At 39.3% G+C, this 144,179-nt stretch overlaps 2 protein-coding genes across 14 annotated transcripts; one reads left to right on the forward strand and one right to left on the reverse strand.

The window, feature by feature from the left end:
* Positions 1-3,144: 3,144 nt before the first annotated feature.
* FN1 (fibronectin 1) lies at positions 3,145-72,630 on the forward strand. Of its 12 annotated transcripts, none has more exons than XM_049614952.1 (46): positions 3,145-3,556; positions 4,529-4,657; positions 5,586-5,723; positions 7,267-7,398; positions 8,336-8,473; positions 10,690-10,848; positions 13,356-13,547; positions 14,393-14,572; positions 15,233-15,409; positions 16,463-16,615; positions 17,904-18,032; positions 19,896-20,039; positions 24,770-24,891; positions 27,569-27,749; positions 27,948-28,124; positions 29,146-29,274; positions 29,382-29,471; positions 30,495-30,689; positions 31,477-31,749; positions 33,071-33,337; positions 38,404-38,498; positions 40,159-40,327; positions 40,870-40,956; positions 42,208-42,399; positions 43,712-43,984; positions 45,108-45,290; positions 47,418-47,507; positions 48,795-49,064; positions 50,061-50,177; positions 51,075-51,239; positions 52,002-52,157; positions 52,832-52,945; positions 53,797-54,066; positions 55,265-55,452; positions 56,665-56,752; positions 57,631-57,807; positions 58,546-58,635; positions 58,889-59,068; positions 60,213-60,302; positions 61,242-61,705; positions 62,841-62,979; positions 65,423-65,587; positions 67,438-67,563; positions 68,066-68,172; positions 71,291-71,398; positions 71,994-72,630. In XM_049614952.1, exons 1-46 carry the CDS (start codon positions 3,409-3,411, stop codon positions 72,063-72,065), a joined length of 7,428 nt encoding a protein of 2,475 aa, XP_049470909.1. In that variant the 5' UTR covers positions 3,145-3,408; the 3' UTR covers positions 72,066-72,630. The 12 variants fall into 12 exon arrangements, with proteins under 12 accessions (XP_049470909.1, XP_049470910.1, XP_049470915.1 ...); XM_049614953.1 differs by having other exon boundaries at positions 61,317-61,705; XM_049614958.1 differs by having other exon boundaries at positions 61,599-61,705.
* A 12,003-nt stretch (positions 72,631-84,633) lies between these two features.
* On the reverse strand, positions 84,634-112,503 carry ATIC (5-aminoimidazole-4-carboxamide ribonucleotide formyltransferase/IMP cyclohydrolase). Of its 2 annotated transcripts, none has more exons than XM_049614966.1 (16): positions 112,382-112,503; positions 111,952-112,078; positions 108,387-108,463; positions 107,416-107,482; positions 103,900-103,988; positions 103,191-103,342; positions 102,707-102,863; positions 98,066-98,191; positions 97,030-97,137; positions 96,099-96,184; positions 94,645-94,734; positions 93,506-93,634; positions 88,442-88,534; positions 87,054-87,236; positions 85,160-85,315; positions 84,634-84,865 (listed from the first exon to the last, which is right to left on the reverse strand). In XM_049614966.1, exons 1-16 carry the CDS (start codon positions 112,398-112,400, stop codon positions 84,746-84,748), a joined length of 1,779 nt encoding a protein of 592 aa, XP_049470923.1. In that variant the 5' UTR covers positions 112,401-112,503; the 3' UTR covers positions 84,634-84,745. The 2 variants fall into 2 exon arrangements, with proteins under 2 accessions (XP_049470923.1, XP_049470922.1); XM_049614965.1 differs by lacking the exon at positions 112,382-112,503 and adding an exon at positions 112,245-112,343.
* Positions 112,504-144,179: the final 31,676 nt, after the last annotated feature.

The following is a 144,179-nucleotide window of genomic DNA, read 5'->3' on the forward strand; positions in this document are numbered from 1 at the left end:
GCTTAACCATAATCTTCAACTAATAGTCAATTCAACTCAGATTTCCATAATTGTTCATAATCCTCAATATCCTCCTCTAAAACAAAACATCCAAATAACACCCCCCTCCCCACGCACGAGTATGTGTGTTCCTTTTTAAGTTGCTCTAAATAAATTCTGGGAAAATCCTATCACCACGGCACCTCCATGGAGAAACAAGGCACAGTCCTAAGCAAGGATCTGTTCTGTCTTGAAACATACATGTCATCTCACAAATACTGGGTTTCTTAAGGAGTTTCTGGCATAGAGGGACAGAATCTGCTACTGTATCAAAGGCAAACTTCCTTTCAGAAAGATGAAGAAATGAGGCCACCTTATGTATGGCTGCAGCCTCTTGGGAGTGTGTCCTTGACACAAAATCAGAAGAGGTACAAGTGAAAAGAATAAAGAAATACTACTTTTTGATCAATTTTGTTAAAAAACAACTTTATTGAGGTGTAATTTACAGAATGTCATAATTTTCACCCTTTTGAAGTTACAACCCCATGATTTTTAGGAACTTTGCCAGGTTGCACCCTTCCCAGCACAGTCTGGTTTTAGAACATTTATTTTCATCACCCCAGTAAGATTTCTTGTTCCCATTTACAGTTAATTCCTGGGCCCAGCCCCAGACACCTATGAATTTACTTTCTGTCTCCTTTGTCACACTCTCCTATCCAAATCAAGATGAGGAAAAAGAAATCCAAGGATATATCCTGCAAGTAGAAGGATACTATTTACTGAAGAATCCATCCTATCCCAATAGTCTCCAGAATTCTTAAGAAATGCAAGGGAATCTTGGACCCTAGGCATATCAGTTGAGTTAGAACAGAATCAGAGAGGTCTTCAATATTTAATTAACTCGCTAGTAAGAGATACTAGACTTACATAGTTACAAGGGATTTTGATAATGAAAGAATACCAAGGCAAGCCTTGTTATCTTAACCAAAGAAATGTCTCCGTCTCCAAAGTTTAAGAATAACAACAAAAGTTCAAGTAAAAGGGTAAACTTCCAAACATTCCTATAAAATTCAGTCTCATATTTTTATATTTTTGCTTGTAAGATATTAGAGATATACTATTTCCTTAAATTATATTTCAATAGGATTGAAATATAAAAGTTTCTTCTCAAATGTAAGGTAGTCCTTTTTCCTCCAAGCTCTCATATATATATTATTCTAATGTATTTTGAGTACAGCAAATATATCAAAATATCATGCTGTTGGTTGACAAAATACTTTTCTAACCACTTATTTCCTTCCCCCAGAATCTATGTATTTTAAGAAAGCTTTAGTTTCAGGTTTATCTTGCTTACATCCTGATTTCCAGGTATCCTTCCCTCTGGCTTCCCAGAAATTTACTAGGCATTTTACAAGGGGCCCTTTTATACTTGAAAGAGAAAACTGCTTTGTTGAATGATGATGAGAAATTAAAAAAACAAACAAACAAACAAAAAAGTCTAACCCAGACAGGACTCTAAATTTGGGGAAACCCATGGCACTCTCTCAACTTGAAACGTTGGTCACAAAGATTACTCAAGGAGTTATTTTATACTACTTGTAAGAAACTGATATTTGCTGTGGGGTTTTTTTAATCCATGCGTTAATAAAAGCAAATGTTAGTTTTGTGTCTTTGATGTGTTGGGTATTTTATAACCATAGAGTTCTTTAACCCATGGCAGTTACTGGAGGTGGAACTTTTGGAGAAAACAAGTACTTGCAGAAATAAACATTTTCCCAGTACTTTTCATAGGTTCTTAAAGCAAACAGGAGGTCTGCACCACGAACATTACTTCTGGAAGGCAGAACTTTGAGTCAGGGTCTCTCTGGAGTTGCTGAAGAAAACTGGAGTCTTCCTTTTGAAGACCTTTTTAAAGCCGAGTGTGACTCCGGTTTGTCTGAAAACAAACTGTTGTGATGAATTGCTAAATGCTAGTCTTCTCAGATTCCCTTTCAACCCTCTGCGTTTAGAGGGAAAGAGGGAGAGACCTTAAATGGGAACTTTCCACATTCTTGGAATATGTAACAATTGAGATGTATTTTTTTTTTTTTTTTATTGGCAGCAGGGGCTGGGGGAAGGGCATTCTGTGATGGAACTGATGTCTACCAAAAGAAAATGCCAAATAAAAGCAAGGAAGGGACTATTGGGAGGCAAGGCTGTGAATGGTCTTTTCTTAGCTTTTAGTGAGTCAGACAAGATCTCTCCCCCCGTGTGCAACAGGCTTGGTGAACGTGGACAAAGACATGAAGACCTTTCTCTCTCCAGGTTTCAGGTCATCCACGACTGATTTCACTTTGAGTGGAAACAGGCACCCCATCCCCAGGAAAGAGACTTTCCCGCACATTTTTTAACTGCTGCTTTGTCTTTCCAAAAAGAAAACTCGTTCTCTGAATTTCCCCCAGATCCTCCAAGCACCCCGCAGAACTTAGTAGAAGCTCATTAAAGAATCGCTTTCTCCCCCCTTCCTCAGAACCCGGCAGGTACAGCCTTCAGAAGGGGAGAAGTCTTGAATAGGAAGCTGTGAAGGCAGAGAAAGCGAGTCCCAAGTCAGTGCACATTAGACCAAAGAGAGGGAACAGGAGGGAAGCCAGCCCCGCCCTGGGACTGTAAAGTCTACATTCCTCCAGCTGCAAGGTGGTGGCTACTTTATGGTTTTTCCTCCCCCCAAAATACACTCCAGCGAGCAGACTTTTTTTTCTCAGAAGTGATGCAATTCCTCAACTTCCCCCCGCCCCAGTAAAAAAGAAAAGGAAAGGCGGGGGGTGTCTTGCAACCCCTTCGCCTCGCTCAACTCCAGCCCCTCCCTTTCCTCCCAGTCTACCCCTTTCCAGCCGCTTCCCATCCCTCCCCCTCAGCCCCAAGAAAGTTTGACGACCGCAAAGGAAACCAAAAAAAAGTTCCTTTGCCCCAGTCCTGGCGGGCGATCAGCATCTCTTTTGTTCGCGGCGAACCCACAGTCCCCCTGACGTCACCCGGAGTCCGGGCCAATCGGCGCGCGGTCGGCGGCGGCGGCGGGGGCCGGAGGGTGGGGGGAGCCTGGCCGTCCCTCCTCCCCGGCGCCCTGGGCCTCGTGGGGGGCGGGAGGGGACCGTCCCATATAAACCCTGGCGCTCGGGGCTCGGCCGCCCGCGCCGGCAGCGCTTTGCAGGGGGAGGTGAGGGAGCTCCAGGCGCGAGCGCCGGAGAGGGGACCTGCAGCCACAACTTCTCTCGTCCTCTCCTTCCCCTCTGTCCCTCGGGCCGTCCCCTTCCCCATCCCCTGGCCCCTATTTTCTTGGGGTCACCAACCCACAGAAGGCACTGGAACCTTCTCCCGCAGGTTGCAAAGGGAGACAAACTTGGTGGCAACTTGCCTTCTGGTGAGGGCTTCTCCCTCCCGCACCGTCTCAAGATGCTCAGGGGTCCGGGGCCCCGGCTGCTGTTGCTGGCCGTCCTGTCCCTGGGGACAGCGGTGCCCTCCACCGGAGCCTCGAAGAGCAAGAGGCAGGCTCAGCAAATCATTCAGCCCCAGACCCCAGTGGCTGTCAGCCAGAGCAAGCGTGAGTACCGACCGCGGGCTGAAACAGGCTGTCCCCGGGACGGGACCCTGAAGCCAACCAAAGTTGTGGCTGAAGTTTTGCGCGCGCGCGTGTGCGGCGTGTGTGTGTGTGTGTGTGTGTGTGTGTGTGTGTGTGTGCACTCCTTAATGAGAGTTGCCGAACGAGGGCACAAAAGGCTCGGGGTTTGAGCAGCCTGGTTCCGAGGGCCTTAGAATAAAATAATGCATTGGAGCACAGGGGTTCCCGCAGCGCTCTTGTCAGCGGTACCTATTAAAGTCGTCCTCCTATGAATTCATCCAAACTTGCTTTTAAGGAGGAAACTGCCTTTACATTTTCCATCTGGTGTTAGTGTGATCCTTACGCTTCAGATTTTCTTTGTTACTAAATAATTGGTTAAATATTTTCAAAATGGGGGTGGTAGGAGGGTGTCCAAATAGTTACATTGTTCCGAACTTGAAAGCGATGTGATTGGTTCACAGTGCTTTGGGCCCTTCAGGATACTTCTCCAAGAACAGATCTGAATTCCTCTTCCAGTTTTTCAAAGACACACCCTCCTATAGCCTGGGCTAAAGGAAACTGCTTAAAGTTGTCCTTCTTGACTTATTACCCCAGAAAAGCATTGAAGGTCTTTGCATATTTTAAAATGTAATTCCAGGTATCTGTCTTCCAAAATGTTTCCACTCCTTTGATGTAGACCCCTGGCCAGATGGAAATGACATCATTGTATAACATTTAGCTAAGTTAAAAGAGAGAAAAAAGGAATACCTAAATATCTACATGTACGAATTGTGGTTAACTCCTTAGATAGCTAATTTCTATATATTTTAGAGTGGAATATTCTGCTCCTCTGTTGATTAACTTATTTTTCTGTTTGTTGCTTAGTCTTGTCAATTTAGTTGTGTAAGAAAATTCCATAATTTAGAAAAAAGAGAAGATGGAGATGTAATCACTTTTTTCTTCAATCATTTATAGCTGGCTGTTATGACAATGGGAAACACTATCAGATAAACCAACAATGGGAGCGCACCTACCTGGGAAATGCCTTGGTTTGTACCTGTTATGGAGGGAGCCGAGGATTTAATTGCGAGAGTAAACCTGAACGTAAGTGGTGGGAGCCTGGCAGTTAGTATCTTTTGATATATGGAGAAGTGGGTGCTTGTTAATTAAACTTAGCATTGGTAACAAAAATATGTATACCATTTTCCCAGTAGAATTGTCTATCATTTCCTCTTTAAATAACTGTTAATAACTGCTTTTATTTGTCTTTTACATGTTACTTCTACCTTTAAAACCAAACAACTAGTGTATCTGAAAGTAGTTTCTTGAGTCTACTTTTTGTTTTATTCTCTCAAAGTTTTTGATGAGAAAATGAAAGATTTTGTGTTTTCCCTCCAAAGAAACCACTTATAAAATTTTAGTTTATTAGAAAAGAATTTCAAATCTTAAACTACATGTAAGATTACGGGCCAGAAAACACTTTGGGTACTCTATTATAAAGTGATTTGTCAGTTACATAAAACCAGGAGCTGCTTACTTCAAAGTTCTCATTCTTTTATGACCATTTTTCTGTTTCTTGTAAATTATAACAACACCTGGAAAGAAGCACGGATGAGGCTAAAATGGAAATAGGATTAAGACATGACAGTGCCTGGTGGGAGGTGGAGATCTTCAAATTGTTTGCTTTTAGTGTGGACCTTGGTTTGAGTGAGCCAGAGATTACAATGGAAGCCTTCCTTCACAGTCTAACCAGTCCTAAAGTAGTGCTTAATACAGCTTTTTCCTAAGGGCCTGAGAATCCTTTACAATAGAAATTAATTTACAGAAAATCAGAGAACTGGTCAAAGTTCAAAAGTTGAGCTTCATTAAAGCCTGCAGTAAAATCTAGATCTCCCATTTTAATTTTTTACATACTTCTGTTGTACTGTGCTACTCATAGAATGAAAAAGTGAGTTTTTCTTTGGATGGGATTAGTGGAATAAAAAAGCTTTTATATATGTGAGGCTCACATGAACTTTCTTTCCCTCCTCAGCTGAAGAGACTTGCTTTGACAAGTACACTGGGAACACTTACCGAGTGGGTGACACTTATGAGCGCCCTAAAGACTCCATGATCTGGGACTGTACCTGCATCGGAGCTGGGCGAGGGAGGATAAGTTGTACCATTGCAAGTAAGGAAGACATTCTGCAAAATGTCAATAAAATAAATGAATTTCTCCATTACCGTCACTGTCACTTTCTGCTATCCATGACTGGATGTTCCTAATTCGGGGCTTTACCCCAGGTGACTGGGTGCTCTTATGTCATCGCCCAACTGGATCCTGTGCTTCTGGAAGATGGCTCTGTGCACAGGTGGAAACAGTGTTTAGTTTGTATGGACTTGTGAGTACCCAGTGGATCTCTTGAGTTCCATTTCAGTAAGATATGCTTGGAGGAGTTGTTCATTTTAATTTACCTGGACATCTTCAAGCTAGACTGATCAAGTGATTAGGAAGATGGTCAAGAAGAGGTGAATTAGCCATTGTGTGGTCTGCTCTTCTTGTTTGTGATGCAGAGACTTCTTGCATCCCACAGATACAGTCTGACTTCTTGTGACTTATAGGATTTACCCAGGAAACAAATCTCTATTCCCAGGGATAATATGGAATGGTTAGCCTACTAGTGTTTCCAAGGACCTTTGGGGACTGTGTTGACTCTCATTAATTCCCGTTTAGCTAAGGCAGCCTTTTCATTATTATTCACTAGGCTACCAATAGACTCTATTAACATAGCATTTAGTGGGGCACCTGGGTGGCTCAGTCAGTTGGGCATCTGACTCTTGGTTTCAGCTCAGGTCATGATCCCAGGTTCATGGGATCGAGCCCCGCATCAGGCTCCACACTGAGCATGGAGCCTACTTAAGATTTTCTCTCTCTCTCTCTCTGTCTCTTTCTCTCTCTCTCCCCCTCTCCCCTGCTCTCTCTCTTTCTCTCTCTCTAAAAAAAAAATTAATATATTAATTAAATTAAATTTTAAAAAGAAAACATTTAGTTTTTTTAATCCATCCTTTAAGTATAAGTTACTTGAAAGGCTTCTGTCCAAAAGAACAAAGCAGTCCTTTGTCAATAGACCCAATAAGCTTTTCCTGTACTTAATGTTAGGGTTTATTCAAGTTTATTGGCAGTCTTATGAATTAGTGGTCCATAGTGCTTATAATCTAATGGACAGTTTGGCCTCTGATGTGCCACTGTGCTTAATAGCTTAGAAGAGTACCCAGATTTCCACACTTGATAGGTGTGCATCTATGTGATTTCCACCAATGTGACATTTTTTATGCTGGGGTAAAACATGGGCTCTCCCACTCCTGAAAGCTGGAAAGCTATGCCCAGTGTGGCCTTTTCATTCCGTCAGCCTCAATCTGCCTGCCAGCCTTTCTTTTCTGCTTTAGGACCCAATTTCCTGTGATCTCTCTGAGGAACCAGGATTTATGACCTCTTTCTTTGCCATTCAATTTTCTGTGTGATTTCCCATCATGCTTAACCAAGACCCAAGTGACCAGACCTGTTAACTTTCCCCCTGCCTCTGATGGGAAAGCTGTTGTCTGTGTTCTTGCTTTGCCTAACCCAAGTACCTATCCTGGGTGGAACGTGAGACCTTTTCTTTCCTTTCTTTCTTTTTTTTTTTAACTGAAATATTCTGTCTTTTTCTCTAACATTTGCTTTTTATCTTGAACAGACCGTTGCCATGAAGGGGGTCAGTCCTACAAGATCGGTGACACGTGGAGGAGACCACATGAGACCGGCGGTTACATGTTGGAGTGTGTGTGCCTTGGTAATGGGAAAGGAGAATGGACCTGCAAGCCGATAGGTGTGTGGCTCTGAGGGACGACGGAGAGGCGGGGAGGCACAGCCAACATGGTGGATTGCACCAAAGGCCCTGTGGACGCGAGATCTGAATTCCAATTCAAAAAATAGGGAAGTGGAAATTTTATTTCAACTACTGAAATAGTTCATAATCCACAGCCCTGAAGGAATCAGGCCCAAAAGTACTAACATTGGTAGATGTCTTAATTTTGTTTCAAAAGGACAGGATCGAATTCAAAGATTTAGGAAACAGTCATTTCTTTTGTCTACTGTCTCATCGCTGCTTTCTCGTTGGTCAAGATATAAATTATTTAAAAGAAAAAAAATAGCACTTTTGACATCTTTCTTTATTGGAACACGCTGGACTGAAACAATACTGTGTGTGCTCTGTCACACCTTGGTAATTTTTCTTTTTCAAACTCAAACTTTTTGAGCTTCTTTTGGCCTTAATCTTAAACTCTATAAACACAAGTCTAAGTCTCTGCCTGTAGATTTGAATATATAAATTGTTCCTGAATCAGACTTTTTGTGTTGTAGTTATTACAGAAATCAGATTTTAAACAGCTTTCTTGTCTTTTTTTTATGCATTCATAATTTAGATCGGAATTGTGGGTGTTTTGTCCCCCACAGATGAATACATATACAGATCCTTTTCACTCAAATACTTGTGTGAGAAATGTTACTAGCTGAATATATATAGTCTATGTACTTATTAGGAGAATAGAATTTCCGCCTGCCGGCTCGTCTTGGGCTTTCTTTCACTTTGGTTACTTACTATGTGCTTAGTTATAGGGCGTGCCTTTCTTTTTGAACAGAGTACCACTTAAAAAAATGTGGCTGGATTTTTGCTTACACAATATACTTTAAATTACAAGGAGCCTGCACAATTCAAAATAACCCTTTCCCCCCCGCCCCTGTTTTTCATCCAAATTTCCTTACAGCTGAGAAATGTTTTGATCATGCTGCTGGAACTTCCTACGTTGTTGGAGAAACTTGGGAAAAGCCATATCAAGGCTGGATGATGGTGGATTGTACCTGTCTGGGAGAAGGCAGTGGACGTATCACCTGTACTTCTAGAAGTACGTCTTAGTTCTTTTGCTCAAGATGAGGCGAGGTATTGTTTTCTGGATTCCTAGAGAGACCTGTATGTAACGTGATGTCACTTATAACACACCCACCACACCAGCATGCTTTGGTAACATTTGGATGTCAAGAAAAATTCCACAATCAACTTATTCTGTTTCTTCAAAGAAAACTATAAAGTTTAATAATAAGGTCTTCGGCTATGAGTGACTAAGAAAGATCCCAAATATGCATTAAAATGCCAAATATGCTGTGGACCTGAAGATTAGTTGCAAATGTTTGATTAAATTATCACTGAGATATTTTCCAAGTATTAAAAGCAAAGAAATCATCAAAATCCATGCAAATACATCTTTGGGTATGTAGGTACTATTAACAGAGAATGGAGTGAAGCTCTAAAGTTTTAGGTTTCCTTCTATGTTTGAAATTTAACTGGGGCATATTCACTGGCAAAACTGATGAAAATAAAAAGTACATATAGGTTAAAATTATGTGTCTACGTGGGACTAAGGACAGTGTCTCTTACCCAAAGCTCTTAAATAGGCTTCTTAGTGCCATAAAGAAGCTGACCTCTAGCACCCCTGCTGCTCCTTCTAGGATTGTCTGGAGGTCCTACCTGTTGCCCTAGGGACTCAAGGCTCCTCTTTTGAACTTTTCAGACCAAAGGCAACTAGTTTATTGAAGCAAAACAACCATTAATGTTGCTGGTATAAATAAATTCTAAGTCAAATCTCAATATATTGAACCTATTTTGTTTATCTAGGTTAAAGTGTTTAACCATCTTAAAATGTTCAAACTCTAAATTTGAATTCTTTGCTAACAAAAAAATGAGTCTTTCATGGAAAGTGATAATAATTCTGGCAGACTCTTACCCAGAAACTTGCTTGTTCATTAGATCTTTTGCATTTAGAATGTTATTATGATCATCAGACTTCCAAGACCTTGGTGGCAAAGTTTTAGCTCAAAACAAAGTAAGTGTCTGACTCAAACCCTCATCTATTATTTAAAGTTCTTCTAATAGCAAGTTGGGGGAAAGTTCCTCAAAGAAAAGTCGTGTATTGCATGAAATTTTGTAAGTCCCCAGTTTATACAGGATGGTATAGGAATGCAAAAAATAAATTGGACATTAGTACAGCCTCCAAAAGCACTTACTTAGTCGGTCAGGGAGATAAGAAAGGCTTATACATATTCATTTTCTACAAAGTGTAATATTAAGGGCTTCAAGAAAAATACTGAAAATAGTGCTACGGGGGTTTAGGGAAGTACTTTTCCCTGGGATATGGAGAAAAGCTATAATATCTTCCTCCAGACCTCCATTCTGATGCTAGATCAATGTGGGTGTGTATTTGTGTGCACTTACATCAACCGTCTAATTATGGTCTCTTTCACCTCGTGCTGTGATTTTCTGATTCATACAGAAATCAAATCCTCCCTCCTCACATTGTAGCATATGGGCAAAACTGGATTATAACTGAAACAATCTATTTGTCAGATAATTGAACACATACACTAATGGCAATTTAGTTACAAATGATCACTTTATGTTAATAATTCCATTTTTCCATGAAAGGTTCACACTGAGCCATTCAAAAGAAGCCATTTGACTGGTAATTTTAAATAGGTGTGTGTTGGGGAAGGTTAGAAGAGAACATTTTAAAGAAGTTGGCAGTACTCTGAATTTTCTTACATAACAAATGAAAAAAGAGATGCTACTGTTTTTTATAGCTTCTTTGGGGCAGTTGGGGGGAGACCTTTTGAAACCTGCTTGCCTCCTATTGTTTCCCACTTTCTAAAGAAAGTCCCCTGTTGAAAGGCTGGTCATATCCAGCAATTACTGGGAGAAAGCTGGGAGAGCATGAGAAGGAAAGAGAGGGGGAAAATAGAAAGCCAGAGAATGAATTTGATCCAAGGACCAATGTGAAAACAATTTTTTTTTAAATTAATGGACGAAAGATGATGAAAAAGTCCTTTGGCAAAAGCGAAGAGGAACGAGACTAAATCCTACAAAGTCACACATCTCCCTTTCTGCTCTAACAAATGGAATCCCATCTTTCAGAAGGTTGACACCTGTGGTACCAGAGCCACATAGAAACCTACCACCAGAGAATAGCTCACCAAACTTTAAACCACTACGTTCTTTTTTTAGCGTTGACTTGAGCATTTGCCCAGCTTGACATGACGTGTATATTGAAATGCTTCCTTTCTGATACAGACAGATGCAATGACCAGGACACCAGGACATCCTACCGAATTGGCGACACGTGGAGCAAGAAGGATAATCGGGGGAACCTGCTCCAGTGCATCTGCACAGGCAACGGCAGGGGGGAGTGGAAGTGTGAGAGGCATGCGGCTCTGCAGACCACGTCCGCTGGTGAGGCACAGAACTAGCCAGAAACCGCAGCACGTTTCGAAACCTATTTCTGCAAATCCATCTTTCCTTTGACACGCCATCTGAGGATGAGTTTGCCATGTTTCTGCTAATAATCTGAGTTCATTTACAGACTGCTAGTTGTTAAAAACTTTGTTTAATATCAGGTTTTAAATTTTTAAAAAATGAAATAAAAATAGATCTTAGAGGGAACAAAAGGAGGTTTAGCCCCAAGAGATTAAACGATGTTTAAGGCAATGCCAATGTTAAAAAACCCACACAATTAATATATAGATATATATGTAGATATGCACACATATACATTCACATACATATGCATTTTTTTACATATGCATTTTTAATACCTAAAGTGCATTTTAATGGAAATGAAAGGGTTATGATGGGTTACATGACTACTTGGTTCTTCTGCTAGGAAAAGGGAAAAAAGTACATTTGTTCTTTTCCAAACTGGAATATGTTTCCTTGTCCTGACATTCAGCTTTCTTTGTAGCGGAAACAATTCTTTATGCGTGGTTTCCATGCTCCAGCAGACTTTGTTGCATTCCATAAAATAATGCACAATCATTTTCTTCATGTATTGGCATTTACAATTCGAGAAATTCAGAGGAGGCCTAGGGATGAGAATGAATGACACAATGTCTAAAGCACTTAAAAAAAAAAAAAGTAGTTTTCATTATTTCTGGCACAAGAGCAAGATCTTTGCATTGTAACTTGTTTTGTAAGAGTCTGAAGACAGAAATAATGGCGATCACGGGTGTGTGCTTCTGTTATCCTTCTTAATATGTTCTCATCAAGTTTTCACTGCATAATGTACTAGCATTATTGTTTAGCCCGTTATCAATCAACCATTTAACCATAAATAAAAATATTATTCGTTTAGATTTTTCTCCCTTTGGTGAATTTTCGTCTTGCTCTGAGCACTTCCAAAGGTAAACAAGATTAGACTTGGTAGTATCTTTGAGTTATTTGATTATTTTCATTTTTATTTTATTGATTGATTGGTTGATTGAGAGAGAGAGAGAGAGAGAGAGGGAGAGAGAGAGAGAACAGGTGAGGGGCAGAGGGAGAGCAAGAGAAAGAGAGAGAATCCCAAGCAGGCTCCATGCATAGTGTGGAGCCCGAAGGAGGGTTCCATTTCACAATGGTGAGATCATGACCTGAGCTGAAATTAAGGGTCGGACACTTAGTGACTGAGCCACCCATGCATCCTGAGGTTTTTGATTATATCAGTGAAATTACTGCTAACCAAAAAAACAAACAATTATAAACATCAATCTACTGAAATAGTTTGTTTTATTTTTTTCCCTCCTCCAGCTCCCCTACTGAAATAGTTTAAATTAAAAGGGTAATTGAGGTATAACAGGATAAGGATTCAATAAATGTTATCTATTTTTATTAATATTACTAATATTATACAGAAAAGGTTCTGTTTAAAAAGTTTGAGAAGCATTGGGTCAAACAAAATGGATCCTGCTTCTATGAGATCTTTGTGTTACTTTGTACTGTGGCTCTTCAGTGGGGTATATACAGATGCCCACTCCCCGGTGTGTATGACCTTGGGACCCATTGTATGTAAAGTGTCTTTGGGTTCTAGTGGTGAGCAGGGCTTAGAGAGATGCTGAATTCAGTCCATCAGTTATTCTGGCATTCATTCTGACTCTTCTTCTGTGGGCCTGGCCTTTGAGAGAACAGATTTCCAACAATTTAGAGAAAAGATCAACATATTGTGTTGTCTTACTCTGAAAACAAAGCTGTGTTAAGCGGATTGATTGGGTTTAGAAACACACACACACACACACACACACACACACACACCGATTCTCAAATAATCCTGGGGGGAAACAAAATGTGGAAGGAGGAACAACTTCTAGAGAATCCAGAATGGCTGCCCAGGATGCTTTCATTGAGCTCAGAGTTAAACAGACGGCCACAGGTCTGCCGCAGGGTGTCAGGGACTTCTCAAAAACAATATTGGCAAGAGAAATGCCTAGTTATATTGAACGTATAGAAGCTGCTAAGAGAGCGAGGGTGAGGCAGACCATTCCAGGAGAAGGGAAAGACATGAAGACAGTACAGGGTACAATGAGTGAATGAGGAGACAAGGCTTACACCAAGGAAGGACGTGGTCAGAGGTGAGCTGGAAGAACTTAAGTGTGGAGGATTATGAAGCTGTGGACCATGTTCTTCCTGGATTGAGTGAGGAATTGTTGAGGGCATCTGCTCTGTTGAGTGGCAGGATAATGTCTGTGATTTAGGAATATAATCCAGATAAGCTGGAAGATGGAGACCCTTTGGTTAGACTCTTATAGGTTATTTCCTAGGCTGAACGTAAAAGCTAACAAAGGGAGGGGCATTTCTTTTCAGTTCCAGATCAGTAACACCATGGATTTCAGAGTGATCTGTATGGGACCCTGAAGATCCCCACTCCAGAAAGTAGTTAGTTGGTTTCTCTCATCCAGCTTTATGACTTTCCTTTCTCATGCCCTTAGGATCTGGCTCTTTCACAGATGTCCGAACCGCCATTTACCAGCCCCAGCCTCACCCCCAGCCTGCTCCATATGGTCACTGTGTCACAGACAGTGGTGTGGTTTACTCTGTGGGGATGCAGTGGCTGAAGACACAAGGAAATAAGCAAATGCTGTGCACTTGCCTGGGCAATGGTGTCAGCTGCCAAGAGACAGGTCTGTATTATCTTTTCAAAAAATAATACTGATAGCTTTTTATTATTAAATTTTTGAGAAGCAGTACATTCATTTACAAAAAAAACAAAAAACCAAAAACCAAAAACCAAAAAACAAAAAACAAAAAACAAAGTAAAACAATAAAGCAAACAAGAAAAGCTTATAATCTTACCACCCTGTGATAACAACCAGGGTTGGCATTTCATATATTTTCTTCCAATCTTTTTAATCTACGTATTTTCTTTCCTGTAGTGGGGATTAAACTGCTATGTATTATCTTTATTTGTCTAAAATGTTGTTATAAGAGGGCTGCTTTCTGGATAGCAAACCAACCATATTTTATACTCTGAATCTCAAATTTTTGGAGCTTCATGATGCAAACTTTCAACAACTTAATACATTGCTTCTGGGCTACAAAAGTGGTAGTAACCACTATAGTGGTATAACTATATAATTAGTAGTAACCAATAACAATTGGTACCTTTGACTTTTTCCCTAGAATAACCTCATGTATTAATTATTATGGCACCAACAGAGTTCTGTATATCACTCCAGTGTACTTTGAACAGCATTCTTAACTAGTCTGTATTAATACACCATTGCAAATTGGGAAACTGAGGCACGGCAGCAAAGGTGGCAACAAAGGACATGGGCAGAGGAACTCAGGTGTCACTCTATTCACAAAAGATAGGTTTCCTGAGTAATACATTTAGACTGACTAGGTGATTCTCTGTGCTGGCTGCTTGAAGGCACAAGCTTAGTCTCCGTTAAGCTATAAAGAAGCAGCTACTGGTGGGAGATAAATGCAGCTCTATTTACTGAGACCCTTTTGGTTGTGCTTGTAGCTGTAACCCAAACCTACGGTGGCAATTCAAACGGGGAGCCGTGTGTCTTACCATTCACCTACAACGGCAGGACTTTCTACTCCTGCACCACAGAAGGGCGACAGGATGGACATCTCTGGTGCAGCACAACTTCCAATTATGAGCAAGACCAGAAATATTCCTTCTGTACAGACCATACTGGTGAGTCTCCCAGGAGGAAAGCACAGCAGTGAGAAAAACCCATTTCTCACGCCCTATTTTTATTTGCCAGCCTTCTGGGCATTCATCTTGAGGCTGCAAAAGATGTATCACTTTTGTTCAGTCTGGACCCAGGAGACGTGAAGCGAACTTAGCAGCTGAAGATCCTTCCATGTTCCCCAGGACCCTTGGGAAATGACACCGAGGGGAAAGCCCTCCTGTTCAATTATTTCTGACACACTGGGATTATGATGTGATTAAAGATACGGGTATATTAACATCCGTAGGCAATCCCCCAGCGCTAAAGAATACACAGGATGAATGCCTGAGTGCTTTTGCTTCTCTACTGGTTAACACTATGTTTTATTCAAAGCGACCATTTGATCTTTTCTCTTTTGGCTGGGAAAATGAGAGTGAAATTGGATTTAAATCTGTTTTGAAGGTGAAGGTGAATACGCTAAGGAAGCTTGAGACTATATTATCAGGCATCCTTTCTTCTGAGGTAGACTCCCCGTGAATTAGCTGCAGAGACCTGGCTCGCTCGGAACCTTCCTGTGGTAATTCCCCACTGTAAGCTGGGGTCATATGAAGCTGTATGCTTAGTCCCCACTGTAAGCTCAGTTGTCATATTATTTCTTCCTATTTGTCTGTTATTCTGGGCAGTTTTGGTTCAGACTCGAGGTGGAAATTCCAATGGTGCCTTGTGCCACTTCCCCTTCCTGTACAACAACCACAACTACACGGACTGTACTTCTGAGGGCAGGAGAGACAACATGAAGTGGTGTGGGACAACGGAGAACTACGATGCTGACCAGAAGTTTGGATTCTGCCCCATGGCCGGTAAGACAAAGCCCTGTAGACACCCATTTACGCAGTAAGACAGAAGAATAGTGTCCGGTTTACTCCTGTTTTACCCATTAAGTCTTAATTTTCAGGCAGCATGCAACTTTGTAGGATATATTTATATACATATAGTTATAGAATATCATATATAATTATATATTATATAACCATTCATATAATTGTAAAATCCTTTCGATATAGTTGAATTCCAAAAACATATAAATGCAATAAAAATGCTTTTTTTTAAAGTCTGGAAATGCACATATTTTACAGGTTTGTCATTTGTAAAGAGCACACAACTTACAGCATTTAATACATAACTGCTGTAGTCACAGACCCACGATATTTACAACATAATTTTGGTTTGATTAGAATAAGCCCGGTCACTTATTAAATACCAAAATGACCAAAACTCTGCTTTTCTTTCAAGTATGGGATCTTTTCTTTTAAGGGGGATCTAGTTTGTAAGGATAGAGAAAGGGGGGCCAATACCTTTTCTTTGTTCTCAAATTTCAAGAACCCCATAGGTTACAGTTGATCTTGTAGTTTTGGAACTGAGAAGCCGTGCACCGTATGTTGTGGAATGTGAGGCCATGAAACATAAGAAAACTACTTATACTTTTATTTCTTTCAACACAAGAGAATGTCGGATTTAGAAGAAAAACATGCTTTAGCTTACAATTCTATACCCAAATGCATAGTTTCCCTTCAGGATAGAATAAGCTGGAAGTAGAAAAAATTATGAGGCAGTAGTCAACATCAGTCTTCTACAACAATGCAAGCCCTCTACATGAATGTGTAGGCATTATTGTGGTTTAACATCCCTCAACCTTTCCTGTAATTATTCCCTACAACATACTTCACCTGTGGACTATGTTTGCTCCCTCTGGTACTTAAAACTCTACACATGCAGAGAGTAGCCCTGAGACTTCTTTGAAGCACACCAGACTGCTTTCCAACCAATTCTTGGTTACCCTACTAGCCTAAGGACTGATAATACTGCACATGTTTTTATACCTTGTGATCATTTCTCCATCCATTTCTATATAGCCCACGAGGAAATCTGCACAACCAATGAAGGGGTCATGTATCGCATTGGAGATCAGTGGGACAAACAGCACGATATGGGCCACATGATGAGGTGCACATGCGTTGGGAATGGTCGTGGAGAATGGACTTGTGTCGCCTACTCTCAGCTCCGAGGTATGCTTGCTTATTAATGAGAGCATGTGAAAGGACCGAGACTGCAGAGAGGACCAAGTTTTGTGGACATTTGTACTTTCCAAAAGCAGGAGAGGAAATGTGTGACGCCATGCCATCAGTCTACCGTGCTAGATAGGTTTGTCATGTTAGGCAGCCAGTGGAGAGAAGCTGGCAGAGCACTTCTAAAATTTGAAACATTCCCAGGATGTAAGTACTTAGGCTGAGAAGATGACTTCAAAGGCTAGAACACAATTATTTGATCCTGTTAGCTTTTAGTTACACCATTGGATTCATGTCTAGAAAAGATTGAATAATTTCTGTAAAGAAAAGAGACTTTGCTATTCTAAAAACAGATCCTTGCAGATCCAAATTGAAGGTGACAATCAGAGAGACCTATTTCTTTTGCTCAGCTCAATTTTTTTTCCCTTGGATCCTGGGATATAATATAGGGATATCGATTTATGAAAACCATGTTGGTACTTCTGTTTCTTTGATTTGAAGAGTACGATTTAAGTACAACTCTGAACCAATAAATAGTCCATATAACTGGTGTGTTGACCTTGGCCTGAACTTGTTCTCCTTTTGTGGGTAACACAATACCAGAGTAATAATAATTCCACATGATGTTGCAGAACAGAAAGGAAAGACGTACAGACTGACTCTTCATTTTACAGAGGAAGGAGCTGAGACCCAAAAAGGGAAAGTAATTTTCTCAGGATCTCTCAGAGAGTTTGGAACACAGTTGGCCTACTCTTGTGTTTTGTTTTGTTTTGTTTTTAATTTCACAAATGCCATCGATGTTATTTTATTTCCCAAATCCAAATATCTCCCCACCCCAGCCATTCCAGAGATCAGACCATCACACCATGCTGGGTACTCCATAAGTATGCTTAATTTTCTTCCTATTTCTCATAGCACGCAGAGATCTAAAGGACATTATCAAATTAGCAAGAACTTTTCCAAAAGTAAAACATGTATTTGTTTAAAAATTATCTTTCCACAGGAAGGTGTATTTTACCACATTCTTTACTTAGTTGCATAGACTTTGACCTCTGATATTTAAGTTTATAAAAAAGTTGATAAGACAGAGAATTTTTTTTTCCAAATCCTGTATTCCTGACTAAGGTTTGAAAAAATGTTCTTTCTATGCTAGTATAAAAGTTATTTTAGTGGGAGGTGTTGGTAATTTAGTGGGAAAAAAACTGTATGCTTTGAAAAACATGACTTTTTTTTTATCTCATCATGAAACTTAAAAAAGTTCTCCACCATCCCACTGTCTCCTAAACAGATCAGTGTATTGTTGACGACATCACTTACAACGTGAATGACACATTCCACAAGCGTCATGAAGAGGGGCACATGCTGAATTGTACCTGCTTTGGTCAGGGCCGGGGCAGATGGAAATGCGATCCTGTTGGTAATTCGCCTCATGTCTCTAGGAGGTTTTGGACGCTGGGACCAGTTAACAAGTTTCAGATAAGGAGAGCCATTTGATATTACATAATGGAAGTTGACTCCAGACTTTGATCAATGGCTTGCAGAGAGCTTTGCAAAGTCTTTTCTCTAATCATAGACCAAGATACCAGTTTGATAGTGACAGTTATCTATTTTTGTTGAGTTTGGTAACACATGCAGGTTTATTTTAATGGAATGGAATTAGTTCTTTGGTTCTGAATCATAAAGAGAATCCATGTTATGAAAGAGAACTTTCCTTTGCTGACTGTGCAATAACGCGGGCAAGTGAGCATGCCAGTAAATACCTCCTTCCAAATACTTTATTTTTCTTGGCTGCCCTTTATAATAGATCTAAGCAAATAGTGAAGATTGAGCCTTAAAAGAGCTGCGTGGCCAGCCTTAAGGTAATCCATTAATATTCCCTTACCAAAGGAGACCTATTGCTCACCACGAAAACAAACTGATCAGATGAGTTTGTTTGACATGAGATTATCAAAGCTGAGAGAGAAGCCTGAGAGGTTTTTTTTTTAGAAACTGCTCAGCAAGTAGTCGTTGTTAAAATCTAGTTCGTCCATGTGCATGTAAAATTAAGCACTCCAAAATTTAAAGAGGTATATAAAGTGATCCTTTGTTCTTACTATTCAAATGGTAAGTTAGTGCATCAATATAGGTTAAATATAATATCTAATTTATTGTTCCAAAATTTATATTCAGAATGTCAGTATATACTGAAATCTAAATCATAAATTTTTTATTTAGAAATATCGTCTTTTTTGGGGCACCTGGGTGGCTCAGTCGGTTAAGTGTCTGACTTCAGCTCAGGTCATGATCTCACGGTCTGTGAGCTTGAGCCCCGGATTGGGCTCTGTGCTGACAGCTCGGAGCCTGGAGCCTGCTTCAGATTCTGTGTCTCCCTCTCTCTCTGCCTCTCCCTAACTCATGCTGTCTCTCTCAAAAATAAATAAAACTTGAAAAAAATAAAAATAAATTAAAAAAGAAATACCATCTTTTTAGAAAGCTAAACATTTCTCCCAATGGGTACTTTTTTTTTTACTACTACTAATTGCTCTGTAAGGTAAAAGATATGAACAAAACATTTTGTAACCACATATATTTGTAAGGACAGTTGCCTCTCTGCCCCTCCCCAGCTCATGCTCTGTTTCTCTCTCTCTCTCAAAAATAAAAAACATTAAATTTTTTTTAAATGTAAGGACAGTTGCAAGTTTCCATTAAAATTAAGAATATACGGTCTGAAAATTTTTAAAAAAGGAGGGGGAGGCGTCTGGGCTCAGTTGGTTGAGCATCCGACTTTAGCTCAGGTCATGATCTTATAGTTTGTGGGTTTGAGCCTTGCATCAGGCTCTGTGCTGACATGACAGCTCAGGGCCTGGAGCCTACTTCAGATTCTGTGTCTCCCTCTCTTTCTGCCCCTCTCCTACTCACACTCTGTCTCTCTCTCTCTCTCTCTCTCTCTCTCAAAGATAAATAAGCATTAAAAAATGTTTTTTAAAGAATATAGGAGCGCCTGGGTGACTCAGTCGGTTAAGCATCCAACTTTGGCTCAAGTCATGATCTCACAGTTCGTGGGTTCGAGCCCCGCATCGGGCTCTGTGCTGACAGCTCAGAGCCTAGAGCCTGCTTTGGATTCTGTGTCTCCCTCTCTCTCTCTGCATGTCCTCTGCTCATGATCTGTCTCTCTCTGTCTCTCAAAAATAAATAAACCTTAAAAAACTTAAAAAAAAAAAAATATATGGTCTAGCACACTGAAATGAAATTTGTACCTCCCTGTCTTCAATGCTGCTTCTTCTGCTTGTTTATATTTTAGACCAATGCCAGGATTCAGAAACCCGAACATTTTATCAAATTGGAGACTCCTGGGAGAAGTACGTGCATGGTGTCAGGTACCAGTGCTACTGCTATGGCCGTGGCATTGGGGAGTGGCATTGCCAACCTTTGCAGACCTATCCAGGTAAGTACCTTTCTTAGTGCAAACTGAGAGTCTTTAACGGAGTTTCCAAAACAGAGCAGCATCAGTATTTTTAATACTCTGATGCCTTCATTGGCCTCCTCTCTATTTTCTATCTTTTTCTCATGTCTCTAATAATCAGATGTTTGACTAAAATAATTTTCCTTTCTCCTCCATCAAGTTAAAGGTGTGCTCAGCTGTGAAAATGTGCCTGTGTGTAAATTTGTTCCTGAACACTGTAGAGCGTTCCATTAGGTTAAAACACTCTGGCTAATTTCATCTCACGTCCCCACGTGGAAATAGAAACCATACCGTGAACTATACTGGAAGTAATGTGTGGGGTTGTATGTTACGGCTCTTAACAGAAAGGTTGCCTAGAGAGATTATGTGAAATACAATATAGGGTATGTGTGTTCGCTCACCATTTCATCTGGGGCTTCTTTGTGTCAAAATTTTCATTTGTTTGATCAGTTGGAGTCTAGAACAAAGTATCCTCGGTCAAGAGTTGAGTAATTTGGTCAATTTTCTGCCTACGCAGTTCAAATATTCTCAAATGTTTATTGCTGGGTTCGTTTTTTTTTTTCTTTTTCTTTTTTTTTTTTTAGGTCACAGGACATAATGCCTAGCTGGAGGTGTGATTAATTCATTTTAAACAAAAAAACATTTTTTAAATTTAATTTTCACTGAGTGATTATAATAAGACACGGTGAATTATGAAGCTCAAATTTTTAGGCACCAGTTATTTGAGCAACTACTAAGCTGCAAAGCCTCCTAGGCCTCTGTTACCCTTAGACCTGAAACATGGGCCACATCCAGAAACAAAAAGAAGTTGGGAGAGCATCAGATTCTGCCTATGACAGAAATTAAGATTAAGTGAACTAGGGACACCTGGGTAGCTCAGTCGGTTAAGTGTCTGCCTTTGGCTCCAGTCATGATCTCACGGTTTGTGAGTTTGAGGCCCATGTCAGACTCTTTGCTATCAGTGAGGAGTCTGCTTGGTATCTTCTGTCCCCCTCTCTCTCTGCCCCTTCCCTGCTTGTGCCCTGTCTCCCTCTCTCTCTCTCTCTCTCTCTCAAAAATAAACAGAAAAAGATTAAGTAAACTAAATCCCTCCATAATGTCATAAGAGATTAGTATCTCTTATTACACATATTCACTATCACAGAAAACAGGATATGGAACAATTTGGCCAAAGGTAGAGTTTGCCAAGACATGGGTCCTGGCTGTAGGCTGTGAAAGAGTTCCATGTCAAGCTTCACTCACTAGTTTCTCATCTGTAAAATGGGGATATTAAAGTTGATTGCCTTTAAAGTTCCTTCTAGCACAAACAACCTAACAATCTCTGATCCTAAACACTAACCGCCCAGATACACCCTTCCAACAAACTTGGAAGAAACACTGCTCTCCCCAGTCCTCAGTCACTGCCAGGGCCGTACAAGGTGACTTTGCTTAAACAAGCTCACAGCACAAATTGACCTGGCTCTTAAATTGTATTCATGGTGAATTTAGGTGTAGGAATCACTTAAAATATATTTTTTTTATTTAATAACGTTTAAAATATCTGATTGCAGAAGAACCTTAAGTTCAGAAATGATATATATATATTTTTTCCTTTAATGAGGCAACTAAAGGGTAGAGCCTTCTAAAGAAATGCTCCTGAGTTTCTATGTTTATGGTTGTTATTGTTGTGGCAACTTGTCGAAAATTGTCCTCAATGATTTAGAGAAAAAATTTTTTCTCACCCTTTTACAATGAGCCTATTCACAAAACTGCTCGCTGGAAGCATTTAGGTGAACCGGACAGGGGTGAAATCTACATGGGAAGGAAGCCTTCTGCTTTGGAGTTTACTTGTTGACTTTGTTCCTATTTTTTAAAAAGGGTAAGAAGAATGCTCAGGGAACACAGAGAAGGAGATTTGGAGAGGGGATTGGTGTTTGCCCTCAGTACGTGGTTGGGTGCTTATCTCCATGCCTGGTTTGCTCAGTGGTTCATGCCTAGCGCGCGAGGCTTCATGAGGTTGGGGAGAATAAAGGAACCACAGATGACCAGTAGACTGTCTCTGAGCCTTGCCCTGTTTGCTCCCATCTACAGAGGATTTGGTGGAGTTGTTCAAACTCAGAGAAGATAAGAGGCGTTTGGTTTGTCAATAAACAGCCATGGAAGCACAGATCTCAGCAAACAAAATAGAGAAAAAAGGACTGAGTCACAAACTCATAAATATTTAACTTCCCCAGGGTCATCGTTCCTGGAAATGATTCATTTTGGCCTTATTTTAAACTGATTTTAAAAGCATACACATTGTGTCATATCTTTACTTAACTATTTTATGGTTAGCCTGAGCAGATTGAATAAGAGAGGGAGTAAGGTTTTTACTGGTAATTGCTAGTATATACCAGTTAGGTTCATTTTAGTTTTACCAAATCTAACCAATGTAAATGATGTCAGAATTTTCAGATGTCCTGTCTTCAAATCATATGTAGATTCAAGTCTAGTGGTAACCAGAATTTAGTTGGCCTTACAAATGATGGACACGGGCTCTTTACTCTCTGATAAAAAATACACTAAATGCATGAAATCCACACTGATGTTCAGTGGTCTATGGTACAAGCCTAAATTTTAAAACCTATAATTTCAAACCAGTGCTTGAAAGTTTAGAAAGAGAAAAAACTTCTGTAGTTTTGCTCCATCACTGAGGTAAAAACAAATGAGTCACCTTTTTTGTTTCCCTCCCCTCTTGTTTATTACCTTGTGGACCCAGGAACAGGATTAGGGTTAAAGGTGGACAGTAATTGTCATTTGTATTGTCTTTCTAAAACTTAACAGACATTCAACCATCATAAACTTTTTCTTTTAATTAAAAGCTAATTTTTTTTCGAGCAGTTTTAGGTTCACAGCAAAATTGAAAGGAAGATACAGAGCTTCCCGTACAGCCCCTGCCCCACACATGCCCAGCCTCCCCTATTACAAACATTCCGACCCAAGCGGTGCATTTGTTACAATCAATAAACCTGCATCAAGACACCATTTTCACCCCAGGTCTTTGGTTTACATGAAGGATCACTCTTGGTGTTGTACATTCTATGGCATCATAAACCTTTTCCTCCCTCAAAATCATGACTGCCAAATTAAATAATATACATATCAGAGGTCTCTTTACCTAAGGAAATTATAGTAGGAATTCTTTAAAGGATTGATATTTGAACAACCTTATGCCAATTATTGTAAGTAATTTAAGGACCTGATATTCCTGTATTTACTGATGTTCACGGAAGTCACATCTCTAACATTTTGCTTCACCATTTGTCTTTAAAAATTTATTTGTATTTTTGAGGAGCTTCATGAACAGAAGGGGTAATTCAAAGAGTGACATGGAATTATAGAAAACTAAGAATTCTGTACATGGGTTTTGATATTTATGTGGCTTAGAAATAGGTGCATTAAATGAAATTAAGATTCAAAGAATCTTAACTTGTTAGTTTTCAACCACTTTGAATTATTCTCAGTGTGGAAGTGAGCATATTATTGTAAATCTTTTAAGTCTACGCAGAGATGCAAGTTATATATTTGTTCTGCTACAGAAAACTTTGTTTTCAAAGAGAATTTGACAGCAAAGATAATTAGGTTTGAAAATCAATATTTTTTTTTTTCCTAAGAGCTTTCAGAAAACCTAAATCTGTTAACAATCTGGTGAAATACTTTACTAAACTTGCAAAATTTTGCTGTCTTTGATAGAGTGGCAGTTAGAAATTCTTGGAAAGGTTATGACAAGAAACTTTGTTTTCATTTCAAAAAAGTTGAACATTGACATCATGAAAAAGACAGTGTTTAGGGAAAAGATGTGTTCTGCTCAGCAAGCATAAATTTTCTGGGTAATTCATTATTATCCTAAGTGGAGTCTACACTATTAAGAAATTAATTCCATTTTCCTTATATTGTTTTTTCTTTAAAAAAACTACTTTAAATTTTGTAGGAAACAATAATACATACTGAGATGTGGAAATACTGAATTTAGTATATACTTCAACCTGTCATTTCAGCTGATAATTGCTTTTCAAAAAAAAAAAAAGTTTGATCTCTTAATAACATGGCCCATCAGTGATATGATTTTAGAGTATACTTACTAAGTAAAAATAAAATGAAAACTTTTTCCCTAATGGGATGCGTAGGCTGATAAGAAATAAAACTGAACCTGTAATTACTGCTTTTGTGTATTCATCTAGGATTCTACCCCATTTAGAAATATGGGTGTTTTATATCATGTCATATGACCTTTAGAATGTTGTTTCCTTCTTAGTGGGTGGATTCATTCTAGATGAAAGGCTTCACAAATGAGAATTTGTTTTAAAGAAGCTTAGTATGATAAATAAATGGGAGTTTGGGTTCTTTGTTACTTTATTTGGGTTAGGGTAGTTTGGCAATTTTCTCAATTCTTATTTTGAAAATGGAGACAAAATAAAACTAAGGCATTTTTCAAATTTTATTTTATTTGCTATAAACAAGTTCTATTTGCATTTCTCATGTGAACGACAATAACTTATTGACTAAAAAGGATTTTATTGCATTGATTTCCAAGGGCAATATGTAAAAAAGTAATCCCAGAATTTTTTTTTAACTATACTCACCCTTACTGATAAGCAAAACTATCTTTTAATGATGGCCATCCACGTGCACTTAGTTTTAAGTTGAAGCAAGTGAATACCCAAGATCACCAAATCTCGCATTCTCATTTTCAGGCACAACTGGTCCCGTCCAAGTCATCATCACTGAGACCCCCAGTCAGCCCAATTCTCACCCCATTCAGTGGAATGCACCAGAGCCATCTCACATTTCCAAGTACATTCTCAGATGGAAACCTGTGAGTATCCCACCCACAAACGGGACATTGAGGGTTCTGAAACAAACACATTCTAAATATTTGTTTTCCAGCTTTCAAGCCAACCGATCTGATGAACTATCTGTGATTTGATATATAGATTTTGCTTTTTTGGTATTTAGAAGGATTTAGAAAGATTTGTTATTTAGAAAGATCTTCTTAACAAGGAATTAGAGATGATAATGTCTGAAACAACTCTTCCCCGATATGGGAAGGGAATCTAAAGGCTTCGTATATCTTGCACCTCTGTCAGAGGAAGACAGTTATTGGCATCATTTCCATGATTTGAAAAAATTAATATTTAGCTATAGAGGTTCACTTTTTAAGGGATCACTTCTTAAAATGTTACTTTTGTTTCTCTGAAGTTATTTAGGTAGAGGGGGAAAAGAGGTGATTCCAGGGAAGAAAATGAGGGGTGATAGTTGGCTTGTTTAAAAAGTGAACCTTCTGAGTTTTTAATGAGAAGCATCTAGAAATTGAAGAAATCATACTGAGGAAGATGTTGACCTAGTAAATTTTAGTATTTCTTACCCTTCAAACCTGCCTGTTAGATCTCCAAAATTCATGACTCATAACTTAAGAAACACTCTTTTAAACCCAGGAAAAAAAAATGTCCACTTTTAGTCACAGCTGTTAAATCCTAGCAATTAAAAACAAAATAAAACAAAATGCTGGACCAACTCAGGCAATTGTATTTAAACTCTTTGGGAAAAATTCAAGCTGTGAAATCATTCTTTTTTTAAAAAAATTTTTTAAATGTTTATTTTTGAGACAGAGAGAGAGAGAGAGAGAGAGAGAGAGAGAGAGAGAGAGAAAGCATGGACAGGGCAGAGGCAGAGAGAGAGGGAGACACAAAATCCAAAGCAGGCTCCAGGCTCCGAGCTGTCAGCACAGAGCCGGACATGGGGCTTGAACTCATCAACCATGAGATCATGACCTGAGCTGAAACAAAGAGATGCTTAACCAACTGAGCCACACAGGTGCCCCAAAAGCATTCTTTTTTGTAGTATACTCAGTATTCTCGTCATAGTGTCCAGAGCAGCCATTTCCAGAACTTTGCATTTAGTGATGTTAGCCAGTGGGATTACTGTATTTCCCCCTCCAATACCTTCTTGTCTCTCATCTTTACATCTTACTCCCAGTTTTATTTACTTTAAAACTAATTCTGAAGTATTGCGTGAGATCACTGTAATAAGGGACATTTATAGGGAAGTCATAAGATGTACATTGAATTGGAAAATCTTCAAAGAAGCAGCAGTGATTAATTTCTTTAAGATTTTTAACGATGAAGAATTTTCAGGTTTTTCCTCAATGGATATTATCCAAGAGTGTATTTTTGAATACTTTCTTCTGATGCCTAACCTTCTAGAACTGAATAAAACAGTTATCATGAAATCTGATCTAATTGTAATGACTAATTTGAGATTTTTTTCAATGTACTTGAGTTAAAATTTAAATTTAAAATATACTACGATCCATTTCATTTATTTCAAAAATATAAATGGGGGTGCCTGAGTGACTCAGTCGGTTAAGCGTCCGACTTCGGTTCAGGTCATGATCTCACAGTTAGTGAGTTCGAACCCCGCATCCAGCTCTGTGCTGACAGCGCAGATTCGGATTCTGTGTCTCCCTCTCTTTCTGCCCCTCCCCCACTCACACTCTGTCTCTCTCTCTCTCTCAAAAATAAATTAACATTAAAAATTAAATATATATATGTATATAAATGGACACTTGAGTATTTGAATTATTGAGGAACTGGTTGATAGGATAATTTTAAAAAGTCGCTGGGCATTAAAAATGTATTTTGACTTAGCTTAGAATATTTACACTTAAAAGGATCTCATCTTGTTTGAAGTAAGTGTTTTTCTTTTCCACACATTTTACTGCAATGAGTTTTGTGATCCATGACATATTAATGAAGCTGGACGGATGTGAAATGTAAACTGGAAGCAAAGACTAAATAAACCGAAATCACATTCTTCTGCAGTCTTGCCCAAAGTTGGCTAACCGCTTTTGATGGGGTAAATCATATCCAAGAATGAGTCATACAGCCAGACCAGCTGAACCTTATATGTGATGGTTGCAGGAACTGAGTCACAAAGTAATATTATATCTTTAACTATTTCTGCAAGGCAAGAAATTTGTATCCTACTAAGTGAGAAGTAGAATATCTGGCCGTTTCCCACCTAAGAAAAGAATATATCTCTGTGCATCATAGACATTTAAAAAATGGGAGAGGCAAAACTTAGGCTCATCGTATTTTCTTGCTAATATGAAATAAATTCGTCTGGCAAAAAGGAAGGTGCCCCGTGCCTGTGACTGTGTGACCTTGGGCATGTCATATAACTGTTTCTTCACCCGTAAAATGAGGGCATTTATACCATGAAGTTGGAGAAGGGAGAGATGAAGACTGAATGAGAGAATGCAAGTAAAAGCACAGGGTGTGGTACACAATAAGCTATCAGTAAATATTAGCCACACTAATAATTATTATTGACATTAAACTCTGCTACAGGTCCCTATTCTGATTTCAGTTTTCCACGATTTTCCTCCACAATGGAGCTGCACAGGTCCCTCGTTCTTTGAAGATTACTCATGATCATCTCTGAATGTTCACCCTTGTGAATACTTATGTGATTTTTTTCTTTTAAATCTTTAGAAAAATTCCCCACGCGGTTGGAAGGAAGCCACCATTCCTGGCCACTTGAATTCCTACACCATCAAAGGCCTGACCCCAGGTGTGGTATATGAGGGACAGCTCATCAGTGTTCAGCACTACGGCCACAGAGAGGTGACACGCTTTGACTTCACCACCACCAGCACGAGCACAGCAGTGACTAGTACGTACCCGAGCCATCCTCATGTCCATGCCTGTGTTCCTCAGAGCTGCGCTGTCCTCAGGGAGTGGTTTGCTTCTCAAGTCCTATTCTTCCATGGATGGCCCCAATACTGTTTTTAAAAAATGGTGTTCTGTAGATGACAGTAGGACATTTTCTTGATGGCTGAAGGCTCCCTCTCCCCTTCCCGTGGCTGTCTAGGCAACACTGTGACAGGAGAGACGACACCCCTTTCTCCCGTTGTGGCCACTTCTGAATCTGTGACCGAAATCACGGCCAGCAGCTTTGTGGTCTCATGGGTCTCGGCATCAGACACCGTGTCAGGATTCCGTGTGGAATACGAGCTAAGTGAGGAGGGAGATGAACCACAGTACCTTGGTAAGCTAAATGTGTTGCCATGATAGCTTTTGAGTGGCTGATGGTGACTCTGTGTGTATGTGGGTTGGGGGACCTCCAAGAAGGTGTTCATTGAGTTTTGGAACTAGTTGACTGGTCAGACCGAACAAACTTCCAATGTGAGGAAGGAGAACAGCTGACCCTTTCTAGAACTGAGCTTGGATTTTTCCTGAGCCATGCTCACATTTTCCTGGTCCCAGTGTGAGCTGCTTTACCCGTTTGCCTGGGCACAAGTCTGTACAACCATAGTGTTTTCTCCAGGGAAGTGATTGCCAGTATGAGGACCACAGCAGAAAATGTTAGCCTTTGGGGGTGTACTCATGCTTTTCAAATTCTCATGGTTAGGGGCTTTTTAAAAACTTTATTGTAGTATAATATATCATAGGCATACAGCTTGATGAATTTTTATAAAGTGAGGACGTCCATGTGAGCAGCACCCAGATTAAGAAAAAGAACACTCAGGGGCATCTGGGTGGCTCAGCTGGTTAAGCTTCTGACTGTTGATTTCAGCTCAGGTCATGGTCTCACAGTTCGTGGGATCAAGCCCCGAGTTGGGTTCCATGCTGTTAGCAGAGCCTGCTCTCAATTCTCTCCCTCTTCTCCTCTCTCTGCCCCACCCCCACTCATGCTCTCTTTCTCTCTCTCCCCCTCTCTCAAAATAAATAAACTTTAAAAAAAAAAGATCATCCCTCCTACCCCACACCCCCTCGTCCCCTGACCATAACCGCTACCCTGACTTTTAACTACAGAAAGCTATTTTTATAAATTTGGGGGTGGATTACAAAATTCTATATCTTCAGAGAAAAAATTCAGAAAAAAATGGTAAACAAAAGAAAAATCTCATAATGTATTGATAATTATCGATTACCCATTAGTACATTTCCTTCTAGACTTTCCCCTTCCCTTATGAATGTACAGTTTTAAAAATATCCCCTTTATAGGTTGGAGTGATTTGAGGGATTGGTTTGCTCTGATTGGTAACCTTTCCTTTTTTACTTTAAAGATCTTCCAAGCACGGCCACTTCTGTGAGCATCCCTGACCTGCTTCCTGGACGAAAATACATTGTAAATGTCTATCAGATATCTGAAGAAGGAGAGCAGAGTCTGATCCTGTCTACTTCACAGACAACAGGTACATGTGTACTACATGCTGTGAGAAGAATTGTTTGTCTGCAGAACAGGCCTAGAGTGATATTTCCTGACTGTTTTCCTCATTTGCCCTTTTCTTCTTTTTGTTAGCGCCCGATGCGCCTCCTGACCCTGCCGTGGACCGAGTCGATGACACCTCGATTGTTGTTCGCTGGAGCAGACCCCAGGCGCCCATCACAGGTGAGCGTGGCCTCCTCTCCCTGGCTGCCATGTTAGCCTTGATGGCGTAGGTGGCGAGGTGGCCGATTCTAACCTGTGGACAGGGAGGTCACGTAAATCTTCTGCATAATTACTAGTCTAGGGTAGAGGGGTACGTGTGTATGTGTGTGTGTGTAATAGTAATTCAGAATGTGATTATCATCAAGGCTTACAGCTCAATTTTCTTACAGATCATTTCCCATCATATCCATTTTATTGACCCCCATACACACAGACACACACACACACACACACACACACAATTTCTTAAATTTTTTTTAATGTTTATCTTTATTTTTGAGACAGAGAGAGACAGAGCATGAGTGGGGGAGAGGCAGAGAGAGAGGAAGGCACAGAATCTGAAGCAGGCTCTAGGCTCTAAGCTGTCAGCACAGAGCCCGACGCGGGGCTCGAACTCGTCAGCTGCGAGATCATGATGCAGGCTGAAGTCGGACGCTCAACCGACTGAGCCACCCAGGCTCCCCAACAGACACAATTTCTAAAGCCAGCTCATGGACTTATTTAACCAGGCATTTCTGAGGCCGAAGAGGGTTAATTTTTCTGAAAACCTCATTCTAAGACTTATTCTTAAAGAGGTAGCTCAGTTGCCTTCTTAGCTCATTAAGTGGCTCAGCTGCCTCTAAAGTTTCTGAAAGAGACAGTGCTAGACAATCTGCGCTCAAGGTAGTTCACTAATTGCTTTCAGTGCTCGGAGCTCAAAGAGAAGAAATCATTTTAACATGAGTATTTTCACCTCGTGGCATCTCTAATAGACATTTATTAAGGATATTAGGTCTTCAAGGATGATATTTATTATTTAAAAAGGTTTGCACGGCTGCTCTTATTTTACCTTTGTACTGAATAGTCCTTATGAGAAGTGGCAACATCACTGGTTCTTAACTAATCAAGCAAGATGCTAAGGGTTTTTCTGATAAGAGATTTACGACTTACGAAACCTCTGTTTCATAAAACAGTGTGGCTAACGTTTCCCCCTTGAATCTGCAGGATACAGAATAGTGTACTCGCCATCAGTAGAAGGTAGTAGCACAGAACTTAACCTTCCTGAAACTGCTAACTCCGTCACCCTCAGTGACTTGCAACCTGGAGTTCAGTATAACATCACGATCTATGCTGTGGAAGAAAATCAAGAAAGTACTCCTGTTTTCATCCAGCAAGAAACCACTGGTGTCCCGCGTTCAGGTAACTTAAAGTCACTTCTTATGGCATTGTATCTCTTAGGGCTTAACGAGGAAACACGACTAACCGCTCTTTTGTTGGAGAAATAAAACTATCCTTGGACTGTGTTCATTTCCTTAGCCTGCTAGGGAGGACCAGAAATGTTAGACGAAAGAATAGTTGTTTCTGTGGGAGGGTTGCTTCGTCTCTGTCAACATTTCCTCCATGCAAGTGATCTTATAGATTAGTTTATTCCTAAACTTAAGAAATATGACTGAAATGTCCACACTATTAACTGACTTATCAAAGCTGGCTATTGGCCTTCCCGAATAAAAACTGACACCTTAGCGTCTTCACGTTTTTCTCTAGAAACTTAAGGCTCACTTTCTCTGTTCCTTTGAAATACTATAAAATGGTTCAGTAAAATACAAACCACATTTTTTTCTGTTGCACAATAAGGGTTTATTTTATTTTATTATTGTATTATTGTATTGCATTGTATTGTACTGTATTTTTTGCATGTTTATTTTAAACTACTTGATAGGACACTTAATATGTTGGAAACTCTTCGGTTAACCTACATATTTTAGATAAAAACTTCAAATGTTCTATGTAAGCAGTATGTCAGAACCATGAAAATATAAGAAAAAATTCATATTTTCTAGTTAAGAGACAAAACTTGGCATTAGTTTGGAATGAGAGCCCCTGTGAATTTCCTTATATACATCTAGGAAATTGGCTTTAAAAAAAAAACAAAAAACAATAGTCTTCAGTAGGAATTGTGACTGACCAGTTGGCTCTTGTCTGTTAGATAAAGTTCCCCCTCCCAAGGACCTACAGTTTGTGGAAGTGACTGACGTCAAGATCACCATCATGTGGACACCCCCTGAGAGCCCCGTGACGGGTTACCGCGTGGACGTGATCCCCGTCAACTTGCCTGGGGAGCATGGACAGAGGCTGCCCATTAGCAGGAACACCTTTGCGGAGGTCACCGGATTGTCCCCCGGGGTCACCTATCACTTCAAAGTCTTCGCTGTGAACCAAGGGAGGGAGAGCAAGCCTCTGACGGCAGAACAGACGACCAGTATGTTCTGCTCTCCTCCATCTCCACCCCGAATCCTCCACCCTCATTCCCAATCTGTGGTGCATGTGCAGCAAACCATTTACTCCTAGGTTTATGGTTAGAAATAGGGAAATACCCAGTGGATAAGGAAATGCAGAGTGGACGTAAAGCACATCACACCTTAAAGCAAAACTGAGACCCGCTCCGTCATGCTAAATGGTAACCTGTGCCCCAAATTCATGCACCCACGTGATGGCACTGAGAGAGGACAACTTCAGAGAACCTAATTTTCTTTGCTAACAGACACATGGATTACAAACCTGAGTATATTTTTTATAACTACATTTGTCTCTGTCAAACTTGAAATGTATGCTCTTAACCCTTCTATGAGAGAATTACTTACGAATAGTGATTGCTTGAAACATTGCTTATCAAGTGCCAGGTCCTCTGCTCAGTTCTTTACAAGCGTTGTCCTTATATTTAATACTCTTTTGGATCTAATAAGGAAGGTCTTATTATCCTCATTGGGTTCATGAAGGAATTGAAGCTCATAAAAATTTCTGCAATTTGTAAAGTTCCAGAGCTAGGAAGTGATGGAGCTAGATCTACAAAGACGTAATGGCATTTTGACTCTATGTCCCATTCTTTCAGTGATTATCCTTGACTATCTCCTAAGCATTCCCTTCATCTGAAAAGGGTTTTAAATTACTGCAGGGAAACCGCTAGTAATCATACTCAAGGAAACTCACGATGTGTGTGATTCTTTCTGATAGTGCACACTCACCAGTGTCTTACCATGATTCTGATGTATATGTTATAATTATTACTTGATAGGAATCATGGGAAAATTACTTTTATTTCTCTAGCAAAGGACTAGTCATTCAATAAATGCAGAGAATACTGTTTCTGTTCCTTGTAGAGGTTATGTCTTGCCCTCATTTTAGTGGGCTTGTCTCTCATTTCTTAACCTGTTTGGCTCAGAGCAGAGTCTAACTGTAGCCTTCACAAGTGTTTTCGTTTTTGTATTTTTAATGCTATCTCTATAATGTTAGTACAATTTCAGAGGGTGATGGAAAAGTCAGGATGGAAAATTAGACCTTCCTCAGGATCAAAGTCAAGCAAAAAAAGAAAAAAAAAAGCAGCAATTTCTCATGACTGACACAGTTTTGCAAAGTTCTGTGTAGCACTCCATTTCTTAATGGCTCAACATTTCCAAGGTTTTGACTTTTGCTTAGTTTCAACCTTGAGAAATCTTTAGAAAATTCAGCTGGGCTTTTAAGTTTCAGTATGAGCATTACCAAGGTTCAAATATTTCTTGATGTGTTTCATCTTTTCTTTCTAGAATTGGATGCTCCCACTAACCTCCGATTTACCAACGAAACGGACTCCACTGTCATAGTGACCTGGACTCCACCTCGGGCCCGCATAGCCGGGTACCGACTGACCGTGGCCCTGACCCGGGGAGGCCAGCCCAAGCAGTACAACATAGGGCCCTCTGCCTCCCAGTACCCACTGAGGAATCTGCAGCCTGCCTCTGAGTATACTGCAACCCTCATGGCTGTCAAAGGCAACCAACAGAGCCCCAAAGCCACTGGAGTCTTTACCACCCGTAAGCCAAAGTTTACCCTCTTTTCTTAGTGATGTCATAGGTTCTTTTACCTTTATTTACATTCCCTGTTCTTCATCCCACTTTTAAAAAGTTAACTTAAAAAACCTTAGTATAAGGGGTGCCTAGGTGGTTCAGTCGGTTGAGCTTCCAACTCTTGGTTTCTGCTCAGGTCATGATCTCACAATTCGTGGGTTTGAGCCCCACATCGGACTCTGCACTGACAGTGAGGAGTCTGCTTGGGATTCTCTCTCCCTCTCTTTCCCTCTCTGCCCCTCCCCCTGCTCTGCTTGCTCTCTCTCTCTCTCTCTCTCTCTCTCTCTCAAAACAAATAAATAAACTTAAAAAAACAAAAAAAAGGAAGATTTAAACCAGTGCTACTCAAAATGTGGTCATGGAGCAGCTATTTGAACCATGAATTGTTTCTTATTGGACAATAAGGAGCTTGTGCCATAATATAAATCATGAAACACACCATTCAGTTCAGTTGATTATTTTTCGAAGCAAGATTTTCTTGATGAAGGTAGCAGCATGTTAAAATACAAATGTTGCCAAGCTTCTTCTTTCCTCTGGGACCACTTTGAGTAACACAGTTTAAAGCACCTAGTTATTTGAAAATTGAATGCTATTGTATTAAATGAATTTACCAAATCCTAGTTAAGGCAAGGAAACAGCACCTATGTCTACATCCTAATACTCTGGGTGTTGAATGATAGCAGTAAATGTAGAATAAAAACATTTACCAACTGAATGGAAACCAACAGACCAAGAAGATAAGGAAATGATTTTTCTTTTTTTTTTTTTTTTAATTTTTGTAATGTTTACTTATTTTTGAGAGACAGAGACAGAGCACGAACAGGGGAGGGGCAGAGAGAGAGGGAGACACAGAATCTGAACCAGGCTTCAGGCTCTGAGCTATCAGCACAGAGCCCAATGTGGGGCTCAAACTCATGAGCCATGAGATCATGACCTGAGCTGAGTCGATGCTTAACCAGCTGAGCCACCCAGGTGCCCCAGGAAATTATTTCTTTATGAGACTGCAGCAGATCAAAGTATTTCTGAGGAACAGAGTAACTTTTATTTTCCTTTTATCTTTCTTAAATTACTCTTGAAGTTCCACTTCAAGAGTTCTTAATAAGAGAGAAAATACTGACAATTTTTGGTCACATCTATCCTTTTTTATTCAACCTTTTTTTATAGGAAGTGGCCTTAAATCTCCTATATATCTACATCACAATAAAGACCTATATTCATAAACTGATTTCTATTAAAAACATTCTCATTTATATTACAAAGAATTACGAGACCCCTAATTTCTAGCTTTATTGGTTATTTTTAAATCGACCTTTTCAGTTACAGAAGCACGTAACACTTTTTGACATATATTACAACTATCAACTAGTTTACATTTTTCTAAAAGCTTTTAAAAATACAGACGCTAATAAGCATTCAAAAAGTGAATATAAGTTTAGTTGTAAATAACTATGGAATTTACTTCCCAAAGAAAATTCATTTTCCTGTAGGAATTCATAATTTACCAAAAATTTAATTCCATTTAAATTTGGTGTATGATTTTTGTTAGTGGAGTCTTTTTCTTAAGTAACTACTAATTGTAAGCAAGTGAAGTCTTTTTATTTGTAAGTTAACCTTTAAATTTTGCTATTTTATGTTACATGTTACTAAGATACTCTAGAATCCATTAATACGAAACCAGTGTTTTATATTTCTTGTAAATATCTATTTCTTACAGATGCCCTTTATGAATTAGAATGGAGATTTCAGTAGATTTAGCCTTTTTCTGACCACATATGATTCTACAAATTATCATTTTTACTTTTTCACTCCTTAACATGATACATATTTTGTGTAGTTTCTTTTGTTGGACTGAGTGCCCACGAAAGAAAAACCATTTTCACTGGTACTAACAGTAATTAAGTAGAGTATGGCAGGTCAGTGTAGACTATTTGGAGACTTTGATATATTGGACATGTTATTTTTATTCTCTGCACAGTATATTTATATAAAATAAAATTATATTTGAGTTAAGGGAAGTACTGATAGTCAAAACTAATTTTATTAGATAAAGGTTAACATAGTGCCTTGCACACAGTACGCTTTCAAAAAATATTCACTGAATAGATGATTGAGGGAAGAATGAGAACGAAAACAGTTCAACCAAGCTTCAATTTAAATAAACCTACTTAAGTAGGGAGTTCCACAACTTCATTTGAACTTGGAGAACTCTCTGAGGCTATAAACATCAGTAGGGCTTGCATATTTTTGAAATTGCTGTAAGTTTCTGTAGCTTTTTACTGTCTTACGAAGCTTAATTCTGGGAAGAACTTTTCTGGATTTTACAACTTGTGCCAAATTCTTAAAAGCAAATGTGAGGGTGGGGGTGGGGGGCTGTTTCTGGGGAAAATACAGCTTATTCCTTTATAAATAGGGCAAATTTTATTTCTTTAACAGCTAGGCTATTCTTCATGTATGACCTGCCAGAACCCATAATTCATACTACAGTCACATCCTTTGTTTGACATCAGTTTGTGGGTTTGTGGTTTGGAGACTTTCCTGTAATGGTCTTCCCAGGCAGAGAGCATCATCTTAAACTTAGGAAGATTCTAGCTGGCTGGCTCAAGCAGTAGAAAACACCCAGTCTTGAAGCCCAAGACAGTTGAAAAGAATGTAATTTGTGAAAAAGTTGTGGCTTTCACAGATGTTCAGTACAAGAAGCTGCTTGCTTTCTGAATTTTTTTTTTTTTTTTTTGGTGGCCATTAACATGGTCACTCAGGGCTGGCCACAGCATTTTGTCAAAGTCAGCAGCAGCCAAGTGGTGTATGATTTCAGAGACTCTGGGAAGGCACCATGGATTACCCATCCTGGTTCCCCCCAAAACACCCTTGAAATAATAACATAGTTAGGAAAAAGCTCACTAAACCAGTAGAACTTCAATTTGGCCATTAGAGTAAGTAATTACAAAGTAGCCCACACACATATTTTATTTTTCCCCCACACAGTATTTTCAAAACAGTTTTTAAAATCACACATTAAAGTCCATACTGGGGAGTGGGGGGAAGGAAGAATTGCAATGGTGCCTGAATTCCCATGTGATCACAGGGAAGATGAATGGCGCTGAGTAGTGAGTGGGGTCTTGAGACTTTTAATTTCCATGTGTGTGCCTCTGGGGGATGACTGTCTCACCAGCCATTCACAATTTAGCATAAATGCATTTAATAGTTGTTTCCCCCAGTGGGCACAGAATTTGGTTGGTACATAAAAAAGAAGGAATTATGAAGACACCAAACACGTGATCCGAGCTGGCAACACACTTGAAACCCTTGAATTTGACACTTGCCCTGTTCAAATGTCTTGGCTTTTGAGACCTCACCTTTCCCATAGCAGCCAGTTATTGAAATGCTCATTTCCTTATTACAAGGTTTAGTTGTTCAGCCGATTATATTTTAGAGATTCTAATTCTGTAGTAAGATTCATAGGACTGTTGAAAATGTCTATCTTTTTTTTTTTTTAAGTTTATTTATTTATTTATTTATTTACAGACAGAGACAGTGCGAGGTGGGGAGGGGCAGAGAGAGAGCAAGAGAGAGAATCCCAAGCAGGCTCTGTGCTGTTGGCACAGAGCTCAATGTGGGGTTCGAACTTGTGAACTCATGAAGTTGTGAACTCATCGAACTCATGAGTTGATCTCATGACTCAGGTCGTGAGATCATGACCTGAGCCAAAACCAAGAGTCAAACGCTTAACCAACTGAGCCACCCAGGTACCCCGAAAATGTCTATCTTAAGTTTGTGTACACATACTCTTTCATCCTTTCTCTTCTTGTTTTTAAATTTGTTTACTGTTTATTTATTTTGGGAGAGAGAAAGAGAGAGTGTGCATGTGAGGGGGGGAGGGGCAGAGAGAGAGGGAGAGAGAGAATTCCAAGCAGGCTCCACACTCAGTGCAGTGCCCAGTCCAGGGCTTGATCTCACAAACGATGAGATCATAACCAGAGCCGAAATCAAGAGTCAGTCGCTTAACCAACTGAGCCACGCAGGCACTCCTCTTTTCTGTTTTTTTCTTTTTAAAGTAATATTTTTATTAAGAGAAATAACAGTGAGGTTAGGATGTTAGGAGATGCAAAATTAACTTTTGTTATAATTCTTAATTTCAGTGGCAGAGTACTAAATTTTTTCAGTCTGATTATCCTAAATGGGTAATCACATATTTAAGGAACCTTTAGAATTTTTAAGTGTGTCTTTAATGGCAGATTTTGTTTTACTTTCATGTGGCATTTCTTATTGCAACCAAAAATAATTGACCATAATTATGGAATAATTCAACTTAAGGCTATTTTCAGATCTCATCTGTAATTTAACTATTGTTCTCAAATTAATGATTTAAAAAGCAGAATGATAATCAATTTGTGGTCAGTTTCATATTTCAAATGGGATTCTCCAGGGAAATTAATTGTCCTAAAATTCAAATCCCAAACTTGATGAAAAGACACAAATCATAGACTGCAAGGACTTGAAAGTGTCTTCTTTGCCACTTAGCTCTTTGTCACTCAAGTACGATGCATGGACTCAGCATCAGCATTCCAGAAATGCAAACTTCTAGCCCCATGTTGGTCCTACAGAGTCAGAACCTGCATTTTAGCCAGGTGTCAGACAACTTGTGTGGCACAGAAAAGACTGAGAAGCGCTGACCTACTCCAAATTCTCACCCAGTGAGGGTGTTACATTCAGGATCCACTAGCTGAGTAAACAGAGGTTCTCCATAAAAGTAATTGTTACTGGGGTGCTTGGGTGGCTCAGTCGGTTGAGCAGATGACTCGAATTCGGTTCGGGTCACGATCCCAGGGTTGTGGGATTGAACCTGCGTTGGGGTCTGTGCTGGGTGTGGAGCCTGCTTGAGGTTCTCTCTCTCTCTCTGCCCCTCTCCCCACTCTCGCTCTCTCTTTCTCTGAAAAAACAAAAACAAAACAAAAACAAAAAAATTGCTACATGCATTCTGTGCAATAGTCTGTGATTCCAGCACATTGAACACATGCATTGATTCTATTTCACAGGGCAGCCTCTCGGCTCTGTTCCACCTTACAACACAGAGGTCACTGAGACCACCATTGTGATCACATGGACACCTGCTCCAAGGATTGGTTTTAAGGTAAATTGCAGATATCCCTAACCTCTTGTGAGACAGCCCTGAAGTGGCCTTATGTTTCTGAATGTGGTAGAAACAGGATGTTTGGGAGTCAGGAGGCCTGGGTTTTATTCGCTGCTTCTGTCTGTGCCTCTCTGACCGCATTGTCCAGGTATAACATTACTGTGGCCTCACTGGATTTCTGGAAGGATGGACTGAGGCTGTGGAAGTGCTTCGCAAAAGGATAAAACATTAGTATGGAACTGTTGTTGTTATCTGATTTTCTCCATCCTTTCCCCCAGGGGACTGCATTTTAAAATATATAAGGAAACGCCATTTGTTGTGTTGTTCTAAATGGGTGTCAACAAGTTCACAAAAACCCATTTAGAGAGACCAATTAAAGTCAGAGTCACTTAAAAATCACATTTTCATCCAATCATTTCATCTCAACTTGTTCAAAGCCCCTTGGGTGAATTTCTTAATAGAAGTTAAGATTAAGGTCTTCCCTGTAGATATCTGGATTCATGTTCTTTAAAGTAATGATATTAGGAAAGTGATGAATACAAATGAATATGTTTAAAAGAATTCCTTTCTTTGGCATTTAGAGTATAGGGAGAGAAATATTTATTATAATTGGAAATCAAGACTAAATCCCAATGACAGCTTGTTTAAAAAAATACACCAAAGGTCACTTCTTTTTTGAAATATGCAAATAGCCATATTGATGATTATGCTACTTAAATATAGAGAAACGGTTTTTGAAGATTACCTTTCAAATTCTCCTTAATCGTGTCATTCTGACTTTGAGAAGCCTTGTAACCTACAAAAGACGTCTCTAGAGTAGAACACTGTTTGATGATACGGTATTGCCTAGGTTTTGAAATAAAATATTAAAAAATTGAAAATTATGGGCACATTTATTTTAATTCTTCTTTTGTAATATACAGTCCTGCAGTTTAAGCTATGAACATACTTCTTCAAAAGAAATGTTTCTGAAGTACAAAATGTTAAAGGCTCTACTAACCTTTACATTGAATGTTCATAACTCATTAAAAAAAGTGCTAGAGGATTTCTTCCAGCAAAAAAGAAAATAGAGGGGCACCTGGGTGGCTCAGTCGGTTAGGCATCTGACTTCGGCTCACGCCATGATCTCACCAGCCATATGTTCGAGCCACGTGTCAGGCTCTGTGCCGACAGCTCAGAGCCTGGAGCCTGTTTCAGATTCTGTGTCTCCCTCTCTCTCTGCCCCTTCCCCGCTTGCTCTCTCTCTCTCTCTCTCTCTCTCTCTCTCAAAAAACTAAATAAATAAATAAATAAATAATAAAAAGAAAATAGAAATGAACTGCCATGTTGCCTCAAGCCTCTGTGTACTTCTGGTTTATATCAGGAGATTATTTATCAAGCAAAACCTTATGTAATGACATTTCTCCAGAGACTTCCATTACAAGCCAATGTAATGCAGTTTGGGAAGATACCTCTCCCACCTTGCGCCCCCAGTCCAGGGAGCTTCCAGTTGAAGAATCTAATAGAGCGAAAGGCAGGCGCCAACTCATTCCCTAATAAAAGCACAGCATGCAGTGTGCATAGAAGCTCACATTATACAAAGCATGACCAAAACCTCTTGGCAGTAACCTAGCTCTGGAAATATTTGCCCTTGGTGTTTATTTTGCTTTCCTTCTTCTAGCTGGGTGTACGACCAAGCCAGGGAGGGGAAGCACCACGAGAAGTGACTTCAGAGTCAGGAAGCATCGTCGTGTCTGGCTTGACTCCAGGCGTGGAATACATTTACACCATCTCGGTCCTGAGAGATGGGCAGGAGAGAGATACACCGATTGTAAAGAAAGTTGTGACACGTAAGAGGAGTCCTTTGCCTCTTTTCTTTTAGCTTTTAAAACTGTTCCAACTTGTAAAAATAACTGATATCAGTCTCACTTTTTGCTTCTGATGATGGTGTAAGAGGAAGATCCCATGTCTCCTTATCTTATTAGCTATTTCTAAATTTGGAGCAGCAAGTTCAACTCTTGTCATATATTCCATGGCATCAGAACTGTTCTTTCTAATGTCAAAAATATTTATGAACTGGAAAGACAGAAAGAATGTCAATAGTATTTCAAAATTGTTAATTGTAAAAAAAATGGTCTCAGAGAATTGCTGTCCACCATGGTTTCATAGTATAGCTTCTATTATGTTTTTACTGATTCTTAAAAAGAAGGGATGGAAGGAGGGAGGGGGAGACAGAGGAGAGAGAAAAAAGAAAGAGGAAAGAAGGAAGGGAAGGGGAGGGGAGAGAAGGGAAAGGAAGGGAGGGAGAGAAGGAAAGGGCAGCAAGAAACATTCCACAGGTCAAGTGCTTGGTGTTAGCTTTAACTTGTAACTTAAACTTTTTTCTGCATAGCATTGTCTCCACCCACAAACCTGCACCTGGAGGCAAACCCCGATACCGGTGTGCTTACAGTGTCCTGGGAGAGGAGCACCACTCCAGGTAAGCCTGGGATGTATCAAGGGCAAGTCTGTGTGGTACTGTCACAGGACAAAGGTGTTGGAAACTTTGAGAGAAAGGGTCAACATTATAAGTACCCAGCTTTCCATAAAAAATATAGTACGTGAGCATACATCACAGAGTGACATGTAGAGTGTTTCACTGCATGTGTCTTTAGAAAACAGGAAAGTGAACAAGGCAGACCCTTATCAAGCTGTAGGGAATCATGAGGGCTGACAGAAACCATTCTGGATGGTACCTTTTGCTCAGTGGCGCTCAAAATTGCCAGAAAAAAAAAAAAGGCTGAAATCATACTGCAGAAATTTCCTTTTGTCTATTGTTAGAGAGTCTAAGTATACTATTCAATGAAGTTTTACAAATATTTTGTCATGAGAGGCACCACAAAACTCTAAAGGTGATGAAAGACAGAAATGACCTCCAGTTTGAAACTTTAAGCTGGCAAGTCGTATGCTTGTTTGAAACCAGATCATTAACATTTAGTCTTCGTGGATGGTCTAGGCTGCCTGTCTGGATGGTCACTAGCAAATGTAATGACCTAAACCTTTATTTCCATCCAGTTGGACTTTCTTGTCTAGACACCATTTTCGTGTCCAGCCTGTTCCTCACCCTTTAGTAAGTTTAACTTAAACATATTTTCTCATTTAGTCTGGTCCCTGTGGATCTCTAATTATCACTGTTTTAATTTGAATGTCCCTCTCTTCCCCCTCAACACTCTTACTGCCCAGTTTCTATGATTCCTTACATCTTCCACAGTGAGCATTTTTTGTATACAATATAAGTATAGCCACTTTTGTTTTTCACTTTGTCTCCTTTCCTTATTCCCTTCCTGTAAATCCCATAGGTTCAGACCTTGTAAATTAGGAGAGCCCACATTGGGGAATATGCTTAGGGTTGAGAACCATTCCAGACTAAGCAGGTAAAATGGAGGATTCCTCATCTGTCCTGAAGATGATCTGTTAAGGCAAAGCAGGGTATAGTGAGTGGTAAAAGGAACCTGGATTAGGAGTCAGACAGCCTATGGTAATCACTCCCCCATTCCAAGATTTTCTTTAAACGGAGGATATTAATACCTGCCTCAAAGGGTTGTTGTAGCACTGAATAACAGGAGAGTCCTCAATAAATGCTGGGTCCTTTCCCCATTCCCTTCTGTGGGTCCATCATTGGGGTCTACTTTGATTCAGCCTGGGTCACAAATGCTCTGTGCAGTAACTTCCTCCTTTCTGTCCTCTCTAGACATTACTGGTTATAGAATTACCACCACCCCTACAAATGGCCAACAGGGATATTCTTTGGAAGAAGTGGTCCATGCAGATCAGAGTTCCTGCACTTTTGAAAACCTGAGTCCTGGCTTGGAGTACAATGTCAGTGTTTACACCGTCAAAGATGACAAGGAAAGTGCCCCTATCTCTGATACCATCATCCCAGGTAATGGAACAATAAGCAGTTATCCTAAGAGTGGCAGATTCGATGAGAGTGGGGACTGATATCTTAATCCCCAGATGGCTGAGTGTGTCAGATACATTTGGGATTTAATTCTGACCTCCCAACCACACTCTCCCAAACCATGAAGTCAAAGCAACTATTTGGACAAATGCTTTTGCTGTTAACACCGCTTTACTTTCTGTGCTTCACTGGGATGCTGTTTGTTGCGATGGGTATGTAATGGAGTGGCAACCATGGCCTTCACTCTGTACTGTCAGCTCACGTGGAAATATTACTAAAACAGTGTCATGTGTCTGTCCTCTGTACTGACAGGCTAAAAGTAATATGGTAAATGCATCCCATCGGTACACCTGTCCCTGATTTTACAGTCCATATCCATTTTCAACAGCTGTCTGTACAATCGTACCTATCTCCACATGTGAGCATTGGCTTAGCACTTGGTTGACACATCCAATTCTTCGTCTTGCAGTTTCAAATCCTTCCTTCATAAAACTGAAGAAAAAAAGAAAGGCCATACCTTCGGGTGTTCTTTCTGGTGGATTGAAAGACAACACTGAAAAGACCTATCTAGGGATAGGTTTTTTATTTGCCCCAAATTGGATTGTGACTGAATGAAAGCATTGGACAGGCGGTGTTCTCCTTTGCCCTGTTTGGTAGAATGCTTTTACTAATGCTAATTAAATAACGTTGATTATGAATTAAACAAGATATTGGCAATAGCATTGGACTCAAGTCTGTCTTCCACCTGAATGTGCTTTTGAATGGCACATTTCACACCATACAGTGATACTGCATCAGCATTATGGCCATAATGTTGTCATGAGTTTTTGTATGGGAAAAGAAAGAAAAACCCACCGATGTTTTTTTTTTAAGCTTCTTCATGCAAGCTCTATTTTCCTACTAAAACAGTTTGGATTTAAAAAAAAAAAAACAAACAGCATTGTTGATACTTACTACAGATATCATGTCTAGGTTCTAAAAATGGTTTTGACCTCCTAAATAGGCCTATGATTTTTAGGAATCTGAGAGGTTCAAACTCTACTATTTAGAGACACTTCTAAAATGCAAGAAAATCCCAAGGAATATTGTAACCTGTCTTATTCTCCCAGGAAAGCAAACTATTCATGATGATTAGGATGTCTCTTCAGAAAATTTGGAAAAGATTGCATATTACCATCATTGCTTTAACATTCCATCAATTATTACCACTGGTAACCTGATGTACACTGCTTTATTTTTTCCTCTTTTTTGCCTCTATTTTCCTTTTGCCCCTCTTTGCTTTGTAACTCAATAGAGGTGCCCCAACTCACTGACCTAAGCTTTGTTGATATAACCGATTCAAGCATCGGCCTGAGGTGGACCCCGCTAAACTCTTCCACCATTATTGGGTACCGCATCACAGTAGTTGCGGCAGGAGAAGGTATCCCTATTTTTGAAGATTTTGTGGACTCCTCAGTAGGATACTACACAGTGACAGGGCTGGAGCCGGGCATTGACTATGACATCAGCGTTATCACTCTCATTAATGGCGGAGAGAGTGCCCCTACTACACTGACACAGCAAACGGGTGAATTTTGAAAACTTCTGTGTTTGAGACGTGGACGGTGTTGCATGCTGCCACCAGTCACTCTGGTTAAATATGGATGTTTCGTGGGAAAAGCCAGCGATTTGCCAATGATTAAGAAAGAGAGGGTGGGTTGAGGCCCGGGGCGAAGCAATTGAATGTATATGCTACACTGATTGGATGCAGGCATATGCAAGTGGTCTTAAAGACACTTTCATTTAAGCCACAAATGTGTAGAAAGCTAACGAGATCTGATCTGTTGAACACAAAATGGCAAAGGTTAAATGAATTTGCAGACTTGGAGTTTTTACAAAGTATCTCACATGAATACCAACTTGGATAATGAGCACCAGTTTATGAGAGAGGTACTTATAGAATGTGCCGTTATGCTCTTCTTTCGACTCCTTGATAAACCCTACCATGTTCCCTCTTTGCAGTGGACTTAAAAACCCAGTCAAATTTAGGGCGGATTGGAAGGGGGTTGTCTTGACATAGGAGAAAAAGAAACTTTGGGGCACTGTGGATTGCATTGCCATGGCTAGGTAAAGAAACTCCTCTTTAACCAGTCTGGGGCCAAGCATGCAACATTCCGAAGGTTCTCTGCCCTGCATGGTAAGAAACATGCTGAGAACCAATCTGCATGAACCCTTTGCACTCGTAGGTAGAACTCACGGAGTGGGATCGTAGCGATGCCGGTAGCTGTAGTCATCTCACATCAGGGGAAATGTAGGACCTCTTGTCTTTTCGTCTGTGTGCATGTGTTTGAAAAGTACCGCTGTGTTTCTCTTTGCTGTGTGGCAACTTCAGCCTCTTCAGCCTGGGATAAAATAACTGTCACTGGTGTTAATAATGTACTTACAATCAACATGTTTGAAAGTAGATGAAAAGTATTCTTTGAAATGTACTGATGGCAGAAAGGTTAAAGAGGCCTAACAGTACTGTGTGTAGTGTTTTATTTTTAACAGTAGTTCACTATGATTTAGATCAGATTTAGATTAGACTGTTTGCATGATTCTGACTCATTTCCTTAATGCATGAACTATTGGTTTTACCTTTCCAGCTAATTTTTGTTACCTTTCATTTTAAAAGTGACATTGACTCTGTCTTCCTTCTTATTTGAAACCAGCTGTGCCTCCTCCCACTGACCTGCGATTCACCAATATCGGTCCAGACACTATGCGTGTCACCTGGGCCCCACCTCCGTCCATTGAATTGACCAACCTCCTGGTGCGCTACTCCCCTGTCAAGAATGAGGAAGATGTTGCGGAGTTGTCCATCTCTCCTTCAGACAACGCAGTGGTCTTAACAAGTAAGCAGTCAACTGTATCTGTTCCATAAATGCTAAGCTAGAGCACGAGGAGAGAATTCCGGGTTCTCAGGGAGGAGCAACTAAGATCAAGACAGCTACAGCAAAACTACAAACAAAACCCCAGATGTGATGTGTGACTCTGTACACTTTGAAAGATGTCACGTTTGTCACTATTTTAATGTATGTATCTTTGAGATCCACAACTTTTTAAAGATCACAGTAGAAAAGCACCAGCAGCGAAGTTCGAAGACTTCAAATAAATTCTGCTTCCAAATAAGCACATACAAATAAATGAATGTCAAGAGAAAATAGAGGACTAAATTTAGATGTTCAGAGAGAGAAACAATAAGGATTGAAAATAGTGTCACCATATCTGTTTTATTCTCATTAAAAAAAAAAAAAAAAGTGCCAGTGGGTAATCTCCAGCTTCTGAAAACACAGAAACAGTGACATGTTACCAGGATAGATCGGGATGATGCTGTTTTGAAGAAAGAGCCAGAAGTGTAATTGGTACTTCAGAAAGAATCTTTTGGCAGGACTTCTCTGAAGGCTGAGGACCCAGAAAACAGCTAACATTCAAATAAACAGCAACCATTTATGTGTCTTTCTGGATCCTGCCTTTTTGAAATAGACATTGTTTATTAAAGAAAATAGAAGGAAGCTGCAACATGGCGCTGTTTTTCCTGTAAATGTTGCTTCTTATTATTTTCACCATAATAGTAAAATAAGCACATGAGAATAGCATAGGTTTCTACATAAGGAAAGAAAGAGCTCACATTTAGGTATATTACCAAATGACGGTCTGAAAATATCCTCTATGTTGCAGACACATTTTAGAAAATGAAAGGCAGCTCAACATGACTATAGTCTTGGCTTCTCATTTCATGGCTGAGGGTGAGAACATCCTTAGTTCTGCCTATCAACAGGGCTGTTGTTTCTGTTCTCGATTACTCTGGAGTCAGTAGTTACAGCATTGCTCATTACACAGCTCCTGCTTCAGGACCACTGTCTGCCCCACTGACTGGTCACATGTTCATCACACATTCTAAGATCTTATTTTAGATCCTCCTCTAGACTGCAAGGTAGCCATCACCCCCCGCCGCCCCCCAGAGAAGCCATTATTACCCAATTTTACAGATGAAGCAACCGAGGTCTCTAGTGGCTAAGTCAATTGCCCCTGGGCAAGCAGGAATAAGGGAAGTAGAGTCTAAGTATCCAGCTCTTTAGTCTGGTGCTTTCCCAAACCTTGCGGCCTCTGTACAAAGGCTGAAGAGGAGATGGTGTAGAGGGGAATGAGGTCTACTGAGTAGGAATTCAAAGGTTAGAAACCCTACTCTGTACCTTTCTGGGGACCTCAAAATTAAGAGTAGAGGATACTCAGGAATGTGTATGTAATTTTTTAAGTAGTCTGTTCTTCCTTCAATATGGTGGAACCAATCACTTTCCTCATGGAATAGGACTCTTTTCCAGTAAAGGTTAATTATTAAGACCACTGGTCTTGGTCTGGGTCAAATCCTATATGATCTAGGGTAAGTACACCAAAGAAGATGACTTTTCTGCACCTCAGTTTTCTCCTGTGTAAAATGGGGATGGTTATAAACCAAACTTTTGGGGGAAATGGGTACTTCCGTTGTTATGAATGTGGTGATGTTTTCATAAGTTCCTACATACACCACAACCTGTCAAAACTGTACACTTTAAATATTTGTAGTTTATTGTATGGCCATAAGTCCACTTTCAATTGTAGCAAACTACTTCCTGGGTTTGTTGGTGAGGAGTAAATGATAATCCACAGTGCCACGGTCATTATTACTATATGCCTTCAATAGATATCATATTAAGTGGATGACAGAGATAATATTACATGGCAGCGACCATCTTATTGCAGATGGCTGAATCACTCTCAGAAGTGGAACTGAGGGCAGAGCTTAGAGATGTCACAGGGTGAGGTGACCTTTCCTTATCACCTTGTTACAGCCCATCTCCAGGTAGCAATAGTCATGTCAGTATAAGTCAGTTATAGGACTGAACCTTTTTGTATTTTATCAGTTGAAATAGTCCTAAGGGTGCTTTGCTTTTTCATGCTTTTGAGCACAATTTAAAAGTAAGTGCCACTTGCCTCTTCAGATCTCCTGCCTGGCACCGAATATTTGGTCAGTGTCTCCAGTGTTTACGAACAACACGAGAGCACACCTCTTAGAGGAAGACAGAAAACAGGTGAGTCATGTTGGCAGTATGCTTATCAAATAGCTCTCACCTACCAATTTTAATAGTAAAGTAGAATACTGCTTCTAAAACTACATCTCCATTCTTGTGATGGTAGTGGTGCTATAACCTTGTCATTCCTTTTTGATCACCGGTCTTAAAAATTAAATGATACTTCTTCAAGTATTATCCTGATTTCCAGTCACTAAGATTATACTCTCTGCTTCCAGAGAGGACTCAAAATAGTCCAGGAACTTTGTTATCTGTCCTTGTAAAAAATCACCCAAGAATAATATAATCCCTATTTATTTAGAGATAGCGAACATTCCTTTTCATTAGGTAGCTCTAAGGCTGACCCAACACTGTCCTTGTCATGGAAGTCTTTTCCCTCCTTTGCTAAGCCAACAAGTTTATCTTTTTTATCTGCTTGATGAAATATGCATGCATAATGTAAAGAAGTTGATTTGAATCCCATAATATTACATTAAAGTCCTTAAATATGAGAGCTTCTATTAATTATTCCTTTTAAGAAACTGCAATGTGATGTATCCATTAACTTATGTATTATAATCCACTTGCTTCCCCAAAAAAGTTGTGACATCTCAATTTGGTTTGAATATGTTATTGAATAGAATAAGTAATTATTAGTACTAAAATAAAAATTTTCTGGTAGTCCCAGAGAGATTAAGTGACTTGAATTTGAGATAAACTCTAAATTCTGATTACTTTTTCCATGGTACACTAAATTTTCAATTCATGAGGATTTACCTGCATTGTGATTTGTCCAGGATGATGTCTTGTTTTAGTTTTTGAGAGCTTTATGTTTGGCATTATTATCACTCCATTGACCTATCAGTTCCCTTTGAGTATAGAAAACTTCCTTGAGAGCCAAAAGCTTGAGAGTGGGCATAACTTGCCTTATTTTGAGAGACACAGGATAGAAATGTGGAATACTTGAACACTGAAGCATTTGAAAATAATTCCCAGGATATCTTAAACACCCATCTTTAAGAGTGATGCAGAAGCCTAGAATAACAACACACATACATAACTTGGATTATTTAGCAAAAGAAAAAAGAGCTTGAGTTGGCCATTTGGAACTGAGTCAGTCTAGGATTTCGAAATTTGTGTGTGGCTTAGAATCAGTGCTTCATAACTTGAGGTTTATGGCAATATGTTGTGTTAATGAGAAAGGACAGACAGAAGGCTGTGCGTTACCTTCCCTGCATTCTTCCTCACCTTCTAAACTGGTGGTGTCTTTCCCCATCCCCACCTTTCTCCCCTGGGTGGGAAACACAGGTCTCGATTCCCCAACTGGCATAGACTTTTCTGATATCACTGCCCACTCTTTCACCGTCCATTGGATTGCTCCTCGAGCCACCATCACTGGCTACCGGATTCGCCATCACCCTGAGCACACTGGTGGAAGACCTCGGGAAGATCGGGTGCCCCCGTCTCGGAATTCCATCACCCTCACCAATCTCATTCCGGGCACAGAATATGTGGTCAGCATCGTTGCTCTTAATGGCAGAGAGGAAAGTCCTCCCTTGATTGGCCAACAGGCAACAGGTAACTTGTTTTCTGGTCTGCAAAGAAACTCCGAGGACTTTCCTGTGCAGGGGGTGTCTTCTGCGAAACAGCTTTGTGTTGTCTGAGTCATTGTCTCTTAAAAATAGATTGTGGTTATGAGACATGGAGAGAGAAGTGAGAGTGTATGTGGAGAAAATCTCCTTCTTAGACTGTATCAAAGATCATTTTTTAATGAACATCTTAGTTTTTATTTTTTGAGAGAGATAGAGAGCGTGAGCACAAGTTGGGTAAGGGCAGAGAGAGAGGGAGTCATAGAATCCGAAATAGGCTCCAGGCTCTGAGCTGTCAGCACAGAGCCTGATGCGGGGCTCGAATCCACAAACCGTGAGATCGTGACCTGAGCTGAAGTTGGATGCTTAACTGACTGAGCCACCCAGGTGCCCCGAAGATCATTTTTTTATTGCAAAAAATTTCTCACTGAATTTAGATATTTATATGTTTCCAATACCTAAAGTTTTATTCAAAATATTAAGAAAGTCCCTGTTTCAAAGTTCCTTTAAAAACACAATTATTTTAATGTAATAGTGTCATTATTTTTAGGAGATGGATACTGAAGTATCTGGGGGAGAAGTAGCATGATGATATCTGTACCTCAGTCTCAAGTAGACTAACAGAAAGACAGAGACAAGCAAATGTGGCAGATGTTACCAATTAGCAAATGCCTGTGAGAAGGGGATATAGGTGTTCAGTATATTATTTTTGTGACTTCTCTGTTGTTTTACAATTTTTCAAAATAAAAAGTTGAAGAAAAAAGCACTATGATAAATTTGTAATAATGATTTCATCACAATTTGAATTGCCTTTTTAACCCCTTAACCTTGAATTGTTCATAATTTTTAATTCTACTAATCTTGCATAGTATTTACATTATTATATGGGAGAATTATAAAGGCGCTGACTTGAAAAATGAGCGAAGAGTGAATCTGGGCATTGTTTGAAAGTTATAGATGTGGCAACTTTCCCATGTTTTTCTAGTTTCTGATGTTCCGAGGGACCTGGAAGTCATCGCCGCCACCCCCACCAGCCTCCTGATAAGCTGGGATGCTCCCGCTGTCACAGTGAGATATTACAGGATCACCTATGGAGAAACAGGTGCGTTAGGAAGACGCTGTTTCATTCCGATCAAGTCGGATTGTGTTGTGGGTAACCTGAACGCCCAGCAATGGATACGTATGTAAAGAAACTTTGGCAAGTCCATTCAGAGGAGCCTTGTCTTTTCTAAGATGATGTGAAAAAATACGTATGCTATAATGGGTGGCAAAATCAAGAAAAAAAATCAAGAAAAAAAATGTAATACTAAAGGGGGAATAGAAGGGCTGAGGAAGAAAGAATTCAAAATTCACAAATATATTATCAGTGGTAAAATGATAAGTGATTTGTATTTTTTTTTACTTTCCTATATTTTCAAAATTTTATTTATCTATTTGTTTATTTTAATATTTATTTATTTTTGAGGGAGAGAGAGAGGCATTGAGAGAGGGAGGCAGAGAATCCCAAGCAGGATCCACACTGTCAGCACAGAGCCCGATATGGGGCTCAAACTCATGAACCATAAGATCATGCCCCGAGCTGAAATCAAGAGTCGGATGCTTAACCGACTGAGCCATCCAGGCACCCCTTAAAAATTTTATTTAACATGAATATATTGCATTAATATTTTGAAAAAGGAACACAGTCTATACATATGAGGACTTACCTTCTTTCTTCTTCTAATCTTAACCCACAATTCAGAGACATTTTAAAGCTGGAATGTTAAGCATTCCACAGTTAAGCATTAACTGTGATTTTCTCCCAATTTTTACACACTTATTAAGGTTCACTATATGCATAAATAAATATGTTTCTGTTTAGGCCCTATTAATAGCACTCTTTTAAGAGGAATAAGAAAACGTGTGACTAACTGCTGTCTCAATATGTTATTACAGTTACTCAACAATCACCGACTATTTCTCAGCCCCTCACATTTTGAACTAACCTCTTTTCACACAGGAGGAAATAGCCCTGTCCAGGAGTTCACTGTGCCTGGGAGCAAGTCCACAGCTACCATCAGTGGCCTGAAACCTGGAGCAGACTACACCATCACCGTGTATGCTGTCACTGGCCGTGGAGACAGCCCAGCAAGCAGCAAGCCAATTTCCATTGATTATCGAACAGGTATCAACCCCTGCTCTGAGGTGACATGGGAATATTTACTTAGTTTTACAGAGTTCTTCCAAAGTACTCTCCTCATGTGGAATTGGTTTTCTTTTCTTTTCTTTTTTTTTAAATTTTTTTTTATGTTTATTTGTTTTTGACAGAGAGAGACAGAGCATGAGTAGGGGAGGGGCAAAGAGAGGGAAACACAGAATCTGAAACAGGCTCCAGGCTCTGAGCTGTCAGCACAGAGCCCGACGCGGGGCTTGAACTCACAGACAGCGAGATCATGACCTGAGCTGAAGTCAGGGGCTCAACCGACTGAGCCACCCAGGCACCCCTGGTTTTCTTTTTTTAATAAGAAACAACATAGACAGCCAGCAGAGTTTTGAGCCAGATATACAAAGAAGTATCACCAGATATACAAAGGGATTTTTTGTATTTTGTTAATGGATATATTCCATGTGCCTGCAATAGAGACAAGCATAGAAGGTGTTCAATATATTCGTTAATGAGTGAAGGAATGAGGTGATAAGAAGACAAACACCTACTTGGAATATAGTCTTTGTGAATGAAGCAGCCATCTTGAAAATAGGTAATGGCATCTAGATGCATGCCCTACCTCCAGAAGGCAATCTCTGTGTTTTTGCAAAAGATACACCTGTGAGTCGTTTAATGGTAATAAGAGATGATTCTGTACATACCAGAACTGGAAACAAGACTTGTCCATTCTTGTCCCCATGGACTGGGGCTTCACTGATTTCTCCTTGTGTTTATGTGTAGAAATTGACAAGCCAGCACAGATGCAAGTGACTGACGTTCAGGAAAACAGCATTAGTGTCAGATGGCTGCCTTCAAGTTCCCCTGTTACTGGCTACAGAGTGACCACTACTCCCAAAAATGGCCCAGGGCCATCAAAAACTAAAACTGCGGGTCCAGGTAAGAAAAACCAGCATCTCACGTACATCAGGATAAACAGAATAGGGTCACACCATATGGTTTTTAATATAAATGGCCACCTAGGTCTGAAGTACTATATATTTTCATATCATGCATCAGAGATCCCCATTTGTGAACTCAGGGCTCAAGATTGTTACAAACTTCCTCCATGGTAGCATTTTTAGGATAAGTGTGTTTCTACTTTTACATGCATAGTTCTGTTTGATGGTGTGAACATCTTACATGATTAGATCTATCTTTGTGGGTTTGTTTATCATGCACACCAAAGAGAGAGATGGTCTAACTTTTTAAGATCCTTTTAACTCTTGTTTTTGTTTTTATATAAAATGCTGGTGAAATCAGGATCCCAAGGTAGTATCTTGAGGTCAGGCTAATTTTCATTTTTTCCAAGAGCAGCATCCTTCATTGTTGGAGACATCATATTAAATTTTAAAGTGTCTCTTTTAGTTTGACTTTACTCCAGTATGGCAGTTTGTATTAGCAAAGAACGTGTTTGTCCAAGGGAAATTCATATCCGACTCATCCATGTTTTCATGGTAATTCCGCAAATGAAAATTCTGGGCCACCGTGTGTTTATTACGGAACTCTGAAAGTCACTTAGCTGACCTTACAGTGGATGACATAGATGCATTTGCTTTTCACTCCCTTTGCAGATCAAACAGAAATGACCATTGAAGGCTTACAGCCCACAGTGGAGTATGTGGTCAGTGTCTACGCTCAGAATCGAAACGGGGAGAGTCAGCCTCTGGTTCAAACTGCAGTAACCAGTATGTAACAGATGCTTATTTCCCATTTTCAAAGTCAGTTGTGTTCTTAGGCAAATGAATGCCCTCTGCACATCTTTTGCGATTATACCTAGAGAAAGCCAACTTGGTTAGTTTGAATCTTGAGCTGAGCCCTTTACGAACATTTTTCCTTCTTGGTGCCAAGCAATGAACATATAGGGAAGGAAGTTTGTGGAGCTATCATAGTTGCTGTGCTTTGAATTTCTTTTGCTCAAATGGCCTCAGCAAAATCTTGTTTGCCTATAGCAAATCTACAAAATATTTTGCCTGGACCTATTTTTCTACGACTGGATGGTAAAGTTGATTGCAGCATGCTTCGTGAAGCTATTATGTTCGGAGCATGTGGAAAACTGTCTGGACCAGTGATTAATGTAAATAATAGAGTGGGGAGAGAAGAGTTAAAGAAAGGTTGTAATAATCTGACTCTAACATTGAAAATCAACTTTACCGCTTCCAAGGTATAGAAAATTCAGGTCTGTGAGACTAACATCACATTGCAAAAACAAATCTGTAAAAACAAATTGTAAAAAACAAATTGTAAAAAACAAATTTCACAATATCGTAAAATTAATAGAAATAAATCCTCATTGTGGGGACATTTTACCAGGTGCCTATGTGTCTCACATACACCTATGTTTTGATAAGTGATGTAACATTAAATAGTTTCTAAAAAACCTATTCAGGTGTCAAGTAATTTTCCATTTAATAGTGGGTTCACTGGAATTTAATTCATCAGAGAAAATTGTATCTGCAAAACTGCTTTGCATGTTGTAAAAATGCTTATTTCACAACTTGCTTTTCACATAACCTCTTACCATTAATTTGCCTAACAGACATTGATCGCCCTAAAGGACTGGCATTCACTGATGTGGATGTCGATTCCATCAAAATTGCTTGGGAAAGCCCACAGGGGCAAGTTTCCAGGTACAGGGTGACCTACTCGAACCCTGAGGATGGAATCCATGAGCTATTCCCTGCACCTGATGGTGAAGAAGACACAGCAGAGCTGCAAGGCCTCAGGCCGGGTTCTGAGTACACAGTCAGTGTGGTTGCCTTGCACGATGATATGGAGAGCCAGCCCCTGATTGGAACCCAGTCCACAGGTATATCGGTAACTGCACCAGTGGGTGCTCATGGGAGCAGCGGCTTTATGCCCTGCTGAATGAATTATACTTTCTCGGGCTATTGATTCCCTGGAAGGGGGTTAAAAAAAAAAGCAGCCTCTCTAATAGAAAAGACCCTCTTTAGAAAGGAATAGTAATAAGCAACAAAGTTTAAGGGATATTCAGATACAGTCTCATAAAGGGAAGTTTTAGAGTGGCTTGGCTTATAAATAAGGCCATAAAGTGAGACAACTGAAGATGGTCCTAAAATTGTGAATTATTTCTTAAACCGGGATTCCCTGCGGTCACACTCGCCGTGCATAAAGGAAAGGAGTTTGGCATCCTAGAGCTTACTCTAAAAAAGGAACCCAAACTGGGCTATTTCCTAGCAGCATGATTCTGAGAACACGTAGGTAAGACCTTCCTTCTCTGGTTAGATATCGTGTGCTGAGTGCGCAATTTGCTTATGGGTTTGGGAGTCAGACACAGCGGAAACAGTTTAGGGCAAATGCTTTCCACTATACTTTATCCGCTTGTGCTTTGTTTCTGAAGCAGAGTGGAATGCTAAATTTGTGTCTGTGTGGCACCATAAACCTTGGAGGTGACTATCTGTATTATTGCTCTTTGCTTCTCTTTTCTGCTTCTGTTGTGAGCCAATTTTCTTCTTATGCTGCACCACAGAGAATACTTCAAATTTAGCAGCACTATCTGCTGTGGGGTTCAAATAAAGAGGATAAAGACATAATTCTGTCTTTTGGGGATGAAATACTCTGTGAAGTGGTTTTCTATACAAAGATCACTTATCCAGGAAAAGGGCTATTGCTCATCTTTCCATACAAAATGGAAAATCAATCCTAATGGCCAATAAGCCAACTTGACTTTTTTTTTTTTTAATGTTTATTTTTTTAAGGGAAAGCAAAAAAAAAAACAACTTTTCAAACCCAAAGACCCTTAGACTTCTGGCATTTTTCCAAGTGTTTCCAGTGATTCTGAGAATTGGTGGATATAAAACACATTTTTTTCAGGAAACATTTTCTTTGTTTTGCATCCCTTCTTGTACTTTCTCATACTGAATCTTGACTTGACCAGGGAACCCACCTCACCAAACAAGCACAATCTATACTTCTCGGAATTCACTTTAATTTCCCTTTTCCCCAGTTCCTATAATATAACCTCTAATTAATGACCATCCCGACAGCCATTCCTGCACCAACCAACCTGAAGTTCACCCAGGTTACACCAACAAGCCTGACCGCCCAGTGGACAGCGCCCAATGTTCAGCTCACTGGATATCGAGTGCGGGTGACCCCCAAGGAAAAGACTGGACCAATGAAAGAAATCAACCTTGCTCCTGACAGCTCATCTGTGGTTGTATCAGGACTCATGGTATGCAGTGCCCTTTTTCATTGGAATAAAATAAAGTTGACCCTTGAACAATATAGATTTGATCTGTGTGGGTCCACTTATATATGCTGATTTTTTATAGTACAGTACTATAAATTTATTTTCTCTTCTTTATGATTTAACTAATAACATTTTTTTCTCTAGCTTACTTTATTATAAGAGTACAGTACATAATGCAAATAACATACAAAAATATGTGGTGATCAACTGCTTATCAGTAATGCTTCTGGTCAATAGGGGGCTATTACTAGTCAAGTTTGGGGGGCAGTCAAAGGTTATAAACAGATTTTCAACTGGGCAGGGGGGTTGGCACCTCTAACCCCTGCATTGTACAAGGATTAATTGTAATCATCCCTTACACATTTTAAGGTGTGGAGATAAAATATCATAATAAATCTATTGTGTTTTGGTGCCTCTGCCACCAAATAATTTTCTTGTAATTCTGTATCTGAATTATCTATAGTGATGTAAGCTTTTCCAGATGACTCTCTCAGACAGAATTTTATAAACAGCTTTGGATATTGCACAGCTCTTTAAATGTATTCTGTTTATTTTAAAAGATTGTATGTGTGTATGTGTGTGTTGAGGGGGGCAATTCATATATCCATAGGCTGAATGCATAAATCCATTTTGGTTATGCATTTTTTGAGCTCTTTTATCTTGGCAAGGAATATTCTCCAGTGTGTACCAATCCAGCCTGACTCTCCCTTCATTGAAACATTTTTAATCCTTCTAGATAAGCATGTGGAAAACTAGCCAGGAGTCTAGGATATGGATGGACTTCTTAACATAAGGCCAGTTTCAGGAGAAATGACAGAAAGAGGGTTCAGAGATAGAGTAGAGTGTTCTTTCTGCCTCTCGGTGGTCAGAAAAATTCATGATTGGCACCTGTCAGATCATAAAGGAGAAAAACAGGCCAATACCTGCTTTCCCCACTTTGTATCAGCTTTGTATCAGTGTAAGTATGTAAGTTAAAGCTTACTTTAACTTGACCCCTAAGCACATTTTTAAATTCATGTAATTAACACGTCCTGTTGATCATCTGCAGTGCAGGAATAAAACTCATCTAGGAATTTATGGGTTTTGCTAGTTTATTTTTTCTTTTATAACCATTGTGCTTTTCTAATGCTGTAGTGAAAATGCCTCGGCTTCAGTAGATCACGTTACTAAAGCTTACCGTGTCCTCCTTTCTAGGTGGCCACCAAATATGAAGTGAGCGTCTATGCCCTTAAGGACAGTTTGACAAGCAGACCAGCTCAGGGAGTCGTCACTACTCTGGAGAGTGAGTAATCAGGCATTTTAATGTCGGCAGATATTCTGCATAAGCAAAAATGAAAGAATGGTAAATGATTTTCTAGATCACCAAATTCATAGAAGCATTCGCAATATGGAAACTGATTTGCTTGCCCATCTTTTTGACTGCCTACAGTCACCTTTTATGCCCTCCAGAAAGTGGTGTACTGGCACATAAATGGAATCACTTCAAAATGTGATAATGTTAGTGTTATGAACTAGGACTTACATTTAGTTTATGCTCTAGTTGTTGGAAATTGTCTTCATAAATGCGGAGGCTAGACACATGGACTTCTGCTGTACCTTAACAGTACAATAAGTATTGGACAAAATTGGGTCAAAATTCTAGTTTTGTGCCATATCAATAATTTATAGTATGCTCTTTCAAAAATCACATAAAGTATCAAAATTTCCTAATCTATAAAATACAGTTTCCATTGCATATGTTGAGAGAAAAAAATGAAGCCTTATAAAAAGGACAAAATACTAGCAATACTATATATGTTATTGCTGGCTGGCCATATCATTGTAACTCCTACCACCCATATTTTATGTTAGAATAAATTAGTAATTTTAACACTTACTAAGATATTTGTAGATACTGTAAAGTCAGACTCAGAAACCACTGGTAATATCTGCAAAGGTTTTTAGTTTTGCAAAAAAAAAAAAAAAAGCATGACAGGTGAATCTTTTCATACTTTCTAATTACTGTCAACCTTTCTCTCTGGATGCAGGGGAAAATCTACACATTATTAGTTATTCATAGAAATGGATATATCTGGTGTATAATAAAGAAACATTTTAAAATATCAAAACCTTACCTAAATGAGTCAGCCGGGCGCTAATCTCCAGTTGTGATCTGTGCAGATGTCAGCCCTCCAAGAAGGGCCCGTGTGACTGATGCTACGGAGACCACCATCACCATCAGCTGGAGAACCAAGACTGAGACAATCACTGGCTTCCAAGTTGATGCCATCCCAGCAAACGGCCAGACTCCAATTCAGAGAACCATTAAGCCAGATGTCAGAAGCTACACCATCACAGGTCAGGGAACTCACTGGACTGATCCCGTTTGTTGATTGCCATTCACGACATAAATTAGCTTCTCAGTTACTCTGCCACTTGCAATGATTAAATTTACTGTCAGTGTTTTACAATAATCCAGATATAATATTTAAAAACTCACTTTCATACTATGATTAGAAATCATTGTATTCTGTGAATGCCTGATTTTGTCTAATGTTTGCCAAAGAAATGGCACAAGTTCCATTTATTAAATTTAAACTTTCATCTTATATAAAAAAATATATATAACATAATGCTTAAAACCAAAAGAAACTAAATAGTGGCATACAGTTCGTAACATTAATATTGATTATAAAACATAATTAAATTTTAAAAAGCAAACAACACTACTTCATAAAAATCAAAGTGGTAGTCTGAGAGTGTTCAATATCTGGGTCAATTTAGGTCTGGTTACCAGCCAGTGACTGATTACAGTAAGAGAAAACACACTCAGCAGGTGCTCGCCCCTTATTCTCCAAGACGACCACTTCTAATAGCATTTTTTTAACTTTAAAATGTATTTTAGCCAATATCTTTGTATGCATCAGTGATTTTCTTTTGAGATATGTTTCTTATTAGCACCCATGCCACGCTCTAATTTACTGCTCAAACGTGGTCTGTATGGGATGGTAGAGGAACCATGAAAATTGCACAGGAGTTTGAAAATTCTCCTAAAAATTTAAGATCAGATAAAAAGCATCTGTTTACAAATCACAGGTTTACAACCCGGCATGGACTACAAGATCTATTTGTACACCCTGAATGACAATGCTCGGAGCTCTCCTGTGGTCATCGATGCCTCCACTGGTAACTACTTTTTTTTTTTTTTTTGTAACTACTTTTTTACTGAAGAAATGCCATCAACTTATAGGTGATCAGTGATGTGAGCTTAAGAAACAAAAATGAGACTGACGTTGTATTGCAGATCACAAGTGAATCATTTTTATAGTTCTAGAACTCTCAGATTCTCTCAAGTCTGTTGATAAGGGAGGGAAAGGAGTGTGGGAATAATTTCCTTGCTTACTCACTTTCTTAGAGACTTAATTTTGTTTTCTTTTAGCCATTGATGCACCATCCAATCTGCGTTTCCTGGCCACCACACCCAACTCCTTGCTGGTATCATGGCAGCCACCCCGTGCCAGGATTACTGGTTACATCATCAAGTATGAGAAACCTGGGTCCCCTCCCAGAGAAGTGGTCCCTCGTCCTCGCCCTGGTGTCACAGAGGCTACTATTACTGGTATTGGGGTTTCCATGTTGCTATTTTCCTCCAGACTCCCTAGGACACACAAAGCACTTAGCAGATCCCAACTATGCCTTTGATGCTGTATCACGAGAACAAGAAGCCCTGTTTCTGATACCTTCAAAAAGCATTCTCTGTGGAAGAGCTGTAGAGCTCAATACATCTGAAAATACAGGAATTCATGAAAATGCAGTAATTCTAATACTGTCATAATGGCATAACTAGATTTATTGGCTGTATGTTTGCCAAATACTTGTCAGTCCAGTCCTAGAAAAAGACATTTTTCAAAACAAACTAATTATGATCCTGTCCTCCCATGAGCTCCCTAAAGATCTGATGATCTTACAGGACTTGCCAGAATGCCACCTGCCATTGCCCTCATTGCCCAGTTTCACAGACTAGGTCTTGAGGCAAAGTGATTCCCAACCACCCATATTGGGGAGAATGCCTGGAATGGAGAATAAGAGTTGTGCATTTCAGTGGGAAAGATCATAAGCCTCTGGTATTATTTTTGTTCCAGGAGATTAAAATTTTAAACTATGTACAGGATATCATCTGGATTTTAAAATACTATGGAACACAGAGAAACCAGAAAGAGATGCTGCTTTTTTAGAAACTTTGGAGGAAGGAAAATAGAATCAGATGTGGAAGGAGTTGAATTGGATACTTCCTACAGGGACCACACAAAGATTGGCTGCTTTCTCTTACAGAGTACTTACCTATAGTCTAACTTTTCATTGATCCTGTCACTGAGGACCATCTGGTTATTAGGCCTAAGTAGATTCATGTATACAATCTGCAGTGATCTCCCCCAAATGTGTATTCCACCAGTGGTTTATGATGCTGATAGACTTTCTTGAATTCAAAAGGGCAAATAAGACCATGTGTTAAAGGAATACCCACAAAAAATTAGCATAAGCATGTTTACTCAGGTGTCGGATTTGGTAGGAAAATTATTAATTTGCCAAGTGGTCATCCTATGTGGAGTATTTGGGTTTTGCAGGAAAAAGGTGAAGTCTGTTTTACTTTTCAGGAGGCCAAAGGCCAGCTAGAGAGAGGATGCTTGCTCCCCAGTAGCATCAACTTCCATTTGACTAGCTGAGCATACAGACTTTAATGTGATGATCTGTCCTTCCGTCAGGTCTGGAACCAGGGACCGAGTATACCATCCAAGTCATTGCCCTCAAGAACAACCAGAAGAGTGAGCCTCTGATTGGAAGGAAAAAGACAGGTAAAGGGCACCTTCTGGGTAGGAAGATAATCAAGACAAAACTAATTATAAGTGATAAATTCTGCCGTGAAAAGGTTCTCGAGATTTTGATACCTTTCTCCTGGAAATTGTTTCTTAAACAGCTCAGCATGTATATTGTGCTCTTTGATATCATGAATAACCTAACATAATCGGCAACATTCAGTTTTTTTTTCTTAGCCAGTCAATATAAAGCCTTCTATTCACTTTTCAAAAATGTAAGCCAGTTATTAAAATGTAAAAAGCAGGTTGCTATTACTGCTCTTCTTTTATACCTTCTGTTGAAGTTAATGTGAAACAAACAAAAAACAAAAAAGTAGGGAGAATAATCCCTCCTATTTGTCTTTATTTATTATTTGGTTTCTGAAACTTGAGCTAAATAGTTTTTTCAACTTTATGATTCCAATTTCAGTTTAATTTGAAGAAAATGCTATATTTACGCTGATAGGAGAGTTTTAGAAATAAACATGTATGTATTTTTATCATTTCAATTCATGAAAAACTGTTGAGTCAGACCTCTGGAATTCTCATACTTCAGATGCTGAAATAATTAGTCTGGATTCTAGTCCTTATAACATGATTCTCAAATGAAAAAAAGAAGAAAAAAGGCTGCACATTTCAGTTCCATTAGGCTTAATTTGAGCAGAAGCAGCTTCTATGGGGCTCAGCGGTTCAAAGCTTTATGTGTATGATAAACTCATACGAACGCTTTTTCATTCTAAACTATAAAGAAACCTTTGAGAAAAATCATAAAGATTTCTTTTTGGAAAAAGTGTTTTGTGATTTAAGAACTGCTAATTTTCTAAGGGCTTTGATCAGATTGATAAAGAGTCATTGTTGCCTGAATTGATAACGACTACTGCTGCTACTTTTGGGAGCTTAACACGCTTTGCTTTTTTGGCTCTAACCTCTCTCGGCTAGATGAGCTTCCCCAACTGGTAACCCTTCCACACCCCAATCTTCACGGACCAGAGATCTTGGATGTTCCCTCCACAGTTCAAAAGACCCCTTTCATCAACCCTGGGTATGACACTGGAAACGGTATTCAGCTTCCTGGCACTTCTGGTCAGCAGCCCAGTGTTGGGCAACAAATGATCTTTGAGGAGCATGGTTTTAGGCGCACCACACCGCCCACAACGGCCACCCCTGTAAGGCATAGGCCAAGACCATATCCGCCGAATGTAAATGAGGAGATCCAAGTTGGTCATGTCCCCAGGGGAGACGTAGACCATCACCTCTACCCTCACGTTCTGGGACTCAATCCAAATGCCTCTACAGGACAAGAAGCTCTCTCTCAGACAACCATCTCTTGGACCCCATTCCAAGAAAGCTCTGAGTATATCATTTCATGTCATCCCGTTGGCATTGATGAAGAACCTTTACAGGTAATTGCTTTTCCTCTTTACTTCTGAGTTGCCTGGAAATAAGTAAGCTAGGTAACTGAAGTGACCAGAGCTCAACTATAAAGTGGCTCTATTTCTAGTACCTTTTAGAAAGGTGACATGCGTAAGCCCTGATTCTTCTTTTTAAAATCTCAGGATGCCTTACTTTGGGGGATGTGCCAAAAAGTATCATTAACTTTTGTTTAGTAGAGAAAATAAAATAACTTCTATTATTCTCACACATTTGGGGCTCCTTAGTAATATGGACAAAAAATTATCTGAGAAAAGACAGATCAATATTCTGCCTGAACTTACCTTTGTGCAAGAAGGGCTAAAATGCCATCCTTGGGACACCTGGCTGGCTCAGTTGGAACAGTATGCGACTCTTGATCTCGGGGTCGTGAGTTCGAGCCTCACGTAGAGTGTACACGTTACTTAAAAATGAAATCTTTATAAATAAATAAATAGCCACCTTATAGTTTGTCCATGAAGAATCCCATTATCTACAATATGTCTAAGGAGAAGGAACTTAAGTGAAGCCGTGCATATCAGCTGTTACAAGCGATGGATTCTCTAAAACTTTTGTTCTTTGTCTTGCTGGTATCAATTTTCATTGTGTTCTTATTTTTAGAAAGTGGAAGAGTTAAAAAACAAAAACAAAAACAAAAGAAACTGACCACACCGTGAAAGTTTCATGAGCTTAGAAACATGAGTTTGAGGATTTGCCAAAACGCTTTAAGGCCCCCATCTGGGGGTCACATGCCACCTTGCATAGGATGAACAGATCTCCCTCGTGGCACAGTGTCCACATTTTATGTGAAATGGGGTGGTGAGGGTTTCCAGTGGGCTTACACAGACCTGCGATTACAGCAGGACGAAGAGGAGCCTGGCTATTAAATTACTGAGGGCTCCTGATAACTAGGGAGCACAGAGGGTAGATTTTTGGCAGGTCAAATAAAAAAGATGGCCTCTCCCCCAAGTTCCATTTCTCTCTACGGCTGGTTTGAGACCTTCCCACCGTCCTTCCTTGTTTGCTTTATTTACGTAGCGCAGGTTACTGATAAGAGAATAGGGCAAGTCACATGAATTCCTCACTATAACGCTCTTTCCGTCACTTTGGATGTGCCGATAATTGCAGTTCCGAGTTCCTGGAACTTCGGCCAGTGCCACCCTGACAGGCCTCACCAGAGGGGCCACCTACAACATCATAGTGGAGGCACTGAAAGACCACAAGAGGCACAAGGTTCGGGAGGAGGTCGTTACCGTGGGCAACTCTGGTACGTGCATGCCTGGTCACTCAGGCACAGGCTCCCCTCTGGACTACCCCAGAGACCCTTTTTCTCTTGACTGAATGTTCCTTTGTCGCTGTTGTCTTTTAACTTTGGGAGGTAATGCCATTAAGTAAATGAGCAACTTTAAATGCAATGATTTTTCCCTCATGATATCCAAGTATCTTTGTAAAATGCATCTACAAATAGTTTCAAACAGTGTATGATAATAGACCTGGAAGGGACCTCAAATATTATTTAGTCCAACATTTTGACTACCTGCCAGTGAGTATCTGAATTGATACAGGGCACAAGTCTCCTGATCTCTTTTCCCAGGCCCTCTGCATCTCACCATGTTGCTGCCTCTTCAGGGATTTTTAAGTACTGGAAATGATTACCTATAAAGGAAATTCCCTATCTGCAGACATTAGCGACTGCTGGTTTTTGTTCCTCATGTAAAATGCTGCCAACATAGCCCCCTTCTGTTCAAGGAGCTCCCTTAGTCCAGTGTTATTTCAGTTTCTTTTTCTGATTATATAGGCCCAAAGCTGAAATAGAGGTTAAACGGTCACCAACTCCTCTTTGCAGCACTTGCAAAGTCCTTTTAAGCCAGTAGTGTATCACCTGCTTTTCAACCTGCATCAGCTGAAGATTCACCAAGGAAGATGAGATAGGGAATAATCGAAACCATGAACCTTCCATCTTCCCACCAGAGGGTTCTCTATCCCACATCAGCAGGGAGTGCTAAATTCTATCCCTGTCAAGGGACGGGCTTTATTCCAGGGTCAGCTGCCGAATGTGTAGTACACAGATGACCATGCTACTTTACGTGTATAAATGTCTGTGAATTTAAGCAGTTGACTATTTGGTGGGGGGATCATTTTGTGCTTGTTGTGTTATGTATCCATGGTAATGCATGCCTTCTGCCTTGCGTGGTTTTACTAGTGGGGAGCCACATGAAAGGAATTTTCAAAAGCACAGAGGTCTTTGTGCTTTTCCACATCATTTTTTTTTTCTTTAAGATTCCATCTCCATAACTTAAGTCAGGTGGAATTTTAACTCCTGGCTATTTTTAGGAGGGTTACCGAAATCCCTAGTAACACTTCAGTTTCCTTTCATTTCTCTTTCCAACCCAGTATCCCCAGCAGCAGTATTCTGCATTCTAGCCAGGTTCTCCTGGCTTTTAGACATGTCAGACTTTTTAGTTGCTCTCAAACTCTAGTTTCTTCCAGGGTGATGCCTTTTAAACTATTAGCCACTTGAAATATCTATTGCTTTTGAGATTTTGATGTTTGCACTATAAAAAGAAATAGACCCGGTGGGATTCAAAGTCACCTTAGTTAGTTTATTTAATTTTTAGAAAATCATTGGAAGCATGCTTTGTTTGCACAGATTACTTTAAGTTTTCTCAAAACATAAAGACCAAGATCTGAGGCAACATGAAGAGACCTCATTACTCATTCCTGAGTCGTTCATATCCCTTGCTTTCTCTTATTTGAAACAGTTGATTTTATTGCTAAAGTAAAGCAGTCCTATTATGATAATAATGTACAGAACCTAGGATTTTTGCACTATTTTTGCACGGTTATGCAAAGCAAAAGCTGCAATAATAAAAGTGAATATTGCATTCTAATGGTATATAAGAATGGCTGAGACTTTTGCATTAAAAGCAAAAGATGCTCTCAGGAGCACCTGGGTGGCTCAGTCAGTTAGGCATCTGACTTCAGCTCAGGTCATGATCTCGCAGTTTGTGAGTTCAATCCTCGCATCAGGCTCTGTGCTGACAGCTCAGAGCCTGGAGCCTGCTTCAGATTCTGTGTCTCCCTCTCTCTCTGCCCCTCACTTGCTCACTCACTCTCTCTCTCAAAAATAAATAAACATTAAAATAAATAAATAAAAAGCAAAAGCAAAAGATGCTCTCTAATATTTTTTACTTGTTGAGCACTTTCTAAGTGTTAGCAATGGACCAGTGCTTTGAATTTATGCTATAATATCACCTTCACAAGATCCTGAGCAGGTAGGTATATTTTTATTAGTATCCCCGTGTTGCAGGTGAGGGAAGTAAGACAGAGAAATGCAAAGTAACTAGCGTAAGGTCCCTCAGGTACTCCTGGAGAGACAGTCCAGCCTCTGCATCCCGCTCAGGTTCTGAACTAGCTTAAAATGCCTTGAGATGTGTTCCATGTTTTGCCAGAAATGAGGATTTTCTAGAAGTGATGGCAAAAATGAAATGTGGGCTCCTTTTAAGGTGCTTGGGCAAGTGTTCACCGGCAGCATCTAAGCACTGTTAGAGCAGCTGATGCATTGGGTAGAACAGAGACATGTTTCTTAATGCTGCTGGGATTTCTGGTTTAGACTAAGTCATTATACCGTAATTCGGTTTTCTCCTTATGCTCCAAAACCACCAATAAGATGTCTTTTCTTTTTCTTTTTCCTCCTTTTCTTCATGTAGTCGACCAAGGCCTAAACCAACCTACAGGTGACTCGTGCTTCGACCCCTACACGGTTTCCCATCATGCTGTCGGAGAGGAGTGGGAGCGGCTGTCTGAATCTGGCTTTAAGCTCTCGTGCCAGTGCTTGGGCTTTGGCAGTGGGCATTTCAGATGTGACTCATCTAGTGAGTAGCTTGCTTTGTCCATCTCCTCCGGTTCCAGGCGTTAGCACAGTGTGCCAAGCAAGCATGTTTGGCAGACAAGGGCTCTTCCAAACATGAAGCAAATGAGGGGAGACTGCTGGCCTCAAAGTAACATTTTGCATCATAAAAAATGATGGGAAATTTTACTTGTTAACTCTTGCCTCATTTCCAGGGTTATGGGGCAATATGACTATTAAGAATATATTTGTGATGATAATGTGATTTTTTTACAAAAATTTTCTGTTAAGATAATAAAGTCAAATTCTCTGGAGCCAAGTCTGATGAAGAATAGCAGAGACATGAAGGAATCCCAAATCTTTTTTAATCTTTAATGTTGAGTAAGCTCAGAGGTGAACATTTATGCTCATGCTCTCTTTCAACACATACCAATCATACACATATCGTAATATATACACACTCTCATGCATACACACCCTCATATCACACATCCATGTACACACATCAGGTAGCTTGAATCTTGCCACGTAATGTAGAGAGAACAGATACTCATCTCTACATAATTAAGAATCGACTTCATTTGAAATATATTTGAGTTTCAAACTGTAAAAAGATTGTAATATTTTTAATTATACTTTCAGTTAAAATGATCCTAGAAATAACTTATTATGCTTTGAGATTTAACATTAGAATTTATAAAACTCTCATTTCTGCGTTGTTTTTTTTTTAGGGGATGTGATTGTTATGGACAATTGGTTTCTTTTTATAGGTGTTAACCATTATGGCTTATAAATGAGCCTCCTACAAGACATATCCAGAAGTTGTATTTGGGGAAATCCAACATAATAGATTTTTAAGAGATTTTCAGACTAAAATGTGAAGTGGCTTAATTCAGACTAACATATGAAGACAACTAATTTTTTCAATGCAGGCTGGTGTGCTTGACCATCTGAAAATGGAAAGATGGAGCAGGTGTGCCCTATGCCGTTCAGTAGGAGTTGGAAGTTTTAGCATTTGGCATCATTTAGGTGGCTCTTCATTTCTGAAACTGAACTATTTTAAGTTTGTATATTTATTACCAAGCTAAGTACTTAGGCGCAACTGTGGGAGCGGAGCTATAAGGATTTATGTGATGCTTTGGCCCAACTCACATGTCCTTTGCTTATGTGTCGTAATTGCCAAAGTAAGGAGTGACCGACTTGATAAAAGGGAAGAACTGGTATACTGTTATACACACTTCTGAGGTGCGTTTTGTTTTGGAGATTAAAGACATCTTTTATGTGTAGTAAAGATACAGCACTGTGACTTTTAGATGCTCCTCAGAAGCAGCCTTGTTTGTAGGGATAATAACCAGTGATCTATCATTTTGTTTGTTTTTGTTTTGTTTTGACACACAGGCCTATTCGTTTACCCTTTCCATTTACAAGAAACAGGCTGTGACTCGTGGAAACCAGCTGAGCTTTGTTTTTTGGTTAATAGAACTACTTTGTATCCAGGTTCTCTGCAAATCCAAAAAGTGACTTTTCATCTATGATCCATTCCCCAAAGACTATTTAAATCCTACTTTGGTTTCCAGTAATTTTAAACCTTAAGAGTGAGAATGCAAATGAAGGTCACTGACAATTCTTATGACATGATTTTGGCGGAATACATCGCGTCTTAAAATATCCTAGAAAATGCGAAACTGTAAAGATAATATTTTAAAATCCAACCCAAAACTGGTTTGTCATGGAGATCATGACTTTCAACTTTTCTTGCCACTCCTTCCAGGTTGCCTGGCGTTTAAAATCCTGTGACGTGTCCCAGCTCACGCACTGTCTTGCGAGTCAGAACACCCTGGTAACTCTCTGCCTCTGACTTTCCCCACCCTGCAGAATGGTGCCATGACAATGGCGTGAACTACAAGATTGGAGAGAAGTGGGATCGTCAGGGGGAGAATGGCCAGATGATGAGCTGCACCTGTCTTGGAAATGGAAAAGGAGAATTCAAGTGTGATCCTCGTACGTTGCCACACATCATTTTTAGTGGCTTATTAAGCACTCCCACTTTTATTACTGAGCTGCAGCTCTCATTCACAGAAATGATTGGAGACTTTAGGTCTCCTTGAGGAGTGAGCAGTGGGTTTGTTAATCTTTTGATTTGGGAAAGTGGAGACAAGCTTCAAAAATGAGCCATGATTTAATGTTATTACAGGGCACATGAGCACTTTTCCTCAGTATTTTGACCATAAGCTGCAGTGAAATACTACAAGAAAGCTTTATGGTTCTTTAGATCCAACTTTTAAAATACGAACCTTATCCAGTTTATCAGATTTAGTTTCTGGAAGTGCTGCCCTAAGATCTATACAGCAGTACCTCTCCTAACAATGGTTTTCACAAACATGTAGGATTTTGGCTGTGATGATGCAAATTTTGGAGGGAAACAGAACCCACCCTCTTTAGGAAGGTGAGGTCTGTTTTATTCTCAATTTTACATGAGCTTCTGACTTGTGTCTCCACGCAGATGAGGCAACGTGCTATGATGATGGGAAGACATACCATGTAGGAGAACAGTGGCAGAAGGAATATCTTGGTGCCATTTGCTCCTGCACATGCTTCGGAGGCCAACGGGTAAGGCCAGCCTCCCTCTAATTTAAATAAGACAAAGAGGGGGCTCCTGCACTGGGGATTAAGAGGTCAGCTTCCTGTGTGTATGCTGTACACAAAGGTGTGGTAGTGCCAGTTATGAAAGTAGAAATACCTCATTTCCTGTTGGCACATAGCTGCCAACGTTAGGCCCCTCTACACCCCTTCCCAGCTCTCCCCTCCGTGGCAGCCCCAGCCCTTCTTCTCACACCTACTATTCTCGGGCTGTCTCAATTCTTCATCTTAAATTAAAGTGTTAAATGCTGCACAGCACTGGGCCTCTAGATCCATTCTGATAGGTAGGTGTCCCCGTGGCATTGCTGTTAAATATTCTGAATAACATCCTGGACCTAAGAAATTACCACTTTCTTGTATCCTCTCTCAATCCAGTAATAGATCCCTGCTGTTGGTCTAGCACTGTGCTTCAGGAATATGGGACAGAGGGAAGGAGAAATGGTCCTGGCTTTTCATGATATATTTGGAAACATTAAATTAGCATACACTGAAAGTCAAGGTGATTAAGTTTCTTAGTGAGTCTGACGAATACTTTCTAGGTAGGCTGGAATCAGCAAGAAAGTTTCCATGGAATGAGAAACATGAACTGGCTGGGGTTTAGGATGTTTCATTTTTTGTTTTTTTTAAGTTTATTTATTTATTTTGAGAGAGACAGAGCGTGCGAGTGGGGAGAGGCAGAGAAAGAGGGAGAGAGGGAGAATCCCAAGCAAGCTCCATGTGGTCAGTGCATAGAGCCCAGCGTGGGGGCTCGAACTCACAAAACCTGAGCCAAAATGAAGAGTCAGACACCTGACCGACTGAGCCACCCAGATGCCACTAGATTGTTTAAAATAGGTTGAGGGAAGAGGAGGAAGCAGAGAGACCAGAGTAAAGCACCTGAGAAGGGAAGGGGCTGGCATAAGTGGGGTCCAGGGAGCCACCCGTCTGCAGAGCGTCTTATGGTAACAAATCAGATGAGAAGAAGTGGGAAGCCACTTATGGAAAGGCTTGGAAGTCCATCATTTAAACTGGAACTTCTCAACCATTTCCTTTTAAGTTTATTTATTGAGAGAGAGAGCATGTGCGCGTGTGCACGCAGGGGAGGGGCAGAGAGGGAGAGAATCCCAAGCAGGCTTCATGCTGACAATACAGAGCCTGACTCAGGCTCAAACCCGCGAACCGTGAGGTCATGACCTGAGCCGAAATCAAGAGTCAGACACTTAACCAACTGAGCCACCCAGGGGCCCCTCAACCATTTCTAGTCTGTGCTCTACCTCAGTATGATAGAAAATGCTGTGCTTTTCTCTAATATTATTTGAAATTTCAAAATAAAATGGTTCTTATAACTCACAAGCCATGAAACATAACATTCCTTTTATTTTCAATGAAAACACACCCTCTCCAACAGCTCCTCACATTCTGATACATGAAGAGCATACTCCCCACCCCAGGGTAAGATTCACTGGTTGATGCCTTTGGTATTAGCCAACTGTAGGTACCCAAGAAGAAAAGGAACATGATGAAAATGGTTTTTAGAAAGGCAGGAAAGGGTCTTCGGGTGTCTGCCTCTGTCCCCACCTGAGGACCTGAGCTCATGGAAAGTACTCTGACCTCCTCCCTCTGATGGAGGGAACCTGTGGAGGTGCTCACTGTCTCTCATTAAACGAAGACTGTGATCATAGAACTCAGGCATTTCTGGTAAGTGGTTGGTATAGAAATGTGTGATGGAAAGTTAATTTTTAGACTGTGGTCTCACTTCAGCATCTCCTCATTATTTACGCACATGAAACCTTTCATTTGTGACACCTGTTCTGTTCTAAAGAAAGTGCTAAATGAAACACTAAAGACAGCAGTAGAAACTGTTACATTTTTATGTGTGTAAAAGCCAGATTCAGTGATTCTGTAAGTAGGTATTTACCTGTATTAGGTATTAGGAGGAATATGCTTTTTTTATAAGTTTTATTGAGAGAGAGCAGGGGAGAGGCAGAGAGAGAGGGAGAGAGAGAATCCCAAGCAGGCTTTGTACCACCAGCACAGAGCCCAACATGGAGCTCGAACTCCTAAACCGCGAAATCATGACCTGAGCCAAAATCAAGAGTCAGATACCTAACCTACTGAGCCATCCAGGCGCCCCGGGAATATACTTTTTAATGGAGAAATATGTCTGGAATATTTAAGTGACAGTAGAAGAAAGTGATTGTATTATTTGAGGTTCTTTTGGTTATGAGAGGAAACCTCAACTCAAGCTGATTTAGGCAAAAAAAGACTCACAAAGCTGAAGAGTCCAGGATCGACCAGCTTCAGGGCTGCTGCGGCAGTGGCATTCAGAGTCTCTCACTCTCTCATATGCTTTGTTCCTTTGTATTGGCTTTGTTTTCTAGAAACTCCTGCTGATAGTGAAAAAGATGACCTCTGTCAGCTCCATGTTTATCACCTACAGGCTTAGGAGCAACAACGAAAAAGAACCTGTTCCCTAACATTTCTAGCAAAACTCTCAGGGAGGAGTCTCAGTGGCCCCGCTCCATCCTGTTCCCATCTCTCATCCCGTGTCTGGCCAGATGAAAGGCTACAATGCACACTAGGCATGGAAATTTAGGAAGAAGTGACAACAGATAGAGATGGCCAGGAGTCACGCAGCTGGGTGGCAGTCCCAAATCCACCGGCAGTTCAGTACGAGGTTCTCCCACTTGCTCTGTGCAAGTAACTCTTTGGGCCTGAGTTTCCTTACCGGCAAAATGAGGGTGTTTGTCCCTGTGATCGCAAGTCCATTTTAAAAAGCTCTAGGATTCTAGGAAAACCTCTCTGTCTTCTAGTACAGAAAGCTTACTTAGGAAGTTGGGACCGGAATGACCCTTAGCAGATGGGTGGGGTTTGAATAGGGAGAGAAGGGAGAACATTTCAGGAAAAGCATAAGTAGACAGGGGCAATTATAAGATATAAGCAATAAGCCCAAATGTATCCTACAAGTTGTAAATGCATAAAATCCTCATCTAAGCTCCCTCAGTGGTTAACCACTTATAGCTTATACTTTGCCAACGTGGAAGACCTAAATTGTGATGCTCCCGGGTTATCATAAACCCCATCTGACTTCATGCCTGTGTTCTCTCAGGGCTGGCGCTGTGACAACTGCCGAAGACCAGGGGCTGAACCCGGTCACGAAGGCTCCACCGGCCACTACAACCAGTACTCGCAGAGATACCACCAGAGAACGAACACTGTACGTGCACCTGCACCTCGACTGTTTCTTCCCTAAACGCAGTTAGACACCTAGTAGGGAGTCTCTTTCTGTAGCTACCTTTCTTCTGAATGAACCAAATATTCTTAATTTTTAAAAAACACCTTTTTTTTAAAATATGAAATTTATTGTCAAATTGGTTTCCATACAACACCCAGTGCTCATCCCAACAGGTGCCCTCCTCAATACCCATCACCCACCCTCCCTTCCCTCCCACCCCCCATCAACCTTCGGTTTGTTCTCAGTTTTTAAGAGTCTCTTATGCTTTGGCTCCCTCCCTCTTTTTTTTTTTTTTTTCTTCCCCTCCCCCATGGTCTTCTGTTAAGTTTCTCAGGATCCACATAAGAGTGTGTACCCTATGACATAATTTAGGTTCAGACTTATTAAACTCTTAAACATTTCCTATTGCCCGGTACATTGATAAGTTCTTGAAGCTAAAAATCATCTATCTATAAGTGGTTGTCATAAAATCCTCCCCGCCTTTTTTCTGTAACTTTACAGGATTTTTTTATAAATTTTTCTTCTATTTTAACCGAATGCTGCTTTTTTTTTTTCCTTTCCTTTTCTGTTTTAACAGAATGTCAACTGCCCAATTGAGTGCTTCATGCCTTTAGATGTACAGGCTGACAGAGAAGATTCCCGAGAGTGATATTTTCAATCCAGAGAAACAAGCATGGATTCTCTGCCAAGGTCCATCCAAACTGGAGTGATGTTAGCAGACCCCATCTTAGAGAGTTTCTTTCTTAAGCCCTTTGCTCTGGAGTGACTTCTCCAGCTTCAGCTCAACTCACAGCTTCTCCAAGCATCACCCTGGGAGTGTTTTGAGACTTTTCTCATAAATGGAAGCAGTACATCGCCTGTTCTGCTCCGAAGTATTCAATACCGCTCAGTATTTTAAATGAAATGATTCTAACTTGTGATTTGGTTTGGGATCAATAGGGAAGCATAGGCACCAACCGACATACAAAATGTATTGAAATGATATTCTCAAATTTTTAAGTAGGAAAGTTACCCAAACACTTCTGCTTCCACTTAACTGGCCTGCAGTATTGTAGGGACGGCATGTCCTTGTAACTGTGGTATTTAAAATATCCACAGTATTCACCTTTTCCAAATGATTCTAGTAATGGTCTAGAAATATCTTTCTCTTACCTGTTATTTATCAATTTTTCCCAGTATTTTTATATGGAAAAAATTGTATTGAAGACACTTAGTATGCAGTTGATAAGAGGAATTTGGTATAATTATGGTTGGTGATTATTTTTTATACTGTATGTGCCAAAGCTTTACTACTGTGGAAAGACAACTGTTTAATAAAAGATTTACATTCCACAACTTGACTGTCATGGCTTGAATGTCGTATAAAGGAATTTGGGATAAAGAAGAATCCCCACAGATGTTCCTTTTCAGGGGCGCCTGGGTGGCTCAGTCAGTTAAGTGTCTGATTTCAATTCAGGTCATGATCTCATGGCTCATGAGTTCGAGCCCCGTGTTGGGGTCTGTGCTGACAGCTCAGAGCCTGGAGCCTGCTTGGGATTCTGTGTCTCCCTCTCTCTCTCTCTGCCCCTCCCCCACTCATGCTCTGTCTCTCTCTCAGAAATAAACAATAAAATTTTTGTTTTAAATGAATGTTCTTTTTCAATTCAGCAAACATTGGAAAACCAATGATGTGTACAGCTTCCCCCTTGGCGATTTACATACAAAATTTTCTAAATCTGTCACTACAAAAACAGATTCATTCTTATCATTTCATCTCTTCAGTAATGGAGCTAGTTTTATATTTCTGCTTTACCAGATTTCAGTGGACTCAAATATTTATTTAGCTTGCTAGCTGGTTCTTCAGAAGTGGGATTGAAAGAACCTTTAGTTGTTCTTTTCCAACTATCATTCTTCCTTCCCTCCCCTCTCCATGCCATCCTTCATTGAATAAACACCCATTCAAAGAGGTTCCCTGCAAGGAAAACCAGGAGGCCTGTGATGTTAAAACTGCTTGAACAGTATATCCTAGAGCAGTTCTGTCTTAAGGAGATGCTGTGATAGGAGAACCTCAACTCAGCTCTGCTTGCTTCCTGCCAGCTGACACTTTTGAGGTGCCCCAGCAGAGCGGGAAACAGAGTTTGCACACTCCTGACCTACAGAGGACATCTCCTTTTCAGTTTAACTTTGGGGAAACAATAAAACTTTGAGATCAGATCTGCCATCTAAAACAGTAAATAATGGTGTTGGAAACAGTTGATTTCTAATTAGTTAAAAATTAGTAATTCATAATATACAAGAGATGGAAAACATTTTTTTAAAGTTTATATTTGAAAGAGAGAGAGAGCATGCATGCACACACGCGAGTGGGGGAGGGGCAGAGAGCGAGGGAGAAAGAATCTCAAGCAGGCTCCACACTGTCCTCGCAGAGCCTGACACGGGGCTCAATTCCAGAAACCGTGAGATCATGACTGGAGATCATGACTTGGGCCGAAATCAAGAGTGGGACACTTAACCGACAGCCACCCAAGTGCGTTTGGAAAACATTTTTTATACACTGTTGAGTAACAGAAGAAAATATTTCAATAAATACTTGCCAATGAATATTAAGACTAAATACAGAAAGAGATTTCCTCAGGGTTCATTTGTTGAAAAAAAAACATCTCACATCTGAATTGATTTATGGTTTATAAAATGCCCTGACATTTAGTGTCTCACTGGGACAAGGTTTTACAGTCTAATTTTATAAAGAATGCAGCTCAGATCAGTTTTCCTTAGCAGGACATAGAAGCCAACCCTGGGTTTCTGTTTAACGTTCCTAATCTTTCAGCTTTATTAGGCCAGTAATGACCAAGACAGCAGCTCTGAATACGTTTAAAAAAGAGAAAGGGAGATAAATCACAGAAGAAACAGATCATGGTGATATTAAGTGACTCTCTCGTTTGTCATCATCACTGAAGAGAACATGTGATTTGATACAAATCTATGCACACTGTGCAGTGGATTGTCCCACTGAAGGTGCAGGCCTACCTACGAGAATGGACACGGGTCCCTCCATTTCCATATGTGAAGAGGAAGCCCAGGTAACACGTGGGTCAAGGTCTACACCCCGACTCCATCTTGCTTAACAGTCTTTATATTTTAAAACATGACAAAAGAGTAGCTATCAGTTGGGAATGTGCTTCGAACCACTATCTGCAACCTAAAACTATCTTCCCAAATGTGAGTTTAGGTAAATCCACTTGGACTGTATTGATTAAATGGACAGCAAAGCCTCTTGACAACTTATACACTGATATGTAAAAAAAAAAAACACAAGCTCCATATTTAAGATTTAAAAATACCACGTTTTCCAAAATGTCTGCTAGATTCTCAAGAGCAATACATTAATTTTAAAATTAAACTGTTTCAATAGCGAACCGGTTAACTACATTCAAATAATCAGAACAAATTAAACAAATTTCAATGGCCTTTTATGTTTTGGCATCACAATGCAAGAATGGTAAAACTTTGTTTTACTATTTCTCAGAAAAATCATTCAAAAACAAGAACCAAGAGGATTTCCAAAGTTCTTTAAACAGTTTTTACTGACTCATGATACTTCTTCCTGAGACCTGTCTTAAACAGACCAGGTTGAAAATGCATAATTAAAAGACCAATCTGGGGGCACCTGGGTAGCTCAGTCAGTTGAGCATCCAACTTTGGCTCAGGTCATGATCTCACGGTTCCATTGAAAGCGAGTTGAAGCCCCGTTATCAGGCTCCCTGCTGCCAGTGTGGAGACTGCTTGGGATTCTCTCTCCCTCTGTCTCTGCCCCTCCCCCACTGTGCATGCACTCTCTCGCACTCTGTCTTATTCTCTCTCTCAAAAGTAAAATAAACATTAAAAAAAAAAAAGACCAATCTGGATTCAGGCAGGAAATTGCCAATTTAAGAAAAAATCAGGTAAAACTAACAAATATATCAGAATCAAAAAGAAAAATCATAGGTTTGAAGCTTTACCTTGCCTTGCTGCATTTGATTTGCAATGAAATTTATTGTGTATTTATATTGTTTTCAGCTCTAATGACCTAAGTGAATGATGCAAATTAGTCTGTATAATAATATCACTATAAGTCTGTAAGGCACACTTTCTAAGGCAGTGAATAAAGAAATGATCAGGTGGAAATTACAAGTATAGGAAATGACTTTTCTATTTAATTATATTTCCATCGAAAATTCTATTCCATTTCTAGTTGCATGAAACTCATTAAAGTGATTAAGAAACATCACATCAGCACATTTAAATGCTGAAATTGCTTCCTATTCAGTAAATTCCCATTACTGTGGTAGGGAAAGTGGCAAGCTACAATTAAAAAATCCCATTTTCAGGAGATAGATTTCAACCATTAAAAAAAAAAAAAAAGACCACTCTTGGGACTTCTCGTGTTCAGGAACACTTAAAGATAAGCATAAAGGCTGATAAAGGAGAACAACACAAGGATGACCTTGCCTGCTGTGGGTTTTTCAGGCTAAGAACATTATTTAAAAAAAAAAAAAATTTTTTTTTTAACGTTTATTTACTTTTGAGACAGAGCCTGAACGAGGGAGGGGCAGAGAGAGAGGGAGACACAGAATCGGAAGCTCCAGGCTCTGAGCCATCAGCCCAGAGCCCAATGCGGGGCTCGAACTCACGGACCGCGAGACCGTGACCCGAGCTGAAGTCGGACGCTTAACCGACTGAGCCACCCAGGTGCCCCAGAACATTATTTTTAAAGAGTATATGGCACTCACATTTGAAATGAGAGTTATAATCATTGCCACATTGGCTCACTCCATAAGTTCACTGAAATAAAAGATTAATTTGAATTGCAAACAAAAATCTATATAAATCACAAAGGAAGAAAATACTCTAATAAAACAGCAAGAGAAATGGTGCTTCAGCTGAAAGCAAAGAATGGAAATTCCTTTTCTAACATTCTTCACTAGGGTCAGGTAGAAGATATTAAAGCATGTTTTACATTTCCTTGAATTCCTTTTTACTTACTCTTTAGAGACATGCGCGTTTTAACAATCTTAGGAGCCAAATTTATCTCTAAAATAGCTCTTGTGTGGAGCCCCGAAGACTCACAATTAGCGCTGCGTGGAGGCCAAGGGAGGCAGGCAGCTCGGGGCCCTGGAACACAAGTCTGCACGCTGCCTGCCACAGGAGGCTCCTCTCCCACATAATGCAGTGAAGGCCAAGGATTTTCCCTTGGCCTTCTCTTTTCTCTCCTTGCATTACAGTACTTTGGAAACTGCCGTTTCGTTCCAGAAGGAAACGTTGCCTCTGCCAGCAAACGGCTGGACGGGACTTTACAATGAAACCTACTGATCTAATTAATTCAGCATTAGTTGTAAGATGCTGAGCCAAGCGCTAAAGAGTTATATTTGCCTCAAAAACATGCAGCTTTGGTACAGAAACTGAAACCCTCATCCATTGCTGGTGGAAAGGTAAAACGGTCCAGCTGCTGTGAAAATTTGGTGGTTCTCCAAAAAGTTAACCCCAGAATTGTGTAGAACCCAGCAATTCCACTCCTAGGTACATACTCTGGAGAACCAAAAACATATGTTCACATCGAAACCTGTACACGAACGTTCATGGCACCATTATTCCTAATAGACGAAAGGTGGAAACCATCCAAATGTTTATCAACTGATGAATGGATAAACAAATGTGGTGTGTCCGTACAAGTGAATAGTATTTGACTGTAAAAAGAAGTGAAGTTCTGATACACACTACAACATGAACCTTGAAAACATTACGCTAAGTGAACGAAGTCAGGCACAAAAGGCTATATATCATGAGTCCAATTATATGAAGTATCCAGGATAGGCAAACCAAAAGAGAAAGTAGATTAAAGGGTACTAGGGGCAGGGGGAAGGGAGGAATAGAGTAACTGCTAATGGGAACAGGCTTTGTTTTGGGTTGATGACAATGTTCTAGAACTAGGCAGTGGTGGTGACATAAATTTGTGAATATATACACTTAAAAAGCACTGATTTATACAAGTTGGAATTGTTAAAATGGTCAATTTTGTGTTATGTGACTCTTATTTCAAAAAAAAAAAAAAAAGAGGGGTCCTGAGTGGCTCAGTTGGTTGAGCGTCCAACTTCAGCTCAGGTCATGATCTCACAGTCTGTGAGTTCAAGTTCCACATCGGGCTCTGTGCTGACTGCTCAGAGTCTGGAGCCTGCTTCGGATTCTGTGTCTCCCTCTCTCTCTACCCCTTCCCCACTCCCACTCTGTCTCTCTCAAAATTAAATAAACACTAAAAAAAATTTTTTTTTAATTTAAAAAAAGAAAAGAAAATGCCTCTTTACTTACAGAAAGTCTCTGCAATATCTTTTTGCCTACTGGTAAGAAGTAAGGTGTGGGGAAACAGAGTCGATGAAAGGCTGAAGGAAATCAGACATCTCTTGGCTACCTATTTGGAAACTGAAATAAAATCTTCCACAAATATACACTTACTACTTTTGAAGCAAGTTCCATGCATTAATGTCATCCTCCACCACCTTCCATATACACAAAAAACACCAGGAATAGTAACTAGCATTTTTTACAGTATTTATTATGTTCCAGGTGGTATTCTCAGTGTTCTTACACATTGTCTCACCCACCCCTCGTAACAGCCCTATGAGGTGCATAGAGACAGAAAGTGAGGCAAAGGCTGAGTGCATAGCCTAACATCACTCAGCTTGTTAGTAGCAGTGTTGTGACTTGAACCTGACAAACTGGCTTCATGTGTCTTTAACCAGAAGTACTTTTAACCAAGAGCTACTCAGCCTTTCCAGAAGCAAATCCATCCTTATTTTACAAGTGAGGAAGGAAACAAACTGCAAGAGTTCAAACCACATGCCCAAGATCACCCAACTGGTGAGAAGCAAAACAAGTTATTGATTATCATAAAAGGCACAAGGTAGTTTCCTGGAGGGAAAAATGGGAAAATAATCCAGAACAGGCTTGGGGCGGGGGGGGGGGGGGCGACGGGCTGGGGGCAAAAATTACTTTCCTTAACCTGGTTGATGGTGACATAAGTGTTTCTTTACATGTTTTTTTTTTTTTTTTTTAAGTGTATTTATTTTGGGAGACAGCAAGTGAGCAGGGAAGTGGCAGAGAGAGAGGGAGAGAGAATCCCAAGCAGACTGGGCACTGTCAGCACAGAGCCCGATGCGGGGCTGGAACTCACCAACCGTGAGATTGCAACCTGAGCCAAAGGCAGACGCTTAACCGAGTGAGCCACCCAAGCACCCCTGTTCACATATTATTCTTTAAACTGTAGATGTTTTATGCACTTTCCACAGCCATGATTTGTTACAATTTATTTTTAAAAATGAATTTGTCTCTAAAGAGACCACAACACTGCATACAATTTCTACATGAGAGAAAACGCAGGAGAAATGGCAAGAGGTATGCAAAGTAGTTAACAGAAACCTCGGAAAGATTGTCTTTAAATTAAAAAAAAAAAAAAAAAAGGTAGGAGAAAATGTCTCTCTCTAACCCTGAATTGAAAATCTGGGATTAACATGGGAGTTTTGGGGGATGAGAATGGAGAAATGTTCTTTCAGCAGGAAGAAGTTCTTATTAGGGGAGAAATATAGAGTTATCAGTTTAAAGCAATAATACAGGAAGGGAATAAAAAGTGGTTTGAACTTTATAGATTGGATGGTAGAAATAGGGTCCAAATATATCAATAATTGACATGAATACAAATGAGCTGAAAGCAAAAGGAAAGGTTGGCAAAGTGCATTAAAAACAAAAACAGGTTCCAGATGTATCTGCACCTATAGTGTAAGAGCACCAAAGAAGAATGAAAAGTGGTATTAGACATATATAAACCAGAAAAAGAGCTAGTCTAGCTATGTTCATAGTAGATAAAACAACTTACTTTATATATTTTATCTAAGACAAAAATTGTTAGTAGGATTGTAGTACATAATAAAAGCACTATGAAAAATAGTAACTTAAAAGTGCAAGCACTTTTTTAGCTTCAAATATACAAGAAGCAAACATCTATAAATCTGCAGGGAGTAACGTAAACTCATCTTCACAGAGGGAGGTTTCAACCGATCTTTCTCCACTGTTGATAGATCAAACTTAAAAAAAAAAAAATCAGGGGCGCCTGGGTGGCTCTGTCGGTTAAGTGCCCGACTTCGGCTCAGGTCATGATCTCACAGTCTGTGAGTTCAAGCCCCACATCGGGCTCTGCGCTGACAGCTCGGAGCCTGGAGCCTGCTTCTGATTCTGTGTCTCCCTCTCTGTCTGCCTCACGCTCTGTCTCCCTCTCTCAAAAATAAACGTTTAAAAAAAATCATTAAACTACAACTAACACTTTAAAAGAGATTAAAAAAAAAAAGAGGCACAAATAAAATAAAATGACATTATACGAAAGCAGTAACAAAATTCAGAATATCAGAAAATCTATGGAACCAAAAAGTGGGCATCTTCAATAATCGACTGCAAAAAATAAATAAAAATAAAAAAGGAGAGGAACCAGTCAACTAACAAACTTGAGATGTACCAGCCAAATGCAATGTGTCTCAGGCTCAGATCTTATTCCCAACAAACTAAGGGGGAAAAAAGCCAGTGTGGAAGATCTGGACAGTTACTGGGTATTTGATATTAAGAGTGGTTAGGTCTTTCAGTGCGATACTTGAATTATGGTGATATATTTAAAAACAGAAACAAAAGCTTATTTGCTAGTAGTTTGATTTACAGAAAAAAACTGTGAAGATGGTACAGAGTTTCCACATACCCTACACCCACTTTCTCCTTGTTATCATCTTACATTATTATGGTACATTTGTTACAATGAATGAATCAACACTGACCCATAATAAACTACATACTTCAGACTTTTAGTTTTTACCTCATGTCCTTTGTTCAAGCAGTCTATCCTGGGGACATTACATTTAGTGGCTGTGTCTCTTTAGTCTCCTCTAGATAGTAGTCCTCAGACTTCCCTTGTTTTTGATGATCTTGAGAGTGTTAAGCACTGGTATTTTGTAGAATGTCCTTCAGCTGGGAGTTGTCTGTTTCTCTCATGACTCAACTGGGGTTACAGGTTTTTGGAAAGACCAGAGAGGTAAAGTGCCACTCCCATTTTTAGGTATACATACACTAACAGTGTGACAGTGGTTCAACCTTCACCTGGCCAAGGTGGTGGGCAGGTTTCTCCACTGTAATTACTCTTTCACCCTCCTTTCCATGCTACACTCCTTGACAAGTCACTATGCAGAGGGCCCACACTTCAGGGGTGGAAAGTTATGCTCATATCCTTGAAAGTGCAGTATCCATATAAATTACTTAAAATTCTTCTTCATGGATTTATTCTTCATATATTTAGTCATTCATTTATGTCGGCGTTGAACTCAGATATTTCATAGATTGGGTTATAATCCAACACTACATTGTTTTGTTGCTCCAATGATTCCAGCTTTGGCTATTGGGAATTCTTTTCGTTGGCTCCCATGTCTTTTGACATACTCTCATTATATTTTTGTTTTTAAACCACTTCCTTAACTGAAACTAAGATGCTCCAGGCATCCATCTCATCTTGTATATTTTCTGCCCTAGTCTTAGAGTTGCCTGTTTCTCTAAGGAGTCCTGGATCCTTTTATTGGATAGCATCAGAAACCAAGAACTCGGCATTAGGCATGTTCTTTGCTACTGGGGTATTATTATTTCTTGGCCCCTTCAGCAGATAGATTGATTATATATTTTAAAGAGTAAAAATACTTTAAAATTTTATAGAGTCACTTTAACTGAAATATTTACAGAGGAAATACCTATATTGTGTTTCACAATAATCAGTGTTGAGGAGTGGTTAAGTGGGCAAACAGATAAAACTAGTGATCATGAGTTACACTTGGATGACAGATACAGAGTTTAGCTGATTTGTGTCCATCCCAAAACCTCCATAATAAAGACCCTTTAAAAATTCAAAACAATATAGCCATGTACCAACGATCTTGACAACTTAAGACAAAATGGTCAAATTCCTAGGAGAAAAAAAATATACTTTCTAGAGTTGACTCAAATGTATTAAAAATTTATTTATTCACTTTTGAGAGAGACACAGTGCGAACGGGCGAGGGGCAGAGAAAGAGGGAGACACAGAATCTGAAGGCAGGCTCCAGACTCTGAGATGTCCGCATACAGCCCAATGCAGGCCTCGAAACCACAAACCACAAGATCATGACCTGAGCCAAAGTCAGACGCTTAACTGACTGAGCCACCCAAGTGCCCCTAGAATTGACTTAGAAATTAAAAAAAAAAAAAAAACTTAAGAAATGGAAGCAGTGACTAAAAATTTTCCTATGATGTTCACTGGTGTTTCTGATTCTCTTATGGGTAGACTATACTAGACTAACTCTCCTACAGATAGTTATAAACATAGAACAAAAATGTTACAAAATATTTGAAACCACTGGAGAGGAACCAAAAGGTGGTAGAAACCAGAGGGGATCAACCTTCACAGGGAAAGAAGGGGACATGTCAATTCTCCACAAATTGATCTATGGATTCAATATCATTCCAATCAAAATGCCAACAGAATTTTTTTTTTTTTCCCCTGAGAGAAAGCTCAAGTGGGGAAGAGGGAGAGAGAATCTTAAGCAGGCTCTATGCTCAGCACCAGCCTGACACAGGGCTTGATCCCACAACCCTGGGATCATGATCTTAGCCCAAATCAAGAGCCATACATACGCTCAACCGAGTCACCCAGGCACCTTCCAACAGGATTCTTTATAGAAAGAGTAGTTAATTTTAAAACGTATAGGAAAATGCCAAAGCCCTGGAATAACCAAAAAACAAGTTTTAAAAAGGACAATGATAAAGGACTTCCATTATCTGATTTTAAAATTTACCACAAAGCTGTAATTTTTAAGACAACGTGGCACTGGTGTTAGGTCAAATAACTATGGAACGGAACAGAGGCCAGAAACAGACCCATGCAAATAATGGTTAACTAAGCAAACAAGGAAATCCAACAGGAAGTTTTTCCAAATGATGATAAAACACCTGGATGAACGTATGGAAAGAAAATGAAACTTGACACATACATCATCACACTAAAATTTAAACAGATCTTACATGTAAACTGTAATAATAAAAACTATAAATTGTCTAGAGCAAAACATAAGAGAAAATCTTCCTAATCTTTGGGTAGGTAGCAAAGATTTCTAATTTTTAAGTTTACATAAAAATGTAAAGATTGACATGGGATTCAGGATGAGGTTATCTTGGAGGAGATAGGATAGCGTGGGGGAAGAGGGGGACACCAAAGGGCTGGATTCTAAGTTATTGTCCAGATCCTAGATTTTGTCCTGGAGATGAAGTCACGGTCCTATAATGTTATTAAGACCATGTACATAAACCAGTCTGTCATGGGCTAAAGGTTATTCTAATTCTGTGTGCCTGAAGTCCAAAATAAAAACTTACCTGGTTTAAAAAGTTTACTCTTTAACAGAAATACTCTTAAAGCATTTTGGGTCTTTAAAAATACCGCTTTTCCGGGGGCGCCTGGGTGGCTCAGTCGGTTGAGCGTCCAACTTCGGCTCAGGTCATGATGTCACAGCTCTCGAGTTTGAGCCCCGCGTCGGGCTCTGTGCTGACAGCTCAGAGCCTGGAGCCTCCTTCAGATTCTGTATCTCCCTCTCTCTGCCCCTCCCCCGCTCTCTCTCTCAAAAATAAACACATTAAAAAAATAATAAAAAATAAATTATAAAAGAAAAAAATACTGCTCCTCCATATCTGGGAAGTAACAGAGGGTGGCATTTCAGCTCTCACACAGTCCTCTTCTGCAAATGTAAAACAGTAATTACAGAATGAATGAATTTGATGAATTTGCGCGTTGGTGTATCTAAGTAGGATATTTTGTAGTACCGTTCTCGTGCAAGCATGGATAGGCAAGACAGTGTTAAATACAGCAACCACTGTTTTGATAATTATACCCTTGATGTTAACTTTTGGTAAAGTTAAAGAACACTCAAGTTGGGGACATCGAATGCACACTTAATTTATAAGCCAAAACCTAGGTTAGCCACCTATTACTAACAAATCACCCTCAACCATCGTGGCTTTAAGCAAACATGTCTCTGTTTCTGTGGGCCACGAATTCACGAGAAGCTCCTTTGCACACTTGTGTCTCAGGTCTCTCAAGAGGTTGCGGCCAGATGTTGCCTGAGATGGGAGCCGGAGGACCACTTCCAAGACAGCTGGCTCCCAGAGCTGGCAGGTAGTGTTGCCAAAACAGCTCCTCTCCTCGTGGAGGGCTGCCTAAATGTCTTCACAACATGGTGCTCGCCAGTCCCAGGTCAAGTAATCCAAGAAACTAAGGCTGAAGTTGCAATGCCTTTCAGGACCTAGCCCCAGAAGTCGACTATTTTTTGTGAGTATTTTATTGGTTACGCCAAGTCAGCCTTCTTTCAATGAGGGCTGGGAAATTAGTCCGTTGCATGACTAGAAGGATGACCTTAAAAAACACAAAAGTTTCAGAACTTTCAATTTAGGGAGGAGGTAGATTAAAGACATAGAAAAAGAAGACCCCCTCCATTACGATGAAAAATCACAAAAGGTTTTAGTTGGCCACAGGTATCATATATATCAGCAGTCAGGGCCACCTGTGCAGGGCACATAAGGGCACCATTCTGTGATGTGGGGAGGCACTGCCACCCCACTGTGCTCTACTTTCAGTAGTAAGCCTGTACATGGAATGCTGGGTCTACTTTTGAAGAGCAAACATTGATTATGTTTCTACAGACCTCCAGAAGGGACACGAAGGGCTTGCTGATACTGCAGGTAACTTTTTATTTAACACAAAGGGAAGAGTATGGACTAGTATTACTCGTATATGTGGCCAACAGAAGACTTATTTATCCCCTTTAAGGTTCTAGGCCCCACACTGCAAGGTGCTGTTTTAGAAAGGAGAAAACCAAGCTTTTTAGAACTGTGGCTAAAAAAAAGGCTGTATGAGTGAAATCCCCTATGAGGAAAGCAGTGAGGCTGCAGGCTGCTCATGTTATCTAACGCCAGTGTCTGCTCGGCTTCTCTGGCTTACTTGATGATTTTTAATGTTTGGTGCAGGCAATGTTTTGGGAGGAGCTGAGTTCCAGGAGGCAGGGATATACCTGTATTTCTTACACACAAGTATTTGTGGGTAATGTTTGTCATGCTAGAGAGCCTGTAACTTCAAGAAATTAAATACAACCAGAAGCTGTGGATCCAAGATAACTAAGACTTAATGTTTTATTTTTTAAAAAAGGCATCTGTCAAAAGGTCACATGCGATTTTTCACCTACACATGAGCAAACCATAAAATACTGTGCAACGAAATCAGTGATGAAAGAGCCGCAGATTCGTATGAGCGAGAATTATTCCCAGTTCATCACAAGCCTCTATCACAACTCTGTCGGCAGCAGAACCAGAAGGAGCAGCGATGTATGCCACGCCGCTCTGCGGGGAGAAGAGACATTGACTTTCAAGACACAAGTTCAGGTGAAGACACGCAAGAACCAAAATACTCCTCTACAGAGCATAAGCTAACAAGGGTTCACAATACAGACTGATTCGCTCGGCCAAAAGAGCAAAAGAACATCAAATGGAAAAGTAAAATACTTAAATATTCCTGATCACACTGCCATAACCTGGCTATAAAACTTACAGAACTTAAACACCAAAAGCAGGGTTTCTGAAGTGGTTTTACATCATAATCAATTCTGTGCAAATGCACATCATTTCCACACTTACCCTTTTAGCTCTGTCTACGTTATCTCTGAAGGGAAAGAAGGCATCAGAGCTGATAGAAACTTCATTAAGTTTGTCAACCCATTCTTTCTTCTCTGCTTCAGTTAGCAGTTCAGGGACTTCCTCAAACAATGCCTTCCACTTTACCAAATCTTCATCCTATGAGAAGGGGGTAGAGAAGGGAAAGAAAGATTTTGGATACAATCTTTAATACTATCTGATGCAAATCAGAATGCCAGAAAGCACTTGGGCATTTGTCCCAGGATTTAATTATAAATAATGGCTCATTCCAATTTACATCTCCAGAATTTTTTTTGATGCTTTTAACATTTCATTAAGAAAAGTAATTCTAAGTGTACCAAATAAAGATTATACCATTTACTTTCAAAATCAGTTTATTCTAAATATATTTTGTTTCTTAATCTCTGCCTAAATTAAATCTACTATTTTATATCCCTGTATCAAAACAAGCAAACAGATGATGATGGATGTTCTAGAACTATATTTACACAGCCTCAAGTCTACAGTCAGTTACAGATGAAATCAAGGTATGATTCACGGTATTCACATTTTTAAAAAGGTGCTTCCATTTTGGATGATTTGTTGGCTAAAACAACATACTTTTAACTCTTGTTCACGTACATATAAAGATCCTTCCAGAACTACGAGCAAGATTTCACTAGTAATATTAAACAGGATAATACCAATATTAGAGTAAAAAAAGAAAGGCTTATGTTTTAAGTACTTTATGATTATAAGACACACTTATGTGACACTTATGATGTCACGGATTCCTGTCCCTGAACCTGTGGACAATGTAATGTGGTTAACTCACCTCCTCAGGAGACTATCGAGTATCCGGTTACCAGACTTCTCTTTTGCTTTCCACATAGGATTTATCGACATTTGCTATGTCCAAATATAGATTTAAATTCTAGATCTTTAGCAGGCTGTTGATAGCTGCAATTTTACTTATTTATTTATTTTTAACGTTTATTTATTTTTGACACAGTGCAAGGGGGGGATGTGCACAGGGAAGGGGACATAGGATCCAAAGTGGGCTCTGCACTGGCAGTCTGACAGCGGCGAGCCCAATGTGGTGCTCGAACTCATGAACGGTGAGATCATGGTCTGCTCGACTGAGCTACCCACGTACACCAACAGTTGTCATTTTAATGCACCCGTATGCTTTCTTCAAAATAGAAGACATTAAATATGAAATGTAACAAAAATTGAGTTGTTAATGACTCTGGTAGAAAGTGTAGGGGAAAGGGGCACCTGTGTGGCTCAGTCCGTTAAGTGTCTGACCTCGGCCTGGGTCATTATCTCACAGTTCATGAGTTTAAGCCCCACATGCGGCTCTGTGCTGACAGCTCAGAGCCTGGAGCCTGCTTCTGATTCTGTGTCTCCTTCTCTCTCTGCCCCTCCCCCATGCACTCACACTCTTTCTCTCTCTCTCAAAAACAAACATTAAAAAAAAGAAAAAAAGAAAAGAAAGTGCAGGGGGAGAAGGCACTGGTTACCCGCTATCAGATAATTTGTATTTCATGTTGAATACACACACCTATCATGCAGAAGCATCATGCTTGGTTGGCACTGTGAAAGAAGCCTCAGGATAGGTGAAAAATAGTCCCTGCCATCAAAAGTTCAAAACCAACAGGGAAAGTACAAAGTTATAAAACTAAACCAATGGTTATAATTTTAAAAGACAAGGAAGGTCTGTGGTATCAGAAAGGGATTAACTATGAACAAAAAAATTAAAGACAGCAGACAATGGAGAATTGGTAAAAAGTTTAGAATTACAATTTTAGACACTGTAAAATTTTAAGAAAAATACCTGTTACAGAAAAGAGTGAGCATACCAGTATACTCCACTCACAAACCCAGTGACTTTTACCTCGCCAATGGTTCCAGTAACATACTGATCAATGGCATTGGAAATTTCTGCTCTCTTCACTCCAGTTTTAAACTTCATTGAAAGCACTTGTGGATGATGTCTAAGCCACCAGTAATTCGCCTTATCTCCTGCAAGGCGTGTGCAGTGTATTCGAGACTGCTGTCCTGCTCCAATGCCAATAACCTGAAGAACATGAACATTAAGATGAATCTCTCTTTCGATATTTTTTTTAAACAGGTCTTTTGTGCACATTTCCTAAAATCTATCAATTCTGTGAAAAAAACAGTAGGCCAAAATACAAATAATTCTTAAGTTATTAAGGGTGAGAGTAGATGTCAGTAACTACTATTAACACATTTTACCTCTTCGGTGACATTTGAAGTATGGCTATTAATACTCTGTAAGTTTCTAGAACTCCTGGACATCAGTAGTGAGGCACAGTCTTACTGGAACTTATTAGAACCCGACTCCAAGAACACCAGTAACCGCAATCCCCCAAGTTTTTGTTAACAGAGACAAGCAGTCTTTTAACAGTTGACAATCACTAAAATTCTGAATTTCAAAGTCTTCCAGGTCACATGCTAATAAATATCCACACTTTCTCTCCCCCACTTATGGGACAAATAATTTAACAGGTGCCAAGAAGAGCTCAAGACACCATGAGAAGGGCTCCCAATGCCACGGAAGCTATGGCGAAAGCAGAACCAGTTCAGTCCAGAGTTAGAAGAGACCCCCAGGAGGAGCTGGCTCAGTGCTGCATTCTACGGCTCAGCCCACTAGGAAACAAGTGAAATATCTCGCTTGACGTCTATAAGAAACATTCAACACCTTGCTCGTGGTAGTGGTATTAATCGAACTACATAATGTGGGCAAACTGCTCAAAATTCGACACTTAAAAAGAGTAAATTTTATTGTATATAAATTATGTCTCAGTAAACCTGATTTTAAAAGATCACGTTAACTTGCAGTCTACAGATTCTTGGTAAAATAACCTTAAAAATAACGCAAAAATATCCAACAAGCTACAAAAATATGGAGTAATAGGTAGCAGTACTATTCTTGACTCTCTCTTCACTGGAAATATCACAGCCATCAGGAGGAGGGAAGTGAATAAACTAGTTTTATAGCGGCTATTACAGTCCCACTAACCCAAATGTGCCAACTCAGTCTGGGCAAGAAGTAATACGCCCAATTTTAATATGTCATTCTGAAGATACTTTGGGATCATCACTAGCTCTAACGGTCTACCACATTATTGAGTAGATACCAACAAACCCAGGAAAGAAAAACCTGGCCAATTTTCCTTTCCAAGCAGTCTATCACCTGAGGGACGAGTATCATTTTGAAAAACAACAGTCTGCCCGAAGTGGGTTTGAGAGTGTGGTTACCTGACCATTCTTGGCATAGCACACGGAGTTAGACTGCGTGTACTTCACAGCAATGGTGGCTACAATGAGGTCTCTGAGCGCAGACTCTGGCAACTGAAAAGACACAGGGCAGTCAACTACAGTGGAATTTGTAGCTCCGATGGAAAACGTTAAGCATCTTACAGGTCATTTTCTTATAGACCTATGATGTAGTTGTACCTTTCTAAATTTTTTTTTTTTTTTAACGTTTATTTATTTTTGAGACAGAGACAGACAGAGCATGAACAGGGGAGGGGCAGACAGAGAGGGAGACACAGAATCCGAAACAGGCTCCAGGCTCTGAGCTGTCAGCACAGAGCCCGACACGGGGCTCGAACTCACGGACCGCGAGATCGTGACCTGAGCCAAAGTCGGACGCCCAACCGACTGAGCCACCCAGGCGCCCCGTAGTTGTACCTTTCAAATGATAGAATGGAATTAACTGTTCATAGAAAACACTATTGTGTTTTACTGAAAAAGATCAACATTCAACATACTTGTTGTGGAACTCAGCAGTGCCTAATGCATCACGGACTCAAACTAATGCCATTTTGCAGCAACTCCGGCTTAAGTGTGTTTACATATCATGCTGTGGAAGTACCATATCCATTCCTAAACCGACAAACAATACTTTCTCTACCACAGTGCCAAGGAACATATATGGAAACATGATAAAGTTTATGTTGAGAAAGAACATGGAGAATAATTTTCACAGATATCACAAACAACTGTGATGTCTACACAGAGCCATGGCTGTTGAGGAAAAATCAAATTACGATCATTTTCTGCTTTGTCTAGAATATTCTAAGTAGAAACTATTCAAAAATACTTGTGAACTACCAGTCCTAACAGAATAAAGCAATTGCTATAGCCAGAAATGTCACTATGTTTAAAATTTTTTTTAATGTTTGTTTATTTTTGACAGAGAGAGAGACAGACAGAGCATGAGTGGGGAGGGGGGCGCAGAGAGAGAGGAAGACAGAGAATCTAAAACAGGCTCCAGACTCCGAGCTGTCAGCACAGAGTCCGATGCGGGGCTCAAACCCACGGACAGTGAGATCATGACCCAAGCCAAAGTCGATGCTCAACTGACTGAGCCACCCAGGCACCCCTGTCACTATGTTTAATGTAAAGAGCAAATACAAACTGAAAAGAAGGATTATCTATGTGGACAAAGACTATAAGCAGCAGCTAACTGATCAATTAGCTAAGGGAAAAATCAGACTTCATCAAAATTAAAATCAGACTTCAAAATTAAAACTTCTGTTCTGCAAACTGTATTAAGAGGATAAAAAGACAAAGGACAGGGGCACCTGGGTGGCTCAGTCGGTTGGGCATCGAACTTTGGCTCAGGTCATGATCTCATGGTTCATAGGCTCAGGCCCCACGTCAGGCTCTGTGCTGACAGCTCAGAGCCTGGAACCTGCTTCGGATTCTGTGTCTCCCTCTCCCTCTCCCTCTGCCCCTTCCCCACTCATGCTGTCTCTCTCAGAAATGAATAAACGTTAAAAAAAAAAAAAAGAAGTTTAAAAAAAAAACAAGACAAAGTACAGACTGGGAGAAAATATTTGCAAACCACATAACCAAAAAAGGACTACTATTTAAGCAAGTAAAGACCTCTCAAAACTCCGTGACAAAAACAATCTAATTAGAAGATGAGCAAAAGACACAAAGAAACGTTTCACTAAAAAGGATACACAGACGGCAAAATAAATATGAAAAAACACCCATCACTAGCCATTAGAAAATGCTAATTAAAATCACAAGATACTGCTACACACCTAACTAAAAAGGGCGACAACACTAAAAGCTAGTGAGAATGCATAGAACTGGGTCACTCACATGTTGCTGGTGTAAAACACAAAATCACACAGGCTCTCTGGAAAACAGTTTGGCAATTAAAAAAACTAAATATGCAACTATGATACTACCCAGCAGCCACTGATGATACTCCTGGGCCTTTTATAACAGAGGAATGAGAACTTATGCTCACAGAAAAACTCACTCATGAATGTGCAATGAATGAAAATTATAAAAGGGGGAACAGATTAGATGTTATCCAAGGTTAAGGAGGGGGTAGAGGCAGGAAGGAAGGGAGTGTGATTGTAAGAGAGCAACATAAGGGATCCTTGTGGTCGTGGAAGCATTCTTTCTGTGCCTTAACTGTATCAATATCATTACCATGGTTGTGATATTGTACTGCAGTATTACAAGGCATTATATTACCATCAGGGGAAATGGGGCAAAGGGTACATGGGAATTCTTAACAGTGCCTGTAATCTGTAATTCTCATTTTTATTTCAAAATTAAAAGCTCAATTAAAAGAATTTCTTAAGAATTTCTTATTCTGAGATAGTATTAATGTAGTATATCCTTTCCTGTCTGTATCTGTTTGAGTCACCAACTATACATTTTATTCCTTTGGTTCTAAGAAAGATGAATAACATAAACCAGCTTTCCTACAGGTCTGCCCTGAAACGTAACCCTGGTATTCTGAGACAGGATCAAGAAATGTGAGACAAGACATCTCAAGGGGGAGATGGTATGGGGATGGGAGTGAAGGAATCCAGTCATATATACATGGCACAAATAGTTAAAACAAATTAAAGCATTATTTAAGAAAAATGGAAGAGGAAATATTTCAACCATGTTCACTAATTCTTTTTTTTTTTTTTTAATTTTTTTTAACGTTTATTTATTTTTGAAACAGAGAGAGACAGAGCATGAACGGGGGAGGGTCAGAGAGAAGGAGACACAGAATCTGAAACAGGCTCCAGGCTCTGAGCTGTCAGCACAGAGCCCGATGCAGGGCTTGAACTCACTGACCACGAGATCATGACCTGAGCCGAAGTCGGCCACTTAACCGACTGAGCCACCCAGGCGCCCCATGTTCACTAATTCTTAATGCACAATCAATCCTTATGCTTCTCCCACTGTTCTACACCTCCAAGGATTTTGAGGCTGAAAAGTTAACAAAACACTGCTTTCAAAGGAGAGGGCAATACAAAGAAAGATAAAACCATCACTCTTATGCTTTACTTTCCAAATTTCTAATTAAAAATACATACGAAATAAGTAGAGAAGAATTTAGATAAAAGAGGCATTAAAACCATATTTCATTCCTTGTAAAAAAACATCTAAGTTAGTAAGTCAGAGGTACAAAATCTATCAAATACTGTTAAATTATTCATCTGTCCAATACCTACAAACCTATAAGGAAAACTTACAAAAGTAAGAGTCTCAATAGGCAGGCAGGGTTGTCAACAGAGGTACTATGGAATCTAGGACAATACTGTTTCAGTATTTTAAAAAGACACATTAACCAGTCAGGTTAATAAAGTAAGAAGAAAAAGAGCCTCATATTACTATGTTATAATGTGAGCTGCTTACAGTAACAATGGTACAAAACCATGCTTCCATCTGGAAATCCCAGTACTTAATAGCCTTGACCAAAGGAGTAGATTGCAAAGGACTGAAAGCTATTTCTATATGAAATGCCTACCATGTTCCTTTACTTCAGGGCACCACTGATTTTTAAAAATAAAAATGGAAGAATAAAACAACAAAAATCATGTCTCAATCACCATATACTTATTAACAGATCAAATTATTCCAATAAAGGCTCTGAGGTTTACTTTCAGCAACTCTACCTAAAGCCTCAGGAGTCAGACCTGGGAACAATTGTACCTCCTCATTTTCTATTTCTGTTACAGTGAATGACTTGTTACGAGACTAAACCTTTTTGCAGGAACAAACAGGCTCAACAGTGAGGTAGTAAAACAGCAAGTACTGAGAGGCAAAGATCCCAGAGATAAAGGAAGTAGGAAGAAACGAGTGTAGCCGTATGCTTTTTGCTTCAAGCATTTTCTAAGTTGAAAGGCAGTAAGCTAAAAGGTAAAGGAACTGAGCCCAAATTCTGGCAGTGTTACAGGAATAAGTGGCAAAAATGGAGTTTAGTACACCAGGGAAAAGTGATACTAGCAGACCCTTGGTGCTTTCAGCAGAGCAGGGGTGAACCGTAAACAGACTGGTCCTCACAAAGATTTAAGCCCAAATTCAAGTCAGCTTAATTCCTGCCAGGATAAAGATGGTCGGACTCCATCTGATCTGCCGGTCAAAAGGAGAAGTCAGCTCTTTCTGGAGGGAAGAAAAAAACACCATCCAGACCTTCAAAATAGCTCTATAGTTTTCTCACATTCAATACCCAATCATTCAATCAAAAATACCAGACATACCAGCAGGTAAGACCACAAAACAGTGTAGTTACACATCTTAAGTACTTGGGCGGGGCGGGGGGCGGGGGAAGTAGAGCTGTTAGAACCAGTAAAAATATCCTTCAAAATCGAAGGTCCGATTAAGAGATTTCAGAAAAGAAATACCAGCTCATCCATTTCCATATTATGCAACCTTGGACAAATTTCTTAACTGTACCTGACGTCACAATTTTGTGATCTTTACAATAGAGATGATCGGGTAGTCACCCTTCCCCAACCCCCACCTAGAGTGCTATGCATATTAAATGACAGGGTATATATAAATACTAGAAAAAAATCACCACTATCATCCTAGGAACGTGTCCTTCCTAACAGATGACAAACAGCACAAGAACAAAAACTTGACTACGTGAACACACTGATCACAGCACTGAAAATGGAAACAATCTAAGTATCTATCCTAGTACATCTATACATGGATCGCCATGTGGCCTTTTAGATGAAGATGTGGATCTACACTTACTGATATAGAAAACATATTTGCAGCTTAGTGCATGGTAAAAAGGCAAGTTATGGAACAGAATCATAAAAGATACGATGCCATTTATGTAGAAATGAAGATAAATATCTCTATGTACATACACACATTAGCTTCTAATATCATAATTTATTCTTTTTTTAAGCTCTCAAACTTACTTGATAACTTAAAAATGAGCTAGACATTTGCACATCAACCATTTTTAAATATGAGTCTTTAAAAATGCATAAGCTTATAAATATTAAAAATACTCACTGAGTAACTAGCATACAGTTCAGATATTTTCAAACTTACATCTTTATTCTTGGTCACAACATTGCTAAACAATGACTTGTCAATGACACCATTATTTCTCTTCTGACTTAAACGAAGACCAAAGAGAGTTCGAACTTCGTTTTCATCTGGACTGTAAGACGGGTCCATCTAAAATACAAATATAGAGTCAAAACCAACACATCTACAACCTTTAACATTTTTCATTTAACTTTACAAAAAAATCATTATAAGCAAGCTTATATTCGTTTTTTCTAATTTAAGCATGTGTAAGATCCTTTCACTATGGGTATAATAGAATGGCCAGGCATCAATATTGATCTTAGACTATGGGCTTGTTTCCCTAATACCTAAGAGTGTGTAAAAATCAGTAAGGAAAAATCTCATCAATTAGAAAAATAGGCGAAGAATATAGTCTGATAATTTATAATAAGGAATAAAAAATACTTTAAATATGAAAAGATGTTCACCACACACATAATGGGAAACTAAAGCTGCAATGAGATGCCATTTTTATCTCCTATTGATAAGAAGAAAAAGTTAAAGAACACAATGCTGGCAAAGCTATTAGGAAATCCCATTAAGACATAAAATTTGATGGGACAACCTCAAAGAGGAGCAGGACCTATCACAGACTGACCCAGTCCTAATTCACTGCAGAGCGTGTGTGGTGGCTAATGACTGGGTGACTGGCTACATAAGCTACACCCATACCGGGCAAACTTCCAAGATGGTCAGACTGTATGCATTTGTGTCAGGAGGAAAAAACAACAACAAAAAGAAAAAGAAATGCAAGTATTTCCTAAAAAGTACCAACTATTTCAGAAAAGACAAGCAAGAAATTTAAAATATTACTTTTAAAGAGGTAACATAGTGGCAAAAAGGAAGGATGGGGAGGCCTTTCATCAAATGATATTTAAATTTAACACCTTTTGAATAACTTTTTTTTTTTAATTAGAATTTAAAACTAAGACTAAGGAGGCTACCCTCATCTTAAACCAAAAAATTAATAGTAAGAAAAAAAACCCTGTAGGATTAAAAATTAAAGAAACTTCAGTAAAGGGTAAATTCAAAAGTTGTCATCATAAAGAAAAGATTAAACATGGGGGAAAAGAAACATAAGAAAACAAATTACTATTTCAAACATGAATTAAACTAACCTGAAGAACACAGTAGCTCCCATTTTTCTTTTTAGAGAGAATTTTCAAAGCTTCATCTTCATATCCTGGGGCGACGATACCATCAGATACCTATAAATATATTAAACATTAATTTTTTTAAAGTTTTTATTTTGAGAGAGGGAGAGGGAGAGGTGGGGTGGGGGAGAGAGAGAGAGACAGAGAGGGAGAAAGAAATCCCAAGCAGGCTCCATGCTCAGCCCGGATCCTAACACAGGGCTTTATGCTGGGTTGAGCCAAAATCCAGAGTTGTACCCTTAACCGACTGAGCCACCCAGGCGACCTTTAAACATTAATTTCTATTTTCAAAAATTAGGGAACATTTCCTAAGCAATCTAAACACAATTATCTGTCTTAATGCAGCAGCATTTTCTGGTTTCTCTCTCCAGCAGATAATGCTAGTACCTATACCTGGAAAAGATAAGCCTATATTAGAACACAGAGTTCTACAGCTGACTTTATCTCACTTGCTCTCCTTTCAGGGTTTCGGGCTGTTTCAGTTTTAACTAAGAACAAACAAATGATTCACAGTAATACATGTACCTTAAGAAGAAGAACGATTTCTCACTATCCTGTTCATCAAGTGTTTTGCACTAGAAAGAGCCGGCTCTAGTGCCCTCTCCAGTGCCCTCTCCGCCAGTACTAGCAAAATGACCTTCGGCAAAGCAAGTTCCACAAGAGCAGGGCATGGGGATCAGATTACATCTTTGCTAATAACCTTAGGCAAAGCAAGTACCTCAACAGCAAGACAAAGGGACCATATTTAACATCTTTGAAAGATAGCGAAGTCCTACTACAAAGCCTTATGCTAGCATAAAACACAGCAGGTCAGCTCCACTGTGGATGGGGATGGTAGAGGGATGGTATTGGTCATGGGGAGAATCCCCAAAGCAACTAAATGTTGTCAAGCTCATGTAGCCTTCATTTCTACCTATTTGTTTTCCCTCCAAGCTATCTTTTTCTTTCAGTCTGTCTCCTTGCCCCAAAACCCACCTTTCCAGAAGGCTTGTTTGGTATCCAACTAATGGGGGTTAGTTTTTCAGAGTAGTTTATAATCTTCCCCTATACAACATCTTTCATTACAGATCTACAAAGGTTTACGGTAAGGCTATCATTATTACATCATCCTCTGCTCTTTAGAAACATTAACTTTGGCATTAAGATAATGACTACTAGATAATATAAAAAAAACCCTAAATATATAAATTAAAACTTTATCATAATAGCAAAATATTCATTTGAAACACTCACTAAATCTCAAAATTACAATTCAGTCAAGGATTCACGTTCTACATAAAATATGAACATTCTAAATGATAAACTTAATTTAGAAATGGTGTAAATAAATATGAGAAGTTATAGTTTCAATGAAAACTATGAACAAATAGAGCTTTACTCAGTTATGCCTGGATCAAGATACAGGAAAGTCCACTAACCTCTCTGGAGATAATTTTGGCAGTAGGGACATCACAAATATCAGATAATGCGATAAAGTCACCAAATGAAGACATCCTATCAGCCCCTATAAAAATAAAAATGAAGTGTTACAAATGGTCTCTGCATAGAAAAAGGGGTTTAAAAAACCCCAATATGATCATATAAAATCCATTTCTCTAAATTTAACTCTATTATTTATATAAGATCTAAATAACAGATTAATAAGCCACTTAAATGATCATAACAAAGTATTCTTTAATTTTAACTTCTAAGGCAGCATTTAGCAAACTTTTTCTGTGGAAGGCCTGATAGCAAATACTTTTTAAGCTTTGCAGGCACACTGTCTCTGTCACACCTACTCAGCGGTGCCATTGTAGAAATCAGTCCCATCAACGAAGGGACTTGGCCCTGCTTCAATCAAACTGTATTGACAAAAGTAGGTGGCAGGCTGGGTTTATTTCGCCCACGAGCCACAGTCTGCTAACCCTGTTGTAGAAGGTGAACAGTGCTGTCAAGTTTCTCAATGATCTTCCATAAATGTTACAGTAATATTCACAGGTTATTAACCTCATGAATTAGATACTTCTGAAATACATAAAAAATAACTCTAACCAAATGTAGTGTAGTTAAAACAACCATATAGTTTTAGTCATATATTAAACAATGTACTCAACAGCCTAATGTGAAATCAGATGCACCAAATTCTAATTATGTTTCCATTTATTACATTAAAATAGGAGCACACACTTTTATAAACAAATTTATTCTAAGGCACTCAGTCATTCCTAAGTATTAATAAAAAAAAAAAAAACAAAGACAACTTGGAATCTTTTACTGAAAGAAAAGATATTACTACTTTATTCTACTTAGGATAAAACATTCTTTTCTCTTTTTCAAACAAAGAAACAAAAACCCTTTTACTGTTCCGACCTCTTGCTCTTGCATACGCAGTTGATATGGGTGTAAGTGTTTCATACAGATCATAGACCATGCAGACTCTGGCCTCATCTTCACTTAGTGGAATTCCAACAGCAGCACCTGGTATGGAAAACCATAAAATAAACCCCCACACGTTACTACTTATCATCTCCTAAATCAAGACAATATATATACATATATATATATATGTATATATATGTATTTTTTTTTTAAAGTAGGCTTCGTGCTTAGCGCAGAACCCATTGCGGGGCTTGACTCACAACCGTGAGATCAAGACCTAAGCTGAGATCAAGGGGCGGACGCTTAACAGGCTGAGACACCCAGGTGCCCCAAAGCAACTTTTCTTAACATCTGGTCTATGCAGCATAATTTCTAGTGTCCATGCCAAATTACACAAAAATCTGGCCAGATAATTAAACAAAAATACAGTTGCAGGGGAGGGGGAGGAGGGGGGAATCTCTTCTCCCTGCCTTTTGAAAACAACCACTGGGTCTGCCAGCACCACACATCTACAAAGTTAGTTTGCTTCATTACTGACTCCCTCCACCCGGCTTGATACCCATACCATTTATTTCTTTCCTGTTTATATCACCTTAGTATCAAATAAGCTTCAAAGAATTATGTGTTAGATTTGACTTAGCCATAGAAGTAAAACTGTATCTTATACAATGGCTATAAAAAGTTACAGATAAGGTGCCCCTAGAACTTCTTTGTATCAGTTCTATTTCAACCTTGTGGAAAAATATTTAGCCATATTGCATTAAACCATTCTACTTTATTTTTTGTTTCCACTATAAAAAAGCATTTTCCTGATCCTCTTATCTCACAGTAATGTTACAAAATTACATACACATAAATAACATCTATGTGTTAATTTACTACCAAATTTTGTCATGCTACCATATCAATATTGTTAACAGACTTGAAAAAAGTGGTTTAAGACTTCACATTAGAACATGTCAATTCTTTCTAAAATTAAAAAGTGCATTTTGAACAGTTCCAGAGCATTCAGAAAGCAGTGCTTTACCTGCTGGGCTGACATGTTTGAAAGAGGCAGCAGCAGGAAGGTCTAAAGCTTCTCTGAGTTCCTTCACCAGCTGCCAGGCATTCAAAGCATCACACAAGTTTATAAATCCGGGGGCTCCATTTAGAACTACATATGGAAACATACACAACATGTTACCAAGCAGGATCAATCAAGTCAGATATACAGTGCTGAAAACATAACCTATGTCAAGGCTGCACGAGTATGTTTTCAGAGAAGTATAATTAAGAGGCAAAGACATATACACAAGCATAAAAGAACCTGATGAAAACAGAGACCAAAACACTAGAGCCTTAGCCTGCCTCACCAGCCCCCTGCCCAAAAAGAATATACAATACACACTCACATATGCTATATGCTATATGCTACTGAAGAAACCAAATCTAGCCAATCTAGAAATAAACCAACAGTGATTTCAGGAACAGGAGAACAAGACCAGTGATCATCAGGGATCCACTTTAGTACAGAACTAAGAACAGTCATGGCAATTCTAGAGGTAGTACAAAATCTAATCCGTAAACTTTGTCAATACAAAAACATTACTACAAACTAATGCAAGAGCTGTGGATGGGGGAAAATGTATTGGATTTTTCCTCTTTTATACCAGCCTCAGTAGGCTCTGCCTAAAATGCAGTTAAAAAGATTACAATTTCAGAGTTTCTCATTGCCTATTTTCTTGACAATAGCAAGATAAATATTTATATATATTTATATAAATTATAAATTCGGCACATACAAAAAAATGGGAGCCATTAGTTAAAAGCCAATTTATAACTGCATTTCCTTTGTATTATCTTGGATAATACATACTTCTAAAAATAAAACTCTGACAAATATTTACTGAGTGCCTACAACAATGTTGGGCACTGTTGTAGGTAATGGGGATAATACTATCAGTGAATAAGCTAGCCCCCCACCCCCAATGTCTCATCCCCCAATCACTGTCTTCATAGAGATTATGGGAGAGCCAGAGAAGAAACAAAATAGGCAATAAGTAGAAAACGATAAGAGAAAATATTATATACTTATACAAATGAGTTGAAAACATGTCCACACAAAAACCTGGACTTGAAAGTTTTTAGCAAATTTTGTAACTGTTAAAAATTGTCTTTCCATTTTTGATGTCCTTCAAGGGGTGAATGGATAAACTATGATACATCCTTATACCATGGGATATTGTTAAACAGTAAGAAATGAGCTCTCAAGCCACCAAAAGACACAGAGGAACTTAAACGCATACCGCTAAATGAAACAAGCTAGCGTTAAGGCTACATACTGTATGACTCCAACCTTATGACATTATGGAAACAGCAAAACTATGGACATGGTAAAAATATGAATGGCAGCAGGAGTCAGGGAGGCAGAATGGACGAAATTTTTAGTTGGTGAAACTATTCTGCATGATATTGTCAAGGCGGATATAAGACATTATACATGTCAAAACCCACAGAATACACAACACAAAGAGTGAGCCCTAATGTAAAGTGGACATTAGTTAATAATGAATCAATACTATTTCCTCAATTTTAACAAACATACCATACTAATACAAGATGTAAAAGGGGGAAACTGGGGAGAGGAGATGCAGAGGGAGGGAATGTCTGGGAACTAACTCTCTGTACTTTCTGAGAAATTTTCCTGTGAATCTATTAACTACTTTAAAAGATAAAATCTACCAAAAAAAAAAAAAGTTCCTAAAAAAGAGTTCCCTTGACCAGCACGAACAAAATAGCTTTTGAAAATGAAAAATACGGGAACTGAAAGTACATGGAGGTATCTCTTGCCTCAGAATCTAAATGGGAAACATTACAAGGAGGAAATACCTGAGAATAAAACAGGAGAATTTCTTCTAAGAAATCTAAACGTAAAAATTCATACAAAATGTCAAATTTCCAGGTATTCATTCAATAAATACTTAGGAAACATGCCAAGCAATATTCTAAGTACTGAGAATGCAGCAATAAACAAAAAGCTATGAAAAAAGCTGAGGTTTCTGTTCTCGGGAGAAGATGATTAAAAATGGGAGGAGACAAGTAAAACATAAATACAGTAAAACCTTAGATTGTAAGTAACTTGTTCTAAGTATCCCACAAGACGAGCAAACTTGCAAAATTAGCAAATTTCTAATACATTTTAATTTGATAAATGAGCAATGTCTTGCAATGAGTAGTATGTGACTCCAAATGTCACAGGATCACAACAAAGATAATGGTTCTTCTCTCTCTCTCTCACTGCAGGACTGTGGGGTGATTGTCTACCATCCTCGGATGCTCCATCTCAGCTTGTGGTGTTTGGCAGAAATCAGGGATTTTTCAGAACATCGGAAGGTGCCCACAACTGGCACCAGTGTATTTTTTGTCATGTCAAAGCACCTCTGGACAGTCCTTTGCTTTTCCACACAACAGTCAGCTTAGGAACTTTGCTTCATTCCTTCATTCAGACCCTTTCCTCTGCTGCCTTATTGCCAGTTACATTCAATACAGTGTATGACAAGAATTTATTAATACTGTACTGTAGTCAACATCCGTGTGAGCATATGCAATGGCCCCTATGCAGAAAAAGGTTGAAAAGAAAGGCGGCAAGACGATGATTACAGTGGAAGAAGAAAATTATCGAAAAGTACGAATGAGGTTATGTGAGTGGCCAAAATTGCAAGACTTTGTAAGTCTAAGTCTGTGTCTCGTCTGCAGAGGAGAAGAAAAAGGCAGAGGAATCCCTCACTTGTAATGAGATTAGGGAGATATGTAAAATGTGGAAAACAGTGCAAAATTTTGTAAAAAAGCACCACCCAAATAAAGCCGCAGCAGTGTGAGCGATGAATCTGCTTAAGGACAATGCAATGTCAACTTTCCATGAAATCCTCAAAAGGAGGCAAAACCAAGTATCATTACATAGGTGCCTTGTTCAAGTTGCATAAAAAGAAGATGCCACTGAGCCAATAGACAGCAGTGATTCCCTTAGTGATAGTCAAAGTCGTCCTACACAATAACCCTCCTCTCTCGTCTCCTTCACATGAGCAATGAAGGTTTTCAAAGTAAGTACAGGTTAATTTATTTTTCTTTGTATTTTGTATTTTCTTTATTATTTTGTATCATATTACATTATTGTAATCATTTTTATATGAGTATTTTTCAGTTGGGGAAGAAATCGTCTAAGTTTCTATTATTTCTCATGGGGAAATTCACTTTGATATATAAGTGCTTTGGATTACAAACATGTTTCCAGAATGAATTATGCTCGCAAACCAAGGTTTTACTGTATATGCAACCAAGTCGTGTTGTCAGAAAAGTGTGATGGGCAGCTACTTCAGTCTGGGTGATCAGAGAAAACTTTGAGGTGACTTTAAGGTGATTATCTGAATGGCAAAAAAGACCTCGAAGACCAGAGCAAAGGCCGCAGACACTGTGCCTGTGGACCAAATGGAAACAAGGCGCTGAGGAGCATGGGGTAGGGGAGGGTTGCCACGGAAGAGCAGTCAGATAACAGGGTTTGTTACCTGCACAGGCATTCAAGTGGGAAGGAAAGCCAATGCATGGTCTCAAATTGGGTGTAACGTCACCTGATTTACATGGTTAAGATTATTCTGCCATGAGTAGAAAAGACAAAGCAGAGAGAAATTAGATTGTTGCAGTCTGGAGACTTTTGGGGTGACTGAGGGGGCTGGCAGTGTTAGAAGAGATTCCAAATGTATCTGAAGTAGGGTAAAAATAGGACTGGATCCAGTGAATGGAAAGGGGAAAGAAAGGAGTATTTGAAATTCTCCTCAAATCTCCCACCCTGCTCCCTGCTCCTCTCTCTGCTGGTAACAAGGGAAAGGAGAAGCAGACAGGAGTACCCGCATCTTCCTGCCACCCCATGTACCAACAAGCGTGCTCTCGCCCTGCCTTCCCAGTGTATGAAGAGAGCTGTCCTTGTGGTCACCCGAGGCCAGCACTCCTACCCAAGGCCTTCACACACACAACTCTCTTCCCTGCCCTCTGCACGCATGCAACCCACCCCGCCCTGTCCCCAACCAGACAGGAGCACGTGTTCTAATGCTCACCTCAAGAATAAAACAGGACAAAAAAGTGAAAAGCCTCTTTTAATTCTACAAACCCATGGAAGTCCTAACTGATTTTCCTGTTCAAAGAACTATCTTTATTATTGTTATCTCCTAACCTCACATTCCTATCTCGGCCAATTTCAACTGGGCTTCCAGAACCATCATTCCAAGGAAATTGCTTCATGAAATTTTTCCGGGATCAAACAGTCACTTTCCTGTTCTTAGCAGCACTCCAAACCAGCTGGAGCCCTGCCAGTCTTCTAGCCTTGTGTTCCTCAGCTGGTCCCTCCACATCTTGACCTCTTCTAGGAAATCCATCCATCCTGTCCCACATCTTCAAAATCATCTATCTGCCAAGGACATTTCAAACTCCATCTCCAACCTGACCTCTCTCCAGAACCCATGACTGTCTCAACAGATTTTGTTCATGAGAACACCTAGCACCTCAGACTTCCAGTGGCTTTGAAAGGCATGATGTAATTTCATTTACCTTTTCAATGTGAACCACATCAGATATAATACAGAGAAAGACACACACACCCACACACAGCAAACTATGCCACCTAACACACAGCCTTTACCTGTGATGGGAAGCTTGGGCTTCAGCGTGTATAACTGGGCAGGAGTTTGGTGAGGATTCATTCCATACCTCAAGGGCATCTGAGATATTCCTTTACTATACTGTTTCCTGAAGTAATCTGAAATCGCTTCATCATATTGTGCTGTATGAGTGAAAGCCTACAAAAAGGGTAAGTTTTGTGAAATACCAGCAGCATTTACCAAAGTTGGGGCGAGAGGGTTTCAGGTAGCACAGAGCAAACCACACTCCTTCCCACACACGTCTGTGCAAGAAAGACACCCACTATCACTAAAGAACACAACAAATCATTCTCTTTCCAAGTGTCTTTCAACTTTTTGACATTATACCTCTGAAATGCTTGGTTCTCTTCACTTATAGGAAAAGGATTTCAGCTCCAAGCAGAGGCCTGATGAGTGACATGGTCTTTAAAAACTGAACACCATTTGGTTTGGCAAACACTTTGCTCGATAAAAGTGCATCCCCACCTTCAAGGCTAACTGGCGTCTAGTCTCCAAGGAGGTGTCTTTACTGGCGGAGTTCTGCATCTCTGTGCAAACGGCCACATAGTCCTCAGGTTCACATACTACTGTTACTCGAGCATGGTTTTTGGCTGCTGCTCTCAGGAGGGTTACTCCACCTTGGAAGAACAAGACAATTTGTATTTCCATGACTTTAACCTCCTTTAAATAAAGTCACTGTATACGTATTTCTACCTTAATTTTTGCCTTAAAAAAATAAGGAAAATGTACCCCAGAGGTATTTCTATATAAAGAAAGAGCTTAGAAAATATAGATGAATTATGGTCATCCCAGAACACAATCTGGGAGCAGTAACTATTTTCTGCTCTCTCAATTTTTTGATTTTCAGTGAACATCAAAACAAAATATCTTTTAAAATGTAAACAGCCAGTGAGCACCTGGGTGGCTCAGTCAGTTGAGCATCCGATTCTTGATTTTGGCTCAGGTCATGATCCCAGAGACACGCGATCGAGCCCCACGTTGGGCTCCACAAGCATGGAGCATGTTTAAGATTCTCTTTCCGCCCCCTGACCCCCGGACCCGCCTCTCCCTCTCTAAAAAATAATAAATAAAAAAAGCAAAAAGTAAAAATAAATAAATGTAAATAGTCCAAAAATAAATAAATAAGATATAATAATCCTCCCCTGTCAGTCTTCAAATGTTTTTTCTAACTTACCAATATCAATCTGCTCAACAGCCTGTTCAACAGTTACATCTGGAGAAGCCACTGTCTTCACAAAGGGATACAGATTACAGACAACAACCCTAAGCCAAAAAAAAGGATTTAGCTGCCATTAGAAACACAAACTTTATGGGGTTTACATGTAAGTCAGTCAGTAGCTTTAACAAGACCAAAGAGTCTAAAGACGTAAAATATAAGCCTGGCATTTTAGAATTCTAAAAAGTATGTTGAGACATCAGGAGCTCCCACTGTTGCAGAACATAGGTAAATATAAGTGGCTTTGGTCAGCAGGTACTCTCAAAACATATTTCCCCTAAATCATTTTGCAATGTTGCTGTCCAGGTACACTTAGCTCCTATGATATGATCCAGTCATTAAAAAATTTGGTTAAATTTTAACAGAAATGCAAAATACAAGGCTGTAGATAACATCCTCATTTTGGAATACAATCACTATTACCTTCGACATTCAATTTTAGACTCTATTTCCAACGGGTTAGGTATAATGATGAAAAATGATAGACCACTCTAAGGGTGAAGTATTTGTTTTGTCTTCAGAGAGATCATATACAACGACAGCAACAGTAAGGCCAAAAGAATAATTTAAGATACAAAACTAATCTAAAATTAACCAGTGGAGTAGAGTTCTGTGCCCGGGCCTGCAACGTGAGGGGCTCTGTGGGCAGGTTCACACCCAGTGAAATAAGCACAACTGGTAAAAACTGATAAAAACAAAAAATTCCTAAACAAAAACCTAGCAAACTGAATCCAACAAAATATAGAAAGAAGCACACATGGCAGCAAGTATGGTTTACCCCAGGATCGTAAGGTTGGTTTGCTATCTAAAAAACAGTTAATGTAATAGCCCATGTCAATAAGACAAAGGACAAAAACCCACCTACCTCAACAGATGCACAAAAAGTATTCTGAACATCCACTCATGATAAAAACACTCAACAAATAGAAAAGAACTTGTTTAACATGATAAAAGGTAGTTAAGAAAAACCCTAAAACCCATAGCTAACATCATATTTAAAGGCAAAAGGCTGAATGCTTTCCCCTAAGATCAAGAACAACACAAGGATGTCCACTCTCACCACCACTATTCAAAATCGTATTAGAGGTTGTAGCCAGGTCAATTAACAAAGAAAATTAAATAAAAAGCATCAAGATTGGAAAGGAAGAGGTAAAGGTATCTCTATTAGCAGATGACACTATCTTGTATATAGAAAATCAAGGTATTTCACATACATGCACACAAAAACTATTATCTCTGAATTCAGCAAGGCTGTAGGACATACAATTAACTGAACTACACACACATCAGCAATGAAAACTCGAAAGTGAAACTAAGAAAACAATTTTACTAACAGTACAATCAAAAACAAAAACAAAAACTATTTAAGAATAAGTTTAACAAAGGCAAAAGACGTGTGTGCTAAAGAGTACACATTGTTGAAAAAATTAAAGAATCTAAACAAATGAAAAGCCACCCCAGTTTATGCCTCAATATTCAGATGGCAACATCTCCCAAATTGATATACAGATTCAATACAATCCTTATGAAACTCCAACTCTGGTTTTTGCAGAAATGGGCAAGCTGACCCCAAAATTCATGTGGAAATGCAAGAAACCCTGAATGTCCAAAATGATCTTGAAAAAGACCAACAAAGTTGGAGGACTCACACTTCTCAATTTCAAAACTTGCCACAAAGATAAAACTAATGATGTGGTGCTGGCTTAATGACAGAGATATAGGCCAAGTGTCCAAGACCATTCAATGGGGTTCTGAAAGAAGTCTTTTCAACAAACGATGCTGGGACAATTGGACAGCCACATACAGAAGAATGAAGTTGGACCTCTAACTCACACCTATATGTAAAAAATAACTTAAAAAAAATTCAAAGACCTAAGCATAAGAGCTAAAACTGAAAACTCTTACATCTTTATTATCTTGGATTATGCTACTGCTTTTCAAATATAACACCAAAAGCACAGACAACAAAAGAAAAAGTAAAGTGGACATCAAAATTTAAAGCTTTTGTGATAGTCAAAGGACACCATTACAGAAAGGAAAAAACAATCCACCTAATAGGACAAAATGAACTCTTACAGCTTAATAATGTTATTAAAAACAATTAAAAAATGGGCAAAGGATTGCAACAGGCTATACAAAATGGCTAATGAGCAAATGAAAAGATGTTCAACATCACTAAGAAAGGCCAGTAATAATCACAATGAGATGCCACATTATACCCACCAGAACCACTAGAATCAAAAGGCTAGCTAACAGATGTTGGTGGGGATGTGCAGAAACATCCCCTACAGGGAATGTAAAATGATCAGCACCTTGAAAAACAGTATGGCAGCTTCTAGAAGGGTTAAACACAGTTACGAGATGACCAAGGAATTCCACTCCTGGGTATATAACCAAAAGAAGTAAAAACACACGTCCATACAAAAACTTGTACGTGAATGCTCATGACTGCCTCATTCCTAATATACAAAATGTGAAAAGAATCCAAATGCCCATCAACTGATAAAACAATAAATAAAATAGGATACATCTATACAATAGGTTATTTTTTAGTAATAAAAAAAAATGAAGTATTAAGACATACTAGAACATGGATGAACCTTGAAAACATGCTAAGAAATCCAAGGACCCCACTTTATCTGGTTCTATTGGTATGATATACCTGTACAGATAAATTCAGACAGAAAAAACAGATTTATGGTTACATAGGGTTAGAAATTTGGGGGGAAATGAAGAATGAATGCTAATGGGTATGGGGGTTTGGGGGTGAGGGGGATGATGAATATGTTCTAATTTTAACTGTGGTGATGGCTGTACAAATCTGAATCTACTAAATAACACTAAATTGTATATTTTATTTTTTTTTAATTTTTTTAACATTTTATTTTTGAGAGAGACAGAGACAGTGTGAGCAGGGGAGGGGCAGAGAGAGAGGGAGACAAAGAATCCGAAGCAGGCTCCAGGCTCTGAGCTGTCAGCACACAGCCCGATGCGGGGCTCGAACTCACAAATCGTGAGATCATGACCTAAGCTGAAGTCAGACGCCCAACCGACAGAGCCACCCAGGCGCCCCTAAATTGTGTTTTAAATTGGGAAATTCTATGGTATAGAAATTATATCTGAGTAAAGGTGTTATATACACTGAAAAGAAACAGTGCATATTTTTATGCAAATAAGTACACCGTTAATATGTATCAAAATGTAGGTCATAATTTCTTTAAAAAAAAAAAGTTCTTTTTGTTGTTTTCTTTTTGTTTTAGTTTAAACGTGAATTTTGGTAATATAAACTTGGCAGAACTAAAAATGCTCACGTATGTACAATGTCACATAGAAGGTATTCAATAAACGTTTACAGTGAGTGAACAGAAAACTAAACCTAACGTTAACCTTAGTCTTAAAAGGGGGCCACCGTGTTTGTCATGCTTACAGTCTTTGATTCTCAACGTATTAAAATTTCAACCCCAGAATTTTTACCTGATAAGATCGAAATCAAGTCTAGCCATGTCAGCATTATCTTCTGGGACATTACGAGCCAAGATTCCTAATTTAACAAAGTTAAAGTATTAAGTTAAAAAAAACACATTATAATAAGGTACTTCTTTCCAATATAGTCTCATCAATCAAGTTAAACCCTCTAATACTGCCTGATAAAGAAAACAAAATAGTGAAAGATTAGTGGGCATATTTAAAAAGCTTTGTTATAAGTTCCTCATTTTCCCTTTTCTTAAGATTTCTCATTTTTAAGTCATCTCTATACCCAACATGGGGCTTGAACTCACAACCCTGAGATCAAGAGCTGCATGCTATACCAAGCGAGTCAGCCAGGCACACCGATTATTCCCCCTTTTCTTAAGCAACTAAGTGTAAAAGGAATTTTCACATAACCATTGCCAGTTCCATTAATCTATGTGCTCCCAAAAGTAAGTGGCTTGTCTGGTGATCCTCCTTAGCCTAAGGATTTTATTCTGCCAAATTTTACTATAACTGTAATTAGCAATACACCTATCTCTTACCGTTTTTGGTTAATACGTAACTCTTGGTCTCAGATGAATAAACAAAACTAAAGCACTTTGAAAAAGAATTATTTTGAGTCAGTTACACTGTGATACTTTATCCTAAGTGTGGAGTGTAATAAGTCTTTTCACACAAGAAACTGAAACATTTTCATTAACTACAGAAGGAAATAACACTTTTAGTTATCAGGACTAAAAGCAAGCAGAGGAAAACGATGTGAATCCATCACATAATAAAGCATTCTAGATTCTAAACAGGGTCTAACGTAGTATGAACTTTAGCAGCAAATGTGACAAAGCCAATACAGACTCACAGGTAATTTCTGGGGGGGCTTATCACCTGCCTTTTTCCTCATTTATTCTATAAAGTAGTCAACCAAAATATTCCTGAAGACCACTGATTGTTTTGAATTGAAGGTACCAACCACTTACCAGCATGGACTGCAGGATGCAAGGTTTTCACACGCCCCCCTAACATTTCAGGAAATCCCGTCAGCTCAGAGACATCTCTGAAAATAGATGAACAGAATATTGCTGTTTCCACTGAACTGTCATTTTTCCATTTTATGCTATTCCAAAGCATCTTTCAACATTACGTCCACAGTTCTCATTTGGGGGGGATTTTTCAGGGCCTTAATTTTCAGAATTCAGAAACTGAATTGTAAGCCATGCGTTCAATTGAAAACTAATTTAGCAGTATATACAAAAAAGCACTAACAATCCCCTAAATATCTCAGAAGCAGACTAAAGTAAAAACAAGAATTCAGTTTTAAGAATAAACAAGCATAAAGATGACATATCAAATGAGTGGGAAAATAAAACATTGTGTTTTAGTAAAGTGATATTCGTAATTGGAATAATCCGAGTTTACTCCACATAAAAATAAATTCCCAATGAATCAAAGGTCTGATTATTTAAAAAAAAAAAAAAAAAGTTTATTTATTTATTTTGAGAGAGCGTGCACATGCAAGCGAGGTGGGCAGAGAGAGAGGGAAAGAGAGAATCCCAAACAGGTTCAGAGCCTGACACGGGGGTCGATCCCATGAACTGTGAGATCATGACCTGAACTGAAATCAAGAATCAGACACTGAACTGACTGAGCCACCCAGGTACCCCCAAAGGTTTGAGCATTTAAAAAAATCACAGAACTACTAAAATTAAATACGTAAGGTGTGCATTCAAAGCATTAAACAAAGAATTAATAGATCTATGTAAAATGTTAAAAGTTTCACACAGAAAAAAAAGTTGGAAAAAACAATCTCAAACTTTGACAAAGGGCCAAATGCAAAACAATGTTTAAATATCGATTCATTATCACCAAACTGACATGAACTCCCCTATTCCCCAGCCTGATTTACAAGCAAATTTTAATGACATGAAGAATGCTGACAATATGTTAGGTGAACAAAATCAAGAAGCAAAACTATCTTCTGTACGAGCTATGAAATTAAACAGATGTTTATAAAAAGACTGGAAGCATATCAACTGTTAAACAGGATTATAAACTATTTATTACCTTCATTATAATTTTCTACATTTTTCAAATTTTCTACAACCAACATACACTGCCTTTATAATAAAAAAGCAATAAATACTTTAAAGCAGCAAATTCCTGGGGCGCCTGGGTGGCTTGGTCGGTTAAGCGTCCGACTTCGGCTCAGGTCATGATCTCACGGTCCGTGAGTTTGAGCCCCGCGTCGGGCTCTGTGCTGACAGCTCAGAGCCTGGAGCCTGTTTCAGATTCTGTGTCTCCCTCTCTCTCTGCCCCTCCCCTGTTCATGCTCTGTCTCTCTCTGTCTCAAAAATAAATAAAAGTTAAAAAAATTTTAAAGCAGCAAATTCCTGGGCACCTGCATGGTTCAGTTGGTTGAGCATCAGACTTCAGCTTAGGTCATGATCTTGTGGGTTTGTGAGTTCGAGCCCCACATCATTCTCACTGCTGCAGGTGCACAGTCTGCTTCAGATCCTGTCTCCCTCTCTCTGCCCCTCCCCGCCCCTTTCAAAAATAAACATTAAAAAAAACTAAAGCAGCAAATTCCAATAGGATACAGAATTTCCTGGGTACAGTCTCCCATGAAGGGCCATCTGCAGATGACTGGTGTTTGACTAATGACTCACACAGTTCCAACACACACTAAAAACTGGTGACATGTTGTCCAATTCAAAATTCCCTTTCCTGGCATTTGGGAAATAAAATCCAGTTTCTCCAACTGAAGATGATTGCTAAGAACAGAGAAGGCAGATCTATTCTTAGAATGAAAAACCATGTGGGGTCATTAAAAAGCTTGTTGCTCCTTTGTATTCCAGAATTTGCATGCAGCAGCTGCAGTCTTCAAAGAGTCTCGGTATGCCCACTGCTGTAGAGTCACCAATTAAAATCTCATCAGTTTACCTCAACCTCCAGGTTAACTTCCTGAGATAAAATCTTGGCTCTGCCTTTTACTAGCTGTGTTAACTGTTACGAACTCGGGCAAGTTACCTAACTTCTTTGTGCCTCAGTTTCCTTATTTATTAAATGGGGATAATACTACCTACACTGAAAAGTTGTTAGGATTACAGGACAGTGTGTGTGTGTGTGTGTGTATAATATGAAGTGTGAACAGTCTCATGCTCTAATGGGAGAGAAATACATTTACATTCCCAATTTGTAAGAAATACCTAGTTATAATGGAGGTAAGCAAGAAGTGATTAGAGGCAGAGAGCAAACAAGAGTCCACAGCTGCCAAGTATTTAAACTGAAGAATGGATATGCAACATGAAGACTCGTTACCTTTTTCTACTTTTGATTATGTCTGAAACGGTCCCATGATACAAAGTTTGGTGGAGAAAAATAGGCTATAGAAGAGGAGCTTGCTTAATTTGAAAGGTCCAACTACAACAGCATCCATCATGCTCCAAAAGAAAGAACAGCCGAGATACTGGATTCTCACCCTGCTGCTCTTCAGAAAAGGCTGGCCTGTCTTTCACGATTCTTACAGGGTTCTTATGAGAACATCAGAGAGATGATGCAAAAAGACTTTGGAAAATAGAAAGCATTTATTTAATAAAGAAAATAAAGCATTCTCGCCATCTGAACTTGTCAAATTTAGGAAAGCTGGCTACAGAAGGCAGGATTACACAATGAAAAAGGTAGTAATCCAGGGGCGCCTGAGTGGCTCAGTCAGTTGAGCATCTGACTCTTGGTTTGGGCTTGGGTCATGATCTCACGGTTTCACAAGTTGGAGCCCCCCGTTGGGCTCTGTGCTGGCACTGTGGAGCCTGCTTGGAACTCTCCCTTTCCCTCTCTCTCTGCCCCTTCCCCACTTACAGTCTCTGTCTTTCTCAAAATAAATAAACTTAAAGGAAAAAAAAAGTCACTGCCATTTATTAGAGCTTTCCTACAGCCTTATTCATTTTCTACCCCTCAGTAGTTATCTGCCCACTCTCCCACCAGAATGCCAGCTCCTTGGGGTCAGGAATGGCAGCTGATTTATATTTTATTCATTCCTTCTTCCCATCACTCAGCCAGGTAAGGAACAGCTTGTGAAGAAGGGAATGAATGAAAGATCCGTGCCTTCATATCATTAAGAGGTGGTAAGGGAACACAGGAAGACTTGAATCTTAACAATGTCAACAGTTTCACTACAGAGCCAGTCCAAACATATCACGTGAATCGCGTGAATCAGGTAATCTGGGTTTTTCTTTAATAACAAATGGCCTGCCTAAATTAATTTTCTATAGGAAGGGGCTAAGAAAGAGGGCTCTGAAATGGGGTCTCCTGGGGCTTCAACCCTTAACTCCTCACGGTGCTCTGTAAACTTGAGCACAAGTTACTAAATCGGAGCCTCACTTTCCTCTTCTGCAAAGTGTGTAAGTAGTGTGCCAACCTCCCAACGCTGCTGGAAGGAGTAAATGACTTCTTTCAGTCTCTGTGCTGGGAGTGCATTCCTTTCTGGTCAACGGGATCACACTCCGTTCCTCGGATTGGACTTACCTTAAAAACTAAGCTGTGCCTTACCTGACTGCCAGACCTGCATCCCTGAGAGCTTTTGCAGTTCCTCCAGAAGCGATCAAATTCAAACCAACAGAAGTTAGGTTTCTGGCAAATTCCACGAGGCCCGTTTTGTCAGAGACACTAAATAAGGCTGAAACAGAAGACATCTCCCCTCACTACTCGCAGTACATTACACGAAGTCCTTCCAGGCCTTGGGGAGTGGGGGGATCGGCTGGGAGGACGGTCACGAAACTCAAGGCCATCACGGCGGCCCACACTGGTCGGGCCTAACCCGGAGCCTCCCCCGGGTCAGACACCTGCCAGCCGCGCTACAGCGAACGGACCACGAGCCTGCAGTCCCGGCGCGCAGCCCGGCGCCGCCATTGTGAGCTGAGGACGCCGCGGGGAAGGGACGCGGAGGGCGTGGCTCCGCGAGGGCGCGCGAGGGGCTCACCGAGCTGGCCGGGTGCCATGGCTGCGGGCTGCGGGGTCCCGGACGAGCGAGGGCAGCTGCGGGCACGCCACGTGCGGAGGGGCGCCGAGTGCCCAGAACGCGCGCGATCAGGCAAGAGGGGCGCGCCGAGCGGTCACCTGACCTGCCACGTGACCCAGCCGCCCTTCCGGGCGCCCCCGCCCTGTCAATTTCAGGCTTGAAATTGGAGCCTCGGGGTTGAAGGGGAAGGCGCGGCGAGGTTGGCGCTGGCCTTCCTAGGCCCGGAACTTGAAGGGATCACCGTTGCAATCTCACGTTCTAAGCGTGACTTGTCCCTTTCCGCAAAAGTGAGGTGGCACAGGACCTCAGGAGCAAATGCCAACACCCTGTCCCCAGACGCTGGAACGCGGCCAGCAGTGTCAAAAGCACTGGGACAGAAAACGAGCAACACAAGGAATAATACCTACAGCGGCGAAGATAGAAAGCATCTTAGCAATCACCGACTCCGTTTTAATAAATTTAAAAAAATAAATAAAATGAAGACCTGATGGTTAAAGATTAAAATGCTATTGACACCACGGTTCACGTAATAGAGGCAAAACAGTGAAATGGACACTTAAGTTTTTGATTCTACATTTTGAAATAGTCTGAGATCTGCTTAAAGGTGGTGACTGGCTTGCATCAGTAAATAATACTTGACTTAGCCTGGATGAAAGGAATGATAACGGTTAAGGGGGAAGGGAGGACATCTTTCTTAATTCATTAAAAATAGGAAAAGCAACACTGCACACTCGTTTCATTTTGAAAATAACACTTTCCAACAACATAAATTCATTTTGATGTTTACAGAGACTTTTTAAGTGTTCCTTCTTAGGATTATATTACAAAATAGTACTGCTTATCTTTTATTCTTAGTCTAGGGCTCACAGATGCAGAAAAGAGAGTATTTTCTTATTACGTATATGCTATTTATTTGTGTTTTTTTTCTGGTACCCTCTGTAATTCTTCCAGGCTTTTTTACTCAACCAAATGAGTATCTATTGGCCAGAATCAAGAGCTCTGAATATGTGAACTTCTTGCTCTGAATATTTCTCACATTTCTGAAAGAAATATTATCACAGTGTCTTCAGATTGTGTTTGCCAACTTTGAATTTAAAGAGACAAGGTTCAGGGGCGCCTGGGTGGCTCAGCCGGTTGGGTGTCAGACTTCAGCTCAGGTCACAGTCTCACAGTTTGTGAGTTTGAGCCCTCCATCTGGCTATGTGCTGGGAGCCTGGAGCCTGCTTCTGATTCTGTGTGTGTGTCTCTCTCTGCCCCTCCCCTGTTCACACTCTGTCTTTCTCTCTCTCTTTCTCTCTCAAAAATACGTAAACATTAAAAAAAATTAAGAGAGACAAGCTTCATAGCTAATAATAAAGGAAATCTCACTGCTCAGTCACCATTAGGTTTTCATAGGAAATAGAAAGCAGAGAGAGGAGAAAATAATGCTGAAATTAGTGATAAGAGAAAAGTAAATAGTATTTAGGCATTGGATATTTTTCCTGCTTATGAATTTCAAATATTTAATTTAATAAATATTTATTGAACCCTTTCTGCCTGAGTGGCAGATGAATATTACCTAATCACTATCCTTAAGGGGCTCATGATGGAATGAAGGTATAGATACATAGTTAGGTACAATGAGAATATATTAATATAAAGAGAAAACATGGGATTAAACTGATTTTTGTAGTGGTCTTTTGTAATGTTGTTCTAGGTACTAAAAAAGAATGGACCGTGGGTTCCAGACCAAGACACAGCTTTTTCATTTAAAGATGTTTACTAAAATGAATTCTGACTAATACTTCCGTGGATTTCAAGTTCAGACTTGATAATCACCTCATATGTAAATGGCAAGATGAGTAAATGAATTTTTGGCTAGCTTTGTGATCCTAGCCACATGACTTCAACTTTAGGACCATAGTTACCTGTTACGTAATATGGATATAACATTTGTTCTGCAGTCTACTTCAGATCGTAAGAAGCAAATTAATCTGTTGAAAGTACAAACTGTAGGGTTCCTGGGAGGCTCAGTCGGTTGAGCTGATTTTGGGTCAGGTCATGATCTCATGGTTCATGAGTTTGGGCCCTGCGTTGGGCTACGCACTAGCAGTGCAGAGTCTGCTTGGGATTCTCTCTCTCTCTGCCCCTCCTCTGCTTACGTGCATGTTCTCTCTTTCAAAATAAATAAAAAGTAAGCACAAGCTGCAAAATGACTGATGTAGGTAAGAAAGAACTTGTAATTTCTTTTTTTGTTCCATTCACCTGATGCAGGTGAATAAATGTGTATCTCTTTGGGCTTCAGAATACAGCCTCCTCAAAGATGCTAGTCACAAGCAAGCCAGTGTATTAGAAATGGGAGATGTTGAATTCCTCTATCACTAGCATTACTGTTTAAGACAGAAAAGACATGCATGCACTATAATAGTTACATTTTCATTTCTTCTCTTACTTGACACCCGTCCAGAAGGAAGCTTGAAGACCCAGGGATCATCTTTATATACGGTAGTTCCCCCTTACCTGTGGTGGCGCTTTCCGCAGTTTGTTATCCGAGGCCAACTGCTGCAGGGAAACAAATGAGCCTCCTTATGACGAATCAGCAGAAGGTCAATAGTACGCTAGCTCTACTTCACAGTTGCTACGTCATCATCATCGCGTCACGTCTCGTAGGCATTTTATCATCTCGCATCATCATAAGTGTGAGTACAGAATAGTCAAATATCTTGAAAGCAAAATTTATATAACTATTACTACAGTATATTGTCATAGTTATTCTATTTTATTATTAGTTGTTGTTAATCTCTCGTGACTAATTTATAAATTAAACTCTATCATTCTTACGTAAAGGAAAAAACATACTGTGTATAGGGTTCAGTACTCTCCGTGGTTTCAGGCATCCACCAGGGGTTTTGGAACAGTAGGGGGGACTACTGTATCTAAAAATATCTAATATATTTATAAGTGATTTCGGTTCCTCAAGTGTGCTTTAATCTGTTTTGCCTATATGCTGTTTGTTTCTTGTGTAAACGTAACACTTTCTCCAAAAAGCCTCTATCGCGTTTTTAAACCTGGAATTTCCTCTGGCCTCTAAGGATTAGTAAAGCTGCTCCATTTTGAGCTAACTTATTCCAAGCAAGAGTTCACCCACTCGTGTGGATGTAGTTTGCCGTGTGAAGTGATTCCCAGGAGTTTGGGTAATAGGATTAAGTATTGTCTACAAAATCCCTCTCTGATCTAGAGGTTAAACTCTCTTATGACATATTAAGAAATCTGAACATTTTCCTTGAAGGGTGTGGGAACTGTTTGGAATTGTAAAAGATGGTAATGATACAAAGAGTGAATTGAATATCTAGAAGCAGGGAAACCAAATAAGAAGGTTTTGCATTAACAAGCTCCCAACCAAAGACTTGAAAGCATGGAAAAGGAGAGATGTGTATGAGACAAAATCAGGTAAAACCAGCAGCACATGAAGGTTAATTGCATAAAGGAAATATAAAATGGAAGGAAATAAGGGAGACTTCATTGTTTCTAGCTTGATCATCTGAGTATCAGTGAAGCAAATAATCAACATAAAAAAAAAGAAAGTTTTGCCAGTGTCTGTTTGAGGTCAATGTGAGAGGTTGGGTAAATAAATTTGAGTTTCTAAATGTTGATTTTAAAGTATAAATAGTGAGGGACATCAAAATGAAAATATACACTAAGTTTTTAGAAATACAAATGCAGGGCTGTCTCGGTGGCTCAGTCAGTTGAGTGTATGACTTTGGTTCAGGTTGTGGTCTCGTGGTTTGTGAGTTTGAGCCCCACATCAGGTTCACTGCTATCAGCCTGTTAGTGTAGAGCCCACTTCCTCTGTCCCCCTCGCTCTGCCCCTCCTCTGCTTGTGCTCTCCCCAAAATATTTAAAAAAATGTAGAAATACAAATGCAAATCAGGAATAGATGTGAAGCTAAAGATAAATAAATTTGGAAAGGTAATGACACTGAAGTAGTAGTTTAAGCCTGAAAGAAGACACATTAGACCCAATGAATAGATGAGGTCAGAAGGCCAAAAAAAGGAAATTTGTTCAAGCAAGCATTTAATACCCTAGGAGTACATGTGGATTTTAATTGTTTGGTCTTCATATAATTAATCTAGTAGCCAATAGTATAATTAAAAAAATTTGATATGGTAAGTGTTCATCTGATGAATATTTACCAAGGATACTATTTACTTGCTCTCGGATTCACTCAAAAAATATTGACTGAGGGGCTCCTGGGTGGCTCAGTAAGTTAAGCCTCTGACTCATGGTTTCAGCTCAGATCATGACCTCACGAATTGTGAGGTTGAGCCGCATCTTGGCTCTGTGCTGATGGAGCCTGCTTGGCATTACCTCTCTCCTTTTCTCTCTGCCCCTCCACCCCCCAAATAAATACATCAATTAAAAAATTAAAAAAAAAATTAATGTTTTACTTTTGAGAGAGAGAGAGAGAGAGAGAGAGAGCGCGCGAGCCAGAGAGAGCAGGGGAGGGGAAGTGAGAGAAAGAGGGAGACACAGAATCTGAAGCAGGCTCCAGGCTCCGAGATGTCAGCAGAGAGCCCGATGTGGGGCTCAAACTCAGGAACCCTGGGATCATGACCTGAGCCGAAGTCGGACACTTAACAAACTGAGCCATCTATTTACTGTTTTTAATGCGACTACTAGAAAATACTGTAAAGATATGTGGTTCCCATTATATTTTTACTGGACAGCATTAATCTAGACAGAATCCAAGAATTCTCATATCATTTGCCAACTGAGATGAGGCACAGAATTCTTTGAAAAGCTTTATATTTGACTGATGGGGTTATTACTGAGGATGACGAGATTAAAGATTACATGCAATGCTTGGCTAGGTAAAATGTAACACCAAGATCTCTGGTGGGCTGCAGTTAAATTTGGGAGGGGCCTGGATCTCTTGGAATGCTGGAGGAGGAGGAAGAGGACTGCTTTGTTACTACCCTGGAGGCCCTCCCAGGTGTTTCTGCAGTCCTTAGGGAACTCTGTTATGTATACATTGCATACAAAGTTTAATGAAACGGTAGGATACATAGACCCTTGCTGTATATCTCTGATTTAGTCTCCTGTGATTGTTCACCTTTTTTGCAACCTTTGTTTTTGCCCACCTGAAATGTTATAAGCCCTCTGTACACAATAAGCCAAGTGAGATTTGTGATTGGCCTGACACTGCAATAAATGAGAGTAAAAGTGAGGCAGAGTCTTTGCAAAAGCTGATCCCCATGCCTTCTGCTCTCCTTCTTAGCACTCTCTCAGCAAAGTGTGGAGTAATCTTTCAACAGTCAGCACAGGGTTTGCTGGCCGTTTCCAGCATTTGACACTTTGCAAATGCTATTTATATAGCAAGATTCAAATATAAAATGCAAATTTTAGAAATTATCTAAAATGAGGAAAGTATGGGGCTTCTGGGTGGCTTAGTCAGTTAAAGGTCTGACATCCGCTTGGGTCACCGTCTCGCAGTTCGTGGGTTCGAGTCCCGAGATTCTGTGCCTCCCTCTCTGCCCCTCCCCCACTCATGTTCTGTCTCTCTCCCTCTAAAAATAAATAAACATTAAAAAAATAATAAAATAACGTGGAAAGTGGTACATTTGGTTTTGCCAGAATTGTTAAGATTTCCAGACACTTAGGATTGATTATATAGAATCTAGTTTATATATATTCAGGATTTGGGTACTAGATCCTACAGATGTATTTTTCATATCTTCTTCCTGTCTCTGAGATACTAAATAATATATGGGGACAAATAAATGCATGTTGTACTATTTCAATTCTCTCTATCAGAAATTTAAAAAATGTAAGTTTCTCTAACTCTGAACCCTGCCTGGATTTGGGGTTCTGTCATAGGGTATGTTTCTATCAACAGGAAAAGCTAAATTAAAACTTGATTTAAAGCATATAATTATCATTAGAAAAAATAGAAATAGCACATAGTCTGATATAGACTCCTTATGTTCCTACATAAGACTCTGAGGAAGTGGATGAACCTTGCCCTTTCCCTCATGCTGAAAAGTAATCTCTATGTAGAAGTGTTGTTTTATTTAAGGGTTGCTTGCCAATATGTCAGTTTTTAAATTTAGAAAAAAAAAATAATTGAATGTATACATAGATTTTAAAGTGTACATTGTGACTGAATACATAGGGAAGTAAATTTCTGTATTTTAAGGTTTTCGTAAAAGTCTTGTCTGCACTAATTTTTTAAGGGAATAATTTGTATGGATTTATATTAGTCTTGTGTAACTTCTTTCAGCAAAATATATTAAACTGATTTCTAGCAACGTATTCTATATATACCTATTACAAATGTATAGCTATAACAATGTTTATATGCTATTATAAATACATAGCTAATAATCGTATATTACTATGTGCTGCATACTGCTCTCTATACTTCATGTAGATAAATTCATTTAACCAGCTGTATTTTCTCAGAATTTATTCATAAAAATCAAATCTTAATATTACATCGTATTTTTAGAACTTAAAACCAATATCCTTAGTGTTTGAAGAGAAAAGGTCAGTTTGCAAGGTTAAAATAAAATCTTCAACCTAACATCTGGGAGGGTTCCATATAAAAATCAATAGCAAAGGAAAAATATTTTGGATTACTAGGAATAATAAGAGCATAATAAGATACTTGGATGCCTTTCTTGCAGCAAAAAAAAAAAAAAAAAAAAAAACCCATGCAATCCTTCAAGAGTAGAAAAAAGACTCCATATGTGCAATTATAGACAGAACACAATTGTCATCTGTCATATGTCTTCTTTCCCACAAAGAATCTAGTTTAGGATTAAGATTAAATATCAGACCCCAAGACCACGTACTACATCAATTTATTGTTGAACCTGGATATCAAAAGAACTTCCAAGCGAAAGAATTATTTCACAATAGTGTCAGTATATTTTATTATCACTTTTTTTGGTGATCAAATGTAAAGAGATGTCAACTATAAATTCATATGATTTTTAAGTTTAAGTTTTGTGAAACCCATTATAATCTGTTTGGATTCTTTGATATCAAGTATTCAATATGCATTTAAGAATGTGTCTCCTTTATTTGTTTTTTGAGAGGACCATTGTATTCAACATGTATATAATAGTGGAGAGTACAGGGCAAAGAGTAGGTCTTTTAAATAATGTAATAAAAAATGAGCATGATTTTTGCTGTTAGGAAAAACTTTTAACTGGTTCTGGTCAAGAGTGAAAAGAAGCTAGAAAAGCTATATTTAAATAAAATTATTAGTTTTTAATTTTAAGGATAATGCAAACTAGAGAGGAGCCAGGGGACCCTGTTGTGTTATGTAACACAACATAAGTGTGTAATCACCAAAAATTCATGCTTGCTAAGATGTTAAGGGCAAGGAGATGGGAATGGATAAAAGGAGGCCATTTAGGTCATTTAAGCTTAACAAGGGCAGAGAAATGGAGATGTTCAAGAAAGTGCAGTCACAGAATACATAAACGATTTCCTGCTTAGAGTATTCTCTACATATTCATGTAATGAGCTCATGCAGTTCTACACACAATATTCAGCATGTCAAAAGAAAAGCGTTTCCTCAGAGAGTAATGAAAGCGGAGAGGATTTATTTCTAGAACCTCGCTCCCAGGAGAACACACCACCGCCAGGGGGCAGCGGAGGTTGCTCCTTGGGTCATCAGCATCATCTCAGAATTTCGCATAAAAATAACCACTACATTTGCATGGTGCTTTCCAGGTAATGAGCGCTCTTATCACTCATTTCTATTATAACACAATCGAGGATATTCTATTCTTACCCATTTTTCAGATGTAGAAAGGAAAGGCCTGTGGAAGCTCAAGGTCACAGTGCCAGGAAGTCATACAGTTGAAACTGCCTTTTCCCACCCCAAAGTCTGTGCGGAGACTAATAGACTATAGAGAGCATGTGATAAAAGGCACCCCCTTTGGGAGCATAAATTTCAGCCTAGACAGGGGCAGCCACTGAATGTTTCAACTCTAAGGTACACCATGGATTTTATATTGGGTATTTTGTTGCCAGGCATAACACTCCATGTTAATTTTTTCAAATGTTTATTTATTTTTGAGAGTGGGGGGAGGGGCACAGAGAGAGGGAGACAGAGGATCCAAAGCAGGCTCTGCGCTGACAGCAGAGAGCCCTAGGCGGGGCTCAAGCTCAAGAACTATGAGGCCATGACCAGAGCTGAAGTCAAATGCTTAACTAACTAAGCCACCCAGGCACCCCCACATTAAGTTGCATTTTAACTTCAGAGGATTAAAAAAAAAAAAAAAAGTATGTTGTAAACTTAAGAAAGTAATATATATATATATATATATATATATATATATATATATATAAATGTATGTAAATATATATGTATATAATTCAAGTTTATTTATGTGTGCATATTCATATTTATGTGTGTGTGTGTATGCCTGTGTTGATAACCTTTTAAAGAAAATGGTATAGTGGAGCTGTACTCTTTATTCCCTGGTTTTATTCTTTCTCATTCTCCCTCTTGTTGTTTCATACTAAAGTGTATTCAGGGTCACTTCTCATTTGAAATTTCAAAGTGATGATTCCTGATTCATTAACAAAGCTAGGAAGGGATCTTATGGTGTCCTTCCCTTCTCAAAAGCACTTATTCTTTTAAAATTTTTAGATGTTTATTTATTTTTGAGAGAGACAGAGACAGAGACACTGAGAGGGGGAAGGCAGAGAGAGAGGGAGACACAGAATCTGAAGCAAACTCTAGGCTCTGAGCTGTCAGCACAGAGCCTGACGCAGGGCTTGAACTCAAGAGCTGTGAGATCATGACCTGAGTGAGCCAAAGCCAAGAGTGGATGGTTAACTGACTGAGCCACCAACTGAGCCACCCAGATGCTCCAAAAGCACTTATTCCTTTAAAAAAGGCAGTGTGCAATTTCAGGTCAGGTAATAATGGTGGTTGGTGGCAAAAGAGAAGATATTTTGTTGGAGGTGAACTTTGCAGCACCGTTCAGTGACACCATGGGGATGGATGCATTCTTCATCCTTATTTTGTATCCTTATTGAAGACTACCCCTTTATTGCTTTACATGTATTTCTGCCTGCCCATGATGACCAGACAATTTTTAGCATGCAGGAAATATGATTGTTCTGACATTCAGGGTTTCTGGAAGAGCTGAGAAACCATGGGCTAATACTGAAATTAAGGAATTAGCTTAGATCATTTGAAAAGCTTATGCTTTCAATAAACATTCTTAGAACAGCTACTGTGTGTCTTATACTAGACTGGCACTGGGAACATTAAGATTAAGAAATAATTTTCAGGCAAAAAAAACAAAAAGAAAAACCAACAAACTTTTCAATGCCACATGGTAAGATCAAGGCAGTGCCAGCGTTAATTGCAAAATGGGTGCTTGTAGCTGGATAGAAAATCCTTTCTCCCAGCTTTCTTAAGTAAGGAAATAATAGTGAAACACTGTTTAACAAATACTGCATTATCAATTCTCTTGATGAGACATAGTTGTGCAGAAAAACATGGGAATTGGTAAAACTGGGTTTGTATAGTCAGCCTCCAGAATAGTCCCTAACGACGCTCACCTCTGGTCTTCTCATCTTTGTGAGTCCCATCCCACCCTGAAGCAGGGTTGGTCTGTATGACGGATAACATACTACAGAAGCGATGGGACAGCTTCCATCTGGGACTGTCTCCCTCTTCCTCTCTCTTGGATCACTTCGTCAGGTGAGGTTAGCAGCCATGCTGTGAGCAACCTTATGGAGAGGCCCAACTGGTGAGGAGCGGAAGTGGGTTCTCCTTTTTCATTTGCAGTCAGGCCTTCCGAGGACCACAGCCATGGCTGACAGTTTGACTACGGTGTTGTGAGAGATGCTGAGCCAGAACCACCTGGCTAAGCCAGTGCTGGGTTTCAGACTCACAGGAACCATCATGTTAAAAACACTTGTTGTTTTGGGGTGCCTGGGTGGCTCAGTCAGTTAAGCGTCCAACTGCGGCTCACGTCTTGATCTTGCAGTTTGTGAGTTTGAGCCCCGCATCGGGCTCTGTGCTGCTAGCTCAGAGCCTGGAACCTGCTTCAGATTCTGTGTTTCCCTCTTTCTCTGCCTCTCCCCTGCTCACTCTCTGTCTCTCAGTAATAAATAAATGTTAAAAATTAAAAAAATTAAAAAAAAAAACACTTGTTGTTTTAAGCTGCCAAATTTTGGAGTAATTTGTTACACAGTGTTCAACTAAGTTTCTAGGCCCAACATGGAGCTGCTCCATACCAGCAAGCCAAAACTTAGATAACTTTTGTGTCCCTAGACAGATACCATTTGACTAAAACACAGTATTAACCAGTCAGCCGATCCACAAAAGCCAACTCTGGGTTCTATACTTACTTCCTTTTTCCTTCTCACACCAAATAAGGTTGACTCTGTGGCCTCAGCCAATCAGATGCTTTCTATTTGTGTTTTCCTTGTTCCTTATTCTTCTATAAAAGCTTCCTGCCTTCACCTCTGTTTTACAGTCTTCCAAAAGGAGACTGCTTTATGAAGTGTTAAATAAAGTTTGCATCACCTAAATTGTCTTCCTTAATCATTTTTTAAACAGCTTTTTGTGACAAAGAATGAGATCCAGAGCTGACTGCTACTGGCCTATGGGATGAGGCAAGGTTCCCACTGAACCCTTTGAGTTGTTCCCTGTTCCTGTCTTCCTTACAGAAGGGCCATGGGTAAGTCACTCTCAGATTTGAGCTCTGCTCTGGGAGTATATGTATATGTATATGTGTGTACATATATATATATTCCCATATATATATGTACACACATATACATATACATATGTAAATTCCCAGAAGGGTTCTGAGATTCTAGAAAGGTTCTTTGGTACTTATATTGGGAATCTGCAACGGGTGGCAGCCATTAGGGAACTCACAAAGCCTGGAGGTAAGTCCACACCATAAAACTTCTTGGTGGCTTGGGAATATAAGACAAATTTGGACCATTTTGACTATGAAAATCAAAATTTAACAGAAAAATATTCATTCTCGGCACCTTTTTTTTTTTTTATTCCCCCCAAGAGTATCTCCTATAGTCTTTACATCTTAATGACATCTATATCCAACCACTTGCTTAGGTCAAACATTTTGAAGTCACCCTGAGCTTCTACCCCACAGCCAATCTGTCGGTAAATGCCATCAACTCTAATCTTCAAAATGTATGCAGAATGTGACCACTCTCTACTGCCACCATGTACTTGTCATCTCCCTCCTGATTATTGTAACCATCTTCTAAATGTTTTTCTCATGTCTACCCCTCTGCAGTGTATTCTCAACAGAGTAGCCAGACAGAGAAATCCTTTGAAAAACATACAATCATGATTCAACTGTGCTCTAACTTCCAATGGCCTCCCTTCTTACTCCAAGGAAAAGGTAAAGTGCTTAGAGTGACCCACAGACACTGTGCATCCGGGCCCTTACTCCCCTGCCCTCTTCCACTCCAACCCATCTTGTTCCACTGCAGCCACAGTGGAGTCTCCACGCTTCTTCAACACTCCAGGCATGAGTCCACCTTCGAGGCTCATCCTCTTACCAACATTACATTTCTTCCCATGGTCAGCCCTCCAGGGAAGCCATCCCTTACATTCATTCCATATACTGTGTATGTATTTAGTGAGCCCTTACTCTGTGTTACATAATGCTCTAGAACCTTGGAATACAGTAGTTAATTAAATGGACAAAAATTCCTGCCTCACAGTCTAAGGGGGGCAAATAATAAGCAACATGTAATACAGACATAAATTTGGCCTTAAGTCTTATAGAGCAAAGCAGAACGCACATGAGAAGATCAGAATGATACAGAGCCATGTCACTAAGAGGCTGACATTTAAGGAAAGCTTGAGGGAGAAAAAAATAGAGTGACTACAGTATGTGCAAATCCCCTTCACATCCTCCTATACTTTCTCCCCTTTCCTTGTGCAGCCTCCTGTCTATATAGCCTTATCACCATCTAACACACCGTAAACTTTACATATAAATAAGAAGGTAATTTTATTAACTTATTGGATGTTCCATAATGAAATAATGTAATAAAATTAGCCTCTGAGAAGCCTCTGGAAAGGAGCCTTTCCCATTTGAATGCATGTAAAACATTGCTTGAAAAAATATGATCTCTTTAATAGAGAATAGACTCACAAAAACGAAGTACCAGTTTTTCAGGGAACCTGCTGCTTTTGATACAGAATCCTGTTGGACTTGGTGTAGGAAATCAATCAATAAAAATACCTGGTAGGTGGTAACAACATATCACGATATTAGAAAAAGGGTATATTCTCTCCCTCCCTCCCTCTCTCTCTTTGCTTTTGTCATATGGAGCAGAAAAACCAATTTCTTCCTTATGTAAAGAGACCAACGGAGACTGACTCCTTAGATACTGAGAGGGAGTGCATTTTCCTAAAGCCACTGAAAGCCTATGGCTAAGGAAGAAAGGCTTCAGGGGGTTTTAACACTCTTAGAATTGGGTTGATGACAGGGAATCCACAATCCCTCGATAAGCCAAATAAGTCAGAGTGAGTTAAATATAAGCCGAAGGTAGGTTAGTATCAGGTGAGGCTCCAATTTATAAAGATTGGCTTAGAGCAAAATCAATTTTTCGATACAAGAGAAGCCCTAACTTAATATTGTTGAATGGATTGCTAAAATTAAAGCATTCTATGAAATTTTATGGTAAACATTCTTCCCGGTTTTCATTAGTTAAAAAAAAAAAAAAGTCATTGGTTGTAGTCACTTCCAGGCTTGACATGTTTCTGTAGCCCACACACTATGATAAAGAATGCTATTAACCTGTGAAATCTGTGGTGTATAGTTGAGGTTATTTTGGGGTTGATGGATTTGTGCTGCCTCATTCACATTCTTATAAATGTTAGATCCCTCTTGTGACTAATGATACAGCATGAGTTTGCAAGACCAGCTTGATGGTTTGGGGATCAGATCTGAGGCCCTGGCCTCATTAGCACAGTAACTAACGAGCTGAGCTAATTGGTCACACACCAAAGTAACTTACAAAATGATTATTTATGGAACACCAAAGATAAGGTCTTCAAGTATATTTGTGGCAAGCACAGCATTTTGGTTTCTTTATATGATTTAAAAATAAGAGTAGTAATAAACAGAATAGTGCATCATACTTCCAGGCATAAGGTTTACAATTCTGAACAATTTCCTAAAGGAATTTTTTGACCATAATTCTCCTTTTTTAATAAACATAAAATCATCATGCTCCATCTGAAAATTATTGCCATCATCTATATGTTCCCACCAGCCAGAATCAATTTTGAAGCTTTATTTACTGTCATCAAATATAAAATATTATATTGTTTGCTTTTACAAAGTCCAAATGTACTTCTTGAAATGTCTGATATGTCCTTTCTTGCTCTTCCCCTTTCTGTCCATTTCATCTCTAACAACCAGGCTCAAAATGGAAAGTATGTGTCTTTTGATAGGATTTTCTACAAATGTATGCAGGTGTTAATATCATTTCAAAATATAAAATATAATTTGTATACAAGTAGATAGTATGGATCAAACTGTTATTTAATGAGTAGGTTAACAAAACGAGTGCAAACAAGAATATGAGATTGTTATATATAAGTAAAAAATACAAGTAAAGAAGAGTTCTGGCATTCAGTTGCTAAATTACGTGCAAATCTAATGGCCAACATGGCAGTAGACAATAACTTTCAGGGTTAGCTTCTCTTTAGGACAGATATCATTTGCAATTGATCGGTTTCTACAAGTGAAACACCTAACTGCACAGACACTAGACCCTAAGCAGTAGTGAACAGTAAGTCAAAGGAAGTTGCATTCTCTAGTTATATGGTCCTTAGGTGGTCTTATTTACATGATATTAAAAGATAACAGCATCATCTTTTCTCCAAATTTCTGGTAACTTAATGTGAACATGTGATACAAAAGAATAAGTGATAAGGTGGTGGGGTTTTGTGGGAGAGCTTTGTGTAGTGATTGTGTAATTGTGTAGTATCCCACACTCCCTTTCTCTATTCATAGATTCCCAAGATCACCTTTCTTAGGAAATTTTATCTTACACCAACTTCTGAATAGTCCTGTGGACGGTTGCCTTTCTTGACTTTCTGATCTTCCCTATCCCATGCCATTCTGCTTTGGGACTGATCACTACCCTTTTTTGACGTTAACAATGCTTACGTTTTCTGGAAAATAGGCCTCCCTCGATTGGATGCAGAGGGATAGATGGACAACCTGCTACACCTCCTTCTATTCTCCACCCTTTAACCCTTTAGCTCCATACCTCAGTGGGCTGAACAGATATATCTGACTCACTTATCATGTTAGGAGTAAAGAGAATTACTACACAAAAATTTTAAGCAGTATGCTGCATGTCATTATTCTCAGTGCCCGAGGGAAAAGCTCCCAAAGACTAGAACCTTTGTAGAGGTTTTCCTTTGTGGACACAGCTCAGACTCCTTCCTTCCTTGATCTCCTACCCTCAATTCCATATTTCTCTGCACTTGCCTTCTTATTCATACATACACTGTATGAACCTCCAGTTTCCCTTTTGGGAAACTCACTTCTCCATTCACAGGGATGTGTCTGATCTTCGTCTACCATTTAATCTCTAGAAATAATAATGCAGAGCATGTTTCTAAATATCTGAGTTATTTAAGCTAGAATGTCATCCCTGGTGGCTTCACCATGATAAAGTGGGCACTAATTGAACTCAAATGGCTTTCTTCATTCTTTCTTTCCCATCCCTCCTCCAATGTTAAACACAGATATACTCTCTCACTGGAAGTTTTCAATTACGAAGTTTAATACATACACAGACACACATATTTCTGAGGGATAGAGGTACTTAGAGAGGAAGAGAAACCTTTACCTAAGCATAACAATTTGCCACTGCGCGCGCGCGCGCGCGCACACACCCACACACCCACACACACACACACATATATACGACACTTTATTTACATTTATTGCCCTGAGGTACCCTTTAACAAAGTTTCCTCAAAACTATGCCTTTTTCAAGTAACTCTAGAGGAATTTGCCTTTGCTCCGATACTTTTAATACAGAAAGAACTGGATAAACTGAAATGACTGCATTCCTGGGAGCAAAATGGAGCATCTCTGTTTCACTTATTTTAAGCAGAAGGAACAGCCATAAGAGGACTTCTTTACCTCGTGCCCAAGTATCATTTCCTGTCTTCCCAGGAATCAGCAGGGGTGTTCTTTCAGTTAGACTTACTCTGTTTGGCAAGAACATGACAGAAAGTTCTAAAGCATTTTTTATGGGCTGAATTGTGTTTCCTCAAAATACGGGTTTAAGTCCTAACACCCAGTACTTGTGAATGTGACTGTATTTTGAAATGGGGTCTTTGTAGATGTAATCAAGTTAAGATTAAGTCATACTGAAATAGGGAGGGCCCTAATCCAATATGAATGGTGTCCTTATAATAGATGAGATGAAGGAGGGATCTTCTCCTGGAGACTTTGCAGAGATCATGGCCCTGCCAACACCTTAATTTGGAACTTCTATCCTTTCAGAACAATGGGGGAATACATTTATGTTTTTTTAAGCCTCTCAATTTGTGGTACTTAATTACAACAGAAGTAGCAAACTGATAATATAACTATAATCATCATCATCATAGATACTGTTAATGATATCTACTATGTGGCATTCACTATGTCATTTGGTTGACTGATATGCATGCTAGATGACAGTGTAGATTCTTGAGGCAGAGTTCCTGAGTTCAGATTCTGGCTCACACTAACTAGGTGTGTGACATATGACAAGTTATACAACTGTTACCTATTCTTTGTCTTATTTTCTCAAATCGTTATAATAGCCTTGAAAAATAGATATTAATATCTCCATGTAACAGTAGAGCCTTCTGAGGCATTGAGAAATTTACCTATAAATTTGACTATAAACCCATGAAAATGCAGTCAGTAAGTGAGTTATCAGATGTATTTTAATTATACTTTTTAACTTCTTATTTTTAAATAATTTCAAATTCATAGTATGATAGGGAAAAATAGAATAAAAGAGGCTGAAAGGAAAAGGTTAGAACCTTGGGTGGGGAAAAAACACATGCTTTGGAACAATGCTCAGAACCTCTGGCCTCTAGCAAACTCCTTCAGGCAGAAGGTTCCTCTTAAGAATGTAACAGACACCACCTAACCTCCCCCCCACCCTCAGGTTTCCCTCAGGAAATTGACAAAAGATCTGACTAAAAATAAGTAGACTTGTAAAACAGTTGACCCACAAGGAAACTGGTATGGCCATAGACCGCCCCTCATACAGTGGAAACAAGCCAATCAAAAAGGAATGACTAGGCATTTAGAGTTACCTAGCCAGTAAGGGTAGAACCTGAGGAGAAACAAGGGAGAAGGAAAGGGGGCCAACCAAACCCTATAAAACAGTCCTTTGCCTATAGTCCACAAGTATCCACTTTCCCATGCCCCCTCTCTGCAAAGAGAGATTTCATACTATCCTTACTTTCTAATCTTATACTTTAATAGGGTTTTACCTGCTGCTCCTTTTATTCTGAGCACCTTTTCATTCTTCAAAGCGGCAAGACAATGAAACCTGGGTATTGAGGTAAAATATCCTACAACAATAGAAAAATTATAAGAATAATACAAAGAATTCTCACATCCTTTTACCTAGACTCCCCAATTGTTAACTTTTTTTTTATCACATTTTTCTCATCACTGTGTTTCTCTCTCTGTCTCTTTGTGTGTGTGTGTGTGTGTGTGTATGTGTGTGTGTGTTATATAAAATATATATTATTTTTTTCCTAAGCCACTTGAGGTTTAGACATGTGTCCTTTTCTTCCTTGGTACTTAAATATGTGGTTCCTAAAAAAAAATGTAGTTCCTAAAAACAAGAGCCCTCTCCCATCTAATGAAAGTACAACCATGAAAATGAGGAAATTAAGACTGATACTTAGCATGTTGTATATTTATTAAATGAAATGAATTTAATCCAAGAATAGCATACATACAAAAAAGTACACAAATCATAGACACACAGCACATACACACCTTAATGAACTTCCACCTGGTTAGCACACCCAGGTAAGTACCTGGCAGATCAGGAAATAGATCGTTATCAGCCCCCAAAATCTTCCCACCCTGTGTCCCTTCCCAGTTACTTCTTCCTCTTCCACCTCCTCCTCCTCAAAGGTAACCATTATCCTGACTTCTATAAATATAGATTAGTTTTGACTGGTTTTGAACTTTATATGAAAGGAATTACATAACTATGAACTATGTTCTTTTTTTTTTTTTCCTGCTTTAAAAGACTGACTTCTTTCACTCAGTATTAATATATGAGGTTCATTCTTGTTATTGAGTATCTCTGTAATTTGTTTATTTCTTAATGCTGTCTAGTATTTCATTGTCTGAATACATCTCAGTTTATCCATTCTACTGCTATGGGACATGTGGATTGTTTTCAGTGTTGGACCAGATGTGCCCACATGTATACAATTCTGTTGGAGTTACTAGGAGTACAATGGTTAGGTCATAGGGCATGGATAAGTTCAGTTTTAGTACATACTGTACTGCCAAATAGTTTACCAAAGTGATTGTACATTCTTTAGTAGTCAATGAGAATTCCAGTTGCTTCATATCATTACCAACACTTGGTATTATTTCTCTTTTTTAATTCTAGCCTTTGTGGTGGATGTATGGTTGTATCTATTGTGGTTTTAATTTGAATTATTCTGATGACAAGTGAGATTGAATATTTTTTCATGTACTTACAGACTATAGTACTTGAATATACTACCTACCTGACCCCAGAGTTAACTTTCTTTTAAGTTGTTATTCTATATATTTTTTATACATCATGAAGGAAAGTTTTACTTGGTCAGTGTGAATTAAATGAATACTGTAATAATAATCCTGTAAGAGCACCAACGTCAGTTGTTGTATTATCTATATATTATTGCACATATACCAAATTACTTTAAAACTTGTTATCTTAAAACAATAAATAAACATTTATTATTATTATTATTATTATTATTATTATTCTGTAGGTCAAGTATTTTGGGGCACCCAAACTAAGTTAGTTAAGTGGTTCTAGCTCAGGGTGTCAGGAATCACAGGGTTACAGTCAAGATGTCAGCTTGAGCATCTCAACAAGGACTGGAGGTCTTGCTTCAAAGGTGGCTCACTCATAAGGCTGGAAAGTAGATGCTGGCTAGAGGCAGGAGACCTCAGCTCCTCACAACATGGCTGTCTCCATAAGGCTGCTTAAGTGTCCTTGCAACATGGTGGTTGGCTTCCACCAGAGTGAGTGATCCAAGAGATAGGATGGTTGATACAATGTATTTGATGACGTAGCCTGTGAAGTCACACTTGTCATTTCCAAGGTACTCTTTTGGCTACACAGGGGACCCATATTCAGTGTGACTACACAAGGGTCATCTTAGAGGTTGGCTGCCACGGTTACTCTTTAAACTCAGTTACCCAAGGTTTTTTTGTTTGTTTGTTTTTTAAATGTAGATGGAGAAAAAAATTACTTGATACATGTGTATTGACATGACAAAAGCAATAAATTGATTTTTAGGGTAGCTAACTTCTATTTCTTATTAAGTGTTTCAGAGATTTGTAAGAGTAAATGGGTTTGGATATCTTTAAGTTCCTTTTACTCCTTTCTGTTCCTCTTTCTCATATTTGATGAGGTTATGGAGTAAACAGATTTGGTGTGTATGAAAGTACTTTTCAGTGAAGTCAGCATCTGTATAGAAGATCGACAATCAGCAACTACTTCTCTTGATTAGCTGTGGGATAAGGGATGAACAAAAAGAAAGAAGGGGAGGTTCAGACAGACGGAAAGCCTGGGCATGTCAGAGTTACTGCATATTAAAGGTTTTATTTCTTCTAAGATAAGCACAAAATATTGTATATCTCCTGTCTGTCTGTCTACCTACCCACCTCCCCATCTATTTCTAACATCTTTTACTGAGTGGGCCAGTCATCTTTTTATGTTTAACACTTACCTGAGAAATGAGTGAATAATTACAAGTGAAGTAGGCATTAACAAAATGTTTTTGTTACTCCAGCATTTAAATCCATTAACTTTTCCACATTGTCTTGCTGTTTGCTAACAGTAAGTAATCTAACGTATTATGACAAAATCTAGTCACTGTTCAGCAGTTTCTCTTGATTGTACTCAAAGCTGTACTTTTTAAATTTTTTTTAATTAAAAAATTTTTTTAATGTTTATTTTTGAGAGAGAGACAGAGCATGAGCACGGGAGGGGCAGATAGAGAGGGAGACATACAGTCTGAAGCAGGCTCCAGGCTCTGAGCTGTCAGCACAGAGCCAGACACGACGCTCGAACTCACGAGGTGCGAGATCATGACCTGAGCCGAAGTGGGATGCTTAACTGACTGAGCCATCCAGGCGTCCCTAATTTTTTTTTTTTAATTTTTTATGTTTATTTAATTTTGAGAGAGAGAGAGAGAGAGCACGAGTGGGGGACGAGCAGAGAGGGAGGGAGACACAATCTGAAGCAGCCTCTCCTCTGTCAGCTCAAAGCCCAATGTGGCGCTTGAACTCAGGAACTGTGAGATCATAAGATCATGACCCAAGCCAAAGCCAAGAAAGAGTTGGATGCTCAACTGACTGAGCCACCCAGGCAACCCTTTAAAGTACTTCTTTTTTTTTTTTTTTTTAAATGTTCACTTTTTGAGAGACAGAGAGTGAGCAGAAGAGGGGCAGAGAGAGAGAGAGAAACACAGGATCTGAAGCAGGCTCCAGGCTTCTAGGCCGTCAGCACAGAACCTGTCATGGGGCTCGAACTTACAAGCTATTAGATCATGACCTAAGCCTAAGTTGGACGCCCAACTGACTGAGCCACCCAGGCGCCCCTAAAGTACTTTTTAAAATATATTCTCCTATTTCTAATCTTCTGGGAATATGTTTAAGTTAAATAAAAAACTAGACCAAAGCTGCCTGACCTAAGATGTTTATCCTAGTATCAAAATAATTAACATTGGATGAGAAAATACAGACATGGTGCTTAGCTCTTTTATATGTTTACTGTCGCAACCCTATAAAGTAGCTGGTATTATTATCCTAATTTTGATGGATGAGAAAATTACAGTTTAGAGAGATTAAGAACTTGACTGAGGTCACATAGCTAATAAGTGGTGGAGCCAGCCAGGAATTGAACCAAATCATTGATTCTGAAAACATCTTCTTAACCTGTTTAAAAAGTTACATGTTCCACAATAGAAGGATGCTTATGTGCATTATAACTTCAATATAATATTATACAGTTATTGGAGATTATGTGCCCAAATAATTTTTATTGGGTTTTAAAAATACATATAGTTTAACAGTAAACAAAAGAATAAGATACACACTTATATGATACTCACATTATAATCTCAGCTATAGAGAAAACTAAATATGTATGAGTATCTACAGGAAAAAGAAAAGGGAAGTAGTATATACAAACATTAATGATGTTTATCTTTAAATGTGGTAAGACTATGGATGATTTTTTATTTTTTTATTATGCCTTTTTTTTCATTTTCTTTTTTGATGTTTCTTCATTTTTGAGAGACAGAGAGAGAGAGACAGAGTGCAAGTGGGGGTGGGGTAGAGAGAGAGAGATACAGAATCTGAAGCAGACTCCAGGCTCTGAGCTGTCAGCACAGAGCCCTACGCAGGGCTCGGACTCACGAACTGTGAGATCATGACCTGAGCTGAAGTCAAACACTTAACTGAGGTGCCCCTTATTATGCATTTCTATAATGAACTAGCATTACTCTTATAATCAGGAAAAAAGTAATAAAAACCTTTAATACCATATAAAAGAGAGGAAATATAAAGACTTGGTTTCAATGATTAAAGGAATAAGGCTGTTTAATAACTGCTGTATCTGTTAAAAGGTACAGACCATTCAATTAGATCTGTTTCTGATGTGTAGGACTATCAGATAGATGTTCACACGCAATGTAATGTTCTCCTGCTTGCTGTATTCCCTTTTTCTTTCCGCCTTATGTTGGCGATAAAGCAGAAAGTGTGTGTTTCTCATTGGGAAGTTGGCATTTGAACGAGACCGCTGCTTTTCTCAGCTTAAAGAAGATAAAAGGAGTTATCAAGTAATGTTTTCTTTCACCTAAGGATGTTGGTCCCACTCCAACAATTGGAATTGATTGAACTCCAGTGCTTGCAAATTTAAAAGCCTAACACAGGGATCTGCTCACTCTGAATTTTACAAATCAATGGATAAACTCAAAACAAAAACCCATTACAGAGCACCTTAATGTTTATCTGTTTGGTAAGATAAACATTTGTAAACGAGCATTTTCAACTGTGAGCTTCAAGAATAGCACTATGAGATCTGTATTGGATATTAAAAATTTGCATAGAACTATAAAGGTAGGACAAACCCAAAGGAGAAAATTGCTTTTTGAAAAATCAAGTCTTCAGATCCATATTTTCAATTAAATTATGTTTCATTCATCTAGACTAGAGTCATTTCTCTTGACTTTTAATAACATTTTTATTATTGCCTATGTAATGTAGCATCACATGAAACAAGTGTGTGCCATTGGTACTCGATTAAGAGTATTGCTTCATGGAAGCCTGTAAAGCATTGAACCAGGCAAAAGAAATGATATTAAATAGATTTATATTTGATGAGCATAATGATTGCTAATTAGTTTTCCATTTAGTTCTGATGTTGTCAAATCCAAATCTTGACATTAATTTTCGACTTCAACAGGGTGCCTGGGTGGCTCAGTTGGTTAAGCGTCCAGCTTCGGCTCTGGTCATGATCTCATGGTTCGTGAGTTGGAGCCCCACATCGGGCTCTGTGCTGACAGCTCAGAGCCTGGAGCCTGCTTCGGATTCTGTGTCTCCTTCTCTCTTTGCCCCTCCCTCGTGCTCTCTCTCTCTCTCTCTCTCTCTGTCTCTCAAAAATTAACACTAAAAAAATTAGTTTAAATTTGGACTTCAGTGCTTTGCTTACTGAGATCAACCAAACTGGAGGAAAAGATTTAAAAAAACCATAGATCTGTATGGAATCCATACTTTTGCATAAAAAGATTAGTTCTTCAACTTCAGTCCATAGACTTGAGGGCCTTAACATCGAGATCAGAGCTTTTACATGTTGTCTTTGATGATGCACCAGGTCCCCTCCTCCCAATTTGTCACAGGCTAATAGTTTGATAAAATACAATAAAACTGAAATACTAGAATAGTGGAAGCATGAAAATAAAGACATACAAAACAGGAACACATTTTTTTTATTAGTAGTTTCAACAGGTATACATTATTGTCAAATATTTCTAAAAGTTTAAAATCCTTACTCTTAATTTCTGTACTTCTCTTCCCATGAACCAACAACACACCATTCTTGGACCTGCAGCAGGTATACAGACCACAGTTCAGTGTGGCAGTGGGTTTTGCTGTTCATCTCCAAGCCCCATGCTGTTTTTTGGCTCAGGCTGGAAATCTAATAGGGACTTCAGATTAGGGAGTTCTTTAACCCAGAGAATTTGATGAGGCTAACTTTGTCATCCTCACCTCCACCTTCCCTTGAGGAAGTCTACAGACTATAATTATACCTGTGTGGTACCCAAATCCATCATTTGTAGTGTCCTGATGTTCTCCTTGGATTTATAAACACTGAGGCATTTGTTCCCAAGGTTCAGCTAGCTGTGGTTTCACTAGGATTCAAATTTAGGTTTGCTTGCATTCAGAGACCACCTAATCTAATCTAGCCTTCCACCTTAAATAAAATGTTACGCTCTGGGAGATTTGGTGCTGGGCACTTTTTTCTAAGGACAATTCTAGAAGTCCAGTGCATGGTCCATGTTGCCATAGATCATTAACATGGTTAAGGTCCCGATGCCACATTGATCCTCAACCTTTATTTGGCTATTAACAATCTACTTGGTATGCATAGCATTATGAGTAACTTTATAGCCACTCAGTGTATTCCAATTAGGAGTTATTTCCCCCCACATTACTCCATTTATTCCTAACTAGGAATTAACTCTCAAATTAACTACAGCATGTTCATTTACCTCTGAAAATGAAACGTGAGTTGTTGAATGTCAAGCTCTGCCTCATGAGAAGGAAACTCTAGAGTGAATTCTCATTCAGCACAGGTAAGATAAGATTATTTGCCTTTTTTGGCAAATTATTTGGTGGTGAAATATGCTGATCGTATTCTAGTGCTGAATATTTACCTATTAGACTGATGGTATTCGTCACCAGTTTATCTGTAGGAATATTTTAAAGACAGATTGGGTTTAGAGTAAATCATTTAGGATGGATGGAACTTGCTTTAGGAAGTAGCTTAAATGTAAACAAGGTTAAAAAAAAAGCTCAAAATATGCAAATATTCAGAGATACAATTTAGATGCTTCAGAAATACCATGTATTAGTGGAAGCCACATTGATGGGTCCATGTCTTAGGATGGTTGTAGGCACCTGAGTGGCTCAGTTGGTTGAGCAGCAACTCTTGATTTTGGCTCAGGTTATGATCCCAGTGTCGTGGGATTGAGCCCTGTGTTGGGCTCCATGCTGAGGATGGAGCCTGCTTGACATTTTCTCTCTCCCTCTGCCCCTGCTTGTGTGCTCTCATAAATAAATAAATAAATAAGTAAACAAAGAAATTAATAAGGTCATTGCACAAGATATCTTCATTTTGCCTTAATCCTTACTTTTCCCATTCCATTCCAAACTATTTCAAGAGCATATGTTGGTCATTTCTGAGTTGATATTGGGCCAGGACTCACTCAAGAGCACCAAATTCCAAAACAGCCACTTGTGCACACCTACTTCTTCTGGATTCACCATGCAAGATGCGTGCACTAAGGATGAGGCCAGGCCTATGAATACTGTTTATTACTATATGGGTTTGGTGCCAATACCCTGTGTGGAATTCCTAAGCCTGAAAGATTGTGCTGGACTACACAGGGCTAAAACCATCAACTATGTGTCTTTCGTCAAAGACCTAACTAAAAGGAATTCCTCCGGATCTTCTTATTCTAGTGACAGAAAGAAAGAGAGAGAGAGAGAAAGAAAGAAAGAAAGAAAAGAAAAGAAAAGAAAAGAGAAAAGAAAAAAGAAAGAAAAGAAAAAGAAAGAAAGGGGTGGGTGGGATGATATTCTCCCCCTAAGATCTAGAGTGAAGTGGGCTAATGCTCTACTCCAGGCCAAGCATTCCTTTTGCAAAATAGAAAGTATGGTTTGGTGTCTGGTGAGGGGGAGGCAGCAGAAGGAGTTAATTTGTGTATGGAAAACAGTGCCTCGTCTCTTCAGCAGCTGGTGGGGAGTCATTTTAATGAGACAAGTCAGAAAGGATAGGATCTCTAAGAAACCAAATGAAGCTGGAGGACATTGACAGAGAAGTGGAAGGTTTTGTTTCCTTACCGTGCTTCCTTACCATGACGCTGAACGTTCTTCCCTCTGCCTCAACACCATGGCCAGCAAAGGTCCTCAGAAACTAACATTGCTTCTCCTTAACAGTGGAGGGCAGGGAAGACTGCAGCCTTGATCTGACCCCAGAGGCCAATGATGTGTATTGTCCAACAGATGGTTAATGCTGTGGTCATGATTTACCTCCCCAGGCATGTCTAGGGTCTGCCAGCTGTATCAATGGAGAGGTGAACCAGAAGATAATGCCTCTTCCCTACCAGTCTTCCATATTGCTCGTGCTGCTTCATTCCTCCCACATTCCATTTAAATTAAGGGAGGCACAAGCCCCTGCTGCTTTGCATTGTGATGAGCTGTATCTGATGGCAGCCTCTGAACGGGCTTGCTATGCGGCAGATCAGCTAGGAGCATGAATCAATTAAGAGGCTATTAGGTTCAGCCTCTCAGGCCATGGCACAGTCAGCTTCACACTGTCTTCGTTATATATGAAATCCCCAAAGAGAATAATCCCTTATCTAAACTTTCATTATATTTTATAGTAGAATGAATATGGATCGATAATAACTTTTGTTCTAATATAACATTAGTTTCAGAAGAATTTCACCCTTTTCCTCTTTGTCTATCAAGAAATCAAATTATAACCATAAAAATAAAAGCTTTTCTACTTTAGGACTCTGTGAACAGTGGTTCTCTTTATAATATTAATATTTTAGCTTATATTGTAAAATAAGCTTTAAAATATTACAAAATAAGATTTTATACAACGTAGAATTAAATTTGCTTTTCAGAACATGAACTTACTTACATTTGGATGTTTTTGAAAATTAACCTTTTTTACATAAAAGCTGTAGGGGAGGAAAACTTTTTTCTAGGTTCTTTGGCCTAATAATTAGATTGACACAGACAAGTTAACAGCAGAAAGACAATTTAATTTTGTGTGTATGGGAGCTCATAGAAATAGAGATTCAAAGGAGTGACCAAAGCAGGCAGCTTTTATACCTTTTATTCAAATACACAATTATTTGTGAATTATTTTGACCAAGGGGTTTAGGCTTGGTGTAGCAAATTAATGAATAATTAGCAAGGTTTGTTTATACACCGTTGGCCAGGAATTGCCTACCTCTGGTGAGAAGCATGCCTTCTACCTACCAGATGCAAGGAGGGTACTCTTCACATGGGGAATTTATTTCCTGCTTTCAGAGGGACAGAAGACATTTCTTGCATGAGATATTTCTTAAGTAATTTTAATTTTAGTAGTCAGTATCTTAAAGTGGCACATTTTGAGGTGGCCTGTCCTGAATCCCATCGCTATGAAATTAGGTCATATATTATTAATATATAATAATTATATATTATTTTTAATTTAAGTTTTTAAAACTGGGAAGTCCATCAAATATATGGGCAAGAATGGAAAATAAAATTATAGGAATTCATTGTTTATATATCTACTACGAAGCTTTAGTAGAATAGTATTATGCCATTTATACCTGAATACCTTCTGAAGAAATCCAGATGTAACTGTGGCCATCTTTAATTCCCCCCCTCCCATTACCCTCCCTTGCTATGAGACATAATCACTATTATGAAATCAATGTGCATCATTCCTGTGGTTTGTATATTTTTATTCTGTATACATAGAAACTATATAGTCTTCGTTTACATCCTGTCATATTGTGCATATCTTTCTCCAACTTGATTTTCAAATTCAACATTTCAGATAGAATTTTTGACCTGGGGATCCTGAAACGTGTATACAGCTAGATAAACTCCAAGCCTCAATTAATTAATTAATTAATTTATTTATTCAAGAGAGCACAAGCACACACGCCATCAGGAGAGAGGGCAGAGAGAGGGAGACAGAGAATCCCATGCCGACTCTTCACTGACCTGAGGCTCCTCCTCAGAATCCATGAGATCATGACATGAGCTGAGCCAAAATCAAGAGTTGGAGGCTTAACTGACTGAGCCACCCTGGTGCCCCAACCCCAAGCCTTTAAATTTGTGCTACCTGAACTTCTGAAAGTATAGGCGGTTGCATAATTTTCTGAGAAATAAGTTGATAGCTTTCTCAAAATTCTCAGCTTTATCTTTGACCTCAGAAGTCTGTCTTCAAAATTTCGAGATTTCATTAACATACAAAGCTTTCTTTCTAATCGAGATGTGTAGTTCATTTATTTCCTGTATTTTTTTCCTATGTGTTCTTCTATTCTGGGTGCAGCATTGAAAAAAATGATGATCCTATTGATAGGCTTTTTTTTTTTTTTTTTTTCTTTTGGGAGGTAAGGCACACTGTTTTGAGGGCTGGGAAGGACTTAGTAAAACTGCAGGTGCCACTCCGACCACTCGAGGGCACTAGCACAATTAAAAACAGAAAAGGCATCTTTTCAGAGCACAGAAATACAGATGCCAAATGAGTTGCTTGCAAGATCTTCACATATTTATTTATCTCTGTTTACAGATCCCTACATCGAGCTTCTAACATGTTCTAAAACTTTTGTGTTCAACCTATTTTCATGTTACCAGTCTTATAAAATTTAAAGCAGACCTGAAAGAGATGCCCTTAATAAATGAAGAAGAACACTGCAGCTAGATCCTGACTCACTATCTAGTCATTGTTGAATTTTTAAGATGCAGTTACTGGTCAATTAATTGATATCTTTATCAATGAAAAATAACATAATTTAAGAGTTTACATAGAAAAAGGAGCCTCTTCATTCAAGACTTTCCTAAAAATGCTGTGTCATTTGTGCCTCCCTTGTTACACATCCACTCTTTGGGAACACTCCATATCTTTCTTTTGCCAATTAAGAAGGCTGTGGGCATTTTGCATCCTGAAGGCTGTGCTGCTGGGGACTCTGGCAGCAAGCAGCTATTTCCCCAGAGATCCTGCCCATCACCCATTTGCTTTCTGTGTGTGTGTTGAAAGAGCTAAGTTAGACAGGGATCAATTTCCCTTCTCCTAAATGAGAACCACTTGAGGGCTTCATATGTGCTAACTGAAATTGTCAATTAAGAGCCGGGAAAAGGCAACCTAAGCAAGTATTTTAACACTAGAACATTAAAATCACTTCTGTTTATAAAGTACTTCACAATTCACAAGAAGTGTTTGCCTGACAACAATTCCAAGGTAAGAAAGGAATAAATGGCTGTTCCCGTTTTATGGATCAGAAAACTGATGCTCCTGAAATATTCCATGCTGTGGACTATTCATGACCATGGTTGCCCCTTCTTGTAAACAAGTGGCAGAGTAAAGACCTTTCTGAAGGTTTGCTGCTTTCTAATCAGCTGGGAGTCTTATCTATTTATTGATCTATTCCTTTCCTTACTTGTTTTGAATAAATTTCTTTTTTGACATTTAACATGGAGTCTTTTTAAAAAATTAATGTTATTTAATCCATTTTCCATATTTTGTTCTACATTTCCCCCCTAAATCCTTGTTTTGACCATTATTTTGATACAGTCTCAGTATTATCTAGTGAGCATGTAGCTGTTAATTCATTTGCTCTGTTGAACAAAACAAAGATCCCATCCAAATGGAATTTACATTTTAGAGGAGGGAGGACACATCATAAATAATAAGCATAATAAGTAAATTACATCATATGTTAGAAGGTGCTACATGCTATAGAAAAATGATAAACAGAGCTGAAGAAGGACCATGGTGAGTCACAGGTGGGGGCTGAAGTTTTAAGAAGGGCTTTCCTGAGAAGGAGGTGAGTGAGTTAGTCCTCTGAATATCTGGAAGAAGGCAGACAGAACCGATAAAAAACAGGCCTTCAGGCCAGAGACTGCTGGCTTGTTGGGGATGACAAAGGAAGGGACTGGCATGGTTGTGGTGGAGAGAACGGAACACACAAAGGGAGAAGTGTGCTGTGAGGTAGCCCATGAGAAGACTGGGCTGCTGTAAGGACTTTGACTTTGATTCTGAGTGAAATGAGTGGCCATGGAGTGGAAAGACATTATCAGAGTAAATATTTTAACAGGATCACTCTGGCTCAAAATAGAATATGTCACTGATTGAAACAAATAGGTGGCAATTATATCGATCCAGATCAAATGTACCAAATGGTGGTGGAGGGGTGAGCAATGGTCTGCCAATCCAATTTCCTGATGACTGAAAGTATGTTGTGAGAGAAAGAAAAGAGGTAAGAATGGCTCCAAGTTTTGTACCCAAGCAACTGGACAGATGGAGGTGCCATCAACTAAGAGGGTGAATGTAGGCTATGAATGGTGCAGGCTGGTAGCTGGGGGGGGGGGGGGCAGACCAGGAATTCAGATCGGAATTATTAGCTTTAAGATATAATTAGACATGAAGTGTTGATGAAATGGCAAGATATGGAAATTTGGAGTTTAAGAGAGAAGTTGGACCTGGACGAGGTGTAAGATTATCAGTGTTATAGGCATGTGGCTGGGGATTGGGGGCGCGGGGAGAAGCACTAAGCACCTACTCCTGGGTACTCCAATGTTAAGAGGACAAGAGGAAGAGCCAGCAAAGGAGATGGAAAAGGAGTGAGTGGTGGGGTAGCAGGACAGTCAAGCAAGTCTAGTGTCCTCGTGAAGAAAGAAAGGGCCATGGGTAGAAGAGGCTGCAGATGCCCACTGAACTTCATCTAGACCCTGCAATTAGCCTACATTTTAATACCCAGAAGAATGATCAAGTGGCCTTGCAGTGTGAAAATTTACCTCTGAAGGAAAACATAGGTAGGGGGAATTTATATCATTCCTAGTGCTACCACACCCCCATTAGTTACACATTTGCTTTTTTGTTTTTATTTATTTATTTATTTGAAAGTGAGAGAGTGAGTGAGAGAGACAGTGCATGCCCACAGGGGAAGGGGCTGAGGGAGAGAGAGAAGCCTAAGCAGGCTCCATGCCCAGTGAAGAGCCTGATGTGGGGCTTGGTCTCATGACCTTGAGGTCATGACCTGAGCCAAAATCAAGAGTCAGAGCTTAACCAACTGAACCACCCAAGCATCCCCACACATTTGCTTTTTTAAAAGAAAATATTAGTATCAATAAAATTTTACTAAGAATAAAATGTAGTAAGTAGAAACTTGTAATAATTTAAACTACCATATCTTTTGAGATAACTCAGCATTTTATAGAATTCTATACTTCCTCCTTATGCATGTGTTATTTGACTATTTTGATTGTTTCAGTAATCTCTTAGGTTGGAAGAGCCCTATTTTATAGGTGCAAGAACTGAAGTTTAGAAAGTTACTTATTATGACTACTTTGACACAGCCAATATTACAGATTTCCACAAAGTATATACTTTTAAAATGTGTGTGATTAAAATTTGAAGCATAACATACCAACAAGAAGGATATCAATTTTATCTGCCTTTCTCTTGTAAGAGTACTTTATAAAAACATATATTAAAGAATATTTATTCCTAACATTCAGAAAGAACCTTTGGGAAATTTTCACTGAGAAAATATGCAGTCTTTTACACTTAACATTCATAGCAAGGTAGATTTGATATAAATTGGGAAAACCTCTTCATCTGGCCAGTTTGCAACATTTACCAAATCCTAAAACTTTGGAACTCCCAGATTGATTGATTTATTGATTTATTGATTTATTTTATTTTATTTTTTTTTAGCATCCAGTTTTGATCCAAAAATTCTAGAATTAGGAATTTTCCCTAAGAAAATAGAGTTAAGAAGAAAGGATCTTGTTATATTAAGACAATAGAATGCTACACAATTGTAAAAAAATAATGCAGTATAACATTTAATGACATGGAAGGACATCCCCTACATGGTATAAGTGGGAGAAGAAAGCAGGTTATTAAGCAACATGTATGATACAATTCTCTTTTTATTGCAGATTATATCTCTTCATAGAGAAAATACTGGAGGTCAGCAAGTTTTTATGTGAAGGGCCAGATAGTAAATATTTTAGGTTTTGTGGGCCACATGGTTTCTGTTGTAACTACTCAGCTCAGTTGTTGTGGCAAAAACAGTCATCCACAGTATGTAAATAAATGGGCATGGCTGAATTCAGCCCCTTGGTAGCAGGTCCATGGGGTATGGTAGTTTGCTGACCACTGATCTATAATTGTAAATAGTGATGATCTCCAGGAGCTATAATTATTGATTTAATTTTCTTCTTTTTGCTTCTCTACAGGATCATAGTTCTTTGTCGCTAACAGAAATACAGATTTGATAAATAAGGATAAAGCATTATATTTCATTTTTATATTATCAACGATATACTGCTATTGATAGTAATTCAGTCAGAGTAGGATTGGGTCACGTAACTATCACAAAATTATCAGAAGAATGAATTAAAATAAGGGCAACTCTTGATTACTCTGATACTGAGCATGTTCTTTTATAGTCTAGTTCTTTATGATGTTTTAAATTCTGGACCAGCTTTCCCTGTGATACAAAATACTTCCTATACAATATGTGCCTCCAAATAGAAGCAGCTTCCCGACACAAAAGATTTCCTATGCAATATGTGCTCCCTAATAAAAGATGATTTTAATATTAGCTTCCAGAAAACACAACTAGGAATTAGGAAGTTTGGTTAGTAGGAAAATAGACATTGTATTTCAAGGAATTTTCCAGAACCTCCTAAATTTTAGAGTATCAGAAACATTCTTTGCTTCACTGGAGGAGAGAACAAGGTCAGTTGCTCATGTAACTCAAATAATCTGGCAGCATTCTCAGTGCTTCCAGCCTCGTGGAGTCCATTCAGTGGTGTGCTGGCAAATATTTCACAGCCAGCATTGGTGGGGAAGAGAAGGAAGGGGGGGCGGGGGGAAGCTCTCATTTGTAGCTTTTGCCAATATCTGTGGTGTAAACATTCCCAACTGTGGGCAATTTCAAGCTACCAATGGACTCATAAAATTCCTGAATGTTTAACAATCACCTGTGTGAGCCAGTGTGTGCCAGCTCCAGCAAACCACTGGGTCCAACTAAATGAATTGAGCCCCCATCCCACCTACTGTAAAAACACCAGGGCCCTACTCTCCCATTCCCACTCCCTCTATCACATCTTTCCAGGGAAATTCTGAGCACTTCCCTTTTCCTGGCAAGGCTCTCCTGCTGCTTGCTTTTTCCGAGTTGCTCTGCTCTTAACCATGAGTCTGGCTGCTGAGGCTGCTGTCTGCTGTCTTGTGGGCCTCAGCATTATTCCTTCCTTTAGGGGGCTGTTGTAGGAGGACTTGTCATCCTTGTTTCTGTTCCATCAAGTCTTGCTGGCTCCAGCTTGGAAATAGGTGCTGAACCCTGGGTAACACTGTTCTATCCATCTCCATTCACCAGACTCATCCATGATACTGGCATATTTTTCCTGGGTGACTGTAACAGCCTCATAATTTCCACAGA

The sequence above is a fragment of the Panthera uncia genome (assembly GCF_023721935.1).
Source record: "Panthera uncia isolate 11264 chromosome C1 unlocalized genomic scaffold, Puncia_PCG_1.0 HiC_scaffold_3, whole genome shotgun sequence".
Classification (NCBI taxonomy): domain Eukaryota; kingdom Metazoa; phylum Chordata; class Mammalia; order Carnivora; family Felidae; genus Panthera; species Panthera uncia.

Bases quoted from the DNA above. Each gene is read 5' to 3' on its own strand.
- FN1 (XM_049614952.1), top strand. From the start codon at position 3,409: ATGCTCAGGGGTCCGGGGCCCCGGCTGCTGTTGCTGGCCGTCCTGTCC. The intron at 16,616-17,903 runs GTATGCTTGCTT...TCTCCTAAACAG, and splicing joins CGCCTACTCTCAGCTCCGAG to ATCAGTGTATTGTTGACGAC. The intron at 57,808-58,545 runs GTCAGGGAACTC...TACAAATCACAG, and splicing joins CAGAAGCTACACCATCACAG to GTTTACAACCCGGCATGGAC.
- ATIC (XM_049614965.1), bottom strand. From the start codon at position 112,311: ATGGCGGCGCCGGGCTGCGCGCCGGGACTGCAGGCTCGTGGTCCGTTC. The intron at 88,535-93,505 runs GTAAGTTTGAAA...GTGTCTTTTCAG, and splicing joins TTGTGACCAAGAATAAAGAT to TTGCCAGAGTCTGCGCTCAG. The intron at 87,237-88,441 runs GTAACCACACTC...CATGTTCTTCAG, and splicing joins GCTATGCCAAGAATGGTCAG to GTTATTGGCATTGGAGCAGG.